At 40.0% G+C, this 144,179-nt stretch overlaps 5 protein-coding genes and 1 non-coding gene across 6 annotated transcripts; 4 read left to right on the top strand and 2 right to left on the bottom strand.

Moving 5' to 3' along the window:
* Positions 1-34,169: 34,169 nt before the first annotated feature.
* Positions 34,170-76,825, top strand: LOC145620518 (uncharacterized). The gene is made up of 8 exons (XM_081675204.1): positions 34,170-34,360; positions 35,641-35,709; positions 52,490-52,605; positions 53,756-53,810; positions 53,946-54,066; positions 59,648-59,695; positions 75,731-75,825; positions 76,724-76,825. The coding sequence occupies exons 1-8, from the start codon at positions 34,259-34,261 to the stop codon at positions 76,823-76,825; spliced, it is 708 nt and encodes a 235-aa protein (XP_081531330.1). The 5' UTR covers positions 34,170-34,258.
* Positions 76,826-79,829: 3,004 nt separating this feature from the next.
* Positions 79,830-81,783, bottom strand: LOC145619679 (uncharacterized). The gene is made up of 3 exons (XM_081674381.1): positions 81,165-81,783; positions 80,719-80,846; positions 79,830-80,408 (listed from the first exon to the last, which is right to left on the bottom strand). Exons 1-3 carry the CDS (start codon positions 81,781-81,783, stop codon positions 79,830-79,832), a joined length of 1,326 nt encoding a protein of 441 aa, XP_081530507.1.
* A 4,656-nt stretch (positions 81,784-86,439) lies between these two features.
* LOC145621818 (small nucleolar RNA R71) lies at positions 86,440-86,546 on the bottom strand. The gene has a single exon (XR_014108613.1). It is a non-coding gene; the product is annotated as a small nucleolar RNA R71 (small nucleolar RNA).
* A 4,298-nt stretch (positions 86,547-90,844) lies between these two features.
* Positions 90,845-91,511, top strand: LOC145619678 (uncharacterized). The gene is made up of 2 exons (XM_081674379.1): positions 90,845-91,209; positions 91,505-91,511. Exons 1-2 carry the CDS (start codon positions 90,845-90,847, stop codon positions 91,509-91,511), a joined length of 372 nt encoding a protein of 123 aa, XP_081530505.1.
* Positions 91,512-99,242: 7,731 nt separating this feature from the next.
* On the top strand, positions 99,243-100,004 carry LOC145619677 (uncharacterized). Its single transcript, XM_081674378.1, has one exon. It carries the CDS (start codon positions 99,243-99,245, stop codon positions 100,002-100,004), a length of 762 nt encoding a protein of 253 aa, XP_081530504.1.
* A 31,976-nt stretch (positions 100,005-131,980) lies between these two features.
* On the top strand, positions 131,981-132,616 carry LOC145619676 (uncharacterized). Its single transcript, XM_081674377.1, has one exon. The coding sequence runs from the start codon at positions 131,981-131,983 to the stop codon at positions 132,614-132,616; it is 636 nt and encodes a 211-aa protein (XP_081530503.1).
* The last annotated feature ends 11,563 nt before the right edge of the window (positions 132,617-144,179 follow it).

Genomic DNA, 144,179 nt, shown 5'->3' with positions numbered 1-144,179 from the left:
GCAAAATCTTCTTCAATTTTGAGTAACTTCTCATCGTTGCTTAATGAAACCTTCACAATATTCTTTTCAAATTCTTTTTTTTCCTTTCTCAACTTCTTTCTTTTCCTTGCTTTCTTCGAGTCACGGGCCTTTTTCTTCGGCTTGACTTCAACATCTTTAATCATGGAAGCTTTCTCTTCATCTTGAGAATTAACCTTGAACCAAATTGGAAACTCAATTTCTTTCTCATCCCTTGGCTTTTGAATTACAAATTCTTCTTCACTAACATCATTAAGACTTGCACAAACATCATCAACAATCTCAAAAACATCGTTAGTAGAAGAATCAATCATGCACATATCATCAATGGAACGAGAAAGACTAGCACATGCTATATCTTGCACACAAGATAAGGACTCATGCATTGGCTTCAACTTAAAACTCTCTTCCAATTTTCCACATCTCAAAGTGATTTGACCTCCCTTCACATCTATTAAAGCTCCCGAGGTGGCTAAGAAAGGCCTCCCTAAAATGATTGGAATATGTTCATTGTAACACTCCCGATTTACTAACTAATAATAACAAGAATTAAAGGAAAAATAAACAACCTTTGAATAAAATTGCGGAAGCATACACCTAAATCGGAGGTACTACCGCCACACTTGACAACCTGTCAAGTGTTAAGGCTTACAAAATCCCAATAATTACAACCCAACAAATCTAGGTGAGCTATATATACAACTTTACAAACTCGATTTAAAAACACTAATCGAAACACTTGAGCTCCTTTAACTACGATCACTTGATCAACCTGCTTAAACAATCCTGACTGCTCACCATTAAGGACAAATACCAAAATAGATCGTCGCAGGGCCACCATAAGAAAAAGACATGGCCGCAAACACAAGTAGCACAACAAACAAACACACACACGTCAGCAAAAAGCTGAGTAATCAGCACTTATCAAGATATTATGATAAATAATAAATTAATTAATATAGTAGCGCATTAAAATGTAGTTCAAATCTACATTAAACATTGTACCTTGAAAATAACATTTGTCAACTCAACCTCGAATAATAATACGAACCTATACTCAATTAACTCATATATCCCATAAGTGTGCCATGCTCTTTGTTCTATACCTAGCCTTGGACATGGGTAATTCGAATAACAAACCAACAAGTATAAAAAATTGAATACTCTCAATAACCAGAAAAACACCATAAACCAGACCACATACGAGCCAATTCCCACTTTAGGGGACCATAAAAAAAAATAATAAAGATTGTACCTCATTCTTAACTCATGATTATCATCGCCTAATTTAGTGATAAATGGCACACTTTAAGGGATAACTACTGTAATTGTAATTATTTCATTGAAAACAATTTTGAAGAAATTTTTTATTTTCCGTTGTTATTTTTTGTTATTAAATTAGAATCATTATTAGATCACAACATAAAAAATGTTCAAAATAATATTAAGAAAAAAAGAAGACAAAATTGACTTAAACTAATAAGGTAATCACCTATATCATAATATAACAGCACCAATTGAGATGGAGTGTAAAGAAATATCGTTTTATTGAATATATTAAGAACATAAACCATAAAAAACCATAATAGGTTTAACTGAAAATAAAAAGACTCATTACCAAATAAAAACATAAAAAACTAAACAATAATTAATGTGATTAATAATAGCTACTCCTCCAATGTAAGATCTACAAAATCAATATATTTTGTTATCTTGGGGATTTTTTCTGGACGTTTGACGAAGGAATCTACCGACCATGTATCTTCGTTTAACACAATATCATATAGCGTTTCTGCCACCTCAAGAACACGTTTCCCATTCTCATTCAATGGCAACTTGTTGAACATGTACTGCTCTTTGTAGTAAGAGTTTAGCTCGAGTCGGAATATATTTTTAAGAAATTTTGAAACAGCAATATCATCAATTAAAGACTTGGCTTGGGTAACACCACAAACGATGATTAGTCGTTTCATAAATATCCGGAATTCGATTAAATCTTTTGCATGACTAATATCATCACCAAATATTCCGGGAAGAGGCCCATCATCTGGGTTGTCATCGTAGGGCATTCCGTTATCCATACGATACACCGTAATTTAATCGGCAACAAGCATTTCAACGGTTGGTAATTTCCCACATGCAAGCAATATGTCACTTATCTTTTTTTCCCCAATACAATATAGTAAATGAGTGATAAATACCCTAAAATCAAATATGTCAAATTCATGATCAAAGATTGCTTCCGGACTCGGAGGCATTTCTGGAAAAAAAATTAAATGATAAAGAGAAATTTTTGAGGAATTCACTAAAACAGAAAATGATTGCGAGTGACTAATTGTAATGCTTTAAATTGGAGATTTCACAATGTATATAAAACATTAAAATGGCGCCAAAATGAAAAATTTAACACATTTTGTTGGCGCCACTATGTGTTAACCGATTTATTCCATATATTACGTGATTCAATATTATATTTCTTTGACTTAAAACTGAATGCATCGTATAGAAAAAAATAAAAATAAAAAGTAATAGTTAGTAACGTAAATTGTTAATACACAAAAAAAAAAAAAAAAAAAAAAAAAAAAAAAAAAAACGAATAACTGATCATATTTAAACTTTTAATTCAGTTTTTTTTTTGCCTTTAATATAAAATTGAAAGATTAAAACAAACATGAATTGCTATATATTAATAATTAATAAAATACACCAGATAACCCACAACACAATTTGGCAAAATTAATAGGTTATAACATAAGATGAAATTCGTCATTTCATAACGTATTTAATACAATATTGTTTTGACTTAACAAATGTATTTCAGGTTATTAATTATTTAGATATACAACATTATCATGCGTTATTAATTGTATTTCAAGTTAAATTATATCGGTGATTACCAAATACATTACAAATTAATACTAACTACAAATTAATACTCAAAAAATTAAAAAGTAGATTTTTGACATATATAAACAGATTGATTAGTAAAAAAAAGATACAGAATAAAATAAGGAAAAATAATGTTTAGAAAATTATAATGTGAATTTATTCTGTATTTGTAATATCAGTTATAAAAATCGGTTATTAGTAAATTAAGGAAATTCAATTCAATTTCATATCAATCTAATATTTGACTAATTCATGCTTAGAGGGAAGTTATTGTTAACACTATGGCGCCACATTTTGGTCGGAACATGCGTGCTTTTTGGCGCCATTTGAATGCTATATATTCATAGCTAAATAACCAAATTAAAGCATCATCATCTCGCAATCGAATTATCGTTAAAAATTTCTTCCCACGCTTTAAATTTGTCTTTTTAAACCCCTTAACTTTTCATCTTATTCACAAATGGCTCCTAATCCTGATGCAGTATTTGATCATTTGTTTGACATTATTCATTTTAGTTTATTCATTTCCCACTTACTGTATAGTATTGGGGAAAAAAAAGTTAGGGACACATTGCATGCTTGTGGTCAAATACCTACTGTTGAAATGGTTTTTGCCGATGAAGTTACGGTCTATCGTATGGACAACGGGTTGCCATACGATGACAATCCGGTTGGTGAGCCTCCTCCAGGAATACTAGGTGATGCTATCAGCCAAGCCAGAGATTTTATTCAATTTAGAATCTTTATGAAAAGACTAATTGTTACATGTGGTATAACACAAACCGAGCATTTGATTGTCGGTCAGCCAGAATTTCTTAAAAAAAAATTTCATCTTGAACGCAATTCCTACTATAGAGAAAATTTTATGTTCGAATACATGCCATTGAATGAGAACGGAAAGCGTGTTCTTGAAGTTGCTGAAACGCTTGAAGATTTGGTGTCAAATGAAGAAACATGGTCACCTTTAAAGTTCACTAAGCGTCCTGAAAAAGTCCCCAAGATAACAAAATTTATTGACTTTGTTGATCTTACGTTGGAGGATTAGATGTTCTTTTTATATCGTAATTACCTTTTTAAATTATTTGTAATTTTTTATTTCATTAGGGTTTCAATGTTTATGTAATTTTATTAGTTTCAATAATACTGGTGATGACCAAAATATTAATGTGTTATTACTTAAAGCTCTGTGTCACATATACCATCTAATTGTTATTATTATCTTTTATTTAATCAAGTTAGTAATTTCTTGTCATCCGAAAATTAATGAGTCATTACTTATCAAATTAAGGAGCTTTGACTTATCAAGTTTTTGGTTCTATAATGATATTTTCTATTTTAAGTTAACGAAAACTATGAAAGTTCCATAACATGCGATATATTAGGAGTTATATATGCTCAGAATAAATTAGGTAAATGTGTAATTTCATATATATTATTTCGTAATTCCATATCTTTAATAAAATACAAGGATTTATGCTCAGAATAAATTAGGTAAATGTGTAATTCCATATATATTATTTCGTAATTCCATATCTTTAATAAAATACAAGGAGTTATATATGCAAGGATTTATTCCTGTTTAACAAAATACAATTTAATATAGAACTAAATAATCTCTAAAGGGATATTGGAATGCACATTTTGGCGCCGACTTTTGGTAGGAAAATCAAACATTTTGGCGCCAATTTTGCGCTTTATATTCGTAGCTAAATCACCGATTGAAAGCAGCACAGTTATTCACTCCCTATCATTTACCCTATTAGTGAAGACTACAAATTTTTCATCTTAATTTCAATTTCATTTGAAATGCCTCCTAGTCCAGAAGCAGTCTTTGATCATGAGTTTGACATATTTGATTTTAGGTTATTTATAACTCATTTACTTTATTGTATTGGAGAAAAAAAGGTAAGCGACATATTGCATGCTTGTGGGCAATTACCTACATTAGAAATGGTTATTGCCGATGAAGTTACGGTGTATCGTATGTTTAAAGGATTGCCCTACGATGACAACCCGGATGATGGGCCTCTTCCCGGAATGTTTGGTGATGATGTAAGTCATGCAAAAGATTTAATCGAAATACGCATATTTATGAAAAAACTAATCATCGTTTTTGGTGTAACACAAGCCGAGTCTTTGATTGATGATGTAACCGTGTCAGAGTTTCTTAAAGACATCTTTCGGCTCGAGCTGAACTCCTACTACAAAGAGCAATACATGTTCAACAAGTTACCGTTGAATGAGAATGGAAAGCGTGTTCTTGAGATTGCGGAGACGCGTTATGATGTTGTTTTAAATGAAGAAACATGGACTCCAAATTGGTTCACCAAACGTACTGATAAAGTTCCCAAGATAACCGTATTTATTGATTTTATTGATCTTACGTTGGATGATTAGATGTTTTTAATTGTAATCAGTAACGTTTATATTATTATGTTTTTAATTTGATGATGAGTTTACTTAATTTCGAATAACACCATTAGGGTTTTTGCTTTGTTTTTTAATTTTTTTTTTAATATTTGTGTGTCATAATCATTATATTCAATAATACGGAAATTGTTTAATTGTTGTTGATATATATTATGCATAGGTGAATTTTTAGTTTATATTTTTATTTGGAAAGAAAGTTTATACTTACTTAAGTTATTATACTATTCCTGCCTAAAAAAAACAATATTTTAATTAAAATGTGCTGAGATTTAAATCAACTAAGGTATGCAAAAAAGTAATGGAATACTTAACATAAAATCACTAATGGTGATATTTTCGAAATAATTTACACCTTGTTTAATCTTAAAATTTATTCTATTAAAATAACTTTTTTTATTGAAGATGATAATACTCGAAAATCACTAAATTAGGCAAAGATATATCCTCACACAATTAAAAAAGGGAATGTATAACCACTAAGGTATGCAAAAGAGTAATAGAATAGTTTGCACCGTAATTATAGGCACTTAATAATTAGCATTGATTGTTTGAGTAAGTTTTTGATACGTATTGGAATGTGATTAGTTCTCATTTCTGCGATACGACTCATCAAACCGTTTTTAATAATTTTAAAATTTAAAAAATATGCAATCCTAAATTTAAGGTAAGTATGATCAATCCTAATAAAGGAGTTATGATCAATCCTAAAAACCTACGAAGGTTATCACTATAATATGCGATAGACTCAGAGTCATAATCCAAAGAAATAATGTATCTGTGTAATTCCATATCTTTTATTCTATTTTTAAATTCCATATATATGTATATTTGGTGATGACCTTCGTTATTATATGTGATTACCAAATAAACCATGTAACATAGTTTATCTATTTATTTATTTTGAAATACAACATAGTTGATAACAAAAGTGTATATGTGTTATTACCTTAGTTTTTGTGTCACATGTTTAATAATTTTTTGATTCATGACCAGACAATTACCACTTTGTCAATCATACGCATAACACTTACAATAAAACTAATATTTTTTCCTTCATATCAATCAACTTTAAAATCTAATAACAGTAAGTATTATCAAATACTAAATAACATGGAAACACAGTATTTATATATATATAATATATATATATATATATATTTCTTAGCATTGGAATGTGATTATTTCTTATTCTGCGATCAATCCGAATAAAGGAGTTATGACTTATCCAACCTTTTTTAATAAACTTTAAAATTTTAAATCTTTTGCGTGACTTAAATCTAAGATGGCTATCTTCATTTTAGAAAAAAAAAATAAAAAAAAAAGCCAAAAAAAAAAATTGACTACGAAGGTTATCACTATAATATGCGATATACTAGGAGTCATAATCCAAAGAAATAATGTATCTGTGTAATTCCACATCTTTTATTCTATTTTTAAATTCCATATATATGTATATTTGGTGATGACCTTCTTGTATATATGTAATTACCAAAAATAATGTGTAACATAGTTTATCTATTTATGTAATTTTAAATACAACATAGTTGATATTAAAAGTATACATGTGTTATTACCTAAAATTATGTGTCACATGTATCATAAATATCAAGCAAGGATTTCTTAGCGTTGACTGTTTGAGGAAGTTTTTGATACGTAGTGGATTGTGATTAATTTTTATTCTGCGATAATTAAGGAGTTACGACTCATCAAACCGTTTTTAAGATTTTAAAAATTTTTAAATTATGCAATCCTATTATTAAGGTAAGTGTGATCAATCATAATAAAGGAGTTATCATGACTTCTCAAGCAGTTTTTTATTTTTTTTAAAAAATAAAATATTTCCTAATTATAATTAGGTACCACAACCGGGAATTTTCCATAACATGCGATATTTTAGGAGTAATGCTGCGAATAATAAAGTAGGTCAATTCCAACAGACTAACATTGAATTTTATATTGTGAATTGCGTATGATGAAAATCGGATATTACCTAATTACAATTTATACCTTCTGTTGTGAACTTGCATTTTTTTTTTTTTTTGAAATTAGAAAGGATATACATTCGTATATTTTCTATATTATAATTATTAAATATAAATTAGGACATATTCAATAAGCGAACATTGAATTTTTTTCCTCTACCTTTAATACTATATTGATATTCTGTTGAATCTAAAATTGTTTTTAAATTATAAAGTCAAGGCTTATAATAGAAATTATCTTATGTATTGCCTGTCACTTTAACAGGACATAACCTATTAATAAGTTATTCCTAATGCTTTATACTTGTATTTTTTTAGATGATAATTTAATCGTATATTTTATTTAATGTAATGCCTAAAATTAAAGAATGAAATTTCCAATGCACGAACAGTTAAAAAAGTCATTATTCATTATATAAAATTCTAATGTACTGTCAAATATATAAACAGGACATTATCAGTGCTCTAATAAAAGTATTGAATAACTTGTCAAAGTAGAAGTTACAATATGAATACAAGTAGAGACTTGCAAAAATTAATCTAAGACTATACACTTCAGCTTTGACAAATCAAACTCTTGATGGTACTTTCAATATTGTGTTCGCTAAGAAGAAGCTTTGCCAAATACTTCAATCGTTCAACACGCATGTCTGTAGTCTAATAAAAAAAAAATTAAAAAAAAATTAAAAAAATAAAAAACATAGCAAAGGAGCTATAAAATTTGCGATAATAGTAAATGTTATGTTTAACAAGTAGTAAAATTTCATCCATACCGTGTAGGTAATGTCCTTCATGGCCCTGATATCACCACACTCGATATATTTCAAGATATACATTCCACAATCATGAATGAATAACAAAAAGTAGTTAAATTAGCTAAAGATTAGAATAATCAAAACATTTAGGTAAATGGAAAGATGGGAGATATACCCATTTGGTTGTTTCTGATTATCTAAAACTTCAAATACAATACTTTTGGAGTTTTTGAAAAATCGACCCAAGGGATTTCTCCGCATTGTAATGGCAGCAAAGTTAATCTAATCACAAATTCAGAAACACATTCAATTTCAGAAAACATGACAATGTATCTGGTATCTTCTGTCAGTGGTAGTTACCACATTCAAAGTCAGATAGTTACCATATCCATAGCAAGACGGTTTCGTTCCACAGTCATCTTTAGTGAATCAACAATGTATACCTTTGTGATAGAGACATGATATACCAATAGGAACCAATGATTCGCAAGAGATTCTCTAACGGGTATGAATATCTGATGACCAAAACATTTGGAACTGATGTGTGTCATAAATGGCACACATTTGATGAGCATTTAGGTCCTTTTTATCCTCTTTTCATAGCTTTCTTGCTCAATAAATGCTCGGTTTTATGCTTTCTCTCTCTTTTCTACCTTTATATGGTTTTCTAGTATTTTCTCCTTTATTTCTTTTATTTTCGTTATTTTAGTTGTTTTCTCTTTATTTTAGATTTTATAGATTTAGTTTTATTTTATTTTAGTTTATTTGATTTTATTTTCATTTCATTTTCCTTTACTTTATTTTATTTTCATTTTATTATATTTTCTTTCCTTTATTATTTTCATTTTCATTTTATTTCTTTTACTTTTATTTGTCGATTTTAGTTTTATTTTACTTTATTTTATTTCTCGGTTTTATGTGTGTTTTGTAGGTGTTTGTTCCAACACCAATTTGAGGTGCTCGCTAGAGTTAGCCACTGCATAGTTTGGTCTTCATCACCATCATGGTGATGATAGTGATGGGGATGAAAGTGGGCAGGAACTCCTCACTTCTCTTCCCCTGCTTTCCCCTACTTCAACTTCAACTTCCCCTGTTCCCCGACCTCATGCAACACCACCAAATAAGCCACTCCACCACCTCTTCCAGCAAACGCCAACAACACCACCTCCAATTACACACCACCACTCAACCACCAACAACCGCAACACAAACACCAGCCACACACGCAGCCACCTCCCTACTCCTTAATTCTGCCAGCCACCACACACGCAACACACAACAACAAATCCCGCAAACCACCTCACAACAACAATCGCAGCCACACAAATCAACCACCTGCTGCACTCCATTTCCGCCACCACAAACAGCCACGCAAGCAGCCCCTGCTGCCCCTCCAAATCTCCCACCACATCAGCCACCATATCTCCAGCCACAACCACCAGACGCTGTCCCAATTGAACCCCCAAAACACCGCAGCCACCCACGCAATTTCCACAGCAGCAGCCCCTTGTAATTCCACAACATCACCACACACAATCGCCACCAATCAAACCCCGCAACACCACGCAACTACAGCAATAATTAATCCCGCAACCTCTAGCCTCCAATTGCGCCACCAGCCTCACCTCCAGCACACCACCGCAGCAGCAAGCTTCCCAAACCTTAATAGGTGCGGCCGCACTCGCAGCCCCTGCGGCCGCACACAGCTGGGTCTAATTTGTGCGTGGCAAGGAAGCTTAATTGTTGGCCGTTGATTAATGATGATGACGGTTGTGATGAAGGTTGATTGATGATGATGAGTTGCATGAGACGGTGAGAAGCAGGGGATCATTTCCCCTTGAATGTGCAGCAACCGATTTCTTTTCTTTTTATTATTTCTTTGATTTTATATTCCTTTTTAATTCTTTTATTTTTCTTTTCCATTTTCTTTTCTTATTTTTATTTTCTTTTCTTTTCTTTCCTTTTCTTTTCCTTTTATTTTATTTTCTTTTCTCTTTTCTTTTTCTTTTATCCTTGTATTTATAAATACCCATTTTTGGGTAGAATGAAAAACAAGTAGAATTAGATTAGAATTAGACAATTAGATCATTTTCCTAGCTTAGTTGAGAGCTTCTCTCTCTAGTTTAGGGTTAATTTTAGGAGTAGATTTTAGAGAGAGAAAGTGAGGAATTTCAATGGTGATTGAGAGATTGAAGATCCAAATGTGACAATTGTATTGGAGATCTACTCTATTATCAAAGAGCATTTCTAAACTCTATCTCATTTATTGCTTTGTTTAATATTCATTGTTTTGATTGATTGATTTGATTGGAATTTTATGATTTGATGATTGATTTTGGATATTCATGTTTGTATTGGTAGAATTGATGATAATGTTTGAGTAGTTGTTTGGTTAGGGATTTGGTGAAGCTTATGATGTAATGAATTGATGTAAATTGGGGATAATTGATGGAGTTGATGATGTGATTAAACTTGGTTGATTGATCATGTGCATGTGTGTGATTAATTAGAGAGTAGCTAACTTTGATTATTGCACTAGATTGCATTGTAAGTTCACATTGATACGGACCATTGATTTGTGGCTTGCATTTACACGATTGAGGTGTCTTGTGATGTTTCCTAGCTAGAGTTTATCGTAGTTGACGCTAGTTAGACCTCTAGGAGAATAGCTTGACATGCTCTTTTGGTTGCATGATTGATTTTCCCTCACATTGCTTGACTTAGTCGACTTTCCATTCCAATTTGCTATGTTCATTGCTATTATTTGCGGATCCTAATCCCTAGCTCTTATATTTGTTTGGTTTCTTCGTTTTAGTAGTTGTTAGAGTCACCTTTTATCTCTTGTCTTCGACCTAGCTTAGGCATATAATTGGAAGCACTTAGGCATTACCGTTCCTTTGGGTTCGACCCTTGACTTACCTCTATACTTGTATTTAGGTTTGTTGAGTGTTTATAAATTTTGTTTGGCTTAAGGAGAATTAGCCCAACGACCTAGTTTTCCCCACGTCAAAATGGCGCCGTTGCCGGGGAACGGTGTCTATGTTTGAGTGTTTTTGATTGCTTGAGTCTAGGTCTTTGTGTATACTTTTCTTTTATTTGATTTTTGCTTGTTTTGTATAAAAATGGCATGTCTCTCATTTCCTCAATTTGACAATGAGCCTTTTTGTGAATATTTTAATAGACTAGAGGGATTTATTGATTGTAATTGTAGTAGCCTTTGGGAGGCTTGTGAGATTTGTTATTTTGGTTTGAATGAGCAAACTAGGGATGAAGTTGAATGCATGCACAATGGTGAATTTATAGCATTGTCAATTGATGGTGCTTGGGATTTTTATGTTTGGTTTGCTAGGGATGCCTATAATAGGGATAATCATGTTCCTAATATTGATGTGCAATGTCTTGATTCTTCTAATGTTAGCATGATTTCCCATGATTTGTCACATGATCCCATTAGTGAACCTAGAACACATAATTTCAACTCTATTTCCCCTTTTGTTCATGATAATGGAGTACATGCTCAAGTTGATGCTAATGGTGCGTTTCAATATTCTTCATTATTTACCATGCCTTCTTATGATGTGCTTCGTTCCCTTGATAATGAATCTCATGTTCTTGATTTTGCCCCCACCCTCCAATGTGATGTACATGCTCATGATTTCAATGTTGATTCTTCCAATCTTGGTTGTACTTTTTCTTCTTTTGTTGAACCTCAATCTCCTACACCTTTTGAATCTCTTATTGCTACCTTGGAAACTCGAATTAGGCATGTTGAGCTTAGTGATGATCTTGGGCCTAAAATGGAGTCTACTCTTAATTGTTTGAGAAGTCAATTGGAGATGATGAAAAAGAGTGAGGAGCGTTTTGAGGAAGGAAGAAGGAGAAATGAAGAGCTAGAAAGCCAATTGTCATCTTTGATGCTTGTGTGTGAAAATAACAAATCCAATGTGTGTGTTGAGGATGATGATGGTGATTTTGAGCAACCAAGAGTGTATGAGGATACCTTTGGTGAGCATATGAGTGATGGTGAAGGAGTTGAGAACGAAGAGAGTGTTGAATTTGAAATTCCCAACCCTCCCACCCATTGTAATGAATCTCAAATGTATGAATGTGACTCTTCTATCCATGAGTATTTGGACTCGTTTGAGGTTATGTCAAATGTGTTTATTGAGTGCATAAGGAATAGCCATAGCCTTTTAAGCAAGTTGATTGAGAAAGCTTCATGGGAGAGAGATGATTTTGAGTTATATTTGCCTCCATTCATGCATGGTTTTGAGACTTTAGGCTTTAAGGAAGTTGAGGGAGCTATTGTTCATGAAGGTAGTGGAGGAGATTATGTGGTTCCTCTTAGGAGTTGGATGTTTGAGGGAGATGGTGATCATGAGTGTTCTTCTTTTGAGGATTCTATGATTGATTTTCATGCCCTCATTGGCGATGAGAGACCTTGTGTTGAGGGAGTCGCGAACCCTTTACCTATTTCTCATACCCCTTTCTCTCAAAAGTTTGACCACATCCCCTATTGCCCTATTTTTCTCCCTTCCTTTGTTGGTAAGCCTATTGGGGACCCTTTTGTCTATGAGGATTTGCTTGTGGCTCATTTGTCTCAAATTGAGGAAGAGGGTGATGTTGCCACCCAAAAATATTTTACTGAGGAGGATTTGCCTTTTTCTCTTTCTTTCCATTCTTTTATTCCCCTTTCTTCTTCTTTTTCTTATTTTCTTGTTTTTCCTTTTAATCCTTCTTCTTCTTTCTTTTGGCACCTCCCTTCTCACTTGCGTGCAATGATCTTGTTGCACGTTTTTCTTCCGTCATTTGCCTACCTTCTATCATATGAAATGTGTAGTAGTGCATTTGACAAGCTCTTGCGTGCGTTGAATTATTATTTTACTAGAGCGGTCAAGCTTGGACCTTAAGCAAGCCTTTCTCGGGAAGTAACCCCTGTTTTAGATTAGATTTTCCTTTTCTTTTTAGAATAGATTTTTCTCTCATGGAAATTTTTGTGTGCCTTTTGCTAGGTACATGACTTGATATACTTTGGTGCTTCGATTTGGATCAAGAATCAAGGAAGGTTGACTCCTATCTTTGCGTGCATATGAAGACAAGGTTCAATTCTTGAGAAATTAGCTTTGAAAGGTTTAAATTGGGTCATTTGCAGGTATTTACACCCACCTCAAATCCGGTAATATCTTTCCTTGCTCTTTCTCTAGTGGATTATGACTTGTTGGACATATGTTGGTTTGTTGGATTGATCTCCTTGTTTTCCCCTCCCATGGATTATATGATTTATGTTTGAGTGTATTTTCTCATTCAAGCTTGGGGGAGGGTATTCTATCATGTTTGGTGGAATGTTGATTCTTATGTGTTATGCACCTTTGTATATGCTTTTCCATGTTTCTTATATTTTGAAAAAACTCCAAAAAGATTTTTGTTTCTATCAAGGCAAATTTGCAATGTGTTTTGTTTTGTTCTTGCTTTGGACATAATAACATTTGGACTTGTATAATTGAATGCTTTTCTTCCTAAATGGTAACGGTGTGCACGGTTTGAGAGTACGCTTGGTTGATTCTAGGATAAAGCATGCTAAGCTAGTTGGTTAGAACTAGTGGGAATATGAAGCCGGATTCTACTTGTTTGTGGCATGTTTGGTAGTTGCTTCCTATAGTCGATTTGACGCCAATAGTGAGTTTTTGCTACAATCATGTGAGTTCTATGTTTTTCAAGCCTTCTACCTTACCTGTATGAGCGGCATGGATCCTTGACTTCTTGCAAACCTAATCTTGAAACTTGACTCATAGATCTTGAATCCGAGACCGAACCATTTAGGGAGGACAAAGGCACCTTTTTCTGGGTGGTATTTTTCATTTTTAGTATAGTTTTATTCATTTTCTTTATTTTTGGGTTTACATTTGCCTTCTTGCAACCATTTGAGCCTTATACTTTCTTTTCAAGCCACATCTTTAGATCTTTGGCCTTTTGTTTCATTCTCTTTCTTTTCTTGGTTTTTGTGAAGCAATTGATCATTCTTGATGGAGTTTGTGGTAGAGAAGTTGAAATGTTTGGTTCTTATGAAAGCAAGATTGTGTTATATCTTCTTTGTGAATAATGGCAAATGAGTATGAGTAAAAGCCGTCCTACATTATAAAAGGCATGGACAAATAAATAAGTGCAAAATCGAAAAAGCCGTCCAAAGTTAAAAGAGGCGAGGACAAAGCACTATTAATATGAAAAAAAAAATAAAAATAAAGTGTAAAATGAAAAAAATTCAAAAATATTTTGTTGTGAGTTTTCTCCCTTTTTGAGCATTGAGGACAATGCTCCATTAAAGCTTGGGGAGGAAGCGTTCTCACGCTTTTTGTGTATATGTTTGTGGTTTATAGCTTTGAATAAGCTTGGGGGTGTGAGTATTTTTGTTTGGATTGGTGTCTACTTGATTGTGATTCTAAGAATTGGCCGTTCTTTGCTTCACTTTTAGGAAAACCACCAAATTTTAAATTTTTAGCCTACCTTCACCCTTATTGCCTTACGTTACAACCTTGGGGAAAGACCTTTTGACCTAAATGGTTGAGTCACTCATCGGTGGAGAGGAATGTGAGTTTTAGGAATAGGGAGAGGGAATGCAAAAGTCAAGATGTCGAGTAGCCTAAAAATTCTCTTTTTCCGGTTCCTTCGTGGAATCATTGGGATGCTCATTAGAGGTCGATTTGAAGCTATTAGGAAGAACGCGGTAAGATCGTTTGGGATGAAAAGTGGATTGTGAAAGCTAGTTCCTATGCTTAGCATATTTATGTTTCAATCAACCTTGGGTATCTTGGAACGTGCACTCCCTTACTTGTTTAGAAAGATTTGCATCCACTTGTGCTTGTACATTTGCAAAAGTCCTTTCATGAACATTTGTTTGCTTTTCTTGTATTTTGTTTTCTTTTTCATGCTTTGCCTTGTTTGTATTGCTATGAGAGTTATGGGTCAAACTCTTAGGATACCCTTACGAGACCTCACCCGTCCTCATAGGCGACTTTGGGGTTTAAAGGGCTTGTTGTAGCTAAAAACAACCGTGATTCCTACGACAGTGAGTTAGTGTATATTCGCGTCTCATCTCTTGTTTAGTTTGTTTTAACTCCCTTGGTTTTGTTTTGCTCGAGGACGAGCAAAAGGTAAGCTTGGAGGTATTTGATGTGTGTCATAAATGGCACACATTTGATGAGCATTTAGGTCCTTTTTATCCTCTTTTCATAGCTTTCTTGCTCAATAAATGCTCGGTTTTATGCTTTCTCTCTCTTTTCTACCTTTCTATGGTTTTCTAGTATTTTCTCCTTTATTTCTTTTATTTTCGTTATTTTAGTTGTTTTCTCTTTATTTTAGATTTTATAGATTTAGTTTTATTTTATTTTAGTTTATTTGATTTTATTTTCATTTCATTTTCCTTTACTTTATTTCATTTTCATTTTATTATATTTTCTTTCCTTTATTATTTTCATTTTCATTTTATTTCTTTTACTTTTATTTGTCGGTTTTAGTTTTATTTCACTTTATTTTATTTCTCGGTTTTATGTGTGTTTTGTAGGTGTTTGTTCCAACTCCAATTTGAGGTGCTCGCTAGAGTTAGCCACTGCATAGTTTGGTCTTCATCACCATCATGGTGATGATAGTGATGGGGATGAAAGTGGGCAGGAACTCCTCACTTCTCTTCCCCTGCTTTCCCCTGCTTCAACTTCAACTTCCCCTGTTCCTCGACCTTATGCAACACCACCAAATAAGCCACTCCACCACCTCTTCCAGCAAACGCCAACAACACCACCTCCAATTACACACCACCACTCAACCACCAACAACCGCAACACAAACACCAGCCACACACGCAGCCACCTCCCTGCTCCTTAATTCTGCCAGCCACCACACACGCAACACACAACAACAAATCCCGCAAACCACCTCACAACAACAATCGCAGCCACACAAATCAACCACCTGCTGCACTCCATTTCCGCCACCACAAACAGCCACGCAAGCAGCCCCTGCTGCCCCTCCAAATCTCCCACCAAATCAGCCACCATATCTCCAGCCACAACCACCAGACGCTGTCCCAATTGAACCCCCAAAACACCGCAGCCACCCACGCAATTTCCACAGCAGCAGCCCCTTGTAATCCCGCAACATCACCACACACAATCGCCACCAATCAAACCCCGCAACACCATGCAACTACAGCAATAATTAATCCCGCAACCTCTAGCCTCCAATTGCGCCACCAGCCTCACCTCCAGCACACCACCGCATCAGCAAGCTTCCCAAACCTCAATAGGTGCGGCCGCACTCGCAGCCCCTGCGGCCGCACACAGCTGGGTCTAATTTGTGCGTGGCAAGGAAGCTTAATTGTTGGCCGTTGATTGATGATGATGACGGTTGTGATGAAGGTTGATTGATGATGATGAGTTGCGTGAGACGGTGAGAAGTAGGGGATCATTTCCCCTTGAATGTGCAGCAACCGATTTCTTTTCTTTTTATTATTTCTTTGATTTTATTTTCCTTTTTAATTCTTTTATTTTTCTTTTACATTTTCTTTTCTTATTTTTATTTTCTTTTATTTTCTTTCCTTTTCTTTTCCTTTTATTTTATTTTCTTTTCTCTTTTATTTTTCTTTTATCCTTGTATTTATAAATACCCATTTTTGGGTAGAATGAAAAACAAGTAGAATTAGATTAGAATTAGACAATTAGATCATTTTCCTAGCTTAGTTGAGAGCTTCTCTCTCTAGTTTAGGGTTAATTTTAGGAGTAGATTTTAGAGAGAGAAAGTGAGGAATTTCAATGGTGATTGAGAGATTGAAGATCCAAATGTGACAATTGTATTGGAGATCTACTCTATTATCAAAGAGCATTTCTAAACTCTATCTCATTTATTGCTTTGTTTAATATTCATTGTTTTGATTGATTGATTTGATTGGAATTTTATGATTGGATGATTGATTTTGGATATTCATGTTTGTATTGGTAGAATTGATGATAATGTTTGAGTAGTTGTTTGGTTAGGGATTTGGTGAAGCTTATGATGTAATGAATTGATGTAAATTGGGGATAATTGATGGAGTTGATGATGTGATTAAACTTGGTTGATTGATCATGTGCATGTGTGTGATTAATTAGAGAGTAGCTAACTTTGATTATTGCACTAGATTGCATTGTAAGTTCACATTGATACGGACCATTGATTTGTGGCTTGCATTTACACGATTGAGGTGTCTTGTGATGTTTCCTAGCTAGAGTTTATCGTAGTTGACGCTAGTTAGACCTCTAGGAGAATAGCTTGACATGCTCTTTTGGTTGCATGATTGATTTTCCCTCACATTGCTTGACTTAGTCGACTTTCCATTCCAATTTGCTATGTTCATTGCTATTATTTGCGGATCCTAATCCCTAGCTCTTATATTTGTTTGGTTTCTTCGTTTTAGTAGTTGTTAGAGTCACCTTTTATCTCTTGTCTTCGACCTAGCTTAGGCATATAATTGGAAGCACTTAGGCATTACCGTTCCTTTGGGTTCGACCCTTGACTTACCTCTATACTTGTATTTAGGTTTGTTGAGTGTTTATAAATTTTGTTTGGCTTAAGGAGAATTAGCCCAACGACCTAGTTTTCCCCACGTCAAAATGGCGCCGTTGCCGGGGAACGGTGTCTATGTTTGAGTGTTTTTGATTGCTTGAGTCTAGGTCTTTGTGTATACTTTTCTTTTATTTGATTTTTGCTTGTTTTGTATAAAAATGGCATGTCTCTCATTTCCTCAATTTGACAATGAGCCTTTTTGTGAATATTTTAATAGACTAGAGGGATTTATTGATTGTAATTGTAGTAGCCTTTGGGAGGCTTGTGAGATTTGTTATTTTGGTTTGAATGAGCAAACTAGGGATGAAGTTGAATGCATGCACAATGGTGAATTTATAGCATTGTCAATTGATGGTGCTTGGGATTTTTATGTTTGGTTTGCTAGGGATGCCTATAATAGGGATAATCATGTTCCTAATATTGATGTGCAATGTCTTGATTCTTCTAATGTTAGCATGATTTCCCATGATTTGTCACATGATCCCATTAGTGAACCTAGAACACATAATTTCAACTCTATTTCCCCTTTTGTTCATGATAATGGAGTACATGCTCAAGTTGATGCTAATGGTGCGTTTCAATATTCTTCATTATTTACCATGCCTTCTTATGATGTGCTTCGTTCCCTTGATAATGAATCTCATGTTCTTGATTTTGCCCCCACCCTCCAATGTGATGTACATGCTCATGATTTCAATGTTGATTCTTCCAATCTTGGTTGTACTTTTTCTTCTTTTGTTGAACCTCAATCTCCTACACCTTTTGAATCTCTTATTGCTACCTTGGAAACTCGAATTAGGCATGTTGAGCTTAGTGATGATCTTGGGCCTAAAATGGAGTCTACTCTTAATTGTTTGAGAAGTCAATTGGAGATGATGAAAAAGAGTGAGGAGCGTTTTGAGGAAGGAAGAAGGAGAAATGAAGAGCTAGAAAGCCAATTGTCATCTTTGATGCTTGTGTGTGAAAATAACAAATCCAATGTGTGTGTTGAGGATGATGATGGTGATTTTGAGCAACCAAGAGTGTATGAGGATACCTTTGGTGAGCATATGAGTGATGGTGAAGGAGTTGAGAACGAAGAGAGTGTTGAATTTGAAATTCCCAACCCTCCCACCCATTGTAATGAATCTCAAATGTATGAATGTGACTCTTCTATCCATGAGTATTTGGACTCGTTTGAGGTTATGTCAAATGTGTTTATTGAGTGCATAAGGAATAGCCATAGCCTTTTAAGCAAGTTGATTGAGAAAGCTTCATGGGAGAGAGATGATTTTGAGTTATATTTGCCTCCATTCATGCATGGTTTTGAGACTTTAGGCTTTAAGGAAGTTGAGGGAGCTATTGTTCATGAAGATAGTGGAGGAGATTATGTGGTTCCTCTTAGGAGTTGGATGTTTGAGGGAGATGGTGATCATGAGTGTTCTTCTTTTGAGGATTCTATGATTGATTTTCATGCCCTCATTGGCGATGAGAGACCTTGTGTTGAGGGAGTCGCGAACCCTTTACCTATTTCTCATACCCCTTTCTCTCAAAAGTTTGACCACATCCCCTATTGCCCTATTTTTCTCCCTTCCTTTGTTGGTAAGCCTATTGGGGACCCTTTTGTCTATGAGGATTTGCTTGTGGCTCATTTGTCTCAAATTGAGGAAGAGGGTGATGTTGCCACCCAAAAATATTTTACTGAGGAGGATTTGCCTTTTTCTCTTTCTTTCCATTCTTTTATTCCCCTTTCTTCTTCTTTTTCTTATTTTCTTGTTTTTCCTTTTAATCCTTCTTCTTCTTTCTTTTGGCACCTCCCTTCTCACTTGCGTGCAATGATCTTGTTGCACGTTTTTCTTCCGTCATTTGCCTACCTTCTATCATATGAAATGTGTAGTAGTGCATTTGACAAGCTCTTGCGTGCGTTGAATTATTATTTTACTAGAGCGGTCAAGCTTGGACCTTAAGCAAGCCTTTCTCGGGAAGTAACCCCTGTTTTAGATTAGATTTTCCTTTTCTTTTTAGAATAGATTTTTCTCTCATGGAAATTTTTGTGTGCCTTTTGCTAGGTACATGACTTGATATACTTTGGTGCTTCGATTTGGATCAAGAATCAAGGAAGGTTGACTCCTATCTTTGCGTGCATATGAAGACAAGGTTCAATTCTTGAGAAATTAGCTTTGAAAGGTTTAAATTGGGTCATTTGCGGGTATTTACACCCACCTCAAATCCGGTAATATCTTTCCTTGCTCTTTCTCTAGTGGATTATGACTTGTTGGACATATGTTGGTTTGTTGGATTGATCTCCTTGTTTTCCCCTCCCATGGATTATATGATTTATGTTTGAGTGTATTTTCTCATTCAAGCTTGGGGGAGGGTATTCTATCATGTTTGGTGGAATGTTGATTCTTATGTGTTATGCACCTTTGTATATGCTTTTCCATGTTTCTTATATTTTGAAAAAACTCCAAAAAGATTTTTGTTTCTATCAAGGCAAATTTGCAATGTGTTTTGTTTTGTTCTTGCTTTGGACATAATAACATTTGGACTTGTATAATTGAATGCTTTTCTTCCTAAATGGTAACGGTGTGCACGGTTTGAGAGTACGCTTGGTTGATTCTAGGATAAAGCATGCTAAGCTAGTTGGTTAGAACTAGTGGGAATATGAAGCCGGATTCTACTTGTTTGTGGCATGTTTGGTAGTTGCTTCCTATAGTCGATTTGACGCCAATAGTGAGTTTTTGCTACAATCATGTGAGTTCTATGTTTTTCAAGCCTTCTACCTTACCTGTATGAGCGGCATGGATCCTTGACTTCTTGCAAACCTAATCTTGAAACTTGACTCATAGATCTTGAATCCGAGACCGAACCATTTAGGGAGGACAAAGGCACCTTTTTCTGGGTGGTATTTTTCATTTTTAGTATAGTTTTATTCATTTTCTTTATTTTTGGGTTTACATTTGCCTTCTTGCAACCATTTGAGCCTTATACTTTCTTTTCAAGCCACATCTTTAGATCTTTGGCCTTTTGTTTCATTCTCTTTCTTTTCTTGGTTTTTGTGAAGCAATTGATCATTCTTGATGGAGTTTGTGGTAGAGAAGTTGAAATGTTTGGTTCTTATGAAAGCAAGATTGTGTTATATCTTCTTTGTGAATAATGGCAAATGAGTATGAGTAAAAGCCGTCCTACATTATAAAAGGCATGGACAAATAAATAAGTGCAAAATCGAAAAAGCCGTCCAAAGTTAAAAGAGGCGAGGACAAAGCACTATTAATATGAAAAAAAAAATAAAAATAAAGTGTAAAATGAAAAAAATTCAAAAATATTTTGTTGTGAGTTTTCTCCCTTTTTGAGCATTGAGGACAATGCTCCATTAAAGCTTGGGGAGGAAGCGTTCTCACGCTTTTTGTGTATATGTTTGTGGTTTATAGCTTTGAATAAGCTTGGGGGTGTGAGTATTTTTGTTTGGATTGGTGTCTACTTGATTGTGATTCTAAGAATTGGCCGTTCTTTGCTTCACTTTTAGGAAAACCACCAAATTTTAAATTTTTAGCCTACCTTCACCCTTATTGCCTTACGTTACAACCTTGGGGAAAGACCTTTTGACCTAAATGGTTGAGTCACTCATCGGTGGAGAGGAATGTGAGTTTTAGGAATAGGGAGAGGGAATGCAAAAGTCAAGATGTCGAGTAGCCTAAAAATTCTCTTTTTCCGGTTCCTTCGTGGAATCATTGGGATGCTCATTAGAGGTCGATTTGAAGCTATTAGGAAGAACGCGGTAAGATCGTTTGGGATGAAAAGTGGATTGTGAAAGCTAGTTCCTATGCTTAGCATATTTATGTTTCAATCAACCTTGGGTATCTTGGAACGTGCACTCCCTTACTTGTTTAGAAAGATTTGCATCCACTTGTGCTTGTACATTTGCAAAAGTCCTTTCATGAACATTTGTTTGCTTTTCTTGTATTTTGTTTTCTTTTTCATGCTTTGCCTTGTTTGTATTGCTATGAGAGTTATGGGTCAAACTCTTAGGATACCCTTACGAGACCTCACTCGTCCTCATAGGCGACTTTGGGGTTTAAAGGGCTTGTTGTAGCTAAAAACAACCGTGATTCCTACGACAGTGAGTTAGTGTATATTCGCGTCTCATCTCTTGTTTAGTTTGTTTTAACTCCCTTGGTTTTGTTTTGCTCGAGGACGAGCAAAAGGTAAGCTTGGAGGTATTTGATGTGTGTCATAAATGGCACACATTTGATGAGCATTTAGGTCCTTTTTATCCTCTTTTCATAGCTTTCTTGCTCAATAAATGCTCGGTTTTATGCTTTCTCTCTCTTTTCTACCTTTCTATGGTTTTCTAGTATTTTCTCCTTTATTTCTTTTATTTTCGTTATTTTAGTTGTTTTCTCTTTATTTTAGATTTTATAGATTTAGTTTTATTTTATTTTAGTTTATTTGATTTTATTTTCATTTCATTTTCCTTTACTTTATTTCATTTTCATTTTATTATATTTTCTTTCCTTTATTATTTTCATTTTCATTTTATTTCTTTTACTTTTATTTGTCGGTTTTAGTTTTATTTCACTTTATTTTATTTCTCGGTTTTATGTGTGTTTTGTAGGTGTTTGTTTCAACTCCAATTTGAGGTGCTCGCTAGAGTTAGCCACTGCATAGTTTGGTCTTCATCACCATCATGGTGATGATAGTGATGGGGATGAAAGTGGGCAGGAACTCCTCACTTCTCTTCCCCTGCTTTCCCCTGCTTCAACTTCAACTTCCCCTGTTCCTCGACCTTATGCAACACCACCAAATAAGCCACTCCACCACCTCTTCCAGCAAACGCCAACAACACCACCTCCAATTACACACCACCACTCAACCACCAACAACCGCAACACAAACACCAGCCACACACGCAGCCACCTCCCTGCTCCTTAATTCTGCCAGCCACCACACACGCAACACACAACAACAAATCCCGCAAACCACCTCACAACAACAATCGCAGCCACACAAATCAACCACCTGCTGCACTCCATTTCCGCCACCACAAACAGCCACGCAAGCAGCCCCTGCTGCCCCTCCAAATCTCCCACCAAATCAGCCACCATATCTCCAGCCACAACCACCAGACGCTGTCCCAATTGAACCCCCAAAACACCGCAGCCACCCACGCAATTTCCACAGCAGCAGCCCCTTGTAATCCCGCAACATCACCACACACAATCGCCACCAATCAAACCCCGCAACACCATGCAACTACAGCAATAATTAATCCCGCAACCTCTAGCCTCCAATTGCGCCACCAGCCTCACCTCCAGCACACCACCGCATCAGCAAGCTTCCCAAACCTCAATAGGTGCGGCCGCACTCGCAGCCCCTGCGGCCGCACACAGTTGGGTCTAATTTGTGCGTGGCAAGGAAGCTTAATTGTTGGCCGTTGATTGATGATGATGACGGTTGTGATGAAGGTTGATTGATGATGATGAGTTGCGTGAGACGGTGAGAAGTAGGGGATCATTTCCCCTTGAATGTGCAGCAACCGATTTCTTGTCTTTTTATTATTTCTTTGATTTTATTTTCCTTTTTAATTCTTTTATTTTTCTTTTACATTTTCTTTTCTTATTTTTATTTTCTTTTCTTTTCTTTCCTTTTCTTTTCCTTTTATTTTATTTTCTTTTCTCTTTTATTTTTCTTTTATCCTTGTATTTATAAATACCCATTTTTGGGTAGAATGAAAAACAAGTAGAATTAGATTAGAATTAGACAATTAGATCATTTTCCTAGCTTAGTTGAGAGCTTCTCTCTCTAGTTTAGGGTTAATTTTAGGAGTAGATTTTAGAGAGAGAAAGTAAGGAATTTCAATGGTGATTGAGAGATTGAAGATCCAAATGTGACAATTGTATTGGAGATCTACTCTATTATCAAAGAGCATTTCTAAACTCTATCTCATTTATTGCTTTGTTTAATATTCATTGTTTTGATTGATTGATTTGATTGGAATTTTATGATTTGATGATTGATTTTGGATATTCATGTTTGTATTGGTAGAATTGATGATAATGTTTGAGTAGTTGTTTGGTTAGGGATTTGGTGAAGCTTATGATGTAATGAATTGATGTAAATTGGGGATAATTGATGGAGTTGATGATGTGATTAAACTTGGTTGATTGATCATGTGCATGTGTGTGATTAATTAGAGAGTAGCTAACTTTGATTATTGCACTAGATTGCATTGTAAGTTCACATTGATACGGACCATTGATTTGTGGCTTGCATTTACACGATTGAGGTGTCTTGTGATGTTTCCTAGCTAGAGTTTATCGTAGTTGACGCTAGTTAGACCTCTAGGAGAATAGCTTGACATGCTCTTTTGGTTGCATGATTGATTTTCCATCACATTGCTTGACTTAGTCGACTTTCCATTCCAATTTGCTATGTTCATTGCTATTATTTGCGGATCCTAATCCCTAGCTCTTATATTTGTTTGGTTTCTTCGTTTTAGTAGTTGTTAGAGTCACCTTTTATCTCTTGTCTTCGACCTAGCTTAGGCATATAATTGGAAGCACTTAGGCATTACCGTTCCTTTGGGTTCGACCCTTGACTTACCTCTATACTTGTATTTAGGTTTGTTGAGTGTTTATAAATTTTGTTGGCTTAGGGAGAATTAGCCCAACGACTTAGTTTTCCCCACGTCAGGAACAGTTAGATCATCAAAGACATTAAAAATTTAGGTTGGACAAAACTTAGATTGCATAACTCAAATATCTTCAACCTGTTCAACCTTGTTGAGATCCACAAGCTTTAAAAAAGCTTCATATATTTTGGAACAGTAATTGAGAATGGATGGAGTTATGTAATGTTCGCGTCGTGGATCTGACTTCAGTACTAAAGTCTACAAGGAGCATACATAATCCGAAATCATATCAACAATGCAAAATAAACACCATGTACTGGAAAAATCCTACATAAAGTTTAGCCATTACCTGAAATGATGCTGGCAAAATGAGCATAGTTTTGTCATTTAACCCCAATAGCATATCATACAGATAGACATTTATGAGCTGCAATTGAAAATAAATAAATGTCATGTTCCCCAAAACAAACTTAATTAGGAATTTGTAATAGTTGTATACCTGATTACTTAACCACATATCTGGATACAAACACCAAGATTCACCCACAGACAACCTGATCAATGTTTCATCTTTTGTACAATACAATGTATCAGATTCTTTCGCTTTCTCAACCTGTATACATATTTGTTTCTCCAAGGGTGATAGCTGTGATACATAATTTAGATATAATGGTTGTTGTAAACACTCTTCCTGTAACTGCAACACACCCCCATTATCATCACCACTATGTACTTCAATCGCAGTTCTTTGTCCCTGAGGATGCAAAGGACTTCAGAACACAGATAACACTATATACATTTCTTATAGGTAATCACCCATTAACTTTTATGTGTTTGCCAATAACAATATGAAACTAACAACATATCACCTCTTCAGTGATTGCTTCCGACGTGCGTTTCCTAAGCCTCCTTGATTTTGATGATTTGGCCTACAGATGTTATTGTTAAACGTTGTAACTCGCACCAAAACACTGATCAAATAAGTAAGGTTTTGGTAATTTTCTTACCATTTCAGAGATAGTTTGGTTTTCATTCTCGGCCGAGCGTGTTACTGCTTTTGAATGAACAGGTTGCTATAGTACATGGTTTAAAATGGGCTATGATATTAGTAGCAACTGATTGTGTAATAACTTATAAAATTATAAGTGAATACCTTTTACAAAGTATCAATACATAAGGTTTGTAGCCAATATACGAATTAATATAGGTTGAAATTACCTTTGCACCTTTTGCTTTTGCATTACTTTTCTTCTCCTTTTTTGGCTTTGATGATGATGAAGGTACCTGTGACAGTAAATGGGGAGCAAAAGTTTATACACAGTAATCTTTGAAGTTTATATATGTAATAACAAACATTAGATAGCAAGATAACCAATTATTTACCTCTTCCAAAATCACAGTGCTATCTATAATTTGACTCAATTGTCTCTGCCTTGGCCTCCTAAGTGGCCTCTTCTCCGAGTTTGATTCTGATTCGACGTTATCAGTCGTTGTTATTTCTTTTGACTTTGGAGTTTTCACTTTGATGTCAGGGCTTTTCACTTTCTCTGTTTTTTTTTTTTGTCCTTCATTATTTCTTCATCCTCAATAAGGTCCTTGAGTGTTTCCAGACCTGGGGGAAATTGTGGCTCAGTGAAGCGGATATTTCTAATGTCGAAGGAATCAACATCGTATCCTGCAAAGTGTTTTTCTTCGACCTCAACTTTTTCGCCAGTGCCATTCACATCTAGCTTCCGTTTAGTGGTGGAGACACGTGAGCTAACCATCATTTCACCATCAGGGCTTAAGAAAGGAGAATAAGAACGATTTTGATACGGAGTTTTACCGACGGCATCGCCTTCTTTGTCACTCTTACAATCAGTTGATTCTGGAACCTTTAATATACTCTGTGTTATAGTAGCAACTTTGGCTACGAGTTTATCCAATTTTAACTCAATTTTTGACAATTTGGAGTGAATATCTTTCTCCATTGCACTACTTTTCTACAATGAAAAAGAATAGATCATGAGTGATTTGAAGATGGGATTTTACCATTATATATGAATTAAATTGTTTACAACATAAACCCTATATCCAATTTTGATTCATTAATAGAGGATTGCATATTTATATCAAAACTGTATAGTTTGTTCAAAAAATAACAACATGAAACCTATATATATGAAATTAATACTCTAAATTACTACATTCAAAACATAAAAACTAACACATTCATAAATAAAAATTATTCAAAAAATTCAAATAAATTTAGAAAAAGAAAATACTTACTTCTGCTTTCTTAACCATGATTTGAGTTCCAAAGGTAATTTTAATTTTGCAAGTTGTTAAACAATGCGGCTGAATAGTGTGCCAGAATGATTCAGCGAAAAAAAACCTAATGATAATGTTTTAAAAGATTATTAAAATTTGAAAGATAATTTCAAAATTCAAAAGATAATATTTTAGGAAAAGATATTGATGAGATCCCCGCACATTGTCGATATTTCCTAATATTTGACTGAAATTTCTTTAGTTAAAAAATATTGAGATCGTAATCTGTTTTTCGAATATTTATGTAAGATTCATTTAGACAATTTGGCTAGGTTCAGCGTAAAATAAGTACCATTTAAATGACATTCAATTCTATTCATTAGTATTGTCCAATATTACGTATGGTCGTAACCCATTTAGTTTCATTTAGGTAATGTCCAATATGTATTTGTGTTAGTTACGTGTACATAAACAAAAGTTAGATTAACATAAGCGGTTTTTTTGGATCAAACAGCTTTCGAAAAAAAAATGTTCTCGGTTTCTTCTTAGAATTTCATGCCGAACCCCAGATTCTTGAAAAACGTAAAAACTATTGAATTCGATTGCATCAAATCGGATATTTCGCATCAATTGAAGGATTTTGTACAGTAAAAACTAATTATTCAAGTATTTTTAACCAATACCATTGCCGATAAAACTCGAAATTCTAATAACTTGTAATATCGAATATGATGTTTGGATCAGGCCCTATTTTTGATGATAATCGATGCGGAACTAACCCTGTGGATCAAAGATTATTAAGAAGAGGTTAAATTCATCCATATGAAATGAATAAGAATGAAGAACACGAAGAACAATGAAGAACATATTTTTCAATTTTTTATTTTTTAATTTAATTTAATTTTCGGATTTAATTAAAGCTATTTTTTGAAATATAATTTCAGAAATATAAAATAGAATTTCGAAAAAGAAAAAAGTATTTTTCAGAAAATAGAAAAGAAATAAAAATAGAAAAATAAGAAAAGGTAAGTTTGACCAACAATTTAATGAAAGAGGTATTAACCAATAAAATTAAACCATAGCTATGGTCATATTTGAAGATGACCACTGTAGAATTCCCCCCAACTAAGGCCTTGTTCTCTTCACCTTAAAAAAATAATATTAAGTAAAAATAATTTCAGTTCAGTAAAAATAAGTTCAGTTTAGTAAAATTAATTTCAGTGCAGTAAAAATAATTTCAGTTCTGTAAAAATAAGTTCAGTTCAGTAAAATTCAGTTTTCTTAAAGAAGAATCATAATAGAAAATCAGTAAAAATAATTTCAGTTCAGCAAAATTAAGGTAAAGTGAACGGGGCCTAAATACGAATGTTAAATGACACATGTCACATGTGATTTAAACAAAATTAATATAATGCATAAAAGAAAATTTATCAAATTAAGTTAACTAAAAAAGAAAAACTAAAAAACAAAACAAAACAAAACTCGTGTGTAAATATCCCACAAAATATAATATACAGAGCTTATAGAAGGTATATTATTGAATTTATACAAATAAAATTAAAATATATGATTTTAATTGTTACAGATATTGTTTATATTATTTGTCAAAGATTTTATACATGTTTATATGTGACAAAGATTATATAGTACTTCACTCGTAAAAATAAGTACTTTACTAAAATATTTTTATGTAAATATACAATGATGTATATGAACACGATTTTTGAAAAATATACACAATAATAATTTTTAAACAATTTAAAAATTTAAATCAAAAAAAAAAAAAAAAAAAAACAGTGACATGTGTTAGCTTTGGAGCTAGTGTACCCTATTTTAGTATAGTATATAGATAGTATGGTAAATATAATTCTAAGAGCACTCTCACTCATGGGAATTTTTTTTGCCCATGAGGAGATTTTAATGAAAACAATGAAATTTTGGCTTTCCACTCATGAGCATTAGAAAAAATGCCCATGGGGAAATTCTCAAATGCCCATAGCATAATTATTTATCCCTAGACTCTAGTGTATGTAGCTCTACCTACACTCCCTCTTAAACAATGTGTTTAGCCTCGTACTAATTCAGTATTTAACACGCTTTCATAAAACCATCGAGATTGCTCATCAACATTGAGATTATTAGCAAGTAATGATCTAACAATTGAACGCTCCCCAACTACCTTCATGGTTCTGCATTCCCAAACCTCCGACGCTAGAATACTTCATAGTCGCCATCGGCGATGATGGCGACGATGATCGTGTGTATGACTTAGAAGTTAGAAGTTTGTGATTTGTTTTTCAACTGGCTAGTCATTTCCATGGAAAATTCAATCAACAAATTAAAATTTCGTTGATTGAGTTTCCCAATCAACTATTGTCCCTTTTAAATTTTTAGTCTCTGTTGTAAAAAAAAAAAATAATAATAATAAAATAAAATATAGATTCTAATTCTACTTTTTCTTTCTAATTGACAGTTATCAAGCATAGCTGATTTCTTTTTCTTTCACGAATCAAAAGAAGATTTATTAAAGTAGTTTTTTTATTGTTTATTATTTATTTATTAATGTTCATTTTCTTTTTGGTAAATGTTCATTTTCATATAAATACATGATCATTTCATTTAATATATATTCATTGCAATATTGATATATATACAGGGTGTATATTCATTTTCATATTAATAAATGTTCATTTTCGTATTTATAAAATATTCATTTTTATTTTAATAACTTAGTTATTTCAATTTTGATAGACATTAATTCACGTTTTGTAGATAATGTGTATTGATTATTGTTACAAATACTTTTTTTATTTAATGTATAATTGTATAATATGGAGTAGTAAGTAATTAATTATATGTAGTACTTGTTTGAAAAAAAAAAAAAAAAAAAAACTGCTACGTATATGTAGTACTTACGACTTAGCTTGCTTGTATGTCACACCTAACACAAAAGTATATTTTATGCAAGTAGTCAAACACTAAAAAAGTGAGTAGAGCTTTAAATGTGTAACCACATATATACTTTTTAATACTCATTATTTTTTATGCCATGTTCTTTATCATTCAAATATATGCTCATTTATATATGAGTAGATGCTCATTTACATATTATGTTGTTCATGTCGGTTTCTATACTCATTCAGGTCCATTTTTATGTATATATTGTTTTTGTTTTTTGTTTTTTTTTTCATATCATATATGTATATATATAGAGCGTCAAATGTTCAAATTTACTATATTTAAACTACTTATTATGAATAAATTTGATGTTCTTATCAAAGTCTTGTGCTCATTCTCATATAGATACATAGCCAGGATAATAATAGATGTATACTTTGAATTTGTAGTAGATGTTTATATAGATATTATTGCAATTGTTCAATAATCCCATAATTTAAATGCACAATCAAGATATTTGTTAAATTTTTGTTTGAATTTCACACTGATATTTTAATAAATGTTCATTCTTGTATTGATATATGTTCATCTAGAAATGGATGCATGTTCATTTTCATATAAATTGATACGTGTACATTAAGTTATTGAGTTATAAATATATTGACAATACAGTTAAAGCAATAGCTATAGCAGAACAAATTAATTGCACAACCTATAGTGTATCTATTGAAATGCAAAAAAAAATTTTTGTTGAATGTTCATTTTTAATTTGATAAATGTTAATTTATATATTAGCGTATGACAATCCACATATTAATAGACAATCATTAGAGTTCTGGTAAATGATATTTTCATATTAAAATATGATCATTTCCATATTGCTAAATGTTCATTTTTCCTAATGGTTTGTATATATATTGGCTAATGTTCAATTCAGATTTATTCACTTGAATAAATATTTATCTAAATTTTTATTAAATGTTCAATTTCATATTAATCCAAATTCTAATACTAGTTGAACTTTAAATGTTAATTACTTTCAAACATCCACATTTATATATTTGGCACATTATAAATATATAATGAACCATTTATCCTAATATATAAGTACATGTACATGTACATTTTTAAAGGCAATTATGTATATATTAGAAGCTAATTATGTTCATTTTCATTGTCACAATTTGTACATTTTGGAGTAACTGTTTGTTTGTTGTCTCAATGTCGCTGACACAACAACAAAAATCAGCATTATTACAACCTTTGTTCAAAACTCCATCCCCCAGGCAATTTTGGCTCAAACACTCTTTACGATTCTTGTAGCTTAGTGTTATTTGCTTGTTATTTGTAAAGTCAGGCATAGTTTTCAACCTTCATTGCACAATATTTGCACAGCAACCTACAAGACAATCAACTAAGATATCTAAACATACGATGTCAATTAATACGAGTAAGATATAAATTTATGCATAAATAAATTAAACTCTATCAAATACTCTATCTTCCTATAGTTTATCCTATGTAGTAATATTTTTATTTCAATGAGTCTTGTAGTTTGCTTGTTAAACTGATTGAATACAAGTTAGGATAACCAATTTGTGATCTAATATGTCGGTACCATGAATTGATCTCTGCATTGTCTTTCCTTTTGAAAAAATGCAGAGATAACGAGATAAGAATTCAAATTCTATGATATATAATTAAACCATGCCCCGAATATTCAAGCAAAAATACAGGTTGAGCGAAATCGATTGAGGCGCATTCGAACTTGGTAGCTTCTCTGCAATCTTTGTGCGGTGAAGAATTGCATAATTGTGGCAGGGAAGTTGTTAGGAGCGTCATGTGGTGCTGCAAGAGTAATAGGGTGTAGAGGGCAACAGTGAAGCGGAGTTGAGAATATATTGAGATGCGGCGTCGTTTAAAGGGGATGCAGGGATTATTGCCTACATTAGAGTGTAGTGAAAAATTTGTACCCATAGCAATGGCAAAAATTAATTGCTACAGTAGTGTGGGCCATGGTACCAAATCAGCAAAAAAATAAAAGGAAAAAAAAATAAATAATGTGATGATAGTAATAGATTAGGAGAGAGAAAAAATAGGAGAGATAGTGGTATGGGTTTTTTCTTAGCCCATGAATGTGGGAAAAGTTGTAGAAAAAAAATGCCCATAAGAAAAAGTGGAAAAGAGGAGTGAGAAAGTGGGTATAGAGATAATGGCATTTTTTTTTTATTTGCCCATGAATGAGAGTGGTCTTGAAGATTTGATGAAAAAAATAGAAGATGACTTTGGAGGTTAAAACTTAAAAACAGCACCCAAAAGTGACACATGTCATTTTTGGTGTCTATTTTAGGATTATGTTATTGATAAATGATTAGAAATGCTCAACACTAGCTCATAGTATTCACAAAGAAAGGAAAAAAAATTACGAAGTGATTATGATTTGCCTTGTCCGCTCTTAAGATTTTAATCCATTTGCACATCAGATTTTATATTATATTTAATTATTTTTTTACTTTTTAATAATGTCCTTAAGACTCAATTAAACTTATCTCTTCAGTCCTCAAACTTATTTTACATAACTTTAAATTTTAATTAATTTTTTTTTCCTTTTAACATATATATTTCAACATATTATTTTGAAATACATATAAATTTTTAATATGAATATTCACATTGGTGTTACAAATTTCTAATACAATTTAGATCTCATGGCTAGTTTAAAAATAATACCATAATAGATCAAGTGGAAGAATCAATTATAGCGGAACTACATGAAATTAAATGATTAAAAAATGCATGAAAATTAAAAATTACACATATTGCATTAAAATAGTTGTAAATGTAAAATAAAATTGACTATTGTAAAATTGATCTGAACAAAACTAGTTGTAAATGTAAAACATTTAAAAAAAAAACATACATACAAGATTATATTTGAGGAAATGTCATAGATTTTAATGTATTTAAAAAATAAAAAAGTTTTTTTTTTCAAAACACTGTGTTTTTTTATGTATATATAAGAAAAACACTGTGTATAGAGTATAGAGTTGAGTCTTAAGTTGAGTCTTGAGTTTTCAAGACTCCACTCCAGATTTTGTTAAGACTTATCCTAAATGCATTTTTTTTATATATATATATGTGTGTGTGTGTGTGTGTGTGTGTGTGTGTGTGTATGTATATGTGTACAAAGTCTTATCTAAAGACTAAAAACATAGGGCTAATCTTGCTCAATATACTTGTTTAACAGATTTTCATATATATATATATATATATATATATATATATATATATATATATATATATATATATATATATATATATATATATATATATATATATATATATATATATATTAACAAAGTCTTGTCTTAAGACTAAAAACTTAGGGCTAATCTTGCTCAATATACTTGTTTAACAGATTTTCCTATCCTAATATTGCTGATAATTGTCTGCGTTGTCTTCCTCTCTTTCTTTTTTCCTCACCACCACTAATCCAAAATGCCAATTTTAAGTTCCTCTAAATTCACCTTCACAAGCTTCCACAACGCATTTCATCTTTTTCTTTCCCTTAACCATCTCAAATTTTTCACCACCTCCATTTTCAACAATTTATCCAATTACTACAAAATTCTACAATAAAAGGTAGTAAAGTTTTGCGTTTATACAAATGTAGCTTACATTTATTTATTTTATAAGTTGTAAAATTTGGCATCTCTCTTCACAAACTTTATGTTGAAATTGAAGAATGTTTCTAAAATTTCTTTTGAAAAATAGATAGACAATCTTCTCTTCAAAACTCTTCATTGTTTTGTCTGTCACCGTTATTTGGTGGGTAGATAAGACATTGAAAGAATGAGACAAAATTATGCAAATGATTATATTCTTTGAAAGCTTTATAACTAAGAATGTAGTCATATATCTTTGTCAAAAAAAAAAAATGTATTCATAAATACGTAGTACATATTTACCATGTTAATTTCAATTACCTTCTTACCTTTTCATTTGGGATATAAATACCAATAAATTCCCAAAATTTTGAAGGTTTTTCTTTAAATAATAATAATAATTATAACAATAATTTTTATAATAATAATAATAATAATAATAATAATGTTTTTCAAAAAAAAAAAAAAAAAAAAAAAAAAAAAAAAAAAAAAATAATAATAATAATAATAATAATAATACGAGATTAAGGCGTCATCAATGCATTCCTTCTTGTTTTTCAATTAAAAAATTAAGGTATATCATACCCATATTCATAAGATTAATTATACCCGTGTCAAAACATTATATGTAATTTTTGTTTTGATTTTTGTACAATTTTTGTGTAGAATTTTATTTTAAATTAATCATTGCTGTCCATGATTATTCTTTTATTAATTAATATATATTAACTAAATATTTAGGCTTTGTGTTGTGCACTCACATTTGTTGCCTACTTTTGGTGTAGGACTGAATTTTCATCTTTCTTGCTCATTTATTTAATTTAATCAACTTCAAAAAAGTGTATTGCCTTTAAAAGAAAATAATGGAAGACCGTGATATCATCTAGAAATTGACGAGAAAGAGGTAAGTTTTTTTTTTTTTTTTTTTGAGGAAAGAAAGAGGTAAGTTTACATAGTGTTTTAATGACAAATAATTTAATGGTGTTAATGTGTTTTTTTTTTTTTTTTGACAAGAAAAAAAAAATGTTAATGGTGTTAATGTGTTATTATTCAGTAGAGTTGTGTCCGAATTGTATTGATCGAATTTTATTTTTTGGCTTTAATTGTAACATTTTTTTTTGTGTACATAAACAGATTTGTTATTGATGTCTATATATAGTAGCTAGTGCTATGGTTGGATACCGAACATGGTTTGGTGGAATTCTCTATCGTTCAGGTCTTAGGCGTCATGGAAATGAAAAGTTTCTTGAATTTCAATTAACATCCCATCTGGTAAACCTTATTAATTTTCATGTATTGTTCTTTCTTTTATTTTCTTTGTGTATGCACCCCCTTTTTTTTTCCTTTTCTAATTTAATATCATATCAATTTGACTTATATTTTATTTTTATTTTTACTTTTATTTGTTTTTATTTTTTATTTGTTTATTTATTTATTTTATTTTATTTATTTATTTATTTTTTTTTTTTTTTTTTTTTTTGTGATCTTGTATCCTTTCAATGAATGCAATTATTTTTTGGGATATTACATTTGGCAAATCAGCCATGATGATTGATTAGCTAAGCAAAATCTATAATATATGTTGGTCCTTACAATGGTGCCTATTTTTTGGGGCTGGCTCAATCATTGCATTTTTTCACATAATAGGTTGTACGACCTAGTCTGATGTTTAACATACTATTAAAAAAAGGAAAATGCTATACATAGCCCTTAGGGCTATGTATAAGCATTAAAAATACTTTAGAAAATTGTTTAAATTTTGGAAATCATGACAAAAACACACTAATTACACTGAATTGCGCGTGTTTTTGTCATGAATTCTTAATTTTATACAATTTTCAAGGGTATATTTAATGCTTATATGTAGCCCTAAGGGCTATATATAGCATTACCCTTAAAAAATTATGTCTCATGTTTAACATGAATTTATGTGTCTTGTGTATGCCAACCCAAGTAATCACAAAACTACTCTTGCCTCATACATGTTTTAGGCCAAGTGGCCAACCCAAGTTTAGGAAAAAAAATTGGTCTTGGCATGAATTTTGACGCCTAGCACATGCACATAATTAAACTATTAGTAGGTCGACCAAAGTGCCCAAAGCCAATTAAAGTGTTAGAAGTTTAATTTTCAAACTTGGGCAAGTAATTTACTTTTTAAAGAATAGTACTTATTACAACATCAAGTGTAGGAGTAGAACTATACACAGTGCCTTCATACAATCATCACAACTTGATTTATGAATACATATGTATAGTGTCTCCTTATTACCTCTCATATCGTTCTTAACTCATTATAAAATATCTCGTGTACTTTTTTATCCTACATAAAATGTAATGGCCTTCATTATAACAATAGATAGCATTATGTCCTTTATCTAAACAATTTATAATCGACAACAATTTTTGTTGTTATGCTTTTATTTCTATTTGAACCTATTTTAGGGCTTATTCTTCTTTTGACTTATTGGGAATATCTAGTTTGGGAAGAATTTTTGTAAAATATATATGATTCGTAATCAATGCTTCTTTTTTGATCTTTGACATTTTTCCAGGAGCAAAGGCTACAAAATTTGCGAGACAGATGTCAAGTTCCTTTTGATGAAACTCGTCCTGACCATCAAGTAAGCTTCTTGCACTTTAATTTAAATTGTTCTTGTTGTTAAATCTCTATTATTAATTTCATATAAAACCTTTGTTTGTTATGTATTTCTCTATTCACTTTGAATCCATTCTATACAAGTGCCCCCAAATCGTGGAAAAATTGTTGGGAATAATCCCACCTTTTGAGCGTCCATGATAAATAATCCCACATTTGGGATTTTTTTGTAATAATCCCACCTTCCTACCTGTTGAGAATACTAGCCAAGCTCGTTCTCTTCAGTCCAATTACACAGGCCCAGCCCACACTCAAGATAGATCAAGTATTGTGAGCTCTCCAGCTGACTCAGCATAAGTTGTTATAACAACTTCTCCACCTCAGCAGTCACATTTTTCGTGCTTTCTCTTTCCTCTTTATTTTGGTTGTTGTCAGCATTTAATATCTCATTCATTTTTCATTACATTCTCTCTTTGTAATAATGAACACCAAAAACTCCTCCATTTTTGCTCCAAGTTGAAGCTTGAGCTCGTTTCAATGAATGATGAAGACAACAACTATTTCTGCTATTTTCTTTGTTTTAGATTCACAATTTTGACATGGTATCAGAGCTGTAATCTGATCGATCGTTCTTCCGCTGCATTTCTGGCTTGTTCTCCGTACTTTCTGGAGTTTGTTGTTCTTCGTATTTTTTCTGGATTTCTTTTGAGGTATTTTTTCTTCGATTTCTTCTTCGATTGTTGAAATTGAAGTTTCTGTCTATTTTTGCTGTTCATCTTCGTTTTTCTTCGGCGATTGCATGTTAATCTTGAGGATTCTATGTTTTCTATTTGGAGAATTTGTTTGTTGATTGCGAAGCGATTTCTTCTGGATTCTTCTATTTGTTGAGATATTGTTACGATCTCTGTATTGCTGAATTGTTCTGCTCTTTCAAGCTATTTTCTGGTATTTTTTTGCTTGTTTTTTTTAGGCATGGAAAATCAAATGAATTCTGCTAGTCGATTTATAGAACCTACTCAGGATCCTTGTTCTGTGTATTATATACATCCTGCTGATAATACCAGTTTGAAGATTGTTTCTGATCTGTTTAATGGAGAACATTATAGTTCTTGGAAGAGATCTTTGATTTTGCATCTTTCTACAAAGAATAAGATGTGTTTTGTGGATGGTAGCTTGCCTAAACCGTCTAGTCTGGATTCTAAGTATAAGGCCTGGATTAGGTGCAATGATTTGGTCATAGGTTGGATCCTAGGCACTCTAGGACCTCTTATTATTAAGAGTGTGTTCTTCTATAAGACTGCACATGAAATCTGGAAAGAATTAGAAGATAGATATGGCCAAACTTCGAATGCTCAAATGTATTCAATTCAGGAAGAGATATTTGATGCTCATCAAGAGAATGACAGCATTCCTGAGTATTTTGCCAGAATTAAAAATCTCTGGGATCAGTTTGATGATGTTTGTCCCTTGCCTATTTGCACCTGTTCTGGTTGCACCTGCAATCTCACTAAGAAATACTTGAAGATACAGCAAGATCAAAGGCTTCTTCAATTTCTGATGAGATTGAAGGCTAGTTATCAGCAAGTGAGGAGTAATGTTCTTATGATGATGCCTCTTCCTCCTATCAATCAGGCTTACAATCTTTTGTTGCAAGAAGAAAGACACAAAAAGTTGAGTGAGTCAGGATATTCTTATGAATCAATGGCATTTGCTGCAGACAGAAAGAAGTTCTATAAACCTCCACATCAGAATCCTCAATTTGGTAACTATGGGAGTAAATCTACTTCTGGTGATAATTCTTATCCTTCTTTCAGACAGAATATGGGATACATGAAAAGAGATTTATTCTGTGATCATTGCAAAATGACAAATCATACAGTTGATAAGTGTTTCAAGCTACATGGTTTTCCTTCTGACAGACCTCAGCCAAAGAAATTTGCTCATTATGCTCATGGTGATGATGATAATTCTGAGACAAATTCTCCTTTCACTAAGGAACAATTGAATGCTATCATGAGTTACATTTCCAAACAGAAGGATTCTAAATCTGAAAAATCAGTTTCTATGATTGGTGAGAGCTCCAACAGTGCTGCTTTATTTGCAGGTAAATTCTGTTTCTTATCTCAGTTTAATTTTGGTTGGATCATAGACAGTGGGGCTACAGATCATATTTGTTATGATCTAAAAATGTTTAATACATTCACTGAGTTTCATAGTCAAGATAATAGTATCACTATCCCTGATGGCAGAAAGATACTAGTGACACATATAGGCACAATCAAGATAAATAGTCAGATAACTCTGAGGGATGTCTCATATGTTCCAGATTTTCATTTCAATTTGATATATGTGCATAAATTGTGTCTGGATAACTCATATTCTGTGACTTTCACTGGAAATGAATGTCTCATACAGGGGTCTTCCCAGACCAAAGAGATTGTTCTTGGTAGATTATGCTCAGGACTATATGTTGCTGACCAGTTTTCTGAATCTGATATTGTTCCCTTGAAGATTCCTTCCTCTATAGAGAATAAGAGTCACATTGCTTCTGTTGTTGCTCAGGATATTGCTTTAGGATCTATTAATGATGCAAAGTTGTGGCATCTTAGATTTGGTCATATACCCTTTCCTAAGTTGCAGATTATTTTTCCTGCTCTTAAGGTAAAGGATTCTGATAATGTTGTTTGTCAAATTTGTCCTAAGGCAAGACAACATAGACTAAGTTTTTCTAGCAGTGAAATAAAGTCTGATGTACCTTTTCAGCTGATACATGTAGACCTTTGGGGTCCTTATGTACATCAGACATCTACTGGTTGTCATATGTTTGTAACCATTGTTGATGATTATACAAGGATGACTTGGATCAAGTTGATCAAGTTTAAGTCTGATTCTGTTTCTATCCTAAGGGACTTTACTATATTTGTTAAGAATCAATATGGTTTTGATATTAAGTGCATAAGGACTGATAATGCCAAAGAACTTTGTGAAGGTTCTATTCTTGATTTTTACCACTCTTTTGGCATTGAACATCAAAAGAGTTGTAGTGACACTCCACAACAAAATGGGGTTGTGGAAAGAAAACACAAACACTTATTGGAAACAGCTAGAGCCCTACTTTTCCAAGCTAAATTACCTATGAAATTTTGGGGAGAATGTGTACTTTGTGCTGCATATTTGATAAACAGAATGCCTTTATCTGTTTTAAACAATCTTTCACCTTATGAAAAGTTATTCAAGGCTCCACCTGATTTATCAAACCTGAGAGCTTTTGGCTGCCTCTGTTATGTGTCTACCCTCAAGGCACATAGATCTAAATTTGATCCTAGGTCTGATATTTGTGTTTTCATTGGGTATCCTGTTGGTCAAAAAGGATATAAGGTTTTACATCTTGCCTCTTCTAAGGTTACAATTTCTAGAGATGTGGTCTTCTTTGAGAAGCATTTTCCATATCATATGAGGGATGCACATAGTACTGATTCTTCACCTTTTCAATTTTTCATGCCCCCTTCTGCTACTCCTTCCTTTTATCATGATCTTTTCCCTACAAATTCTAATGATAACACAGATACATCACATCCTTCTTCTCCTTCTTCTTCTTCATCTCCTTCTTCTCCTCTCTCTTCTCCATCTCTCCTACATGACAGTTCTAATCACACTATTTCTTCCTCTCCTACTGATGTTGTTGACATTCATGATGCTATTCATGATACTTTTTCTCTGTCCCATTCTGAACCACAAATTAGAGCTTCCACAAGGCCTAGAAAGACACCCAAACATTTTGGTGATTATGTTATGTCTGCTGTTACTTCTCATTGGTGCAATTTGGTTGCTTTCTCATCAATTTTGCCTCAACATAGAGCTCTTGTTGCTCACTCAACTCCTATATCTGAACCTGTTTCCTACAAACAAGCTGCTCAATTCCCAGAATGGTTAGATGCTATGAAGCAAGAATTAGAAGCCTTACATAAGAACAATACTTGGGATGTTGTTTCCTTACCTCCTAGGAAGAAACCAATAAAGTGTAAATGGGTGTTCAGGGTTAAACTCAAGGCAGATGGAACCATTGAGAGATACAAAGCTAGACTAGTGGCTAAGGGCTACACTCCGAAACATGGGGTTGACTATGCTGAAACTTTCTCCCCTGTAGTCAGAATGTCTAATGTGAGAACTGTCATTGCTTTGGCTGTCTGTAAAGGCTGGGATATGTTCCAATTGGATGTGAACAATGCTTTTTTGCATGGAGATTTACATGAAGAAATATACATGGTTTTGCCTGAGGGTTATTCTGCTTCTAATACTGGTTCAAAGGTGTGCAAACTGAAGAAATCTTTATATGGACTTAAGCAAGCTTCTAGACAGTGGTTTGCTAAACTCACTACTGAATTGCTTCTTCAAGGCTTTACTCAGTGCAAAAGTGACTACTCTCTTATCATTAAATCTGTTGATGATAAAATGACTGTAGCAGCTATCTATGTTGATGACATTATCTTAACTGGAAATGATGTGTCTGGTATTCAATCCTTGAAACAGCATCTTCACAAGATCTTTAGCATTAAAGATTTGGGTAGATTGAGTTACTTTCTTGGTCTTGAGGTCAATCATGTTCCAGATGGTGTGGTTCTTACTCAACACAAATTCACAAAGGAACTTCTGGCTGCTAGTGGGATTGATTCTACTAAAACTGTTGTTACTCCCTTGCCTGTAAATTTAAAACTCACTCAAGATGATGGTGCACTTCTTTCTGATCCTACTCTCTATAGAAGTTTTGTTGGAAAACTTAACTTTCTCACTCACACAAGACCAGATTTGGCATTTACAGTTCAGAATCTTAGTCAATTCATGCAGTCTCCAAGAGAACCACATTGGCAGGCTTTGCAACATGTTTTCAAGTATCTCAATGGTACACTTGGTCAGGGTATATTGCTTAGGGCCTCTGATCAGATCACTCTTCAAGCTTTCTCTGACTCTGATTGGGCAGGGTGTCCAGATTCCAGAAGATCAGTCTCAGGGTATGTTCTCCAGCTTGGTCAATCTCCAATTAGTTGGAAGTCCAAGAAGCAGGCTACTGTCTCTAAGTCCTCTTCTGAAGCTGAGTACAGAGCCATGGCTAGTGCTGCTTCCGAGGTTGTTCATATGGTCAGATTGCTGAGTGAACTTGGTGTTTCCAATCTGCTGCCTGTTGTCTTGCACTGTGATAACCAATCTGCTCTTCACATTGCCAAGAATCCAGTCTTCCATAAGAGGACTAAGCACATTGAAATTGACTGCCACTTCACACGTGAGAAGGTTCTGGAGGGTTTGATTCAACTCACATACTTGCCTACATCCTCTCAGATTGCTGATGTTCTTACAAAGGTGCTTCCTTCTAAGAAGTTTAATGAGCTTCTTGCCAAACTTGGTTTGTTCAGTCCCCAACCTAGTTTGAGGGGGGGTGTTGAGAATACTAGCCAAGCTCGTTCTCTTCAGTCCAATTACACAGGCCCAGCCCACACTCAAGATAGATCAAGTATTGTGAGCTCTCCAGCTGACTCAGCATAAGTTGTTATAACAACTTCTCCACCTCAGCAGTGACATTTTTCGTGCTTTCCCTTTCCTCTTTATTTTGGTTGTTGTCAGCATTTAATATCTCATTCATTTTTCATTACATTCTCTCTCTGTAATAATGAACACCAAAAACTCCTCCATTTTTGCTCGAAGCTGAAGCTTGAGCTCGTTTCAATGAATGATGAAGACAACAACTATTTCTGCTATTTTCTTTGTTTTAGATTCACAATTTTGACACTACCCAATCCGCTAAAAATTAACCCAACCGGTCATGTAAACCTGTTATAACAAGTATTATGACACGTGGCAGCCTACGATTGGTAAAAAAAATAAAAGTAAATTAAAATTTTCTTTAAAAGAAAGTTAAGTTTTTTTTAAAGAAAAAACAAAAAAAAAAAAAACATCCACCACCCACCAGCTGCTGCGAGTGCCGCCTGAGCCTATCCCCTGCCCTATAGCTCCGGCAAACCCAGCCCCCAACCACAATGCTAGTAGCGCCGGACCCCTTCCCCTTCCCTTGAACCACCATCCCCCTACCTACCAATCCCCTCTTCTTCCCTTGAACCATCAGCCCAGGCGAAGCTACGGCGACCAACAAAACTATCCCACATGTTCTTTCTGTCCAGAACGGCTGAACCCAACCCCCTTCCCTTCCCCGATCCCTTTTCCGGCTACTTCCCCTTCCCCACGCCCCAATTCGTCCCCTATCCCCTTCAAACACCTCAATTTTGGTCATGGTTATGGTGGTTTAATGGCGACGGAAGGGGGTGGTGGAGGGTTGCGAACGGCGCGGTGGCCGGTGCGCCTGGGGTCTGGTTTCTGAGGGTATGGCGACGCGTCTGGGCCGGTGATAGGGACGGGGAGGTGGTCGGGGTTCCGGTGAAGCTAGGGTCAGGTTGAATTTTTAGTTTTTGTTTTTTTTTTTTTTTTTTTTGAGAAGAAAATAAAAATAGTTAATGTTAATTGCTAATTATTATCTTAAAACAAAATTATAATTAAATCTAATTTTTTATTACCAATCACGTGTTGACACGTGTATATCAAACATAATTAAAAAAAATTTACCTACTCAACCGGTTACAAGTCACTTGGGATCATTTTGAGCGGATTAAATATAAAGGTCGGATTATTTTAAAAAATCCCAAAGGTGGGATTATTTTTCATGGACGCCCCAAAGGTGGTGTTATTCCCAGCAATTTTTCCAATCGAAAAAGAAAATGTACATAAGAAAGAGAACAATCAAAGAAATAATATAATATCTTTTCTTTTGGGGCTTGCCCCTCTTCTTAACCAAAAAAAAAATTAAATAAAAATTAAAAAAACAACAACCAAAAAAAAAGAAAGAATATAATATAGGTGTTACAATCTGTACTATATATTAAAAGGCATTTCAAATCAAGTTCATATGCCACGTGACACTTTTCAAGGCATTTCAAATCAAGTGTACAAGCCACGTGACACTCTTCCAACTTTTTTTTATTGGCTATTATTTCAAATTATTACACATTAATTAAAAAATTTAGAATCATTATTTATATAAAGATTCGAACTCTTGATGATCTCAAGATTAATTAATAAGAACATAACCATTAAACTATGTCTTAAAATGTTTTATTTTATACTATATATATATATCAAAAAATAAATTATAAAACAGGTTTTAATATGTAACTATAATACCATTCACAATTGTTGTAATATATTTAATAACCATGGGCATCGCCTCGGGATTAAAATTTAGCTAGGTATTGAAACATGCAAAGGACCATAGCTAAACATTAGATTAATTAGGTAGTGGTCATGATATCATTCATGTTGTTCTTTACACCTTATTAGTGATCTCTACATGTTAGCTGAAAATTAACTAACTTGAAATTTCATTTATTCCTTAAAGGCTTGTTGTGCTTTAGCCACCTTCAAGTATTTTGTACAGAAAATTATTTTAAACTTATAGCTTCATCAAGAATTATTGTTAGCTTGGAAATTTTAAAATGTATTTATAATGATGCATTGGTATGAACTAGAGGTGGGCCGTGCCGTGCCCGTGGTATGAACTAGTAGCTTAGAAACTAACAAGGACCTTACCATCCGGGGCACCAAGAGTCATCTTCGAAAGATGGACAAAGCTGATTATGATCAGGCGTCTGCTAGCTCCACCTTCCCTGGGATTCTGATCACTAAGAAGGACAGGGGCAGCGTTCGCCGTCCGCAAGACGATCCGGTCGTCATTGGATGTAAGGTCGCCAATCAGCTGGTTGGGCGGATCCTTATTGACACCGGCAGCTCATCGGACATTATCAGCCTCAAGTGCTTTCAGAAGCTGAAATACAAGCCCAGCATCATGCACCAGGTAACCCATCCCCTGGTTGGCTTTGGAGGGGGGATGGTGTACCTAGTCGATCGGATTGATCTTCCCATCCGGCTAAGAGAAAAAGTAGAAGGACGACCTCTGGTCGTCAAATTCTTGGTAGTTGAGGAGCTGACCGCCTATAACATCATTATGGGCCGTCCAACTCTCAACGTGCCCAAGGCAATAATCATTCCTTCCCTCATGCTGTTCAAGTATGAGAAGGATGACGGTTTTGTTGGCTCCCTTAATGTTATCTCTCAGTCGTCAAGTCCACTATGGCCTTATACGGCTAAGGACAGGAGCCTATAGACCTTGACATTGTCAAGGACGTCAACCCAGCCCCACCAGCAGCCGGAAAGAAAAGAAAAGCTGATCAGTTGGTGGAGGGGAAGAAAGAGAAAAAATAGCAATCACTGACCGGTGAACAGGCAGATGAGCTCCGTCCCCAGCCGGCTGGTGAACATATTGATATACCTCTAGATGATAGCCATCCAGAGTGTACTCTTAAGGTGGGGATGGCTGCTTATGCTAAGTTGGGTGTAGACTTGCACCTTCTGCTGAAAGAATTCAAAGACATTTTTGTCCACAAACTCGATGTGGATCCAAAAAAGAAGCCCATCCGGCAAAAGAAAAGGAATCACGGTGAGGAAAGAAGTCAGGCGGCAGCTGCCGAAGTAAAAACGTTGTTGGACGCTGGGTTCATTTGGCCATGGAACTTTCCCGACTAGGTGGAAAATGTTGTGCTCGTAAAAAAGCCGAATGGTACCTGGCTTATGTATGTTGATTACACAGACCTCAAAACATGTCCAAAAGACAGTTATCCGCTTCCGAAGATCAACAGTCTAGTCGACTCTACAGCCGGTCATGCCTTGATGAGTTTTATGGATGCCTATTCCGGCTTCCATCAGATACCCCTATGGAAAAAAGATCAAGAGAAGACGGCCTTTGTCACTGATCAGGGGTTATTTTGCTATACTATGATGTCGTTTGGCTTGAAGAATGCGCTTGCTACTTTCCAACAGATGATTATTATATTCTTCATTAATCAAATTAGGAGGAATGTAGAGGCGTACATCGATGATATGATAATCAAATCCAAGCAGTAGACGAATCACCTTGCTGATCTCCCAGAAAACTTCACTACACTCAAGCGGCATAAGGTCATGTTCAATCCTAAGAAATGCGTCTTTGGTGTTGAGTCTGGGAAGTTTCTTGGATTCCTGATTGATTAAAGGGGGATAAGGGCTAGCCCCAAGAAGATACAGAAGGTAATTGACATAAAGTCACCTCGCACTGTTAAGGAAGTACAGAGACTAACTGGTTGCCTGGCGGCATTGGGAAGGTTCCTCAGCCTGTCAAGTAACAACTGCCTTTACTTCTTCCAAGCAATCAGGAAGAAAACTAGATTTGAATGGGGGGATGACGTTGAGGTGGCCTTTTAGAAATTGAGAGAACACTTGCACTCTTTGCCAAGGCCTATTAGCCCCTTGCCCAAAGAGACGTTGTACGTTACCTAACCGTCTCAGACCATGCCCTCGGTGCTCTTCTCCTCGTTGCGAAATACGGCATCCAGCTCTCGGTCCATTTCATTAGCTATGTACTCAGAAACGCTGAACTCCGGTACCCCAAGGTTGAAAAATTTGTCCTTGCTCTATATATGGTATTCAAGAAGCTAAAACAATACTTCTTGGCACATCCGGTGGTGATCTACACCGATCGACCCCTCAAGCGGCCAATGTCTACCTTGGAGTCATCCAGCAGAAGCTATTGAAATGCAAAGTCTTGAGATCACTTACGAACCAAGAAAGACAGTGAAAGATCAGGTGTTTGCCGACTTCATTATTTAAATGACACGGCCGGTTCCACCGGGCAATCTTGATCAGGTTTGGAAAGTGTATGTAGACAGGGGCTCAACAAAGAACGGCTGTAGTGAAAAAATTATTTATGAGTCTCCTGAGGGAGACAAGTTTGAATATGCACTACGGTTCAAGTTTCAGGCCTCAAATAATGAGTCAGAATACGAAGCCCTGCTAGCCGGAATCCGCATGTGTAAGGCAGCAGGGACAACAAAAATTCTTCTCTAATTTTTAGTTGGTCGTAAGCCAGTACCAGGGGCAGTATGAAGCTACCCATCCGGCAATGATCAAATACCTTTAGGCACTCGAAGAAGAGGCTGGGACACTTAAAGAATTTCGTCTGAGTCAAGTGCCCAGATCTGACAACAACCTGGCGGATGCCCTGTCTAAGTTGGCATCTTTTGCCTGCTGTGATACACCTCGTTCAGTCTTTATGGAAGTTCTTGAAAAAGAAGCATATATGAAGAGCCCATTGGAATCCTAGACCAAAGATTTAACTGGATGGATGGCATCCGGGCTTATTTGACAGACGGCACACTCCTTGATTCACCACAGGAGGCAGCCGTCATGAAGAAACGAGCTGCAAAATTCGAGATGAGAAGCGTAGAGCTCTTCAAAGTAGGTTTTTTAAAACCTCTTCTGAAGTGTGTTACCCCAAAAAAGGGGAAAGAAGTTCTCGAAGAATTTCATGCGGGATATTACGCCTCTCACATAGGCGGCAAGTCCTTAGCTGTTAGAGCCAGGCGGCAGGGTTACTTTTGGCCCACTCTAGAGTCAGACGCTAAAGAGATGGTGAAAAAATGTGACAAGTGTCAGAAATTTGGCAAGCTCATTCATTGTCCGGCTACTGACCTAACGGCAATCCACAACCTAATCCCGTTTGCTAAATAGGGTAGGGACATCTTAGGTCCCTACACGCCTGCACCAGGCAGAACACGTTATATTCTGGTGGCTGTGTATTACTTCACCATGTGGGTGGAGGCAGAGGCGATCAAGAACATCAAGAAAAAGGATGTGATCTCTTTCATTTGGAAAAACATCATCACCCGATTCGAGGTACTTATGTCTATGGTGTTTGACAACAGCCCTCAGTTTGAGACGCCTCAGCTCAAGACTTGGTTGGGAGATCAAGGGATCTCAAACTATTTTGTATCAGTCGGCCGACCCCAAGCAAACAACCAAGTTAAAGCCTTTAACAAACTCATCTCAGACGGTATAAAAAAGAGAATAGAAAGAGCCGGTGGTTCTCGGGCAGAAGAATTAGTTCATGTCCTATGGGTCATCCGGACAACTGCAAAAGGGGCAACCGGTGAAACTCCATTTGTCATGGTATACGGTGCTGAAACCGTCTTGCCCATCAAACATTACGAGCCGATTCTTCGAGTGATGTTTTACGATGAAGAGGAAAACTAGGAGGCCATGCTGCTAGCATTGGACTCACTCCGCCCTGGAACGCAAGGGAAATGCTGCCTAGCGTCATGAGATATACCGTATGAGAATGACAAGAGCCTACAACAAAAAAGTGCACAAGCGCCCTTTGAAAGTTGGCGACTTTGTGCTACGAAAATTGGAGGCAACCAGTAGGGCCAATAGGCTTGGAAAGCTAAATCCTAATTGGGAAGACCCCTATTATATCTATGATGAAGTTAGGGATGACACCTACCGCCTAAAAACTCCGGACGGCAGACGCCTGCCTAGAACTTGGAATGTAGATAATTTAAAAAAGTACTGCTTCTGAGAGTTGTAAATTTTTTGTAAACAAGAAGTCTATCAATGAAAAGTTGCTTTTGCTTTAATACTTTTACTGTTTTAGTTATTTGTTTTTATGCCGTCTGGGCAATGCACGGACGGACCATTCACATTTACTTAAATAAGCTATGCTTGAAACTTAGCAGTAAATAAACTAAGCACAAAAAGGCGTAGTGGCTACACAACTGGTCTTAAACTAAGACATGAGGCCATTGGCCGGATGGTTACTTATTTTATAAAATCACCTGTTCCGATATGAAACATGGCGTCTGGCGACACCCCTCCGGATGCAATTGTCGCAAAGAATAAGCCACTGATTGCTCTACGTACGCAGGCAGACGACAAAGATTGAACGGCCTAATTGGTCAACTCAAAGCCGTCTAACCAAAATAATCTAGAGAACGACCAAGTATGTGAGAAACTGGATGTCTTAGCACATCAACCGGCTATCGACCGAAGTTCCTACTTCGATTATGTATTCCAAAATTGCACTGGTTTCCGTAATGGGGCAAATGAGCTTTTTGTAATGGCTATGTAACCACCTAGACGGTTATTTACCGCCTGGGTAAGAGGCTGGAACGCCTGTTTCAATGGCCGGCTGTGGACTCGGTTTGGGGCAATGACCATTGTGATTGATTGGCTTACATACATCTCATACTCCTCATATTATCAAACGTTTCCAAGCTAATTAATCAATCTAGGATGAAACCAACCACACAGCCGCCCAGGGGCAAGAACAGCCGGATCACTATTTGCCGCATGCTTTTCATAAGTTATGCAAAATATCAATTATATATAGGCAAAATTCAAAATTCAAAATTCAAACTCAAATGTAATATGTGCAAAACCGACTAAGTCGAAATACATCATAAATTAAAAATCGGCACAAAGGCCGAATAATATTGTTGATCGGATACACATCCGGTGAAAAGAGAAGAGAAAAAATTGTTGACCCGACTCCATAGTCGGTAAAACTACAATATTACTCGGCATACAAGCCGGAAAAGAAGAAAGATGGCATACTACCGCAGAAGAAAAAGTAGATAACTCAAAGCTGTTAGGATGGCTGCTCCGGCTGGTCCAGACCGGCAGGGAGGGATCCTTCATTTGTCTCAGCAGTATGAGCTTGATCATCCAGGAGCTGGTTGGTTTGCTCCGCTAAATTTCCTGCCGGCTCCTCCTCATCATCTAGACTTCATAACCCTGCTCAGCTGCCTAGGCCTTGAATCGAGGCGAAGCTGCCTCTTGCAGCATTTAGGCATCATACACCGTAGTGGCGTAATCATACCTAAGTTTGTAGACTTCGAAGTCTACGTCTGGGTAAAGGAGACCCCAGGCTATCTTTAGGCGGGCTCATTGTCCCGCTCATTTTCCTCAACCAGCCGGCGTTGCTCCTTAGAGATTTCATCTCGGTGCTGGTTCCCCAGATTGACCACCTCTACCCCCAACCGGGTGACGTCTGCCCGGAGCTTTGTGTTCTCCTGATCAGATCCCTCCAATGCCTTGGGATCAAATTGAGCATTTTTCAGTTGCAGCTTAAGGTCATTGGCCCGGTTGTTGGCGTCATCATTAGCAGCCGTCAGGTTCCGGATCAGCTCCTCCTATTTCAACACTACTGCTTTAATCTTTATTTCAAACATATAGTTAGCATATTCAGTAGAGTTGAGATTTTGAGTGGTCCTCTTTTTGGCATCATTTATCTCTTCTTGCTTCCTCCTAAAGGGGCCCCACAACCCATCCATTATCAGCAATACCTAAAAGGGGGTCAGCCGGAAAGTTTAGTACATAACAAAATGAAAGAAAAAAACATGAAAGTCCTTACCTCCGCTAGCTGGCCCATTATCCGGTCGAAGTCCACCACCTGCAGATCAGGCATGGAGTTCTTCTCTGACCGGGTAAGGGTCCTCACCATCCGTTTGGCAAACGCCAGCAAAGCAAGTGCCTCGGAGGTAAAATCTGCACCATAAGAAGTACTTAGTGATAAGGTTGCAGCATAGTTGACATTCATTCATTGACGGCTGCTAACTGAACCTCCAGTGGGGTCGACCATAGTCTTGACTCGCATGAATTCAAACGGCTAAGGAAGTTCAATACGAGGCTTACCTTGAGTCTGGGGCTGTAGAGTCTCCCCCTCCCCAGCTGTTGCATCACCGCTTGCAACATTGAGTGGCTCGCCACTCTTCGTTGCCTTAGAGGATCCGGCGCTTTCTTCGCAGAGCGCTACGAGCTTTCACACAGATCCCTCAATACCGAAGGAGATTTGCCCCCGGTCATAGGAGGATCCGGGTTGGCAGATAAAGTTGTTTGGGAAGTATTCTTCCTTGCAGACTTAGCAGCAGGAGTTTTATACAACTCCTCACCCGGCCTCTTGATAAGTTTTGAGATGGGACGGGGAATGGTTTTGCCAGCACCCTGCAAAGGAAAAATCAAAAAGGTTACAACCGGAAAAACACTTGGGAAAAATAGAAAATAAAGAAAACAAGTCAAGTGGTCTTACCCCGCTCTTCTTGGCCTCCTTAGCCTCGACGGCTGCCTTCTTAGCCAGCAGCTGCTCTTTGCGTAGTTGCGCGACAAACTTAGCCAGTTTTTTCTCAAGGTCCCCCATATTCAGCGCTTCGAGCAAACAAAAGTGGGTCTACCCTTGGGGAACATCGTGCTAAACCCATAGGTGGACAGGAATCTTTCATCCTAGAAAAAATCCGGATGGAGGATCTAGTTTTTTGGCACAATTATCTGAGTCCCATCTCCCAAGGGCTCAGTTGTGGTCTCGAAGAGTCTCCATTATTTGCTCGTGAGCTCTAGAAGATATACGAGGGAGGGTACATTTCCTGCCCAGGATAGCCGGCTATTATTGTACTGGCGCAGGGTCTGGTTGTGTCTTAGAAAGGGGGAGGAGATCAAGTAAAACCTCTCCTTCCACCCGGTCCATTTGGACACTTTGTCTAGGGTCATCAACTATTGGGGGAGGGTGGTTAAAGTATACCACGCCCCATGACCGCCTAGGGCCTTGCTCATGTAATGCATATGAGCAGAAGCGGCAAAGCTGGGCTATATATTCACAAACTCACAGGCGGCAAAGTTGGGCTCTATATTCACAAACTCGCAGGTGGCGATATAGCTCAGAATATTCACCCATGAGTTTGGGGTGAGCTGCCAGAAGCCCAAGTCATACCCCTTAAATATTTTTCTAATCCCCCTAAGAAGAGGGAAGTAGAGGGCGGCTTCAATTACCGCCTCGTAGCAGACGAAGGGATGTCCCTCTTTGAAAGCTTTAAAGTCGCTTTTTAGTAAGGCTATATCACCCAGAAGCATCCCTTTCTTCGTTGGGTAAGGGAAAGTCGATGTTTTAGCCGGCTGCTGGTAGTCAGCCGCGAAATTGTCTTGATCAGAGCCAGACGCCTCTGCCCCTAATCTCTCGGCGGCCTCTTCACCGCCTAACTCATCTTCCAACCTATTAGAGAAGGCGGCATCCTCGCCGCCTGCCTCCCTTACACTTGTTTTACCCGGGAAGTGGGGGCACCATCCGAGGAATCGTCTTGCTTATCGGGAACCTCATAGTCCTAATCACGAATAACCTCATCTGCAGGCACTTTGCTAGCGCGCCGCCTTCTGGGATTAAAAGCCGTCTGTTTCACCCTTGTCATGGTGTCCTGCACAGACACAGAGAGGGAGGAATTCGGAGATGAGAAAAGCAGTTTCGACTGTCTAGAATAGGCACTCCTGGTTCTAGATTCAGCCGTACCAGGAGACCGGTTGAATATCCTAGGCAGTACCATGTGTGTGGATGGAGAGTACATTTTTATTTTAAAAAAATATGTATACATACGGTAAAAAAATGTATACAGACGGAAACGAAAGGAAAAGCTGAAAAAGGGTACACGCGGTTACCTTACTTTAGTTCTGAAATTTAACTTCTTACAGAAGGTCATTGGGTGTTGTCAATAATACACACAAAAATCTTGAAGATCTGATGCAGGCGGGATGCAGGCGGGATCAGAGTATCTCTCTCTAATAATCTCTCTTTCTCTCTCTAAAAAATCCCAAGTTATGAAAATAGTGAGAGAAGGGAGGGGGGTAAAACTCTATTTTTAAAGGGGTGAAACGGGAGCATCCCCGTCACACCTTAGAATTTTACTATCCGTTTTTACTGTTCACCTCTCACGGGGAAACACGTGTCACAGGCGCCACGCGGCCCGCCTCGTCAACCCTTTGAGGGGCAAATGTTTAGGGTAAAAATACCATAAATATGTGGACCAATGAGAGAGGCCCACGTGTTAAGCTTTGGCAGGTCACCATAGGCCACTCACTAGCTGACATGTGGCAACCTTAGATATCAACCAAAATTGTGGCCTTTAAAGGCCCAATTCTCAAGAAATCCACAATTTGCGGCGCAACCCACCAAACCTAGGTCAGAATGACCTAAGGAGGGACACTTTTTCCAATGACTCTATAAATAGGGAGATATTCCCACATTTTGGGGACACATTCAATCATTTACTACACCCATATTCTCTCTCATCAAAGAACACCTGATCTCAGAATTCGAGAAGATCCCACCTAAATTTCCGCACCTTTTTCTCTTATTCAAGTTCTAACTTGATATTCGGAGGTGGAGCTCGAACCACCCGGAGTCTCCGTTGTTTTTTCAGGTACAACTCGAGCCGGACCAGTTTTCGAGTTGTAACTCTCCCGAGGGAAAAAAACACCAAAACAACTTGGGATGTATTTTATACCATTAAGTTTTAATGATATTATTTGACAGCCTGATAAGACATTTGAAACTTTTTTTTAAATACCAATGAAATTATATTTTGTACCACTGAGAGTGTATTTTGTATCCCTGAATCTACAATGGCAAAATTTAATTAAATTTTGCATAAATTGACCAACTTGCCCCTATAAGACACTTATAAATCTCTGTCAATCCTCCGTTTGGAACACCTCGTTTGCTTCAAATTACGTATGTTTAGGTGTATGTATTTTAAAGTAAATCACTAAAGTGCCTTATATTTGCCTCTGGTGCACCACTTAGATAAATATCTTTAAATGCGCTTTACTTACTAGGAAAAAAAAAAAAAAAAAAAGGTGCTCTACCCTAATTTCATAGCACTTGAATGTCGTTTTTATACAGTGGATATGAATCTTCAATAATTGTAGAAGTTGTCTAAATTTTTGATAAATTATTTAGATGTGCCATTGTCAGCCTATTTTTGTTCTATATAATACAAATTGTAATCTTCCAACCATTATGGTACTTTTTGCAATTCCACACTAGGAAATCGACAATAAATTGTATCTATGAACAGGAATCGCTAAAAGCATTGTGGTATGCTGCCTTTCCAAATGATCGTCTTACCGGTTTGGTTTCAGAACAATGGAAAGATATGGGTTGGCAAGGCTCAAATCCATCAACAGATTTTAGGTACATTTAAGTTGTAATAAGTGGTTTTCTAGTCCATAAAGCACCATTCATTAAACAAGAGGTTAAGTTCTTAAGGGTTCGTTTGGTATCTTTTTTTTCTTTTTTTTTTTTTTAATTTTTTTTATAGTATATTATATATGTCACATAATGAATCAAAAATTATTTAGACTTATTAAAATCATGATATTTATGAAACTTGACAACAAAAAAGTGTAACACCTTTTGTTTGGTTTATAGTTTTCAAAAAAACAGAAAACTGAAAACAAAAAATGATGTCAAATTCTAAAGTTTACTTAACATAGATGATGTTTCCATTGTGTGTTATATTTTTTAAATTGCGTGTTATATGGAATTATGAGGGTTCAGTAGGAATCAAACCATGTTTCAACACTAGCAATCTAATTAGTAGATGATACATATTCAGATTTCTCTTTTATTTAGTGTCACTTCACTATAAAGAGAGTATTCTCGAGTTCCATCGAAAAAAAAGTATTCTCATTTATTTGTCATTATTATTTTTGGAGATGTTCATAAACCTAATCCCTATCGTTGATTTTATGTGGCTTTGATGTTAAATGTTTAGATAAATGAAAAAATTTACTTATCTATTGTAAACAAGTATAGATCTTTTATGAGAATAATAATGTACTAAGTAGAACTTACGATATCATCATGTCTGCTTCATCTATGTCATATACGTAGGAATAATTTTTTGACACTAAGCTAATGTTAGCTATTTTTTCCAATAGGAATATTAAAACTATCAAAAGAAGTTTATGAACTGTATTGTTTTTCGGTACTAAAGTTTTCTCAAACGTTTATGTTTTAATTTCAACATTGTAACCTCTTTTAAAACTTTTTTGAATTTAATTTTTGATTCTCTTTTAAAACTCCCCTAATTTTTCTTAAATACTCTGTCGTTTACCCACTTCACTCACCTTTTTTCAAATTCTTAAAAATGATGACTTTGTTATGTCCTTTTCTTACATCGTACAATTCCTTATGACGATTCATGTTAGCTAACCCCAAATCATTTTGAGACTAAGGCTTGTTGTTGCATCGAAAGAAATTTACGAAATTCATTGATCTTGTTCATTTGCCTATTATGCATCAAACATTAAACTCTAAGTGCTAATAATTATCAATACAGGGGTTGTGGCTTCATATCACTGGAGAATTTGCTCTTTTTTGCTCGAACATATCCAGTAAATTCTCTCTCTACTCCACTAGTCTTATACGAAGCACGAAGTATATAGTTATTATAATATGGTTATTCGTTAGTTTCCTTTCTTAGCAACTTGATTATGATTTTCGCAAACTTCATTCACTTACAAATGCAGGTCTCTTTTCACAAGCTATTGCACAAGCAAGATGGCGAAAGAGCAATGTGGGAATATCCCTTTGCTGTGGCTGGGATTAACGTGACATATATGCTTATTCAGATGTTGGATCTATTCTCAGGTTTGCGTGTGAGCTTTGATACCTTTTCTTTTATGCTAGCTTTCTACATCCTTCGTTTACTCTTAGTTGCATCACTTTCTTAAAACGCAAGATTCAAATTAGTTGCATCAATTTCCTTCTTATATTAAGTAAATAAACTCTCTATTCTCTCTCCTATCACATTATGTGTCAATGTTTTTATTTTCTAATCTCTATCTCTCTCATCTCCAAAATTTGTATAGGAGTAAAAAAAAAAAAAAAAAAAAAAAAAAAAAGCAACGAAGTAATTAAGATGTTTTACCCTTGGAAATACATTACTTCCTCTTTAGCTAAAATACAATCATTGTTGTTTTTATCAAAGACTTTTTGTGAAAAACTACCTTATATAAGTCAGACTTTTGTGAAAAAACCATCTTATTAAATAAATATTGTACGAAACTACTTTTTAAAAAACAGTTGTTGTAAGAAACTACCTTCTAAAACAATTATTAATGTTGTAAAAAGCTACCGTTTGCCGACTTATTGCAGTAAATAAGTGACGTTTAATAACTCATTTTCAACCATTTTTTTTTCTCCTTTTTCCACCCAAATTCTCTATTGCCCCCTTATAACCCAAAATTTCTCCTCTTTCATTGTTATATTAAGCACATGGTAGCAATTTGCAACATTTAGTTTTTTTTAAGGTAGTTTTTTACAACAATCTTTTTATAAGGTCGTTTTTCAGAAAATTTTAATGTATATAAGGTAATTATTTACAAAAAGTCCTTTTATCAATTACTTTTTTAGTAATTTAATGCATGCTCTTAGTCCAATGAACAAGTTATATATATATTGCTTTATATAAATAAATAATACTCCCTCTGTACCCTTTTGATAGTCCCTTATGGACATTTTTCACGGGAATTAATAAACACATAAATGAATAGTTAAAGTACATTGAAAAAGTAAATTGACACTGGGTATGCATAAAATTAGTAGAGAGAGAAAGTAATAAAAGTACATGGGAAAACAAAATTTACATGGGAAAGTTAAATTTGCACATATATTGTTGCAAATTGGAGGGAATTTTGGTAAAAAATTAATATTAATAGCTGTTGGAAAAATTAAATGTGGTGAACATTTTGGGACTAAAACTTGTCCATAAGGGACTATCAAAAGGGGACAGAGGTAGTATTCAGAATTAAACGAACCTATCATCTCAAGCAACCAAAACCTCCCTTTAAGAATTATATCTCTACAAGTTTGGAGCAGGGGGCAACGTCAGATGGTTGTTTTCCATGTCTGCCTTTCAATAAGCGCAAGTGGTCTTGTGTGCGTTCTCCTGTTAAGGTTTTTACTTCTGATAATTTTGCTGAGGGTTTGGTGACCCCCCGGATTGGGTCACCCGGTGCAAGATGAAGGTTATGGCATGGAACTCTAGGGGTTTGGGTCAAGCGGACTACCCTAAAGTTCCTTACATTGCTTCTTTAGTTCGCTCTAATTATGTGGATATTGTGTTCTTAGCTGAAATGTAGCAAATAAATTGGCTTCCTTGTCTTGTTCCGAACTGTAGGTGTGGATTCGGTAGGCCTTAGTGGAGGCCTATTTCTGTTTTGGTTTTCTCCTATTCTGGTTGAGCCTCTTTTAGTTTCTCCACATGTAATATTGTGTACAATAGTGGAGAATCAGGTAATAAAACATGTTTTGTTTGTGTATGGTGCGCCGCAAGTTGCGGATCGGTTCACAGTTTGGGGTGACATTTATGATATTATTGCTTTGTATCCGAATGTCTTATTAATTGGAGATTTTAATCAGGCGGACTCTGTATCCGATAAGGTGGGGGGTAACCCGGATATATAAGGTCGTTATGATTTCATCCAATGGAGATTGGACATGGGTTTGATTGATATACCGTTTTTCAGGGCCCGCTTTCACTTGGACTAATGGGAGAACAATGGCCGACCCTACTTTCGAGAGACTGGATAAGGCATATGCTACATCACTTTGGTTACATGACAGACCTGCAACTTCGGTTTAGCACCAACCAATTTTGTTTTCTGACCATGCTGCAATTGTTCTTTGCGACTCTTTGCCTGCTGGTAGATGTAAAAGGCCTTACAGGATCGAGAATTGGTGTCTTCATGCTTAAGAGGTTGCAGACATGGTCCACTCTATTTTTATGACATACATTCTGGGATCTCATATGTTCTCTTTGTCTAAGAAACTTTGTTTTTTGCGATACCGCTTACTAGCTTGGTGTGTTTCTCAAAAGAAGTTGTGGGGTATTGATTGGAAAGCGTTAGTGGCTGAGGTTTCTTAAGCTGCGGCTGTTTTGGATTCTCGTTACAGTCGGTGTCTTTTTAATTCCTTGAGGATGGAGAAAATTGCCGAGGCTACTTTTCTCTTCTGGAAACAAAAAGCTAAAGTGAAGTGGGATGCATTTGGGGATGAACACACCCGGCTACTTTTTTCTGCTGTTCAAGCTAGAAAGCGGCGTAACACCATAATTGACCTTCAGGATAATGCTGTTGATTGGGTAACGGATGATGGGAGTATTCGTACCTTAGCTTTGGAGTTTTTCAAATCTCTGTATAAGGGGACTTTAGAGTTTCCTTCCGAGATACGATCCTCGGTTTCTCAGTTTCCTTGGGAATCTCTTCACTTGCCTTCGTTATCTGAAATTCAGCGTCAGACGTTGCTGGCTCCTTTTTCTGACGAGGACATAAAACATGCTTCAGTATTGGAGATGAGAAATCTCCAGGTTGGACGGGTTTCCTTCGCCTTTTTTTTAAAACTCATTGGGATAGGGTGAGTGATCAGGTCAGAAAGGTTGTTCAGTTTTTCTTTGCTCATGGGTATTTTCTTAAAGATTGGAAATGTTCCTTTTTGGTTTTACTCCCGAAAATTGAGCATCTTGAACTCATTTCTCAATTTCGCCCTATTGTCTTTGTAATGTTGTTTACAAATGCATTGCGAAGTGTTTGTCTCATTGGTTGCGAGGAGTGCTTCCGAGCTTAATTTCTGAGTTCCAAAATGCTTTTATTCCTGGTCGACTTATTTCTGACAATTGTTTGATGGTTCATGAGTTGATATCATTCATGAATGCTTCCAAAGCCAGAAAACGCTTTTATGCTACTTTGAAACTGGATATGAACAAGGCTTATGACAGGGTGGCCTGGGATTTTTTAGCTCGTGCTCTTCAAGTGTTTGGTTTCCGTCCTTATTGGATTCAATTGATTATGCAGTGTCTCTCGACAGTCTCGTACCAAGTCTTAGTTAACGGTGCTCCGACTGAGAGTTTCAGGCGTCGTTGTGGATTACGTGAAGGGGATCCTCTTTCACCTTATCTGTTTGTCCTTTGCATAAAAGTTCTTTCTGCTATGTTGCGCAAGGCAGAATCTAAGGGTCTCTTTCAGGGAGTTAAAGTTGCACGAGGAGCTCCGACCATCTTTCAGTTATTTTTTGCCGATGATTCCTTGCTGTTTTTTCAGGTGTCGCCCTCTGCTTGTGATCAGGTGATGCATGTGCTTTATGATTTCTGTAATATTTCCGGTCAAATGCTTATTATGCAGAAATCTTTTGTTAAATTTAGTCCTAATACGCCGGAGGATTATCACGACCATCTTTCGAACTGTTTGAGATTGCGATCTGAATCCCGACTTGGTTCTTATTTGGGAATCCCGGTGGATCTTGGGCGAAGTAAGTGCTCGAAATTTAATTTTCTTTTAGATAAGGTGGTTAAACGACTTGAGGGTTTTGTGTCTTTGCATCTCTCTTCCACGGCAAAATTGATTGTAATTAATTCTGTGTTAGTAGCTTCGTTTAATCGCATTCTATCGATTTTTAAAATTCTTGAGACTATTTGCTCCAAGATGGATAACATGTTAGCTAGGTTTTGGTGGAAATCTTCTCAGTCAAGCCGAGGAATGGCTATCAAGTCTTCCGCTTTGCTGCATCCCCCAAAGGGCTTGGGAGGTTTGGGAATTCGTAATGTTGCTCCTTTCAACTCTGCTTTGCTAGCTAAGCAAAGTTGGCGCCTTATTCAGTCCCCTCAGTTGCTAGTTTAATTTCTCGTCTATTGTTTGCCAAATATCCTTCTTTGAGGTATAGGGTGGCTGCTCTGGTGTCTCGTCCCTCTTGGGGTTGTAGGGGTCTGCTTTCAGGTTTTTCGGTGCAATCTAGAGGATTCTGGAGGATTCTTGGGTTCCAAGTGCTCCGGTCCATTTTAAGGATCAGCCACGGAGGCGGCCACGCCGTCTCTTGTTTCTTCTCTATTTGATTCGCGTGAGATGCTTCGGTTGTTCATAGCCTTTTTGATCCTCATTCTGCATTGAGAATTCTGTCGTTGGATCGTCTAGAGTGGCTACTGGATGATTTTGTTTATTGGAAGTTTACTAGGGACGGTGTTTTTTCTACAAAATCGGCTTATGCCCTTCAATGCTAGTCTGGCATTTCTATGGGCTCAGGGTGTCAACTGTCTCCTTCCTGGTGGTGGAAATTTTGGAGGTTAACTATTTTGCCCCGTTGGAAATTATTTGGTTGGAAATTGCTGCAGGACGCTCTTCCGTTGTCCGCCATCCTTTCTTCTCTAGGTTGTCCTATTGATCCACTTTGTAGTTTTTGCCATGCTGAGTTGGAGGTGGCGGCACACACTTTCAAAGACTGTCCGTCTGTTCGTCCGTTGTGGGAGTCAGGGGTGTTGGGAGTTCCTTGGGTGTTTTCACAATCTTCAACTTTTGGGGTTTGGTTGGCTGATTCTATTTCTCGTTACTCTTCGTCTGGTTCTGAAAATAAGGTTATGGCTCTATTTGCTATTCTCTGGGCTATTTGGCTTTCTAGGAACCAGCTGAGGTTCAAGAAAGCAGTCTGGTCGCTTGGTACAATTGAGAGCATGGCTAAGGATTGGTATTATCGGTGTGTTCAGGCTCAGGAGTTGAAGAATTCTTCGGTTCATTCTTGTTCGGCTGATGTCACGGGTTTGTCGGCAGTACCGTGGTTTTGCTTGCAGGGCTTACCTAATATTTCCCCAATAGTTTGCCTGATTGTGGATGGGGCTTGGGATAGTTCTTCTTATCGAGTAGGGGCGGCAGGGTTATCCGGGACCTTTGCTCGTCTGAGGTCCTGGGTGGTGGGAGTTGGGCTTCTATGGCGAGTTCTGCTTTACAATCTGAGTTACAAGCCTGTTTATGGGGGGTTCAGTTTGCATTGCGTAAGGGTTTCTTGAAGATCCGGATTCATACGGATTGTGCTGCTGTCCTTTCATTTCTCTCGTCTCGAGGGTCTTTAGATATTTTGGTTTGGTGGCTCATTCAAGACTTGCGAGACCCCGTTCGTTCCCTGTTGGTGTGTCAAATTCGGAAAGTTCCTCGAACTTGGGTTTTTGCCGGCTCACTGGTTAGTTGGGTGTGCTCGTCGTAGGCAGTTGTTGTTTTTTCAGTATTAGTTTTTATTTCCTAGATCTTTTGTCCAAAAAAAAAAATTAATAATAATAATACTAATATTCAAACTCTTATTTCATCATTTCATTAAATAAGATTTTATATATTTAACATGTGCATATGTAATTATGTTGGTCCTAAATCATGTGTCATTGTGATATGTTTGATGCATGTACTCATTGCAGATAAACCAAGATGCATTTCAGGACTGAATTTTGTTAAGATGCTTGGAGGTGAGTTTTTTTTCCGACTGCCAAACTAGTTAATTAGATAGGTATATTAATTAATGCCAAATTTGGGTGAAATTCATATAACTTATTTGAACGGGTCATACTTGTATTTTTTTTAACGCGTATAGAACCCGTGCGATGCACGGCTTACAAATTTTATTATTTATATTCATTTCACAAAATTTTAAGTTAAACGATTTAATGAGTAATAATGAATTTACTTACATGATGTCTAATCATGCATTTTTAACCTCTTAAAATAGTGATATACTATTTCAAAGACAACTTTTTTATTTTTAAATAGAATGTAAAGTTTTTAAATATGATTCAACTCAATCAATGAACTGATAATCAATCCCTACATTAAGTCATTTTTTTTTTCTCATTTCTACTTGAGTCACTGGCGACCTCATTTTAAAAATGATTAAACTTTGTCCACTAACTCAATAAATACAACGCTTTTTTTGTGACTATTGGCACGACTGACACACGTCAAAACACGGGTAACCCCAGACTGACTGAGATTCTACCCGATGGAATAACCCTTGACCAAGTAACCCCTAATCGACCAAGTAATCTCGGCCGCACGGTGTAGCCAGTCACATATGAAACTTTGAACTCAATATATGCTTGGAAAAATAATTTCTATTATAAAACAACATGACCATTGTATTAATATTGTATTTCGTATATTACAATGTCATATCTTTTTTCTCTATGGCCTCTAAAACACTTGAAATTTAACATGTAACTTCTAAACATAAGAATTTTTTTTATATCCACACATAGCATGAATATAGTCACATCTTTTTATAGACATTTGATATGTTTATCGCAATTTCTTGTATGCGGCATGCTGTATCGTGCGACAGGGGTTACTCGAGTTACTAAGTCAAGGGTTACTCGAGTTGTCGGGGTTACTCAAGTTACTCGATCAAGGGTTACTTGAGTTACTCCTGACGAGTAACGAGTAAATGCTTAAGTAACCCCTGTCCGAGTAACGCCTCAAGTAATGCATGACTGAACCTCTCGAGTGATCCCTCAAGTAACCAATGAGTAACCCCTCAAGTAACCCTTCGAGTAACCCCCGACTCCATAAATAGCCCTTGACCGAATTACTCGAGTATAGAGTATGTGACCCTTGACCGAACTCCTTAAATAATCCTGACCTAGTAACTCGAGTAACCCCTGGCCTGACGGAGTAACTCGAGTAACTCATGACCGAGTAACCCTTGACCGAGTAACCCCTCAAGTAACCCTAGAACCGAGTGAACCCCTCGAGTAACCCCTATCTGAACCCTTCAAGTAGTAATCCCTAACCGAGTAACTTAAGTAACCCTTGATTGAATAACTCGGGTAATTAACCTCTAACAAAATAACTCGGGTAACCCCTGCTACACGGTGTATCTTGCTGCACCAAAAAGTTGTATTTTTACTATGTATGTAAATATTACTTCTCATTTTTTCTTTCACTCGTGGAGGATAAAAAATATGACATTATCTTGTCTCATAATCTACTAAATTTATCACATGATGAATGAACATCATCACCATACACATATTGCATCTACCACATCAAAAAATTTACACTTCTAAAAATCTGAAAAGCCACTGCTTAGTATAAATTTTTTGTTTCAAATTTGTAACCTTTAATTTACCCTTAATTTTTTTGATTAATTGTCTTTTTTTTAAATTATTATTATTATTATTATTAAGTACACGACACCAAGTCAAACTAGAATTTCACTAAAAATACAGGAATTTCAAATTGAAATTATCAAGATAGACAAAAGTATAAAAGGGTAATAGAAAAAAGTACCCTAAGAATAGAAGAAAAGCTCTCAGCTTGTTCAATTGCAGGAAATGAGAAATTTCACAGGAAAAGACTACAAGGAACATTCAAACTCTTGACATAGAGCATCCATGTATAATTTAGCCAAGCGACACACAATGATATATTTTAAACAATAAATGCTTCAAATGGGCTGCAATGAACTGATTTCAAACAAATAACAAACATCTGAATATCTGATAGTTGAGCATTAAAATACATACAAGTAGTATTTTTTTTTTGAGGGAATTAAACTACATTAAAATACATAGTATAAACTGCGTTATTGCGCATAAAATTTAGAATTAAAATACATTTATAAACTACAGTCGACCTAACAACTCAAATCACAATCAATCAAAGTCAACCGAACCAAATCTTTCACATCCAAAACTAATTTACCATCAACAACACTAAATCAAGCAGAATATCATGGAATCAACTCCAACTCTCAACAGATTAGAATTTCAAAACCATATATAATATCAATGAAAAACAATCAGAACAATAAACTAAAAAAATTGAATGTAGGAAAAAAAATTCCTAAAGATCTGTCGAATTGAAGGAATTCTAAACAACCTAATTCCAGAAAAAAGCCAAAAAATACGGGGGCACCCCAGTTTCTCTTCTTGAGAAACAAGAAGTGTTTCTCTAATTGCAGTTTTGAAATTTTTGTGCTTTGGTAATTGTAAACTAATACTATTTCTTGCTGATTGTAAAAACCACTCAACTTGCTTATGTGGACCCTAGTATACGGTGTTAACTTCTTTAAAAAATTGCCGTCAGATCTCATTCCTCAATATCCATCCAAGCACTGTAATTTGAAGGGACGATCCAGTAACGAAGTCGGAGGATTCCGTCGGAAAACTTGAACGAAAGTGAAGTTTAGTTCGTATCACTATATGTAGTTGTCTCCAGATCTCGTATCCCTCAACTTGCTGATATGGAGCCCTTCTTCAACCTCCTTAGCCTTTTACCCACCTCGCAGTGTCCCGCCTTCCCCCGAATGATCGGTGCGGCGGTTAGGCATCCTTAGACGAAAGAGTGGTCTTTCAGGATTGGTCGTTGTTAGATTATGTAAATAATCTTTTTTAATTATATTGCATATATTTAGTGTATATCTTTTCTAGTTTAGCATTAGCTTAACCTAGAAGCCTAATCTTGTATATATACTAATCTATGATGAATGAGAAGCCTACGGCAAATATTCACACATTCTATCATGGTATCACGAGCTTAGGTTACAAACCCTAACTCTCTTCTTCCGCTAATTTTTTTCTTTGATCTTCTTCCTCTTTCTTTCTTTCCTGTTCATTTCGGCTATCTCATCCTCCATCACTACTAGAAATAAGCCCATTTCCGACGGAAATATTCCGTCGAAAACACCTTGAAATCCGTCGGAAAAGGTGTTTCCGACGGAATTCCGTCGGAAACGGTTGTCGGAAAACCGTTCGTAGGAAAACTGACCTTTTCCGACGAAATTTCCGTCGGAAACACTATTCCGACGGAAATTACGACGGAATTTCCCGTCGTGAGACAGGTTCTGGCACAGGAAAAGTCCGTTGGAAATTTCCGACGGAATTTTGAATTCGGTCGGAAATTTCCCACGGAAATTCCGTCGTAAAACATTTTCAAGAAATTAAAAAAAAATACACCGTGCCACCACCGGCACGGCGTATCACCACCTCCAACCACCCAAAACACCCTTGCCAACCCCAACCACACCCACTTCCTAACCCTAACCTATCCACAGCACCACCCCCACCCATACCCAGAACCACATCACCACCACCACAACCACCCTAACCTATCCACAGCACCACCACCACCTTACCCTCACCCTAACCGAACACCCACACCAGCCCCCACACCACCGACACCAACACCAGCCCCTTCCCACCTTCAAACACCACCACCGACACCCACACCAGCCCCCACACCACCAACACCAACACCAGGCCCTATCCCTCCTTCAAACACCACCACCGACACCACCACACTCACACCAGCCCCTACCCACCTTCAAACCACCACCACCACACCAAAAATGAACCCCAAAACACGAAAATTGAGACAATAAAATCGAAAATCAACCCAAAAATACGAAAATTGAGACAATAAAATCGAAAAATACCACATAAACAAGAAAACCTACCTTTATTACCACCGAAGCTTTGAATTTCACTCGAATTTTGTTTATTACGGTCAAATTCGACCATGAAACCTTTAGATCTAAGGATTTCAAGCTCGAATTTGACCATGACAACCATCAATTACACCGTGACAACCATAAATTACCCAGATCTAATTAGCAATGGTTAGTGTTTTGCGGCGAAAAGAAGAGGAGAGAGTAGTAGTACGGTAAGGAGAACGAAGAGGAGAGAGAAGGAGAAAGACAGAGAAGAAGAAGGAGAACGACAGAGAAGCTGTTTTGCCCCGTTCATGACTTTCTCATGTCGGTGTTGCGTACCACAAGAGGGTACATTCTACCGGACTCGGCCTCTTGACTTGTGGCAACATCTGTATACAGTGAGGAAGAAGGAGATGAAAGAGCAGAAGAAAGAAGAGGAGATGAAAGAGGAGAGGATGACAGAGAACGAAGAGAGAAGGAGAGGAAAGAGGAGAGAGAAGGGGAAAGGGGGAAAAACAGAGGGAGAAGGGGAAAGAGGCGAAAGTGAAGTATGAGTTTTTAGGGTTTTCAAGGTTTTAATTTTTTTTTTAAATAATATTCCGTCGGAAATCCGTCGGAAATTTCCGACAGACTTATTATCCGTCGGAAAAGGTCAATTCCGACGGAAAAATCCGTCGGAAAGTATAAAATTTCCGACGACATTGTTGAATTCGTCGGAAAAATCCGACGGAATAAAAATCCGTCGGAAAATTTGACTTTTCCAACGGAATAATGTGTCCGTCGGAACAAGTCCGTCGCTATTTGGCTGTTTTCTTGTAGTGCATGGCTGATTAGAAAATTCATCCAGCCACTCTTGTCAACAACATCAAGACTTGGATTCCCGTTGTTCTTGATTACAAGGGCTTTCAATACAACACTTGGTCTACTTTATTCCAACTTCATTGCCGCACGAATTTAGTAATCGACCACATCATACCGAAGGTTGTAAACGAGAAGGAAAAGGCTCCTGAAACTTCTGATTTAAAACTCTGGCAACAACTTGATAACATTGTTCGTCAATGGATTTATAATACTATCTCCAATGACCTTCTCAATACCATAATCGATCCCGATGACAAGGCTATCGATGCTTGGAACCGTTTGAAGAATTTTTTCCTCAACAACAAGTCTGCTAGAGCGCTCCATCTTGATGCGCAATTCACCAACACCAAACTCGATCAATTCGAGGGTGTTAAATCCTATTGTTCTCATCTCAAATCGTTGGCTGACAGTTTGAGGAATGTAGGCGACCCTGTCTCAGACAATCGGATGGCGCTTCAGTTATTGAAAGGGCTCTCGGAGGATTATAAGCCCTTTCGGACTTCTGTCCGGCACCTAGACCCTTTGCCTTCCTTTGACACTTTGAGGTCCATGCTTAAACTTGAAGAACAAGGCAACGCTGCTGATGTTGCTTTCGAATCTCAAGAGGAGGCGCATATTTCTCAATCACCATCCACGAATTCCAAACATGGGGAAACACAAGCACAAAATTCTGGTAATTTTTGAGGTGATAACAAGCGTAATGGTGGTCGCAAGAATAATAAAGGTAAAGGGGGTGGCGGAAAAGGCAAGTCTGCCGCCGGACACGGTGGCCGGAACAACCAGCAGCAGCACCAGGGCGGTGCGTCACAGCAGCAGCAGGGCCAGGGCTGGATGTTTCCACCTCACCCTCAATATTGGGGCTACTGGAATCAGCCTCCCTGGCAAACTCCTCCATGCCCGTATCCAAGTCAGGGCCCAGGCCTAATGGCTTGGTCTCCAAGGCCGAATCAGCAGCAGCCCACGTCTCAGGGTGTTCTTGGACCACGACCAGGTCAAGCTTACTTTGTGACGGGTCCCCCTTCTTCTTCGGTTTACACTCCGACCAATATTGATCAAGCTATGCACACGATGTCGTTGATGGATCCTAACTACTATATGGATACTGGTGCTACCTCTCACATGACCAATTCTCAAGGTAATCTATCGTCATATTTTCCTTTGCAAAATTGTAGTCAAAATGCAATTATTGTTGGTGATGGTAGCACAGTTCCAATTACAGGTTATGGTCACAAAAGCTTCAACCAAAACACACTTAAACTCAAAAATGTCCTTCATGTCCCAAAACTTGTCAAAAATCTCATTTCCGTTAGAAAATTCACTTCTGATAATAATGTGTCTATTGAGTTTGATCCTTTTGGGTTTTCTGTGAAGGACTTGCAGACGGGGAGCAAAATAGTGAGGTGTAATAGTCAAGGCGATCTCTATCCTTTCTTCACTGATCGTCGAGTCATCCATTCTTCCATTCCGTCGGCTTTTGCAGTTATCTCTCCTAGTGTGTGGCATTCCCGCTTAGGTCATCCGGGAAATGCAATTCTTAGTGCTTTGCGTAGTAATAAACTCATAGATTGTAATAAGGCTCAAAAACATGTTTGTCATTCTTGTCCTTTGGGAAAATTAATAAAAACGCCTTTTTATGATTCTTTATCTCATACTACCATGCCTTTTGATATACTGCACAGTGATTTATGGACTTCTCCAATTCTTAGCTCACTTGGTCACAAATACTATGTTCTTTTTCTTGATAATTACACGAATTTCTTATGGACTTTTCCCATCTCGTCCATGTCTCAAGTCTACAATCTCTTTATTCGTGTTAGAACATATATTCAGACTCAATTTGAAAAAGAAATTAAAGCATTTCAATGTGACAATGGACGAGAATTTGACAATGATCCATTTAAAAAATTTTGTCACGATCATGGAATGACTTTTAGATTTTCTTGTCCATATTCCTCTCCTCAAAATGGTAAAGCAGAGAGAAAAATAAAAACAATTAATAACATTGTTCGCACTCTTCTTTGTCATGCCTCTATGCCACCATCTTTTTGGCATCATGCTTTAAAAATGGCCACATATCTCCATAACATCTTACCTACGAAGCTTCTTGATTACAAGTCTCCTACTTAAATTCTATATCAAAAACACCCCGATTATTCCCATCTTAGAGTATTCGGTTGCTTATGTTATCCTCTAATTTCCTCTACTAAAATTCACAACTACAACCTCGTTCTAGTCCTTGTGTCTTGCTTGGTTATCCAAGCAATCATAGAGGTTATAAGTGTTTTGATATTTCGAGTAGGAAAATAATCATAGCCAAACATGTATGGTTCGATTAAACCGAGTTTCCATTTTCTAAAATTCATTCCCCTCAACGTCATACCTATGATTTTCTTGGGGAACATTTGGGTGTTCCTGACAACCCCATCCTTCCATATTATCTTGCCTCGGGTTTGGACAGCACTTCCATCCAACCCACTCCTTCTATTCCCCACTCGCCTCCTGCCGCACCCACACAGCACACTCCGCAACCCACCTGCGGCTCTTCTTCCTCTCCCGTAGGTAGGTTGCGGACCTCCCTGCCTACCCCTATGCAGCGTGCTGCTACTTCACCCACATGGGATCCAGCGGGTGCTGGAGTGGGGAGGGTACAGCATGCTGCCGAGACTGCTCAGCCCGCAGGTTTCCCAGCAGGCGCTGGGTCGGGTACTGCCGAGCAGCTCACTCAGCACACTCCCCCTCCTCACGAGCCGGGCGAGGTTGTGCAGGGGAGGCACTCTCCATTCTCTTCTTCTTCTCATACGGCTGCCTCTCCTCACGAGTTGCAGCTACATCATTCCCCTCCCACTAATGTTCCCGCACCATCACACATACCCACGCACTCCATGGCAACTCGTAGCAAACATGGCATTGTCAAACCCAATCCCAAATACCAAGATCAAACACATCATACTACTACCTCCATATCACCCATTCCAAAGAACCCGGTTACCGCTCTTCGTGACCATAATTGGAAAATTTCTATGCAGGAAGAATATGATGCTCTTGTTGAAAATGGTACTTGGAAATTGGTTCCGCGACCACCGAATGTGAATATAATTCGGTCATTGTGGATTTTTCGGCATAAGACTAAGTCTGATGGGTCTTTTGAGAGACATAAGGCTTGCCTTGTTGGTGATGGTAAAACTCAAAGGGAAGGCATTGATTGTGATGAGACTTTTAGTCCGGTTGTTAAACCGGCTACTATTCGGGTGGTTCTTAGCATCGCTTTGGCTAAGTCTTGGCATATTCATCAATTAGATGTGAAGAATGCATTCTTACATGGTAAATTGAATGAAACGGTTTATATGTATCAGCCTATGGGATTCAGAGATCCTAATAAACCTGATCATGTTTGTTTATTGGATAAGTCACTATATGGTCTGAAACAGGCACCCCGTGCGTGGTACAAACGTTTTGCAGATTTTGCGGCTACTATTGGTTTTGCGAATAGCAAATCTGATACATCATTGTTCATTTATCGCCATGGTAATGATACTGCTTATCTCCTTCTTTATGTTAATGATATTGTGCTTACTGCCTCATCGGACTCTCTCTGACGACATATTATTTCTAGGCTCAGCTCTGAATTTGCAATGAAGGATTTGGGTCCTCTGAGTTATTTTTTGGGTATTGCTGTTACTAGAGGTAAAAATGGTTTATTTTTATCTCAAAAGAAGTATGCACAGGAAATTTTGGAAAAAGCAGGAATGGCAAATTGCAAGCCTTCGCCTACTTCTGTTGACACCAAAGGCAAACTAAGCACTCAGGAGGGTGCTCTTTATGACGATCCTACTTCTTATCGGCGCCTTTGTGGTGCTTTGCAGTACTTGACATTCACTCGACCAGATATTTCTACGATATCTTAGAGGTACGACAGATTTTGGTTTACAACTGCATAAATCTCCTTTGTCTTTTCTTGTGTCATACACGGATGCAGATTGGGGCGGGTGTCCGGACACTCGTCGTTCTACATCAGGGTATTGTGTGTACCTTGGTGATAATCTGATTTCTTGGTCTTCCAAACGCCAACCCACTTTGTCTAAGTCTAGTTGTGAAGCAGAATACAGAGGGGTTGCGAATGTGGTTTCTGAATCCTGCTGGATTCGCAATTTGTTGCTCGAGCTCTTTCTTCCTATTTCGAAAGCAACAATGGTTTATTGCGACAATGTTAGTGCGATTTATCTCTCTAGTAATCCGATTCAACATCAGCGCACTAAACACATTGAGATGGACATCCACTTTGTTCGTGAGAAGGTTCAACGCGGCGAAGTTTGTGTCCTACATGTTCCATCCCGATACCAGATTGCAGACATTTTCACAAAAGGTCTGCCCAAGGTTTTATTTGATGATTTTCGGGACAGTCTCAGCGTTCGTAGTCCTACCGTTTCGACTGCGGGGGTGTGTTAGATTATGTAAATAATCTTTTGTAATTATATTGCATATATTTAGTGTATATCTTTCCTAGTTTAGCATTAGCTTAACCTGGAAGCCTAATCTTGTATATATACTAATCTATGATGAATGAGAAGCCTACGGCAAATATTCACACATTCTATCAGTCGTTGTGTGTCACCACCTCCCACCTATCCTACACATTCGATCAAGGTTGTCACTGTGAAGCTATAGTAAAGGTGCACGAGGTCTTACCGTCTAGCCAAACGAAAAACCCATAGAAATAATGGAGAAATAAGGGCTTGGTTAACCCTTAAGGGTAGGGTCTGACTTCCACCTCCATTGAAGAAGTGCGTGTATTTTAATTTCTCCATTGAAGGGTTTTATTCTATTGATGGAGATATGAGAATGGATGGAGAAACGCGTCTCATACAAATACACCGTTACTCGTACATCGCCGGACATGTTATGAATTGCCTTCAAAACCTCGCTATGTTTACCGAACGCCGAATTGGCTTTTGAGGAATTCGCCGGAGAAAACTCATGTGGTGGGTAAACTGGGCACCGACAGAGGTAAGTTGTAAGGAGGAAACTTGGTTAACAGTAGCATTAACTCCGTCAAAAGGTAGACTTTAAGCTTAGCAACTTCCAAATTGGCATATTCTAGAAAAAGTCACTATTACCCTTAGATGTACATAGGATAATTCCAAATTTAACCTCATGAGATACAAACTTTGTTTCTCAAGAAGAGAAACTGGGAATTACCCAAAAAATACCCTTAATTGTCGAATTGAAGCTTCAATTTGACGACTTGGACGCTGCACCTACTTCAATGGAGAACAGAACGCTCATAAGATGCTTCAATGGAGAATTTAGAGTACGACTTCAATTGGGTGTAGCACAAAATTAGGGTTTTATCTTACTTAAGTGTGGTGCATAATAAATTAGGGTTTCGTTCTTCTTTAATTCTTGAGCGAAAATGGAGGAGATGGCTGAGTGATGTTCAGGGAACAATGGAGGTGATGGCTGAATAAGTGAAGTAGGTTACTCCCTCCGTGTTTTTTTAAGTGATACATATTGACCGACACATAGTTTTAGGCAATTTAATTGACTTAAATAAAATAAGAGCTAGGTAAGTGAGGTAGTGGAGTATTAAAAAATTGTTAAACAAAGATAGTGGGGTTAACAGTTTATTGAAAAGTAATATATGTGAGAGGAAAGATATAATAAAAAAGTAGTAGTGGGTTTGGGTGGGGACCATGAGAGGAGAGAGATATCATACTTTAATGTATTGTTTTGCCAAACAAGGAAATGTATCACTTAAAAAAACACGGCGGGAAATGGAAAATGTATCACTTAAAAAAAAACACGGAGGGATTAGTAGGGTTTTCATTTTTTTAGATGAGAGAGAAGGCGGGGTTATACGAGAGAGAAGGTGGTGGGTCGAATTTAGAACATCATATTCCTACTTTTAGCAGCTGGCCTTTCTAGGTTAGTTTCAAATAATTTGGTCAAGTTTTAGTTGATCTAGTATTTGTAGCGGGCATTTCAAAGGTAAGTTGCAAATAAATATTTTATATTTAAAATATTCTTTATTAGCAGCGGGCATTAAATAAGCCAGTTGCTAATGTGGGGAGGAAAAAAAATTAGGTTAAAGGAATAACCTTCTCTAATATTGTTGTACGTGTGCTAATAAGGAAACCTAAAATATAATGTACAAAGTACAAAATAACAAAATATACTCTACTTGAATTAAGCAATCTAAAGTCAAATGATATGGACTAAATATTTGCTGAAAATCCATGAATAATATTAATTGAGAAACAATATTAAGAAACTCAAGATATTATCTTATAATATCTTTAATAATAGGATCTTTGACATTTATACATTTTACAAAAAAAAAAAAAAAAATTAAAAAACCTATAATGGGGGCACGTGGCAGCCATGGAGCTAGTGTACCCTTTTTTAGTATAGTATATAGATAGAATCATCAATACTATATACTAAAGTAATCACCAAGAATATTCTAGAATTACACGTGTCACGTTTACATTAAAAAAATTCCCGCCAAAAACTTTTAATTTTTTTAAAATTATTTTTCTTAGAAAAATAACAAGATAATTGATGAAAAAAAAACAACCTTTTTCAAAAAAAAAAAAAAAAAAGAGAATATATAGCCTAAATAATAGAATAATAACAACAAATTTAAATAAATAAAATATTAAAAATATACACAATCTATAAACAAATACAAACTTATAATAATATATCAATATAATTTTTTTACTGTGAATATCCAAGCGTTACTCAAGCAAAGAACTAGTATAGATTACACCTCAATCCCATAATATAGTGCACGTACGTATCAGTTTTTTAGTCAATAGTCCTAAAATGTCTTTTTTTATGAATAAAATAAAATAAATAAATAAAATTTTCGAATATATTTAACCAATTACCCTCATAACACTAAATCCAAACAAGGCCTACATTATTAATTATTCACTAAACAATCTATGCATTCTATATTATGAAGGGATCCTAAAAATGTCAATGTGTCATATGTACCCATTCTCGCACTATAATCACACCACATCATCATTCACAATCTGTGCTTCACGTTATAATTAACCAAAAATACATGCAAAGAGGTTTGAACAATAAACCACCTTAACTAAAGACAACATACACTTATTACTATCTTAGCTACAAATAAATCATGTTCATTCATTGTCATAAACATATAAATACATATTAGAATAAAAAAAAATTAAAAAAAACCGAGTAACACCCGAAGCAACGCCCAGATCCACACACTAGTTTATTTCATTAATCTCGACATTTTAGCATATTTTATAGTTTTTTTATTTTTTATTTTTTTTTTATTTTTTATTTTTTTTTTGGCAATAGCAGAACCCTAAATTAATTATAAACTAAATTACACATTAGAACATTAAGGGTAGAGCCATATAACAACTTTCTATTCGGAAGCCATACAATTTCGGCGGGATCAGACGCTTTTCTTTTTGAGCCACTCATCCTGCAAAACAAAGATTTAGTAAAAACAAAGGAAGATGAATTTTTAGGGAATGACTTTTTCTTCTAGCTCTGGAACGACGAGAGGAAAACAATAACATCAAATTCTGGGAAGGGAAATTGTTGGGGATCGCAGCAGACTTTAACGTGGAGCAGATTGGAGCAACTGGAAGGGACACCGACGTACTTTCACATAATGACACTTGATCAACCATACCTATGGTCGCATCTTCTTGAGCCAAATTTGGAGTTGTTTCACACCTATCATGCCCTTTCACAGGGGGGTGACTAATCTCCATTGGTGTAAAAACTTTTTGAGTTTCAACACAATCCATCTTCTTTGAAGGATCGAGTACTCGGATGCTAATAAAATCCTTCTTGGAAGAGAAATAGTAGTATAGTGTCCGTCCTTTAGAAATCGCTCCATACATTGTTGGAGTGAGATGCAAATAGGAATCAATACGTTTTCGGTTACAAAACCGATAACTTGACCCTATAAGATTTGAGTTTTTTGTTTCTGAAGTTGACTTCAGATCAGAATTGTTATGAATAATGTTGGGCCATTGATATTGATCGATATGGTTAACTTTACCCTCCTTCGAATTCAAAGAATTGCCAACAACATCCTTTTTCTTTTTGGTGACATGTTTTACATTAATACACCTACGAACACAACCATCTCCACCACCATCTTTTTCCTTTCTTCTCCCATTTTCCCCTAACTTCCTCTTTTCTTCTTCTTTCCTAATTTTAATATAATCTCTAAACATTTTATCTTCTCTTGTAACTGCAAGTGCCTCATTAACAAAATTTGGAGACCAATTTAATAAAGAGGTCACCTCCTTGAGTTTTTCTTGAAACTCTCTATTGGTGGGATCTATCCTAATTGCTTGTGCGAGATCCATGAAAGCTAAGTCGGGTTTGTTGAGCTCTAAAGTTGCCACCACCCTTCTAAAGTAAGCTTTTACATTAGATGTATCATAACACAAAACTGCATAACACAACTGACCCACCTTGTCAATGTTTTTCTCTTTGACGTAACAAGCAGCCAAGTTCAGATTAAGAGCCACAACTAGGCTCGAAAAAATAGATTTATCTTCATCATTACAGACTGTAACAAAAGATAAAATCTTGAGTGCAAGAGAGTATTCTGCAAGCACTAATCCCATATTACACTTTTTGTAGATATTGTTACATTCATCTTTCAAACCCTTAACAAAATCCAGAATACCAAAAGGATTCTCCAACTTTTCAACTTAAAACTCTAGTTTATGAGAAGAGATATCATATCTTCAACATGAGAAATACACAAAATCCCCCTAAGTTCTTCAAAATTATCCATAAAAACTTTGAACAAAGACAAGCCAGAAACACCAAACAACTAGAAACTAAGGTTCAAATTGGTAACCAAATAGAAAACAAGCTTCTCCATAACTGAATCAAGGCATACCAGAAAATCCATTACGAAGAACACTCTGGCAAAGGAATGAAGGAAGACCCCGGCCGACAAATGCGCTGCTGCCCTTACACCACTGAGAAAGATACTTGATATACAACCAATCGCGGATCCTTCGAACAGGGAATGGTCTCCGAGTATAAGACCAAAAAATCCCCCAAATTCGAAAATCAAACCCTAACCCAAACTTTTCTTCAGTAAAATTGGGATGTTCGGGGTTAAAATAGACAGGAGAACACGTCTAATTGGACTCGAGGTCGTCAAGAAATGCTCGCCGACGACCATAGATGAGCAACGGTGCTCTGGCCGCCGGCGGCAACAGGGGAGGCTTGAGGGAGTTGAAGTTTCTCTTTTAGAGAGAAGGGAGAGCGTTTTTTATTTTGTTTTTATTCAATGACTAAAATGTTACACATAATTTCGCACGATTAATAGTTAAGTTTCATATATTCTTCATGAATGGGTTGTCAAAAGCTGACACAAACCAAAAAATTAACTCCGACACGACCATAATCCGACTTGCTTGAAACCAAGAAAATACTGACCTAAACCCAAATTGAACTAATCTAAAATTAGCCTAAGATTTAAGGCTTGTTTTGATTTACTAAACTGAACTAAGGGGCCGTTTGGTTCGCACGAGGGAATCGGAATGGAATGAACAAAGGGAAAGGAGAAGAATGGAATGAAAATACCCTTTTTTTGCTTTGTTGTTTGTTTTTAAAACAAAGGGAATCAATCCCACCACTACACCACCACACCACCACCACCACAACCACCACACCACCACACATTTCATCTTTTTCAGCCACCAAACTCCCTCGTCGGCCTTCCCCTGCCCCTCGCCGCCCTTCCCCTCCCCTCGCTACCACTAGCCGCGTGAGCCACGACCTCCCCTCCCCCGAAAAAACCTCCCCTAGCCCCGCAAAACCCTAGCCCCGAACTCCCTTGACCCCGAAAACCGCCGCCCAGCCTCCCACCACCCTTGAAACCCTAGCGGTGGTGGGTTTCGAGGGTGGTGGGAGGCTGGGCGGCGGTTTTCGGGGTCAAGGGAGGTCGGGGCTAGGGTTTTACGGGGCTAGAGGAGGTTTTTTCGAGGGAGGGGAGGTCGGGGAGGGGAGGCGGTGGTCTGGGTAGGGGCGGCGGTGATATGGGATGGTTTTCCGGTGGTGATGTGGTGGTGTGAAGGTGGGTAGGGAAAGGGAATGGGAAAATCTTGGGGGGGTGGGGAATGAAGTTGGAAGGATTTGGGGTAATGGGGAGGGTAAAGGGAATGATTAAAAGTACTAAACAAACATCAACAAAGGGAATCGAGCCAGTTGATTCCGATTCCCTTTCTTGATTACCCTCAACCAAACGACCCCTAAATTGAATGGTTTATGAGAGAAGTAATTTATGAACTGAACTGAACTGAACTGAGCTGAGCTGAACTAACCTGAACTGATTGGAGCTAAACTAAATGAACTGAACTGAACTGAGATTAAGATGAAGAGAACAAACCCTTAAATTAACCTGGGAATACAAGACCCAAACTCGAATATGATTTGACCTGTGATGATTTGAACCAAATATTACCCAATAATTATTGACCTCCTCTAAACTAATCTCAAACTTGATAATGAGAAACCTCGAATAAACTCCTTGAACATTAACCCAACCTCTAATAAATAACCTTGACTTAATTACTTAACGTGATACGTATTCGTCTTTAATTCAACTTGACCAGGCCAGTCCCTAACTAGACTAGTATACAACTCAACTCCAATTAACATAGACATCCTTGACCTTATACAATTACATTACTTATGTACATTCTAGTTATGAAATCAACTATTATCGATTGATACTTAACTAACTTAATATTTGTCTTAAGCCAAACTCGACTCCAACACGATAATGCATGACTAGAACCTTTTTGAAATCGACCCTATGATTTCTTGATTTATGCAAACCTTGAACATAGTATTGGCCTGACATGGTCTTGACTCGATCCATATCTAAACGTCTGTACCTACAATAAGTAGATATAGAACCTACTCTAAACTTAGATTAATCCGACGACCCACCTAACATTGACCAACAATGAGCCTTTTACATGTTATAGCCATTAAAAATGAATATGATAATATGGATTATTAAATAATAATAAAAAGGTGGGATTACTATTTGCGAACCGCTTAAAGTTGAGAGTGTTGGAATTAATTTTTTGTATTTTTTTTAAAAAAATCCATTTTATCATAATTTTGTTTTGCATCTTTTTTAATTTTTCCTTTATATATCTGTATCTCTTGGTTGCAGAAGATGAAGAAGCCTTTGATGTTCTATTTTGTATTGCTTTTGAAATGATGGACGGCCAATGGCTTGCCATGAATGCCTCGTACATGCAATTCAATGTATTGGTTTCTTTATTCCCTCTTGTTGTTGACTTCTTGTTCTTAGCTCCATTTGTTAAAGGACTAATTCAACCAAAAGCTTAAACTAATGGTTGAAGTCGAAAATCGGATTATATAATCTATCACGCCCCTCATATGAGAGTCCATTGGGCTCGAAGTATGGATGTTGTATGGGCCCCACCAGCATTTAATATTCCACTTTGAAAGGAAGGGGGAATGAAATCCGAACCCGTGACTTTTGTTTCACGCTTGCTCTGATACCATATTAAAGAACCAACTCAATCAAAAGTTTAGCCTGATGGTTGAAGGCCAGTCAATAGTTGAAGCCCAGGATTGTTATATAATCTAGGAAAATTTGTCAGAAACAACCTTTCAAAGTTTCTACTTTATTTAAAACAACCTTTTAAATTTTTTTTTTTGCAATTTCAGACCACATTATAAAATTTTTTTATCAAAGACAACCAAATGTTACTTTCCGGTTTCGACTCCATTTTTCCTTACGTTGACCACGAGTGTGCGAGTCACGTGACCTCCTATATTGCTTAATACACCCCTTTTCCCTCCAATTAACTCCTATCAAAACCCCTGCTTCTCTTTCATCCCTCTTTTAGTACAAGTGAATTGGAGGGAAAATTGGTGTATTAAGCAATACATGAGGTCATGTGCGTTGCACAGTAGTGGTCAACATCGGGGAAAATAGAATCAAGGCCGGAAAGTAGCACTTGGTTGTTTTTGATAAAAAAATTTTATAATGTGGTCTGAAGTTGCAAAAAAAAATTTAAAAGGTAGTTTTAAGTAAAGTGGGTACTTTAAAAGGTTGTTTATGACAAATTTTCCTATAATCTATCACCATTTTTTAGCTTCCTTCAAATTATGCATTTGTTGCCCATTTTTGCAGGATGTTTTACAAGCAACACGAACACAATTGGAGAGAGAGTTGTCTTTGGATGATATGCAAAGAGTACAAGATCTTCCAGCTTACAACCTCCTATACAAATAATCACTTGTCAATTTTAAAAATTGGATCTGTTTCTGACTAGGGTGGTGTCAAAAATTTGTAACGTAAATGAATTCGATCTGTTCTAGTCGGAAAGAAATGTGTGATTATGCTGTATGGCATGCTGATAAAGCTAAGGTCATAGTAGGGGAAGTTTTTTCAAGATACATTCGCTACTTGACTACTTCAAACCTTTCGTACGTTGAGAAACCACGTCACAGATTACCTTTGATCGGTCAGAATGCTGGGTAGAACAAGTTGTATATATTGTTCTATACAAATGATTACTCTTAGATTTATTTACATATGTGGCAACTGTTAATCCAAATTAAAAAAAAAAATTCTTTAGAATAGAAGACAAGTATTTTCACAATACATTTAGGATATGATGAAGTGATTCGCAAATCATTCTAGTTCTTTGGAACAAAGTGAATAAAACGTGTTCATATTATAAAGTCATATGTATTCCCTCCGTGTTTTAATAATAAGTATTACGCTAGTTTCAGACAATTTAATTGACTTAAATAAAATAAGAGGGAAGTAAAGTAGTTAGAGTATTAAAAAAATCTAATTGATTAAAAATTTATTCAAAAGTACTCTCTCCGTTTTTTTATTTACATCGCTTGGTGATGCACGGACTTTTAGGAGTGTAATATTACCTTATGAGTGGGTACGGGTGAATAGTTTTAGTGAAAGTAAGATGGGGACCATGTAAGAGAATGTATGTGAGGAAGAGTGTATATTATTATATAAGTGGGGACTTTGGTGGAGAGAGAAATGATAAAGTAATTTAAGTGGGGTTTAAAGTAAGACATAGAAATAATTAAATATAGTATAAAGTTACCAAATAAGGAAGTGATGCATTTATAAAAACACCATAAAAGTTAAGTGATGCATTTAAAAAATACAGAGGGAGAACCAATGAATGTGAGACAAAAAAAGTAATTAAAAAAGTAGTAGTGGGTTTGGGTGAGGGCTAAAAAAAGTGAAAGATATAATATTAAAATGTAGTATTTTGCCAAAAAAGTGCAACACTTATTCAAACACGAAGAGAGAATTCAAGTATTTGGAAAAAGTAACTAAAGTAGTAAATGTTTAATAAATGTTTACTACTAGCCTCTATAACGATATATATTAGAATTGGTGGGGGGAATAGAGGGGGGTGGGGCCGGGGTGGGTTGGTTGGCCATTTTTAGGGTTAGGAGGGGGCGTGGCTGGATTATTGTAGGGCTGAGTGATGTAAGTCTAAATACACCCACCCGAATATAGGTTGATGGATTCAAACTTTTAAAAACGGGTTACTCACGAATTACACTAGAAAACTCACGAAACGGGATAGATAACCAAAACTCTAGTACACACTCAAAGTTTTGGGATCTTAGGCAAGAACTCAAGACACACTCAAAGTTCACCCTAATCTTATAACTCAAGAACAAACTCAAAGCTATAAGGAAACACTTTAACTCGAGACAAATTCAAAGGAAAATGCTAAAACACTCGGTTTTTATCAATGATCAAAAGCTGTCATTCTCTTCTTATTAGCTCCCTATTTATAGGAAATATGGGCAGCAAGTTACCACTTAACTTCTCTTAAAACAGTGACATTAATTCAACGGTTACAAAACAAAATGAAACTCTAACTCTTAATTCACTTCTTTGTAACAACTATTTGAATGGGTAGTCACAAAACAACAATTAAGAATTACAATTACTCCTAATCACACATAAACTTACGACTTAGTAAAAGAGGAAGTAAGTATAACTCCTCTAAGCCTTATTGCAACTTAAATAAAAGTTAAATCAAATGTAATTATATAGCCCAAAGTAGTAAATGGGTCATGCACACATAGATAACACTCCTTTGTGGGCTTCAAGTGATCTCCAGAGTGAGCAAAAAATTTGGGCTTGAGAGCAAATGGACTAAATCCAAGAATTTCTAACACAAGGGCAACCGGTTCTTGATCCATCGAGCTTCTAAGTGGGCTTCTTGATCTTGGATCATTCTCCTCTTCTAGAGAAAAGTTTGACCTCAAACTTGCATCATCCAAGTAAGGAGATAAGTCCTTAACATTGAAAGTAGCACTCACACCCATAAGCTCATCGGGAAGCTCAATTTTGTAAGCACTATCATTGATCCTCTCAAGAACTTTGTAAGGGCCATCTGAACGAGGCATGAGCTTGTTTTTACGTAACTTAGGAAATCGTTCTTTCCTTAAATGTAACCACACCAAGTCCTCTTGTTGAAAAATAGGTTGTTTGCGGTTTTTATTGGCACGCTCTTGGTATTTATTATTCGTCTCCCCAATTCTTTTCTTCACTTGCTCACAAGTTTTTTGGAAAGTTTCCACTCTTTTCTTAGCATCTTTTTCCATTATTTCCCCCTTAGGTAAAGGAATGAGATCAATAGGAGCAAAAGGATTCATGCCATAAACTACTTCGAAAAGAGAACGTGAAGTAGTTAATGAATGACCCCTATTGTAAGCAAATTTCGCATGGGCTAGTTTAATGTCCCAATCTTTCTGCGTTTTGCTTACTAGACCACGCAACAAAGTACCTAAAGTTCTATTAGTAATTTAACCTCCGTTCGCCCATCAGTTTGGGGATGATGAGAGGTACTAAATAGCAACTTGGTACCCATAAGCTTCCATACCGTCCTCCAAAAGTGACTAAGGAATTTGGAGTCCCTATCAGATACTATACTTCGAGGAATGCCATGGAGTTTGACAATTTCCTTGAAGTACAGCTCAGCCACTTTCACTACATCATCAGTTTGATTACAAGCTACAAAATGTTCCATCTTAGAGGATCTATCTACTACTACCATGATGCTATCCATTCCCCTTTGCGTTCGTGGCAACTCCACAATGAAATCCAAACTAACACTTTCCCATGGAGCATTTGGGACCGGCAATGGAGTGTAGAGACCTTTAGTGAAGTGTCCCTTAGCCTTTTGACAAGTAGCACATCTCTCAACCACATGAGTCACATCTTTGATCGTTCTAGGTCACTACAAGTGTTCACCTAGAATATCAAGAGTCTTTTGAATTCCAAAATGTCTGGCCAAACTCCCGCTGTGGACTTCCCGCACCAACAATTCCCGTACTCCATTCTTCGGAACACACAACTTGTTACCTTTAAAGAGGTAACCATTTTGCCACACAAAATCCTTGGTAAGACTCTCTATCTCGCTAGCAAAGTCCGGATCATCCTTGTAACAGTCCTTAGCATCCACCATGGAAAGCAAGTAGCTTCGACGAGACAATGCATCAGCCACCACATTACTCTTGCCATCTTTGTATTTAGAACTAAAAGTAAATGATTGGAGAAACTCCACCCATTTAGCATGCCGTTTGTTGGGCTTTTGTTGCCCATGTATGAACTTTAGAGCCTCGTGATCGGAATGAAGAACGAATGGCTTTGGTCTATGGTAGTGAGACCAATGATCAAGTGCTCTAACTATGGTATAGAGCTCATGGTCATAAGTTGAATAGTTCAACTTTGCCCCATTCAACTTCTCACTAAAGTAACTCACAAGCTTCTTCTCTTGAATCAAAATAGCACCTATCCCAATCCCACTTGTATCACACTACACCTCAAACACTTTGTTGAAATCAGGTAGCACAAGTATAGGAGCATTGCAAAGAAGATATTTGACCTTCTCAAAGGCCTTTTGTGCCGCTTCATTCCATTCAAAATCACCTTTCTTTGAAAACTCTGTCATATGAGCCATGATGGTTGAGAAGTTTTTTATAAACCGCCTATAGAATGAGGCTAGCTAGGCCATGAAAACTCCTAATTTCGTGAACATTGGTTGGAGTCAACCAAGATTGATCCGTGTGCACTTTTTCCGGATCTACATGTAACCCCTCTCCAGTTACAATGTATCCTAAGAATACGAGACTATGAGTCATGAATACACATTTCTCAAGCTTACCATACAACTTCACCTCCCTCAATTTTTCAAACAACCTCTTCAAATGAACTACATAATCTTCATTGTTTTTGCTATATACAAGAATATCATCTAAGTAAACAACAATAAAATGATTAAGAAAAGGACAGAGGACTTCATTAATCAATCTCATGAAGGAGCTTGGGGCGTTGCAAAGCCCAAATGGCATTACTAACCACTTATACAATCGTTGCTTTGTTTTGAAAGCCGTTTTCCACTCATCCCCCTCTCGAATTCTCATTTGATGGTAGCCACTCCTTAAGTCAATTTTGGAAAAGATTAAGGCACCGTTCAACTAATCTAGCATATCTTGCAAACGAGGCATAGGGAAACGGTATTTGACCGTTATGTTGTTAATGGAACGACTATCAACACACATTCTCCAAGTACCATCTTTCTTTGGTACTAAGAGTGCCGGAACGGCGCAAGGACTAAGGCTCTCCCTCATATAGCCTCTCTCAATTAATTCATTCACTTGCCTCTCAAGTTCCTTACTCTCCTCCGGATTACACCTATAGGCAGCCTTGTTAGGTAAAGCTGCTCCAGGAATCAAGTCAATGGCGTGCTCAATGCCCCTTATAGGTGGGAGGCCATTAGGCAAGTAATCGGGAAACACATATGTGTACTCTTCTAACAACTCATTTAGTGCGGATGAGTTATTACAAGTAGTACCAAGATCATCTTTGGTCCTCACAACCAAAGCATACCCTCCCCCATTCTTTACCACTATTTTCTCAAATTCATTAAAAGTTACAAGATAGTTGCTTTTCTCCTTTTCTTTCTTAGCAGTTTTAGGAGGTAAAGGCAATAATCTAACTTTTCTACCATATGTAGTAGTTACAATATACACATTAGATTTACCTTTATGCTTTGAAATATGATCAAATTGCCACGGTCTTCCAAGCAATAAATGACACGCATCCATTGGCAATATGTCACACCACCTCTCGTCTTTAAAGCCGCCGATGGAATAGGTCACCAAAGCTTGTTTCTTCACTCTAATTCCCATCCATCATTCAACCAATTCAACTTGTAAGGCTCATCATGATCTCTAGTAGTAAGCTTCAACTTACTTACGGCATCAGAAGAGATTACATCGGTTTGTGCACCTCCATCAACAATTACATTACAAGTCTTCTCACCTATCTTGCATTTAGTATGGAACAAGTTGTTTCGTTGCCTTTCATTGATTCAGTCTCACTAAACATAATCTTTCGAACCACCATCATATTCATTTCATTCTCCGGAGGTATATCCTCATCATACTTTTAATCAAACTCTTCATTTTCCTCTTGTGCAACAAAATTATAGAATTTTTCTTCTTCGTCAAGTATTGCACATTGTGAGGCAGTCAACACATTCTTGCTTGGACACTCAGAAGCTATATGTCCTCTATCATGACATTTGAAACACTTTCTCCTAGTAGCAAGTTCACCAGGTGTGATTACGACCTTTTCTTTCCCCTTATCAAACTTAGAACTAGAAGAGGAAGACTTATTTTGAAAGGAACCACCTGTTTTATTTTGAAACGTACTCCCCTTTGAGTAAGTAGGAGAAAATTTCATAGGGCTTTCAAAAGAAGAGGTTTTGGGTCTCTCTTCTTTTAATTGAGTTTTGTGACGAAAAGCCAATTTGCAAACATCACTAAAGGTGGTGTAGTGAGTCACTTCCATCTTTTGACAAATACTTTTTGAAAGACCTTTTACAAAACGAGCGATTTTGAAGGTCTCTTTCTCTTGCAAGTCACAAATTAAACACAACTTCTCAAACTCCTTAATGTAATCTCCTACACTCATGTCTTCTTGGGAAAGGTGGGTCAATTTTAGGTATTGTTCTTGTTCATACTCCCTATTTACCCATTTATCCCTTATTTTCTTTTTCAACTTCTCCTATGAGTTAAGTTTTTTCTTTTCCCTCTCTCATTCTATTTGCCTTGATGTTTTCATACCATAGGGCAGCAAATTTAGTGAGTTTAAGGACAACCAATTTGAATCTTTTGTTGTCATCGAACCCCTTATACTCAAATGCGGTTTCAATTTGCCTAACCCAATCAAAAAAGGCCTCGCTATCATGCCCCCCATAAAATTCAGGTAAGTCAATCTTAAGTCCCCTATCTTCATCAAACTGCCTAAGATTGTTACCACCCACATCCTCATTTTCCAACTCATTCAATTTTCTATGGGCTTGTAAAAGCATGTCAAACATAGTATCCATCCTTGTGTTTTGTCTAGCCTTTTCTTCCTCACTTTCTTTTGTTTTTTTTCTCTAAATTCTCCAATTTTTCAGTGATTGCTTGTAACATTCTAGCAAGCTCCTCTCCACCAGTCATTTTTTTTCACTATTTTGGCTAGACAATTAAAATTACAAATGATAAAATATTTCTGAAAACAAAAAGCAAAAACAAATACGAAAGTCCCTTAAGACTCTCAAAGGTTTGAAGATTCAAAAAATTCAGATTAAAACAATCAATTTCAAAACAAAGAAACTCCTCAAAAGCTTTCCGGATGAAGGAGTAATCCTTGATTGAAATCTAATATGCTGAAACGGCTTCCTTTTTGCGTTGTCTTCGGAAATCTGCCAAGTTTAATAGCAAATTTAAAAAAAGAATTACTCAATTTGGCTTCCAGACAACCAAGATATCGTCCCACAATTGACAGGAAAAACTGATCGAATTCCAGCGTTTTTCTAAACCACCAAATACTCGTTTTTATTCAATAAACCGATGCCAAAGCTCTGATACCAGATGATGTAAGTCTAAATACACCCATCCGAATATAGGTTGATGGATTCAAACTTTTAAAACGGGTTACTCTCGAATTACAATAGAAAACTCACGAAATGAGATAGATAACTCACGAACACACTCAAAGTTTTGGGATCATAGGAAAGAACTCAAGATACATTCAAAGTTCACCCTAATCTTATAACTCAAGAACAAACTCAAAGCTATAAGGAAACACTTTAACTCGATACAAACTAAAAGCAATATGCTAAAATACTCGGTTTTTATCAATGACCAAAAGCTGTCATTCTCGTCTTATTAGCTCCCTATTTATAGGAAATATGGGCAGCAAGGTAACTAAAAAGTTACCACTTAAATTCTCTTAAAACCGTGACATTAATTCAACGGTTACAAAAACTAAATGAAACTTTAATTCTTAATTCACTTATTTGTAACGCCTATTTGAATGGGTAGTCACAAAATAACGATTAAGAATTACAATTACTCCACATAAACTTATGACTTAGTAAAAGAGGAAGTTAGTATAACTCCTCTAAGCCTTATTGCAACTTAAATAAAAGTTAAATCAAACTTAATTATATAGCCCAAAGTAGTAAATGGGTGATAACTTGTTATTTAATATGATTTTAGGGTGATTTTGAGCCTTGTTTACTCGATATATTGGCATTTTGGTTCACTTCCATCCTATTTTCGTTCAATTTTTGTGTATCCCTTGCTACACAAGTTATTAGTGTTTTTGTTTAGATTTTAGGTCCAAATACGATCATTTGAGACATATGGATGATAAACCGAGGTTACAAGCCGTGACAATGGAGCTAAACCGAAGAAAATGTGAAGAGAAGGGCCTTAGAAGACCCTATACGGCTGTGCTATGTCCTGCACGACCGTGCAGGAGTGTCCCAGTCAAACCAAGCTACTGCCTGATTTGGCACGGACGTGCAAGGCTTCAGCACGTCCGTGCAAGTCAGCCAGCACGTCCGTGCCCTGCACGACCGTGCAGCTCACTTGGCCCAAGCAGATGCAACTGCCTAAATCTGCACGGCCGTGCTTAGGGTGGCACGTCCGTGCCACTAAGGCTGCCGTCCGTGCCACCCCTGGCACGTCCGTGCACACCAGTAGCCGTACCCGACTCTTTTTTTCTCCGTCCTTTTTATTTAAGGGTCATATAAATACCCCCCCTTGGCTCAATTGTACGGCATCCAAGTTTTCAGTGCTTCCTCTTAGTTTGTAATTGTAGAAACACAAATACTCTCAAATCATTAGTTAGATTTTAATTATTAGCTTGGAATTTTCAATCTCAATCATTGTAGAAGACAAGTTCCACCATTGTTATTCAAGTTCAAGCTTCCAGTAATATTTTTCTCACTCTTTTCCCCTATTTCTTCTTGCTTTGTTGTTAATTATTTGCTTGATTCTTGTATGTTTAGATTGTTAATTATCTTCATTCTTAGTTAAATTATGCTCATGAGTTGTTTGAAATCCTTAATTGCTTTAATCTCTATGGATTGTGAGTAGTCTAATTTTCTAGGGTTTGGGTAAAACCCTAAATGTAGTCACTAATTACTTGTTGCATGTGCTAATTTGGTACTTGTTGGGTGTTAGTTAGTTGAGCTTAAGTGGTTTAATTGCTTAGTTCTTGTATATGGCCATTGCTAGAACTATTATCCCAGCTTTCTCAATGAAGGATCGAGAGATGAACTTGAGTTAGCTCCCTTATGCTTGATTGACTTGAAATGCCATGAGAATAGGAATTTCTAGTCAAGGGAATGTTTATGTCATTGTGATTATGCTTTAACCCTTGTTTTATGCTTTGTAACCACGAGAGTAGGTTATATTCGTGATTCAAGTAATCCCTCTAGCTTGAGAGAGTAGTTGGGTGCTTTAGATGATTTCCCCCTATTATATCCCTTATTTTACCTTGTTTGTGCATGCTAATCGTGATTTGTGATGAAGTTTAGTGGTATAACCCGAGCCCTAGAATCCTCTAAATATTATTAATTTCCCTCCTAGCTTTGGTTGACTTGAACTAGTACTTGTTACACAAAACCAAACCAACTTCGACCTCATTTAGCTTATTTATGCGGTAGTATTTCGGTGGTTGATTCAACGCCTCTCTTGGGTCGACCCTTTCTTACCCTTGCTATTAGCTAGTGGGACCAAGATAGAACTTAATCTTTGGTAGGCTCGATGACGGCCTATCAAATTTTTGGCGCCGTTGCCGGGGAGGCAAAGTCACATTGAATGTATTATTGTTGAATGAGTCTAAGTGTGTGGATTTTTGTATCATAATTTTTCTTATTTATTTTTATATACTTGTGTTTTCATCTTTTGAAGGTCATTGCTAACGTTTTTTTTAGCTTTGTTTGACTTTGCATGACACGGAAGAGTAAGCAAGCACCGCTTATTCCCGTTGATCCGGAGCTAAATAGGACTTTGAGAAACGTCAGGAGACTTTTACAAGGCACACCCGAGTTCTCCATTGTTTATTCGGATTCGGATTCGGAAGAAATCTTTTCAACCAACAAAGAAGAGAACATGGGTGATGATAATCCTCCTCCACCATTGCTACGAGATCATGACCACCCCAATGCCTTCACACTTCGGAGTGGCATACGTCTCCCCACCACTAATGCAAACAATTTTGAGCTATCGCCTCAACTCATCCGTATGATACAAGGTGATCAATTCGGTGGGAGTTCTCATTAGTGTCCTTTTGCTCATTTAGACAACTTTCTTGAATTGTGCACAACCATCAAGAAAAACAACATTACGGAAGAGTTCATCCGTATGCACATGTTTCGATTCTCCCTCCGCGACAAGGCAAAGCATTGGTTGAGAACGATAGAAGAGGGATCATTGACAACATGGGATGAAGTCACTAGAGCTTTCCTTGGAAAGTATTGTCCACTCGAAAAGACCGCCGAACTAAGGAGGAAAATCACCAATTTCAACCAAGAGATTGATGAGGCTTTGAATGAAGCTAGGGAGCGTTTCAAGGACTACATTAGAAAATGCCCACACCATTGTTTCACATCATGGATCGTTGTTCAAAGCTTTTATGATGGTCTTACTCCTACTTCAAGAGCCAATCTTGATAACGGGGTAGGTGGTAGCCTTAAAAAGCTATCGGTGGATGAAGCATACAAAATGATTGAAGAAGTGGCTAAGCACTACGTATATGGAGGTGATAGAAGGCAACCTCAAGTAAAGAAGGCCGGAATCCACAATCTTAGTGCAATAGACCTTATTGCATCAAAGTTTGACATGCTAGCTCATAAGCTAGATCAAGCCACTCTTACATCTCCAAGCTCTTCCTCACAACAAGTCATGTCTTGTGAAACTGGTGGAGGAAATGATCATATGTCCTCTTATTGCAACTCAACTAACCAAGAGCAAGCGGCGGCAATTGGGCAAAGAAATGAGCCATTCCCCCAATCCTACAATCAAGGTTGGAAACCCCAACAAAGTACGGGATGGAAGCAACAAAACCAAGGGCCCCCACAAAATAGCTACAATCAAAGCCAAAACCAACCCCAAAACCACTACCACCAACCTCACTCTCAAAACCGACAAGCTCCATATCGCCATCCCAACCAAGACTAACAAAGGCAACAATATAACCAGCCAGTTCCACCACATCCTCAAAAGTCTAGCCTTGAAGCCGCACTAGAGACCTTTATTGCACAACAAGGAAGAAGCAATGCGGATATGCAAGCGAACATCCAACTACTTCAAGCACACAACAAAGATAATTGAGAATCAATTGGCACAAAAAGCACAACAAGTTGGGAGTTCATCCTCAAGTCCTAGCGGTCACTTCCCAAGCTCAACGGTGGTGAACCCAAAGGAGCAAGCTAAGGCCATTACTTTGAGATCGGGAAGAGGTTAGTGAAGAGGAGCCTCAAAAGGGTGATGAGATAGTTGTGGTGAGAAATGAGGATGACTTTGAAAATGAAATAGTTGATGTTGAGAAAAAGAAGCAACAATAGAACGACGAGGGAGTCACAAAAGAAAGTGAGAGAGATGAGGAAAGAGTAGAGAAGCCCCCAATGAAAGTATACAAGCCTCCAATTCCATTCCCTCATAGGATTGTAGAAAAGAAATTGAATGAGAAGTTTTCAAATTTTCTTGAAGTCATGAGAGGACTTCACGTGACATCCCCTTTCATCATGCCATGTCCCAAATGCCTATGTATGCAAAGTTTTTGAAGGATCTTCTATCCAACAAGAGTAGGCTTGAAGAGAGTGCAACCATCTCCCTTCCTAAGGAGGTGAGTGCAATCATCCAAAACAAGCTTCCTCAAAAGCTTGGTGACCCGGGTAGCTTTGAAATACCGGTGAAGATTGGAGATATGGAAGCTATGGATGCTTTATGTGATCTTGGGGCAAGTGTGAGCTTGATTTTCCTAATTAATTGCTAAGAGTTTGAAAGTTGGAGACTTGAAGCCAACAAGAATGTCCTTACAATTGGCCGACCGCACGGTTAGGCTACCTTTGGGAATTCTTGAAGATGTGCTGGTTCAATTTGGAAGAGTGTTTGTGCCATGTGATTTTGTGGTAATGGAAATGGAAGAAGATACTACGGTGCCCCTAATCTTGGGAATACTGTTTTTGAACACCGCGGGAGTGGTGATTGATATGAAGCAAGGAAGATTGACCTTGAATGTGGGAGATGAGAAAATATCATTTTCATTCCCACAAGCATTGAAAAAGCCACTGTATGATGAAGTTCATAGAGTTGATACTTTGGAAAGGGACTTAGAGAAGTTCCAAGAGAATTTGTTTGAAGGAGATCCTCTACAAGCTATCCTAACGAGAGGCCTAGTTGAGGAAGGTGAAGAAGCAAGGGGGTATGATCTTTTACTCAACCAACCTTTAGTCCACAACGAAATGAGAGTGGAAGTGCTTAATGTGGAGGTAAAAGAGGAGAGGACTACGCTTCCTCATAAGGTTGAACTTAAACCCCTTCCTCCTTTACTTAAATATGCTTTTCTTGATGATAGTGAGAGTTATCCCGTTATTGTCAATGCCAAGCTTGATGACACCTCTCTTGGGAAACTTCTAGATGTTTTAAGGGACTATAGAGGTGTCATTGGGTATAAAATTGATGACATTAAGAAGATAAGTCCTACTATATGCATGCATAAGATTTTACTTGATGATGATCATGCTTCCTCTATTGAGCACCAAAGAAGGCTCAATCCAAATATGAAGGAAGTTTTGAAAAAGAAGTCTAAAAACTTCTTGAAGCGGGCATAATCTATCCTATCTCCGATAATAAGTGGGTTAGCCCGGTTCAAGTTGTGCCTAAAAAGGGAGGCATGACCTTCATCAAGAATGATAAGGGTGAGACCATTTCTACGAGGTCGGTCACCAGGTGGAGGATGTGTATTGGTTACCGGAAATTGAATAAGTCCACCAGGAAAGACCACTTCCCACTCCCCTTCATTGATCAAAATTTGGAAAGACTAGCATCACATAGTCACTATTGTTTCTTGGATGGATACTCGGGATTCTTCCAAATCCCAATCCAACCCGAGGAACAAGAGGAGACTACATTCACATGCCCTTTTGGCACCTTTGCTTATCGAAGGATGCTATTTGGGCTTTGAAATGCACCTTCCACATTTTAAAGGTGTATGATGTCTATTTTTTCCGACATGCTTGAATCATCAATTGAAGTATCTATGGATGACTTTTCTGTTTTTGGTTCATCTTTTGACATATGCCTTTCGATTTTGATTAAAGTGTTGAAAAGATGTCAAGAGGTGAACTTAATTTTGAATTGGGAGAAATGTCATTTCATGGTAGAGGAGGGCATTGTTCTTGGTCATGTGATTTCTAGTAGGAGCATTGAAGTTGATCGTGCCAAAATTGAGGTCATTGAGCGCCTCCTACCCCCTACAAATGTGAAGGGGATAAGGAGCTTTCTTGGACACGCGGGTTTTTACCGCCGGTTCATAAAGGATTTTTCAAAAATCGCAAATCCGCTCACTCAATTGTTGGTAAAGGATGCCACTTTTGTGTTTACGAATGAATGTTTGCTAGCATTTGATAGATTGAAGGAGGAATTGATTTCGGCTCCTATTATTCAACCCCCTAATTGGGAGCTTCCTTTTGAGCTTATGTGTGATGCTTTAGATTATGACAATGGGTCCGTTCTTGGATAAAGGAAGGATAAGAAGCTCCATGCTATCCACTACACTAGCAAAACACTAGATGATGCACAAAGGAATTACACTACCACAGCTTTGTTCATGCAGTCGAGAAGTTTAGGTCTTACTTGTTGGGGTCTAAAGTCATAGTCTTCACCGACCAATTGGCCTTGAAGTACCTCTTGTCAAAGAAAGAACCGAAGCCAAGGTTGATACGGTGGGTCTTACTCTTACAAGACTATGATATTGAGATTACAGATAACAAGGGTGCCGAAAATGTTGTGGCCGATCATCTTTCACGGTTGCCTATCTTTGTAGGTGATCTTGATAACTACCAATCGACGATTCTTTCCCGGATGATCAACTATTTGCTATTCTCCAAGCACCGGCACCATGGTTTGAAGACATTGCAAACTATTTGTCTTGCTCTATTCTTCCTCCTGACCTCTCTTATCAACAAAAAAGGAAGTTTCTCCATGATGTTCGCCAATACTTTTGGGATAACCCCTTGCTTTTCAAACAAGGTGTTGGTGGCCTTTTTAGAAGGTGTGTCCCAGATAATGAAATTGAAGATGTTATCACAATGTGTCACTCCTCACCTTGTGGAGGACATATGAGTGCTAACAAGACCTTGGCAAAAATATTAAAATGCGGTTTCTTTTGGCCAACAATGTTCAAAGATGTGTCGGGTGTGGTGAAAGCTTGTGACCGGTGTCAAAGAATCGGTAATATTTCGAAAAGGAATGAAATGCCTTTGAACAACATCCTTGAACGTGAAATTTTTGATGTATGGGGCATCGATTTCATAGGGCCTTTCCCGGGCTCTTTTGGGAACAAGTTCATTCTAGTGGCTGTCGATTACATGTCAAAGTGGGTGGAAGCGGTTGCATCTCCTACTAATGATGCTAAGGTCGTGGTCAAGCTCTTCAAAAGAGTAATTTTCCCAAGGTTTGGAGTGCCCCGGGCTGTGATTAGTGATGGAGGTTCACAATTTGCAAAGTGAACCTTTCAAGCTCTCCTTGAGAAATATGGTGTGAGGCACAAGGTGTCATTGGCTTACTACCCCCAAACGAGTGGTGAAGCTGAAATTTCAAACCGGGAAGTAAAAATGATTCATGAGAAAACGGTGGATAGGTCTAGGAAAGATTGGTCTACAAAGCTTGATGATGCTATATGGGCCTATTGCACCGCGTTCAAAACTCCTATCGGCTCACACCATACAAGCTTGTTTATGGGAAGTCATGCCACTTGCCGGTAGAACTTGAGCATCGGGCTAATTGGGCTATCAAAACATTGAATTTTGACCTTCAAAGCGCCGGTGAGAAGAGGTTGCTTGACCTCCACGCCTTGGAAGAATTAAGGTTGGATGCATATGAGAATGCAAGGATCTACAAAGATAAGACCAAGGCTTGGCATGACAAGCATATTAGGAAAAGGGAGTTTAAGGAAGGTGACAAGGTCCTACTATTCAATTCCCAATTGAAGTTGTGTCCGGGTAAGCTCAAGTCAAGATGGAGGGACCTTTCAACGTTAAGAAGGTATATCCATATGGAGCGATAGAAATCTCAAATGACAATGGTGAACCGTTCAAAGTGAATGGCCAAAGGCTTAAGGCATACTTTGACGATTTTGTGCATGAGGAAGCCAAGGTTGTTCACCTTGATGAGTTTGATGTTCCCTACTCTCATTGATCCCACAATGTCGTCAAGCTAGTGATGTTAAAAGAGCGCTTCCGGGAGGCAACCCGGATTTCTCAATTCTCTCTCTTATAAACTATTACTTAATTTCCATCACTCTTACTATTACTAACTTTTCTCTCAATGTCTTTTGTAGGTGTTGATGAAAAGAGAAGTAAGAAAAGGTTTTGTGTATGTGAAGTAATAGGGATTTTTAAAATAATAATAATAATAATAATAATGGTGATAATAATAATTTTATTATTATTATGCCGTACTATTATTATTTCTTAAAAAAAATAAGAATAAAGTGCAGCATCAAGTCAGCACGGACGTGCAGAACATCGCACGTCCGTGCAGAATCAGGCAGGAAATACGTAAAATGTTTCGAAGATAAGCACAGATGTGCCAAAATCAGCATGTCCGTGCGTGAAGTTCAGCACGGACGTGCCCAACACCGGCACGTCCGTGCCAAATCAGGCAGGAACTTCCCTTAACTCTGATCGAAGCTGCACGTCCGTGCCGAATTTGGCACGTCCGTGCAGCCTCGATTTCAGCTGTACAAAACACGGTTTTTAAACAAAAAATTTTTTTTCTCATTTCTCCTCCGTCCTCACTCACGATTCTCACTCCTCCTTTCTCTAAAAACTCCTTTTCCTCTCCTCCATACTCTCTCAATCCTTCATTCTCACCCAAATTCTCAGCCAAATTCAACTCTTTATACCAAAATCTTCACTCCTTTTCAACAAATTCACAAATTAAACTACTACTCCTTTTATCACATTTAACCCCAAAAATCACCTAAAAACTCAAACCCTTACTTGAAAAAAATTGATTTGGGGGTTTTCTTTGGAGTTCAATTACACTGCAATTGGTTGAAGGAGTAAGTTCAAGGAAGCAAAAGGAAGGTTAGAAAGGTTCATTTGCGGGTTTTACACCCACGATAAGCTCGATATAATCGTTCCTCCCTTTTACTAATTTTATGCTTGAATTCTTGAATTTTTGCGTGAAATTGCTTGAGAAAGTTTGTTGAAATTGGTTGTGAGTGATTAATAATTGATAATTGTCAAGTATTATTGAGTTTTAAAGAATTTTGGTGTGTTTTGAAAATTGAATTTTTGTATGTGAGGTTGAGGAATTGATTTTCATACATGACAAAGCATGCTTGTTTGAGTAAATTGTTGTATTGGATTGTTTGATTCTAGTGCATAATTTTGATATTGAATTGTTTTGGTTGCATTAGTTTTTTTTTGCTTGGTGATTCATTTGTCTTAGGTGGGAGACTTAGAGCTTGGATTGATTGTGTTGTAATTGTTGGCCTTGTTTGAGCTTTGGTTGTGTCTTAGTTGACTTAGTGCCTATCGTGTGTTTATTGTGTTGATACTTTGGTTGTGGTTTGTTTGATTGCATTGCATAAAGACCGACCATGTCTAGAAGAAATCGACCTAGAAACACGGACGCTAGGTACCGCAACTCTTCTCCTCCTCCTCCCGTTGATCCACCACAAGTGGATACAATTGGAATAATTTTCAATAACCAAACCTTTTCGAACAATTTTCTATGAAATAGTAGAAGGAGAATTAGGCCAACCAAGTTCTACAATGAGGATGTAGCCGAGTCCCTAGGGGTAGGGGAGGACATTAGAATGTTATTCGAGGGATGTGGCCTAGGTGGTTGGCTAGACTTACATGCCCCGACCTACAAGAGATTAACTCTTGAATTCCTTTCCACCCTTCAAGTCCAACGGGACACAAACAGGAACCCCGCCGCATTACCATCCAACTCATGAACACCCAACAAAATATGACCATCAATAGGGTGAACCAAGCTTTTGGGTGGCATACGAACGGAACCATTGGGGCAAAGGATAAGCCACCCCGTAGCTATAACGCGGGTGAGTTTTGGAGAAAGATCATCGGCCTCTTTAACTACAACCCAAGGACCGATAAGGCCACGGTCATCATCCACCCCGCATTTAGGATGTCACAGCGCACCATAGCGAACACGACGTTCGCTAGAGGTGATAGTTTGGGGGTAGTGTCCACTAAGGAGCTTCACTTTCTATGACACTTGAGTGAGGGTAGCACGGCCTTAGATGTAGGGTCTTGGTTTGTAGACCACCTAGAGGATGTTGCCACCGGATCCGGTAACATCACCATAGGTGTTATGATCACTATTATTGCTGCTGCTCTTAACTTTGATTTTGCAGATCAGGAGGTTTGCCCATGTGCGACGCAGATTGATATGCAGTCGCTGAGGACAATGAGATGGATAGAGGACGTAGAAGGGTCGCACCCCTACCTGTGGCACGTGAGTGGGAGGTCCTACGGCTACCTCCCCGACCCGGAGTGGACCTTCATCTACGACGAGACCAACTGAGTCTTTGAGAGGGACCACGATTGGGCTCCCGGCGATGAGGACGAAGAAGAGGAGCAAGAGCAAGGAGAGCAACAGCAACAACCTCCACAACAACAATTTCAACATCAATACGAGCACCAACAAGGGTACCAAGGTCAAGGCATGGGTGAGGGCAACCCACCCCTCACCTTCTAGCAACAAATGCAGATGATGAACCAAGGGTTCAACCAGATGACCACCGAGTTCGAGACTATGAGAAAGTCTCACGAAGACATAAGGTCCTGCTACGACAACATGAGGACAAGCTTCGATGGTCTGCGGTCGGAATTGGGTAAGTTCCGTAATGTCTACCAACAGTGGTACCCCGGGGGCTCAAGCTCCCAAGGAGGCCCGAGCCAATGACTTAGTCTCTTTCTCCCCTTTCTTGTGATTTAATTGTTTTAACATTGGGGACAATATTTATGATAGCTTGGGGGGGGGGGGATTCTTTCTCTTTGGTTCTTATGTTAGTTCTTGTATGTGCTTGTTGGTGAATACTTTGCATGTTGTTTGTTCCTTCCCCTAACATCCAAACCCCTTAACATCCAAATTTGCTCCTTTTGAAATCCAAATCTCTTAATGTGTGAATACTTCTCTTCTTTCCTCTCTTTATTTAGCTGTATAGTTGTGTTTTATTTTTATGCTTAGCTTAGTTCTCCTAACTTTCTATCTTTTCTTGCTTTCTAGTAACCTAAAAAAAATGAAAAAACGAGAAACTAGCCCTTGGATGAGAATCAAATGATGATGCTTATATGATTTGCTTACTTGACTCTTGAGTGATGAGTAAAAGTTCTTTTAGAAAAGTGTGTGCAAGAGTTGGGGTCCTTTAGAGGCTTATTAATCTTGATTGCACAAGTGTATATGAAATGAAAACCGATGAATGCTCAATTGCACGTCTAGCATAGGATATTGTCAAATTTACCCAAAGTAGGATATGTTTGAATCAAATTGCAGTCCCTTGTGCCCTAGGTGTGTCTCCCTTCCTCCCCAAAACGAAACTCTACTAGGGAATTAGTTCTATGTATATCTTGTATAATAAGTGGCATAATAAGCCACATGTTTCGAATAAAAGAAAGAGCCGCTCACAGTTAAAAGAGGCGAGGGCAATGAATGAAAAAAAAGAAAAAAGAAAAAAAAAGAAGAAAAAAAAAAGAAAAAAAATAGAAAAAGAATGAAGAAGTAAAAAACTCCTCCAAAATTCTCAAAGTTTTCACTTTTTCTATTCTAGAGGTCAATTTGTGGATGCCTCCCACACACTATCTATTTTGATGTTTCTTGTGTAAATTCCCGAATTAGAGCGTAGTTGAAAGGGCTTGGGAATGCATTTTTGGAGGTGGACTTGCATTTTGAGATTTTATAACCGAAAGAGGGCTTTGCAACTTTGAAATATCTAGGCGTGCTCTAATGAACTAGTAAAAGGTATAACGAAGTATCCTAGTGCAACGTTGCTTAGTTCGCCTCTCTACCCCCAACTCATGTGCACATTTGTATGAATGGTAATTCTTGAAAGTTGCTCACTTGTCTTGTTTGTGACTTGTATCCCGATGAGTTGACTTGGGCAATAAAACCATTGGTTTGGTGTGTTTTGACCACCTTGATGATAACAATGTGCTATGATAGTTGGTGTGGTTTATGTGAGTTGTGGGTCAAGCTCAAGGGAAACCCTCACGAGATAAAAAACTTGTCCTCTTAGGCGACTTAGGGGTTTAAATTTCTATCACTTGTGCTAATAGTGTTTATGGTTATTGCCATGCGGATTTTTGTTTGTGTTTTCTCTCCTTGGTTTGATCATTAGCAAGTAATCTTCCTTCTTGGTTTGACATGTTTGTTTTGCTCGAGGACTAGCAAAAACTTAGCCCGGGGGGATTTGATAACTTGTTATTTTATATGATTTTAGGGTGATTTTGAGCCTTGTTTACTCGATATATTGGCATTTTGGTTCACTTCCATCCTATTTTAGTTCAATTTTTGTGTATCCCTTTCTTCACGGGTTGTTAGTGTTTTTGTTGAGATTTTAGATCCAAAGACGATCATTTGAGACATATGGATGATAAACCGAGGTTAGAAGCCGTGACAATGGAGAAAAACCGAAGAAAATGTGAAGAGAAGGGCCTTAGAAGACCCTGCCCGGTCGTACCATGTCCTGCACGATCGTACAGAAGTGTCCCAGCCAAACCAAGCTACTGCCTGATTTGGCACGGACGTGAAAGGCTTCAGCACGTCCGTGCCAGAAGCTGCACGACCGTGCAGCTCACTTGGCCCAAGTAGATGCTACTACCCAAATCTGCACGGTCGTGCTTCGGGTGGCACGTCCGTGCCGCTAAGGCTGCACGTCCGTGCCACCCCTAGCACGTCCGTGCGCACCTGTAGCCGTACCCGACTCTTGTTTTCTCCGTCCTTTTTATTTGAGGGTCATATAAATACCCCCCCTTCGCTCAATTGTACGAAATCCAAGTTTTTAGTGCTTCCTCTTAGTTTGGAATTGTAGAAACACAAATACTCTTAAATCATTAGTTAGATTTTAATTATTAGCTTGGAATTTTCAATCTCAATCATTGTAGAAGACAAGTTCCACCATTGTTATTCAAGTTCAAGCTTCTAGTAATATTTTTCTCACTCTTTTCCCCTATTTCTTCTTGCTTTGTTTTTAATTATTTGCTTGACTCTCATATGTTTAGATTGTTAGTTAACTTAATTCTTTGTTTAATTATGCTCATGAGGTGTTTGAAATCCTTAATTGCTTTAATCTCCATGGATTGTGAGTAGTCTAATTTTCAAGGGTTTGAGTAAAACCCTAAATGTAGTCACTAATTACTTGTTGCATGTGCTAATTTGGTACTTTTTGGGTGTTAATTAGTTGAGCTTAAGTGGTTTAATTGCTTTGTTCTTGTATATGGCCATTGCTAGAACTTTTATCCAAGCTTTTTTAACGAAGGATCGAGAGATGAACTTGAGTTAGCTCCCTTATGCTTGATTGACTTGAAATTCCATGAGAATAGGAATTTCTAGTCAAGGGAATGTTTATGTCATCGTGATTATGCTTTAACACTTGTTTTATGCTTTGTAACCACGAGAGTAGGTAGTATTCATGATTCAAGTAATCCCTCTAGCTTGAGAGAGTAGTTGGGTGCTTTAGATGATTTCCCCTATTATATCCCTTATTTTACCTTGTTTGTGCATGCTAATCGTGATTTGTAATGAAGTTGAGTGGTATAACCCGAGCCCTAGAATCCTCTAAATATTGTTAATTTCCCCTAGCTTTGGTTGACTTGAACTAGTACTTGTTACACAAAACCAAACCAACTTCGACTTCATTTAGCTTTTTTATGCGGTAGTATTTCGGTGGTTGATTCAACGCCTCTCTTGGGTTCAACCCTTTCTTACCCTTGCTATTAGCTAGTGAGACCAAGATAGGACTTAATCTTTGGTAGGCTCGACGACGGCCTATCAATGGGGCATGAACACATAGATAACACTCCTTTGTGGGCTTCAAGTGATCTCCCAAGTGAGCAAAGTGACAAATTCGGGCTTGAGAGCAAATGGACTAAATCCAAGAGTTTCTAACACAAGGGCAATCGGTTCTTGATCCATGGAGCTTCTAAGTGGGCTGCTTGATCTTGGATCAATGAGGGTTGGGGCTAGGGTGTACAATAGGGGAAAGGGGTGGGGCTTATTGCCTTTTTTGTATTATTATTATTTTAGACCAACAACGTGTTGACGTATGTTCAGATGATCTATTATAACATGTCGTTGACTCGTCATTGATCGGTTGGGTCAGCTGGAGAAAATCTGAGGTCAAAGCTCGAATTACTACAGAATAAATGAAAGTAGGGATTATTGAAAGTAAATCAGGCAAAATTTAGATTATTGAAATGATTCCTTATTATTGTTATGCCATTTGTCTGTTTCTTCAATATTTTATATTGAGCAATTTCAAAATGGTATTCCTATTAGAAATCTTCTTACTAATAACCTAATAACATATAACTATACATTGTTTATTTTGGTGTTTAGAGAGCCACAAAGGCGGGGATGAGATTCGATCTCAGAATCTCCCAAAACACGGAGGGAAGCTCTAACCACTTGAGCTATTATTCACTCTCAATCTCTCATATAACTACACAGTATAAACACCGAATCTATATGTGTAATCATGTAAGACAATTTATACTCCTTTGTCTAATTTAATCGCGTCGCTCTTTTGTTATATATCTTTTTTATTCCACCGTATATAAGCAATATAAGAAGAAAATTAAATATGGTATATTTGTATATTGTCCAAGTTATTTTTATACAAAAGTATATATGTTTTTTTATGTTAGTGTATAGGGTAGCTCCCGCTGAACTATCGCCCAGCCCCCAGGGTGCGCACTCAATGCCGAGTAAGCAGCTAAGGAAGGGCTCATCAGCCCGGCAGAGTCAGCCCGTAGGGCTGACCAGGCTAAACTCTCCACGAAGGAGTTTGTACGCCTAAATAGAGGGTAAAGTACAACGGAAAAGAGGTTAGACACTAAAGTTATTGAACTCTGTACATCTTTCATAGTAAACTTTCTCTCTCTAAACACTCTCTGACTTAATCTTCGGAGGGGGGTTCCTCGAGCCACCCCCGTGGGCAGTTTACGTGTGCTGCCTTTTGTAGGTAGTTGACGGGACCCAGCTCACCCAGCAGAACCCTTGGATCCACACCTGGAACAATTAGCGCTAGAAGGAGGGGATAGGATCACCTAACCTGAGGTTGACCAACTGAGCTAGGGACTAGTTAACTTACCACCATAGCCGGAGAAGAAACTGTACAAACACCCACGTCCAAAGCTAATGAGACCAACCAGACACTACAAAAAGCGCCCCTAGTAACTAACGATCCAAAGGATCTACCAGAAACCCCAAATCAACCATCTCACATAAATCAAACCCCGTCGGATCAACGTCAGCTACTGCTAAAGCAGTGGCAAAACCAGTAGATCTGGTAAAATCCAGTTCTATTTTCAAGTACGAAATGCCGTTAACTGATGCGAATAATGAACTTATTATTTCAGCACCTGTAACCAAGAAACTGCAGGTTGTGAATATTCCAGCCATTCTGCTGAACCACTCTAAGTTCAGTAAGGAGCAACTGGCTGCAATGACGGCGGTCCTTACCAACATGGGTAAGGGAGCCAATCCATCATCGGCAACGGCAGCTGTGCAGCCCGCAGCGAAAAAGCCAGAAGCCTCGACTTTCACCCCTAAGCAGAAGGAGCTCATTCAACTGAGGAAAAAGGTATTGGAGCTGGAGGCTCGCAACCTCAACCGAGAATGGAGCGTGGAGGAAATAACCCCCACTTAGATCAGCCCGGAGAAGCGGGTCCCTCGCAGTAGGTCACCGGCCGCAGAGCGGGGACCCAGCCCGGAGAGAGACAAGCGAGCTCGAATCCAGGTTGTTCCAGATGATTTCCCATTTTGCCGGGAGATTCTAGAGGAACCCATGGAGAAGGTGAAGATGCCGAACTTTAAGTACAATGGGACTACAACGCTCAAAAGCCACATATCAGCTTTCAAGAATCATATACACCATGACGGACTCAGTCTGGTGTAAGGCTTTCCCACCAACTCTGGAGGGACTGGTAGCGGAATGGTACGGCGCCATCCCTAAATGTTCTGTATACTCGTACAACCAGCTGAAGAGGATGTTCATGGAGCACTTCATAACCCTGGTGGACAGAACTAAGATGACAACCGAGCTGATGTCCTTGGTTCAGGGAAAAGATGAGCCCCCGAGAGATTTTATCACCAGATTCAACAAGGAGGCAACAACCATTCCGAACATGAGCCAGGAGGTAGCACTGTTGGCAATGCAGAGTGGTCTACTGCCAGGGTCACCCTTCAGAGCGTATGTAGGGCGTAAGAGCCTCAAAACGCTCACGGAAGTGCTGTGTAAAGCGCACGAGTTCATCAAGGCAGACGAGATTGACAGGGCAATGCTGGGTAGAAAAGCAGCAGGAGACCCAGTCAGACGGGCAGAGGTCACCCGGGCAAAGAACATGCCCAGGGTGGACCAGCCAAGCAGAGCTGAGCAAACCCGCAGAGAAGTGGACAGGGTCGTAGGGCTGAGAAGATTTGATCCGCGGAGAGGGCCAAGTCTTGGGAAGTTTGATCAATATACCCCACTGACCCATTCAAGATCTCACATATTCAGCGTGAACAAAGCTGATGATAAGTGGCAGAGGCCCCCAAGGATGATAAACAGAAGTTGTGATACCAGTAGGTGGTGTGACTTCTAAAGGGACCATGGCCACACCACTGAAGAGTGCACACACTTGAAGTGTTTCGGGGTTTTTTGAGTCCCTTGGGAGAGTTACAACACTAAGACTGAATGCTCACTTGAACGTCTGTACCTGCAAAACAATGGAGCACCGAGTGGTCGGTGGTCCGCCTCCGAAGCCTAAGTTAGTAAAGGTCCAAAGAATAAGGTGCGGAATGAAAACGTTATCTGCTCGGAATCCGAGCTCGGGTGTATTGTTCTCTTGAGAGTGACAGTTCTGACAATGATTAGTAATCACTGAATATTCCTCGTAAGGCGTGTAAAGGTATTGAATGTATTTCACGTGTTCAATGTTTCAACGTAGCCAGAAATGAGGAAGTTATTTCCTATTTATAGGCTTCTTGAAAAGTGTGCATTCTCTAGGGTTTCGTGCCCTAGGGAATGTCACGCAGATTTTTGCAGACCTCGGGATTTGGGCCTGAAAGCCGCCAATCCCAGGTCCTTTTATCTGTCTGCCACGTGTCGTTCTCTAGGAGGTCCAAGGTGGCGCCCCTTCCAGTGACACGTGGCGGACTCTGATTGGGCCAACTGGCCTAGGGTATTTTTGCACAAATCATGAAGGCCCTCACAGGTGACACGCGCTTGCCACGTATTGCCTGTGACAGGTGTCATCATCCGAGTGGTCGGGTTCAAAAAAGTTACTGTGGAGGGAAAAAGTTAGGGTTTTAACCCTTCTATAAATAGAAAGTTTTTACCCCCCCTGAAATTTACACCTTTGCAAATCTTTGGAGAATCTTGGACTTTTTGACTTTAAGAATCTCAAAATTCCCTAAGTGTTTCAATCTTTCAAGTATCCGACACTCGGCCAGCTGTCCGACCGTTCTTGAGCCAACCAAGTGTCTCTCACCCTTCTTCTAAAGGTAACGCCTGTTTTCTTCTTCTAAAGCATATGATAGTGATCAGCCGGTCACGGGGGACGGCTGAATCTAGAACTAGCAGTGCCGACTACTTGGCCAAAGACTGTGCTTTGCAAACTTCTCCGAATCCGACCATTTCCGTGTCTGTGTAGGACACTATGGCCAGAACAAAAAGAACAACAAGAAAATCTAACTCCGATGGATTTTTCTACCATTCGGATGGGTTGACTATTTACTTAGACGGCTCAATAAGGGTGCTTCGAAGTGAGGTGTTGGAGCATCCTGAGAGCCCTTCTTATCTTCCTCCTACCCCCACCTAGTACCATTCGCCCACTACAAGTGGAACTCCCAATGATAGAATACTGGAGGAGGCGGATGAAACTTATGCACCCAAGCCTTCTAGACAAGCACCAGAAGAGAGTCTAGGGGAGAAACCTGCTGGCACCAGTTTGCGGTCCCCTAGCCTTGATGAGAGCTCTGATGACGAGTCGGCCTCGTCATCTTCTTCAGAGAATGCCTCCATTACTTCAGAGGAGGCAAGGACCAAAATTGATTCTGGTAGGGAGTCCCTGGCAGTTGAGAGGGGGGAATCCTGGGCCGAGCCGAGTGCTTCCAGGCGCTTGGAGAAAGCCCCGTACTATCATCATGTTTCGCCAAGCAGGCGGAGCTCCATGGTAAACGGCCTTGCAAGTTTTAGGCGCAAGGTCGTCCTAGGCCATGGCTATACTTTGCGCGTCCCTAATAAGGACGACACTATTACTTGGCCGAGCCTGGCCAGTTATGAACACTGAGCATTCAGTTGCTATAAGGCGGCCTTCCAGGCTGGCCTCCGTTTCCCTCTCCATCTGCCCGTGGAGAGGATCTTAGATGGATACCGTACTGGGTATCTGGCAACTTGTACCCAATTCCTGGATCAACATTCTGGGGTACATTACCGCCTGCGAGATGCTGCAGGTGGAGGTGAGCTTTGAAGCATTCGCCCACATGCATTATCTTAGCAGGGTTGTTGGCAAGGGGTACATGATGGCTGTTGGCAAAGAAAACAAGTTGAAAGACTTGAGAACTAAGTTCTACATAGTCAAATCTGCTGACAGCCGCCTGAATCAAAAGTTTAACAGGTGGAACAAGAATCCACCTCTCCTAGCAGGCAAGAGTGCACTGCCGCCTCTTCCTAGGCGGGCAAGGGAGGAGATCATGGAGGCGGGTTTGTTCACCGTGTCCGTGAAGACGAATGATGAGGGGGACAAGGAAGTCACCCCTCAATGCTATCTCCCCTTGTATAAGTGGTTTGAGGAGGGGACGTTCTTGGCTGCTTGTGGGCTAAGCACTAAGATGCCGAGAGGTAGTCGGCCGTCTGTTTAATATGTAATTTCATTTTGCTTTTCTATACTTGTTAGATGATTCTAACACTTGATCTTTTTTGCAGACAAAGCAATGCAGAAGCTTTCGGCCTCCAGGAAGCCGGCTGTGTCTGCTGCCAGATACAGATCAAACGTCTGACCCTTGTGTTGGATGAGCAGCGACCAGGCGGTACCCCTAGGGTGAGGATTTTATACTTAGCATTTTCTAATTAATGCTGAATTTGTCTGAATGCTTTCTGACTTGTTTTTGTCTTGTGTTGATGTAGGGTACCTCCACCAAGTCCCCATGAAAACCATCCGACCCTAAGCTCTAAAAGACTAGGGCGGGTGGTGTGAGCGCATCCGGCAAGGGCGGCCGGAAGCACGTGGCTTATAAGCCCAATTGAGGCCCAGACGCCTCTGCTCACGAAACTGATAGGGAGATCAGCAAGCCGGATGTCCAGAGGACATCGAAGGGTGGCTTCAAGCAACCTACTACTTCTGTCGGCTCAGTTTGCGAGAAGAGGTTTCTGGGGAAGGAACCTTCCACTGCTGTTGGTGAGAAGAGGTTTCTGGGAGAGGAGAAGGAGGAGGAAGAAGAAGAGTACGACGGTAAAAACCATTCCTCTTTCTTAGTCTTCAAATTAGATATACTTGAGTATTTTTATAACTTTCTTCTCGTTTTAGTCCCCGTGTAGAGGCCGACTATTGTCCAAATGGCCAAGTCCATGGTGAGGGCGGTTGATCTAGACGACAAGGCGTCTGTTAGGGGAGTCGGCACCCTAGACTTAGATAGCATCCTGGGGAACCTCTACAAGGTATGAGTTTAGACTTAAACAGTTTAGACTTAAACAAGCTTTCGGCCTCCAGGAAGCCGACTGTGTCTGCTGCCAGATACAGATCAAACGTCTGACCCTTGTGTTGGATGAGCAGCGACCAGTCGGTACCCCTAGGGTGAGGATTTTATACTTAGCATTTTCTAATTAATGCTGAATTTGTCTGAATGCTTTCTGACTTGTTTTTGTCTTGTGTTGATGTAGGGTACCTCCACCAAGTCCCCATGAAAACCATCCGACCCTAAGCTCCAAAAGACTAGGGCGGGTGGTGTGAGCGCATCCGGCAAGGGCGGCCGGAAGCATGTGGCATATAAGCCCAAGTGAGGCCCAGACGCCTCTGCTCACGAAACTGATAGGGAGATCAGCAAGCCGGATGTCCAGAGGACATCGAAGGGTGGCTTCAAGCAACCTACTACTTCTGTCGGCTCAGTTTGCGAGAAGAGGTTTCTGGGGAAGGAACCTTCCACTGCTGTTGGTGAGAAGAGGTTTCTGGGGGAGGAGAAGGAGGAGGAAGAAGAAGAGTACGACGGTAAAAACCATTCCTCTTTCTTAGTCTTCAAATTAGATATACTTGAGTATTTTTATAACTGTCTTCTCTTTTTAGTCCCCGTGCAGAGGCCGACTATTGTCCAAATGGCCAAGTCCATGGTGAGGGCGGTTGATCCAGACGACAAGGCGTCTGTTAGGGGAGTCGGCACCCTAGACTTAGATAGAATCCTGGGGAACCTCTACAAGGTATGAGTTTAGAATTAAACAGTTTAGACTTAAACAAGCTTTCGGCCTCCAGGAAGCCGACTGTGTCTGCTGCCAGATACAGATCAAACGTCTGACCCTTGTGTTGGATGAGCAGCGACCAGTCGGTACCCCTAGGGTGAGGATTTTATACTTAGCATTTTCTAATTAATGCTGAATTTGTCTGAATGCTTTCTGACTTGTTTTTGTCTTGTGTTGATGTAGGGTACCTCCACCAAGTCCCCATGAAAACCATCCGACCCTAAGCTCCAAAAGACTAGGGCGGGTGGTATGAGCGCATCCGGCAAGGGCGGCCGGAAGCATGTGGCATATAAGCCCAAGTGAGGCCCAGACGCCTCTGCTCACGAAACTGATAGGGAGATCAGCAAGCCGGATGTCCAGAGGACATCGAAGGGTGGCTTCAAGCAACCTACTACTTCTGTCGGCTCAGTTTGCGAGAAGAGGTTTCTGGGGAAGGAACCTTCCACTGCTGTTGGTGAGAAGAGGTTTCTGGGGGAGGAGAAGGAGGAGGAAGAAGAAGAGTACGACGGTAAAAACCATTCCTCTTTCTTAGTCTTCAAATTAGATATACTTGAGTATTTTTATAACTGTCTTCTCTTTTTAGTCCCCGTGCAGAGGCCGACTATTGTCCAAATGGCCAAGTCCATGGTGAGGGCGGTTGATCCAGACGACAAGGCGTCTGTTAGGGGAGTCGGCACCCTAGACTTAGATAGCATCCTGGGGAACCTCTACAAGGTATGAGTTTAGAATTAAACAGTTTAGACTTAAACAAGCTTTCGGCCTCCAGGAAGCCGACTTTGTCTGCTGCCAGATACAGATCAAACGTCTGACCCTTGTGTTGGATGAGCAGCGACCAGTCGGTACCCCTAGGGTGAGGATTTTATACTTAGCATTTTCTAATTAATGCTGAATTTGTCTGAATGCTTTCTGACTTGTTTTTGTCTTGTGTTGATGTAGGGTACCTCCACCAAGTCCCCATGAAAACCATCCGACCCTAAGCTCCAAAAGACTAGGGCGGGTGGTGTGAGCGCATCCGGCAAGGGCGGCCGGAAGCATGTGGCATATAAGCCCAAGTGAGGCCCAGACGCCTCTGCTCACGAAACTGATAGGGAGATCAGCAAGCCGGATGTCCAGAGGACATCGAAGGGTGGCTTCAAGCAACCTACTACTTCTGTCGGCTCAGTTTGCAAGAAGAGGTTTCTGGGGAAGGAACCTTCCACTGCTGTTGGTGAGAAGAGGTTTCTGGGGGAGGAGAAGGAGGAGGAAGAAGAAGAGTACGACGGTAAAAACCATTCCTCTTTCTTAGTCTTCAAATTAGATATACTTGAGTATTTTTATAACTGTCTTCTCTTTTTAGTCCCCGTGCAGAGGCCGACTATTGTCCAAATGGCCAAGTCCATGGTGAGGGCGGTTGATCCAGACGACAAGGCGTCTGTTAGGGGAGTCGGCACCCTAGACTTAGATAGCATCCTGGGGAACCTCTACAAGGTATGAGTTTAGAATTAAACAGTTTAGACTTAAACAAGCTTTCGGCCTCCAGGAAGCCGACTTTGTCTGCTGCCAGATACAGATCAAACGTCTGACCCTTATGTTGGATGAGCAGCGACCAGTCGGTACCCCTAGGGTGAGGATTTTATACTTAGCATTTTCTAATTAATGCTGAATTTGTCTGAATGCTTTCTGACTTGTTTTTGTCTTGTGTTGATGTAGGGTACCTCCACCAAGTCCCCATGAAAACCATCCGACCCTAAGCTCCAAAAGACTAGGGCGGGTGGTGTGAGCGCATCCGGCAAGGGCGGCCGGAAGCATGTGGCATATAAGCCCAAGTGAGGCCCAGACGCCTCTGCTCACGAAACTGATAAGGAGATCAGCAAGCCGGATGTCCAGAGGACATCGAAGGGTGGCTTCAAGCAACCTACTACTTCTGTCGGCTCAGTTTGCGAGAAGAGGTTTCTGGGGAAGGAACCTTCCACTGCTGTTGGTGAGAAGAGGTTTCTGGGGGAGGAGAAGGAGGAGGAAGAAGAAGAGTACGACGGTAAAAACCATTCCTCTTTCTTAGTCTTCAAATTAGATATACTTGAGTATTTTTATAACTGTCTTCTCTTTTTAGTCCCCGTGCAGAGGCCGACTATTGTCCAAATGGCCAAGTCCATGGTGAGGGCGGTTGATCCAGACGACAAGGCGTCTGTTAGGGGAGTCGGCACCCTAGACTTAGATAGCATCCTGGGGAACCTCTACAAGGTATGAGTTTAGAATTAAACAGTTTAGACTTAAACAAGCTTTCGGCCTCCAGGAAGCCGACTTTGTCTGCTGCCAGATACAGATCAAACGTCTGACCCTTGTGTTGGATGAGCAGCGACCAGTCAGTACCCCTAGGGTGAGGATTTTATACTTAGCATTTTCTAATTAATGCTGAATTTGTCTGAATGCTTTCTGACTTGTTTTTGTCTTGTTTTGATGTAGGGTACCTCCACCAAGTCCCCATGAAAACCATCCGACCCTAAGCTCCAAAAGACTAGGGCGGGTGATGTGAGCGCATCCGGCAAGGGCGGCCGGAAGCACGTGGCTTATAAGCCCAATTGAGGCCCAGACGCATCTGCTCACGAAACTGATAGGGAGATCAGCAAGCCGGATGTCCAGAGGACATCGAAGGGTGGCTTCAAGCAACCTACTACTTCTGTCGGCTCAGTTTGCGAGAAGAGGTTTCTGGGGAAGGAACCTTCCACTGCTGTTGGTGAGAAGAGGTTTCTGGGGGAGGAGAAGGAGGAGGAAGAAGAAGAGTACGACGGTAAAAACCATTCCTCTTTCTTAGTCTTCAAATTAGATATACTTGAGTATTTTTATAACTGTCTTCTCTTTTTAGTCCCCGTGCAGAGGCCGACTATTGTCCAAATGGCCAAGTCCATGGTGAGGGCGGTTGATCCAGACGACAAGGCGTCTGTTAGGGGAGTCGGCACCCTAGACTTAGATAGCATCCTGGGGAACCTCTACAACGTATGAGTTTAGACTTAAACAGTTTAGACTTAAACAAGCTTTCGGCCTCCAGGAAGCCGACTGTGTCTGCTTCCAGATACAGATCAAACGTCTGACCCTTGTGTTGGATGAGCAGCGACCAGTCGGTACCCCTTGGGTGAGGATTTTATACTTAGCATTTTCAAATTAATGCTGAATTTGTCTGAATGCTTTCTGACTTGTTTTTGTCTTGTGTTGATGTAGGGTACCTCCACCAAGTCCCCATGAAAACCATCCGACCCTAAGCTCCAAAAGACTAGGGCGGGTTATGTGAGCGCATCCGGCAAGGGCGGCCGGTAGCATGTGGCTTATAAGCCCAAGTGAGGCCCAGACGCCTCTGCTCACGAAACTGATAGGGAGATCAGCAAGCCGGATGTCCAGAGGACATCTAAGGGTGGTTTCAAGCAACCTACTACTTTTGTCTGCTCAGTTTGCGAGAAGAGGTTTCTGGGGAAGGAACCTTCCACTGCTGTTGGTGAGAAGAGGTTTCTGGGGGAGGAGAAGGAGGAGGAAGAAGAAGAGTACGACGGTAAAAACCATTCCTCTTTCTTAGTCTTCAAATTAGATATACTTGAGTATTTTTATAACTTTCTTCTCTTTTTAGTCCCCGTGCAGAGGCCGACTATTGTCCAAATGGCCAAGTCCATGGTGAGGGCGGTTGATCCAGACGACAAGGCGTCTGTTAGGGGAGTCGGCACCCTAGACTTAGATAGCATCCTGGGGAACCTCTACAAGGTATGAGTTTAGACTTAAACAGTTTAGACTTAAACAAGCTTTCGGCCTCCAGGAAGCCGACTGTGTCTGCTTCCAGATACAGATCAAACGTCTGACCCTTGTGTTGGATGAGCAGCGACCAGTCAGTACCCCTAGGGTGAGGATTTTATACTTAGCATTTTCTAATTAATGCTGAATTTGTCTGAATGCTTTCTGACTTGTTTTTGTCTTGTGTTGATGTAGGGTACCACCACCAAGTCCCCATGAAAACCATCCGACCCTAAGCTCCAAAAGACTAGGGCGGGTGATGTGAGCGCATCCGGCAAGGGCGGCCGGAAGCACGTGGCTTATAAGCCCAATTGAGGCCCAGACGCCTCTGCTCACGAAACTGATAGGGAGATCAGCAAGCCGGATGTCCAGAGGACATCGAAGGGTGGCTTCAAGCAACCTACTACTTCTGTCGGCTTAGTTTGCGAGAAGAGGTTTCTGGGGAAGGAACCTTCCACTGCTGTTGGTGAGAAGAGGTTTCTGGGGGAGGAGAAGGAGGAGGAAGAAGAAGAGTACGACGGTAAAAACCATTCCTCTTTCTTAGTCTTCAAATTAGATATACTTGAGTATTTTTATAACTTTCTTCTCTTTTTAGTCCCCGTGCAGAGGCCGACTATTGTCCAAATGGCCAAGTCCATGGTGAGGGCGGTTGATCCAGACGACAAGGCGTCTATTAGGGGAGTCGGCACCCTAGACTTAGATAGCATCCTGGGGAACCTCTACAAGGTATGAGTTTAGACTTAAACAGTTTAGACTTAAACAAGCTTTCGGCCTCCAGGAAGCCGACTGTGTCTGCTGCCAGATACAGATCAAACGTCTGACCCTTGTGTTGGATGAGCAGCGACCAGTCGGTACCCCTTGGGTGAGGATTTTATACTTAGCATTTTCTAATTAATGCTGAATTTGTCTGAATGCTTTCTGACTTGTTTTTGTCTTGTGTTGATGTAGGGTACCTCCACCAAGTCCCCATGAAAACCATCCGACCCTAAGCTCCAAAAGACTAGGGCGGGTGGTATGAGCGCATTCGGCAAGGGCGGCCGGAAGCATGTGGCATATAAGCCCAAGTGAGGCCCAGACGCCTCTGCTCACGAAACTGATAGGGAGATCAGCAAGCCGGATGTCCAGAGGACATCGAAGGGTGGCTTCAAGCAACCTACTACTTCTGTCGGCTCAGTTTGCGAGAAGAGGTTTCTGGGGAAGGAACCTTCCACTGCTGTTGGTGAGAAGAGGTTTCTGGGGGAGGAGAAGGAGGAGGAAGAAGAAGAGTACGACGGTAAAAACCATTCCTCTTTCTTAGTCTTCAAATTAGATATACTTGAGTATTTTTATAACTGTCTTCTCTTTTTAGTCCCCGTGCAGAGGCCGACTATTGTCCAAATGGCCAAGTCCATGGTGAGGGCGGTTGATCCAGACGACAAGGCGTCTGTTAGGGGAGTCGGCACCCTAGACTTAGATAGCATCCTGGGGAACCTCTACAAGGTATGAGTTTAGAATTAAACAGTTTAGACTTAAACAAGCTTTCGGCCTCCAGGAAGCCGACTTTGTCTGCTGCCAGATACAGATCAAACGTCTGACCCTTGTGTTGGATGAGCAGCGACCAGTCGGTACCCCTAGGGTGAGGATTTTATACTTAGCATTTTCTAATTAATGCTGAATTTGTCTGAATGCTTTCTGACTTGTTTTTGTCTTGTGTTGATGTAGGGTACCTCCACCAAGTCCCCATGAAAACCATCCGACCCTAAGCTCCAAAAGACTAGGGCGGGTGGTGTGAGCGCATCCGGCAAGGGCGGCCGGAAGCATGTGGCATATAAGCCCAAGTGAGGCCCAGACGCCTCTGCTCACGAAACTGATAGGGAGATCAGCAAGCCGGATGTCCAGAGGACATCGAAGGGTGGCTTCAAGCAACCTACTACTTCTGTCGGCTCAGTTTGCAAGAAGAGGTTTCTGGGGAAGGAACCTTCCACTGCTGTTGGTGAGAAGAGGTTTCTGGGGGAGGAGAAGGAGGAGGAAGAAGAAGAGTACGACGGTAAAAACCATTCCTCTTTCTTAGTCTTCAAATTAGATATACTTGAGTATTTTTATAACTGTCTTCTCTTTTTAGTCCCCGTGCAGAGGCCGACTATTGTCCAAATGGCCAAGTCCATGGTGAGGGCGGTTGATCCAGACGACAAGGCGTCTGTTAGGGGAGTCGGCACCCTAGACTTAGATAGCATCCTGGGGAACCTCTACAAGGTATGAGTTTAGAATTAAACAGTTTAGACTTAAACAAGCTTTCGGCCTCCAGGAAGCCGACTTTGTCTGCTGCCAGATACAGATCAAACGTCTGACCCTTATGTTGGATGAGCAGCGACCAGTCGGTACCCCTAGGGTGAGGATTTTATACTTAGCATTTTCTAATTAATGCTGAATTTGTCTGAATGCTTTCTGACTTGTTTTTGTCTTGTGTTGATGTAGGGTACCTCCACCAAGTCCCCATGAAAACCATCCGACCCTAAGCTCCAAAAGACTAGGGCGGGTGGTGTGAGCGCATCCGGCAAGGGCGGCCGGAAGCATGTGGCATATAAGCCCAAGTGAGGCCCAGACGCCTCTGCTCACGAAACTGATAAGGAGATCAGCAAGCCGGATGTCCAGAGGACATCGAAGGGTGGCTTCAAGCAACCTACTACTTCTGTCGGCTCAGTTTGCGAGAAGAGGTTTCTGGGGAAGGAACCTTCCACTGCTGTTGGTGAGAAGAGGTTTCTGGGGGAGGAGAAGGAGGAGGAAGAAGAAGAGTACGACGGTAAAAACCATTCCTCTTTCTTAGTCTTCAAATTAGATATACTTGAGTATTTTTATAACTGTCTTCTCTTTTTAGTCCCCGTGCAGAGGCCGACTATTGTCCAAATGGCCAAGTCCATGGTGAGGGCGGTTGATCCAGACGACAAGGCGTCTGTTAGGGGAGTCGGCACCCTAGACTTAGATAGCATCCTGGGGAACCTCTACAAGGTATGAGTTTAGAATTAAACAGTTTAGACTTAAACAAGCTTTCGGCCTCCAGGAAGCCGACTTTGTCTGCTGCCAGATACAGATCAAACGTCTGACCCTTGTGTTGGATGAGCAGCGACCAGTCAGTACCCCTAGGGTGAGGATTTTATACTTAGCATTTTCTAATTAATGCTGAATTTGTCTGAATGCTTTCTGACTTGTTTTTGTCTTGTTTTGATGTAGGGTACCTCCACCAAGTCCCCATGAAAACCATCCGACCCTAAGCTCCAAAAGACTAGGGCGGGTGATGTGAGCGCATCCGGCAAGGGCGGCCGGAAGCACGTGGCTTATAAGCCCAATTGAGGCCCAGACGCATCTGCTCACGAAACTGATAGGGAGATCAGCAAGCCGGATGTCCAGAGGACATCGAAGGGTGGCTTCAAGCAACCTACTACTTCTGTCGGCTCAGTTTGCGAGAAGAGGTTTCTGGGGAAGGAACCTTCCACTGCTGTTGGTGAGAAGAGGTTTCTGGGGGAGGAGAAGGAGGAGGAAGAAGAAGAGTACGACGGTAAAAACCATTCCTCTTTCTTAGTCTTCAAATTAGATATACTTGAGTATTTTTATAACTGTCTTCTCTTTTTAGTCCCCGTGCAGAGGCCGACTATTGTCCAAATGGCCAAGTCCATGGTGAGGGCGGTTGATCCAGACGACAAGGCGTCTGTTAGGGGAGTCGGCACCCTAGACTTAGATAGCATCCTGGGGAACCTCTACAACGTATGAGTTTAGACTTAAACAGTTTAGACTTAAACAAGCTTTCGGCCTCCAGGAAGCCGACTGTGTCTGCTTCCAGATACAGATCAAACGTCTGACCCTTGTGTTGGATGAGCAGCGACCAGTCGGTACCCCTTGGGTGAGGATTTTATACTTAGCATTTTCAAATTAATGCTGAATTTGTCTGAATGCTTTCTGACTTGTTTTTGTCTTGTGTTGATGTAGGGTACCTCCACCAAGTCCCCATGAAAACCATCCGACCCTAAGCTCCAAAAGACTAGGGCGGGTTATGTGAGCGCATCCGGCAAGGGCGGCCGGTAGCATGTGGCTTATAAGCCCAAGTGAGGCCCAGACGCCTCTGCTCACGAAACTGATAGGGAGATCAGCAAGCCGGATGTCCAGAGGACATCTAAGGGTGGTTTCAAGCAACCTACTACTTTTGTCTGCTCAGTTTGCGAGAAGAGGTTTCTGGGGAAGGAACCTTCCACTGCTGTTGGTGAGAAGAGGTTTCTGGGGGAGGAGAAGGAGGAGGAAGAAGAAGAGTACGACGGTAAAAACCATTCCTCTTTCTTAGTCTTCAAATTAGATATACTTGAGTATTTTTATAACTTTCTTCTCTTTTTAGTCCCCGTGCAGAGGCCGACTATTGTCCAAATGGCCAAGTCCATGGTGAGGGCGGTTGATCCAGACGACAAGGCGTCTGTTAGGGGAGTCGGCACCCTAGACTTAGATAGCATCCTGGGGAACCTCTACAAGGTATGAGTTTAGACTTAAACAGTTTAGACTTAAACAAGCTTTCGGCCTCCAGGAAGCCGACTGTGTCTGCTTCCAGATACAGATCAAACGTCTGACCCTTGTGTTGGATGAGCAGCGACCAGTCAGTACCCCTAGGGTGAGGATTTTATACTTAGCATTTTCTAATTAATGCTGAATTTGTCTGAATGCTTTCTGACTTGTTTTTGTCTTGTGTTGATGTAGGGTACCACCACCAAGTCCCCATGAAAACCATCCGACCCTAAGCTCCAAAAGACTAGGGCGGGTGATGTGAGCGCATCCGGCAAGGGCGGCCGGAAGCACGTGGCTTATAAGCCCAATTGAGGCCCAGACGCCTCTGCTCACGAAACTGATAGGGAGATCAGCAAGCCGGATGTCCAGAGGACATCGATGGGTGGCTTCAAGCAACCTACTACTTCTGTCGGCTTAGTTTGCGAGAAGAGGTTTCTGGGGAAGGAACCTTCCACTGCTGTTGGTGAGAAGAGGTTTCTGGGGGAGGAGAAGGAGGAGGAAGAAGAAGAGTACGACGGTAAAAACCATTCCTCTTTCTTAGTCTTCAAATTAGATATACTTGAGTATTTTTATAACTTTCTTCTCTTTTTAGTCCCCGTGCAGAGGCCGACTATTGTCCAAATGGCCAAGTCCATGGTGAGGGCGGTTGATCCAGACGACAAGGCGTCTATTAGGGGAGTCGGCACCCTAGACTTAGATAGCATCCTGGGGAACCTCTACAAGGTATGAGTTTAGACTTAAACAGTTTAGACTTAAACAAGCTTTCGGCCTCCTGGAAGCCGACTGTGTCTGCTGCCAGATACAGATCAAACGTCTGACCCTTGTGTTGGATGAGCAGCGACCAGTCGGTACCCCTTGGGTGAGGATTTTATACTTAGCATTTTCTAATTAATGCTGAATTTGTCTGAATGCTTTCTGACTTGTTTTTGTCTTGTGTTGATGTAGGGTACCTCCACCAAGTCCCCATGAAAACCATCCGACCCTAAGCTCCAAAAGACTAGGGCGGGTGATGTGAGCGCATCCGGCAAGGGCGGCCGGAAGCACGTGGCTTATAAGCCCAAGTGAGGCCCAGACACCTCTGCTCACGAAACTGATAGGGAGATCAGCAAGCCGGATGTCCAGAGGACATCGAAGGGTGGCTTCAAGCAACCTACTACTTCTGTCGGCTCAGTTTGCGAGAAGAGGTTTCTGGGGAAGGAACCTTCCACTGCTGTTGGTGAGAAGAGGTTTCTGGGGGAGGAGAAGGAGGAGGAAGAAGAAGAGTACGACGGTAAAAACCATTCCTCTTTCTTAGTCTTCAAATTAGATATACTTGAGTATTTTTATAACTTTCTTCTCTTTTTAGTCCCCGTGCAGAGGCCGACTATTGTCCAAATGGCCAAGTCCATGGTGAGGGCGGTTGATCCAGACGACAAGGCGTCTGTTAGGGGAGTCGGCACCCTAGACTTAGATAGCATCCTGGGGAACCTCTACAAGGTATGAGTTTAGACTTAAACAGTTTAGACTTAAACAAGCTTTCGGCCTCCAGGAAGCCGACTGTGTCTGCTGCCAGATACAGATCAAACGTCTGACCCTTGTGTTGGATGAGCAGCGACCAGTAGGTACCCCTTGGGTGAGGATTTTATACTTAGCATTTTCTAATTAATGCTGAATTTGTCTGAATGCTTTCTGACTTGTTTTTGTCTTGTGTTGATGTAGGGTACCTCCACCAAGTCCCCATGAAAACCATCCGACCCTAAGCTCCAAAAGACTAGGGCGGGTTATGTGAGCGCATCCGGCAAGGGCGGCCGGTAGCACGTGGCTTATAAGCCCAAGTGAGGCCCAGACGCCTCTGCTCACGAAACTGATAGGGAGATCAGCAAGCCGGATGTCCAGAGGACATCGAAGGGTGGCTTCAAGCAACCTACTACTTCTGTCGGCTCAGTTTGCGAGAAGAGGTTTCTGGGGAAGGAACCTTCCACTGCTGTTGGTGAGAAGAGGTTTCTGGGGGAGGAGAAGGAGGAGGAAGAAGAAGAGTACGACGGTAAAAACCATTCCTCTTTCTTAGTCTTCAAATTAGATATACTTGAGTATTTTTATAACTTTCTTCTCTTTTTAGTCCCCGTGCAGAGGCCGACTATTGTCCAAATGGCCAAGTCCATGGTGAGGGCGGTTGATCCAGACGACAAGGCGTCTGTTAGGGGAGTCGGCACCCTAGACTTAGATAGCATCCTGGGGAACCTCTACAAGGTATGAGTTTAGACTTAAACAGTTTAGACTTAAACAAGCTTTCGGCCTCCAGGAAGCCGACTGTGTCTGCTTCCAGATACATATCAAACGTCTAACCCTTGTGTTGGATGAGCAGCGACCAGTCGGTACCCCTTGGGTGAGGATTTTATACTTAGCATTTTCTAATTAATGCTGAATTTGTCTGAATGCTTTCTGACTTGTTTTTGTCTTGTGTTGATGTAGGGTACCTCCACCAAGTCCCCATGAAAACCATCAGACCCTAAGCTCCAAAAGACTAGGGCGGGTTATGTGAGCGCATCCGGCAAGGGCGGCCGGTAGCACGTGGCTTATAAGCCCAAGTGAGGCCCAGACGCCTCTGCTCACGAAACTGATAGGGAGATCAGCAAGCCGGATGTCCAGAGGACATCGAAGGGTGGTTTCAAGCAACCTACTACTTTTGTCTGCTCAGTTTGCGAGAAGAGGTTTCTGGGGAAGGAACCTTCCACTGCTGTTGGTGAGAAGAGGTTTCTGGGGGAGGAGAAGGAGGAGGAAGAAGAAGAGTACGACGGTAAAAACCATTCCTCTTTCTTAGTCTTCAAATTAGATATACTTGAGTATTTTTATAACTTTCTTCTCTTTTTAGTCCCCGTGCAGAGGCCGACTATTGTCCAAATGGCCAAGTCCATGGTGAGGGCGGTTGATCCAGACGACAAGGCGTCTGTTAGGGGAGTCGGCACCCTAGACTTAGATAGCATCCTGGGGAACCTCTACAAGGTATGAGTTTAGACTTAAACAGTTTAGACTTAAACAAGCTTTCGGCCTCCAGGAAGCCGACTGTGTCTGCTGCCAGATACAGATCAAACGTCTGACCCTTGTGTTGGATGAGCAGCGACCAGTCGGTACCCCTAGGGTGAGGATTTTATACTTAGCATTTTCTAATTAATGCTGAATTTGTCTGAATGCTTTCTGACTTGTTTTTGTCTTGTGTTGATGTAGGGTACCTCCACCAAGTCCCCATGAAAACCATCCGACCCTAAGCTCCAAAAGACTAGGGCGGGTGATGTGAGCGCATCCGGCAAGGGCGGCCGGAAGCACGTGGCTTATAAGCCCAATTGAGGCCAAGACGCCTCTGCTCACGAAACTGATAGGGAGATCAGCAAGCCGGATGTCCAGAGGACATCGAAGGGTGGCTTCAAGCAACCTACTACTTCTGTCGGCTCAGTTTGCGAGAAGAGGTTTCTGGGGAAGGAACCTTCCACTGCTGTTGGTGAGAAGAGGTTTCTGGGGGAGGAGAAGGAGGAGGAAGAAGAAGAGTACGACGGTAAAAACCATTCCTCTTTCTTAGTCTTCAAATTAGATATACTTGAGTATTTTTATAACTTTCTTCTCTTTTTAGTCCCCGTGCAGAGGCCGACTATTGTCCAAATGGCCAAGTCCATGGTGAGGGCGGTTGATCCAGACGACAAGGCGTCTGTTAGGGGAGTCGGCACCCTAGACTTAGATAGCATCCTGGGGAACCTCTACAAGGTATGAGTTTAGACTTAAACAGTTTAGACTTAAACAAGCTTTCGGCCTCCAGGAAGCCGACTGTGTCTGCTGCCAGATACAGATCAAACGTCTGACCCTTGTGTTGGATGAGCAGCGACCAGTCGGTACCCCTAGGGTGAGGATTTTATACTTAGCATTTTCTAATTAATGCTGAATTTGTCTGAATGCTTTCTGACTTGTTTTTGTCTTGTGTTGATGTAGGGTACCTCCACCAAGTCCCCATGAAAACCATCCGACCCTAAGCTCCAAAAGACTAGGGCGGGTGATGTGAGCGCATCCGGCAAGGGCGGCCGGAAGCACGTGGCTTATAAGCCCAATTGAGGCCAAGACGCCTCTGCTCACGAAACTGATAGGGAGATCAGCAAGCCGGATGTCCAGAGGACATCGAAGGGTGGCTTCAAGCAACCTACTACTTCTGTCGGCTCAGTTTGCGAGAAGAGGTTTCTGGGGAAGGAACCTTCCACTGCTGTTGGTGAGAAGAGGTTTCTGGGGGAGGAGAAGGAGGAGGAAGAAGAAGAGTACGACGGTAAAAACCATTCCTCTTTCTTAGTCTTCAAATTAGATATACTTGAGTATTTTTATAACTTTCTTCTCTTTTTAGTCCCCGTGCAGAGGCCGACTATTGTCCAAATGGCCAAGTCCATGGTGAGGGCGGTTGATCCAGACGACAAGGCGTCTGTTAGGGGAGTCGGCACCCTAGACTTAGATAGCGTCCTGGGGAACCTCTACAAGGTATGAGTTTAGACTTAAACAGTTTAGACTTAAACAAGCTTTCGGCCTCCAGGAAGCCGACTGTGTCTGCTTCCAGATACAGATCAAACGTCTGACCCTTGTGTTGGATGAGCAGCGACCAGTCGGTACCCCTTGGGTGAGGATTTTATACTTAGCATTTTCTAATTAATGCTGAATTTGTCTGAATGCTTTCTGACTTGTTTTTGTCTTGTGTTGATGTAGGGTACCTCCACCAAGTCCCCATGAAAACCATCCGACCCTAAGCTCCAAAAGACTAGGGCGGGTTATGTGAGCGCATCCGGCAAGGGCGGCCGGTAGCACGTGGCTTATAAGCCCAAGTGAGGCCCAGACGCCTCTGCTCACGAAACTGATAGGGAGATCAGCAAGCCGGATGTCCAGAGGACATCGAAGGGTGGTTTCAAGCAACCTACTACTTTTGTCTGCTCAGTTTGCGAGAAGAGGTTTCTGGGGAAGGAACCTTCCACTGCTGTTGGTGAGAAGAGGTTTCTGGGGGAGGAGAAGGAGGAGGAAGAAGAAGAGTACGACGGTAAAAACCATTCCTCTTTCTTAGTCTTCAAATTAGATATACTTGAGTATTTTTATAACTTTCTTCTCTTTTTAGTCCCCGTGCAGAGTCCGACTATTGTCCAAATGGCCAAGTCCATGGTGAGGGCGGTTGATCCAGACGACAAGGCGTCTGTTAGGGGAGTCGGCACCCTAGACTTAGATAGCATCCTGGGGAACCTCTACAAGGTATGAGTTTAGACTTAAACAGTTTAGACTTAAACAAGCTTTCGGCCTCCAGGAAGCCAACTGTGTCTGCTGCCAGATACAGATCAAACGTCTGACCCTTGTGTTGGATGAGCAGCGACCAGTCGGTACCCCTAGGGTGAGGATTTTATACTTAGCATTTTCTAATTAATGCTGAATTTGTCTGAATGCTTTTTGACTTGTTTTTGTCTTGTGTTGATGTAGGGTACCTCCACCAAGTCCCCATGAAAACCATCCGACCCTAAGCTCCAAAAGACTAGGGCGGGTGATGTGAGCGCATCCGGCAAGGGCGGCCGGAAGCACGTGGCTTATAAGCCCAAGTGAGGCCCAGACGCCTCTGCTCACGAAACTGATAGGGAGATCAGCAAGCCGGATGTCCAGAGGACATCGAAGGGTGGCTTCAAGCAACCTACTACTTCTGTCGGCTCAGTTTGCGAGAAGAGGTTTCTGGGGAAGGAACCTTCCACTGCTGTTGGTGAGAAGAGGTTTCTGGGGGAGGAGAAGGAGGAGGAAGAAGAAGAGTACGACGGTTAAAACCATTCCTCTTTCTTAGTCTTCAAATTAGATATACTTGAGTATTTTTATAACTTTCTTCTCTTTTTAGTCCCCGTGCAGAGGCCGACTATTGTCCAAATGGCCAAGTCCATGGTGAGGGCGGTTGATCCAGACGACAAGGCGTCTGTTAGGGGAGTCGGCACCCTAGACTTAGATAGCATCCTGGGGAACCTCTACAAGGTATGAGTTTAGACTTAAACAATTTTTCATTCTTTTTATTTTTTTTTGCTCAAGTCTTTATCCGCTTGGTTTTAACCATTCCACTTCTTTTTGCAGGCCATGCTGCGCGTCAAAGGGCTCAGGCAACCCCTCAAGGACAAGTCCAAAGAGGTAACAGCCGCCAAGGCTCGGGCAGACTCCGCCTTGGATTGAGCTCAGTTTGATATTGCTCAGAATGAATTTCTGACGCTTGATATGATGTATTCGCAGGCGGAAGCCAACCTGCAGGTGAAGAAGCACCTGGACTCGGCCCGCTTGCATATCACTTCCCTTACGAAAGAGATCAAAACTCTTAAGGGGCAGCTTGAGCCTCTTCAAGATGCCAAGGAAGAGGCCGAGAGAGCCAAGCAGAGGGTGGGCCGCCTGGAGCAGTGCCTCAGCAACCAGAGAGACTCTTGTCAAGCAGATGATGAGTGATTACGACTCCATCATGCGGGACACTTGGGCGGTTGTGCAGCCAGACTCGGACTATCAGACTTGGAAATCCAAGTTTGATGAAGCCAGCAAAGCGTTCGACAATCGTTTTCTCGAAGAGATGGAGAATGCTACTAAGGCTGAGGCTGAGGCCGAGGAAGGCTCTGGGTCCGACTTTTCTGGGGAGTAGTCCTCTGGTGAGGTGGAAGATCAGGCGGAGGAGCAAGAGGAAAAAGATGAAGAGCAGCCGAAGGACAATAGGCCGGCTGCCAATGAAGAAACTCTCCCCTGATCATTTAAGCTTTTTATTTTTTCTATTTCTGCGGCCGAATGGCCAAGTACTTTGTTTTTCCGGCCTGTGTGCCGAGTAGTTGTATCTTTACCGACCGAGGGGTCGGGTGATTTGACAATTTCTCTGGCTTTGCCGGGTAACAATTTTAACCAATCGTCTGATGGCGATTGGTCTTTTTAATTTGAATCCTTTAGCCATTTGGCTGAAGTTATCCATATTATTGTCCTTTGAAGTTTTTGAATTTTTGCATGTTTTTGGCTAAGTATTATAACCTATATACCATGCGAATGTTCTTGCCCCTGGACGGATGTCGAGTGGTTTCGGATTATTCGATTGATTGACTTAGAAATTATTGATACTTAGAAGAGTATCCATGGTTTCTAAGTCAATCAATCACTATGGTGATTGCCCCAAATCACGCGGCATACGTCCATCCAGAATTGGCAAATAAAAGTGCTCGAACTAAACTCAAATTTCTAACTCAGCTAATTTGCTAAGGGAAGACCTCCGCCTGTTTTTCCCCATGAGCAAAAACAGGCGCATCCGCCCGTAGGCCTCTTTGAGATAAAATGCTAAGTTTATAACTTAGCCAATTTTCTTAAAAAATAATTGTCCGCTTGTTTTGCCCCATAGGCAAAAATCAGGCGCCATCCGGCCAAAAGCCTCTTTCAGTGCTAAGCAGTTAACTTAACTCGTATATTAACAAGAATGTTCCGCCTATTTTTCCCCTGAGCAAAAACAGGCGCATACGGCTTAATGCCTCGTTTAGCCTCTACTTATGAAACCGTGGCCATTTCCGAACTGTGCTAGAACAGATAGAAAATTCAAGCCTTTTAAATTTCACTTTCGATTAAAACAAACGACTGCGAATGCTGCCTTTGCATTCGGTAGGGCCACTTGATATATTCGTAAAGCAATGTGCCATCCAAATAGGAGATGCTTCTCCTCGACGAATTCGCCTGAATGGACGTCGCCGGTTATCTGTCTCATGTTGGAGCACACGGTCATACTCATGTTGGAGTAGACTGTGACCATTCGGTCTCTTTTTGGTTATTAATATCCGGCCATGGGCCTCATGATTTTATCTGGCCTTAGGCCTCTTAAATGATTAAGTAAATATTCGTCAAATGTTGGTATCAACTTAATGAATTTCGTAGGACTGACTGTTCTAAAACAATCGGCTCCTTCAGAGGGATTGGGGCGTCTGTTGTTGGGATAGACGCTTTCTAAGCGTATTGGCTGTCTGGATTTTGCACAGGCGACACTATAAAACTATGAATAAAAAGAAAAGTTGGAAATTGAAGGCATATTCTCAATAACAAAATTGAGGTATTAACATTCGTACTTAGAAGTAGTACTTTTTCAAGTTGTCTACATTCCAAGTTCTAGGCAGCTGCCTACCGTCTGGTTCTTCCAGGAGGTAGGTGCCGTTTCTTACTTCCTCATAGATTCGGTAGGGGCCTTCCCAATTTGGGGTTAGCTTTCCCTGCCCATTCGCCCTACCGACTGCCTCCATTTTTCGTAGCACAAAGTCCCCCACTTTAAGAGGACGCTTGTGTACACTTTTGTTGTAAGCCCGAGTCATTCTCAGATGGTATATCTCATGGCGCAAGGCAGCATTGCCCCTGCGCTCTAGTAGTGAGTCCAATGCTAGGCGCATGGCCTCCCAGTTTGCCTCTTCATCATACAACATGATTCGAAGAGTCGGCTCGTAGTGCTCTATGGGCAAGACAGCTTCTGCTCCATACACCATAAGGAATCGGGTTTTTCTAGTCGCCCCTTTAGCAATCGTTCTGATGGACCAGAGGACGTATGGTAATTCAACCGCCCAAAGCCCACCAGCCCGTTCAATTTTCTTCTTAATCCCGTCTGAGATTAACTTGTTAAAGGCTTCGACCTGGCCGTTTGCTTGAGGCCGGCCGACTGATGTAAAGAAGCTTGAGACCCCTTGATCTCCCAGCCAAGTCTGGAGTTGAGGTGCTTCAAATTGAGGACCGTTGTAAAAAACCATAGATATGGGTACCTCGAAACGAGTGATTATGTTCCTCCAGATGAAGGAAATGACATCTTTTGTCTTAATGTTTTTGACCGCCTCCGCCTCTACCCAGTTGGTAAAGTAATCCACAGCCACCAGTATGTAGCGTTTGCCGCCTGGTGCAGCTATATAAGTCCCCAGAATGTCCATGACCCATTTGGCAAAGGGTATTGGGCTGTGGATGGCCGTCAGGTCTGTAGCCGGACGATGGATGAGTTTGCCAAATTTTGACACATGTCACATTTTTTCACCATTTCCATTACATCCGACTCTAGAGTTGGCCAGAAGTAAAGCCGCCTGGCCTTGGCAGCGAGGGATCTTCCGCCTATATGAGAGGCGCAGAATCCCGAATGCAACTCTTCGAGGACTTCCTTACCCTTTTCGGGGGTAACAAACTTCAACAGGGGTTTCAAAAAACCAGCCATGAAGAGTTCTCCTTGTCGCAACTCGAAGTTAGCCGCTCTCTTTTTCAGAACAACCGCCTCCTGTGGTGAGTCTGGGAGCGTGCCGTCTGTAAGATAGGCCCGGATGTTGTCCATCCAGGTTGAGCTTTGGTCAAGAACTCCAATGGGGTCTTCCTCAGATATACTTCTTTTTTCCATGACCTCCCAAAAGACTGACCGAGGCATTTCACAGGAGACGAATGATGCTAGTTTGGACAAAGCATCCGCCTGATTGTTTGAAGACCTGGGCATTTGGCTGAGATTGAATTCTTCAAGTGTCCCAACTTCATCTTTGACCGCCTGCAAGTGTTTTATCATGGCCGGATGAGTGGCCTCGTACGTCCCATTGACTTGGAGTACGACCAGTTGTGAGTCCGAGCAGGCGTCAATTTTCTTTACCCCTGCTGCCTTACAGTACCGAATGCCAGCAAGCAGGGCTTCATACTCGGGCTCATTGTTAGAGACCTGGAACTTAAACCATATTGCATATTCATATTTTTCTCCTTCAGGAGACAGACAGATTATTCCTGCACCACAGCCGTTCATAGTGGAGCTCCCGTCCACATACACTTTCCAAACCTGACTAGTATCATCCGGAGCAACTGGCCTTGTCATTTCCACAATAAAGTCGGCGAATGCTTGCCCCTTTATTGCTTTCCTTGGTTCGTAAGTGATTTCCAATCCTTACATTTCAATCGCCCATTTGAGTATTCGTCCAGAAGACTCCAAGGTTGTCAGAGGCCGCTTAATCGGTTGGTCTGTGTAGACCACTATCGCATGTGCCAAGAAATAGGGTTTGAATTTCTTGATGGCCTTGTAGAGAGCGAGACCAAATTTTTCAACCATGGGGTACCGAAGCTCAGCGTTCTTGAGAACATGGCTGATGAAATAGACCGAGAGCTAGGTGCCGTCTCTTTCAGCTAAGAGAACAGCGCTGAGGGCATGATCGGAGACGGCCAAGTACATGAAGAGCTTCTCTTTGGGCAGAGGACTAACAAGCCTTGGCAAAGAGTGCAGATGAGTTTTTAACTTTTGAAAGGCCGCCTCTGCGTCATCTCCCCATTCAAAATTAGTCTTCTTCCTGATTGCCTGGAAGAAGTAGAGACACTTCTCGCCTGAACGACTCAGGAATCTCCCCAGGGCCGCCTGACAACCTGTTACCTTTTGCACTTCTTTCACAGTGCGGGGCAACTGCATATCGATAACCGCCTGTATTTTCTCATGGTTGGCCTTTATTCCCATTTGGTCAATCAAGAATTCGAGAAACTTCCCAGACTCAACACCAAAGACACACTTTTTTGGATTTAGCATGACCTTGTGCCACCTGAGTGTGGCAAATGTTTCTCGGAGATCAGCAAGGTAACCCGCTTGTTGTTTGGATTTGACTATCATGTCATCAATGTATGCTTCTACATTCCTCCCTAATTGATTAATGAAGACCGTATTAATCATTTGTTGAAAAGTAGCAGGCGCATTCTTCACACCAAACGACATCACAGTATAATAGAACAACCCCTGATCAGTGACGAATGCCGTCTTTTCTTGATCTTTTTTCCACAGGCGAATCTGATGAAAGCCTGAATAGGTGTCCATAAAGCTCATCAGGGCATGTCCGGCTATTGAATCGACCAGACTGTCGATCTTGAGCAATGGATAACTATCCTTCGGACATGCTCTGTTTAGGTCGGTGTAGTTAACACACATCCGCCAAGTTCCATTCGGCTTCTTTACTAACACAACGTTAGCTACCCAGTCAGGGAAATTGCATGGCCGGATGAACTTGGCGTCCAGCAGCTTTTTAACCTAGGTTGCTGCCGCCTAACTTCTTTCTTCGCCGTGGTTTCTTTTCTTTTGCCGAATGGGCTACTTTTTGGGATCCACGGCGAGTTTTTAGACAGCGAGATCTGGGCTGATGCCAGGCATCTCTTCCACCTCAAAGGCAAAGATGTCCTTGAATTCTTTCAGAAGCTGGTGCAGGCTGTCACCTAGCTTGGCAAATGCAACCGTCCCCACCTTAACAGTCCGCTCTGGCCGAGTGTCGTCCAGAGAGATATCAATGTGTTCACCAGTCGGTTGGGGACGGGGGTCGTCTGACCGTTCCCCGATCAGTGGTTGCTATTGCTTCTCTTTTTTGACCGCCACCAGTTGATCAATTTTTCTCTTTTTCTCGGCTGGTGGGGCCACCTGTCCTTCCCTGATATCATCAAGGTCGACTGTTTGTTTGCCCTGGACGGTTGTTGCGACCGCAGGCTTGACGTCCGAGAGGTAACACTCTCGAGCCGTCGTTTGGTCCCCATTAAGCGAACCGTCTGTGCCATCATCCCTCTCATACTTGACAAGCATGAGGGTAGGAATGATGACGGCCTTACACTCGTTGAGAGTGGGTCGACCAAAGATGAGGTTGTAGGCAGTAAGCTCTTCAACCACGAGAAAACGGATGGTCATATGACGACCGTTTCCCTTTTGTCCCAGGAGGATGGGCAAGTCTATCCGTCCGACTGGGTGCACAAGTCCTCTCCCAAACCCTACAAGGGTGTGGGAGACCTCCGTCATGTTGTCTGGCTTGTACTTGAGATTGGACAAGCATTTGAGGCTGATGAGGTCAGAGGAGATGCCTGTGTCTATCAAGATTCGACCAACCAGTTGGTTGGCCACTTTGCACTCAATGACCACAGGGTCATCATGCGGCTGACGGACTTTGCCTCTGTCCTTTTCGGTGATGATGACTTCAGGGAAGGCGGATGTGCTTGCCGCCTCTCCCTCTTCAACAGAATGGATCATCTTTTTCAAATGATCCTTGGTGCCCCGAACGGTCGGGCCACCACCGGCGAATCCGCTTGCTATTGTGTATACCGGATCTTCATCAGTTTCGCTACTAACAGTCGGCTGGGAAGTCTTCCTTTTGGACTGCCCCTGATTCGCTTTTGAAGTCACTTTGGACTTCACATAAGACTTTAGCTGTCCTTTGTCGGCCAGACGGTCAAGCTCTCGTTTGAGGCTGTAACAGTCGTTGGTGTCATTGCCGACATCCTCGTGGAAATGGCAGTGTTTATTTTTGTTCCAATTTTCAACGGAACCTCTCATTGGAGTCGGCTTCTCAAGAGTCAGCAAATCCTTTATTTCCATCAAGATGGAGCAGCAGTCTTTCTTGAACTTGTACCTTGGTACGTACGGTTTCCACTATTTCTTCTTTTTCTGGGTCAGCTGATCAGAGTTAGCAACGGCCCAGACTTGCTTTTTCTTTTTGCTCTCTTCTAGCTTAGGAGCCGGCTGAGCAGGCTGACTCTCATCTTGTCGGTCGGACCTCTTTAAGTCCGACTGCCTGTTGGAGGAGCAGAGCTCGGTCGCCTGTATAAAGGCTTCCGCCTCTCACAGCGCCCCCTGCAGGGAGAAGATTTGTTTACAGACGAGTTCGTACTTGAAAGTAGAACCGTCCTTCAGACCCTTGAAAAAGTCTTTGAAGGCGACCTCGTCAGACAGCCCATGAATCTGGATTCTCACCAGATTGAACCGCCTGATGTAGGAACGCAAGCCTTCTCTATCTCCCTGCTGCACATTGCTAAGATCAAGGCTTGTCTTTTTGGTAGGGATGTTCATAGAGAATTTAGAAGCAAACAAGAACGCAAGCGTCTTGAAGCTATTGATACAACCAGCCGGCAGATTGCCAAACCACTGCTGGGCTATGCCCTTCAGGGTGGCTGGAAAGCAGTGACACCATGCGGCATCATCCAACCCTTGTAAATACATGAGGTGGGTGTATGCTAGCAGGTGGTCTTCAGGGTTGGTGGTCCCATCATTGGTTCCAACCAACACATTTTTAACCTTGGCCGGCTGTTCGGCGTCGGTTATTTCCTTAGAGAAAGCAGAGGGTTGATCTCCAAGGTGTTGCAGCCTAAGCTGCCAGTCCATGGGCTGATAGCCGCATGCCGCCTGCCCTCCGAAGAAGGCAGGTTGAATGTAAGTTTGAGCAGCCGCCTGGTACAATGGCTGAGCCGTGTATTGAGCCGACTGAATTACATGAGGTCCAACTTGAACCCGAGGGCTACTTGCTGGAGTCTCATGCACAGATTGTGAATACCTTAAGGAGGTAGTCTGGAAGCTGTCATGATAAGTCGACGTTGAGGCCGACTCCGAAACCTCATTCTTCTTCTGCTCGATGTAATGTCCAGCGTCAGAGAATGTTTTCTTGCTACCATCCGGCTGAACATGCCGAATGGCTTTTCTTGCACCCGTTTCTGGGAAACGGAGTCTGGTAAGGTCAAACTGAGGCCGAGCCTTCTCCTTAGGGGCAAGATGAGGAGTCGGTTGACGGTCCTTGACCGATTTGTGCTTGCCCACCTGGGCTGACTTCTTGGCCGACTCCTCCTTTCCAGGGGTAGCCGGTTTCTTGTTGGTGAGTTGTCTAATCTCACCTCGGAGACTGCTCACAAGCTTCATGAGCTCGTCTCTAGTTACTGGGGCTGATCCTTCCGCTTGGGTAGGATCACCCGTCTTCTTTGAATGTTCGGCTGGTTTGCTCGGAACATTCTGGGAGTGAGGGCGTTCCCGCTTTTCCTTGCTGAGGATGTGCCTTGAGATGAGAGACCCATCTCTGGCAGTATAGGTTTCAATGTCACCGTCGTCACCTGAGTCATGGTCCGATTGGACTAATACTTCATCCAGGGACCGATTGGTCTCTGGTGGCTGTCTAGTCTCCGGAGGGCGAATGCTTTCCGGAGGCCGATTGGTTTCAGGAATTGGTACAGTTTCCGAAGAGGCCATCTCAGAGGTACTCTCCCCACAGACGGCGCCAAATGTTTTGGGGTTTTTTTTAGTCCCTTGGGAGAGTTACAACACTAAGACTTGATGCTCACTTGGTCCGCCTCCGAAGCCTAAGTTAGTAAAGGTCCGAAGAGTAAGGTGCGGAATGAATAGGTTATCTGCTCGGATTCCGAGCTCGGGTGTACTGTTCTCTTGAGAGTGACAGTTCTGACAATGACTAGTAATCACTGAATATTCCTCGTAAGGTGTGTAAAGGTATTGAATGTATTTCACGTGTTCAATGTATTCAACGTAGCCATAAATAAGGAGGTCATTTCCTATTTATAGGCTTCTCGAAAAGTATGAACTCTCTAGGGTTTTGTGCCCTAGGGAGTGTAACGCAGATTTTTGCAGACCTCGGGATATGGGCTTGAAAGCTGCCAATCCCAGGTCCTTTTATCTGTCTGCCACGTGTCGTTCTCTAGGAGGTCCAAGGTGGCGCCCCTTCTAGTGACACGTGGCGGACTCTGATAGAGGACTTAATCAGGAGAGGATATCTGACCCAATTTAAGCAGCATGATGATCCTCCCAGAAGGAGGGAGGAGGATCAGTGGAGGACCAGTACATGGGGGGATAGTCAACAGAGCACAGGCTGACCTAAGGGCAATGATACATCATATTAATTACAATGACAAGCGTAGATGGCCACCCCTTCCCCCGCAGCCGCGAGCCACGTTTGATGAGTATGACCAGAAGAGCATGATTTACCCTCATGACAACCCGCTGGTGGTAACAATGAGAATTGCAAATTGGGAGGTGGATAGAATACTAATAGACGGAGGCAGGTTAGCCAACATCATCTACATCAGTGCGTTCAACGAGTTGAAGTTGGACAGAAAGGATCTAAAGAGAGTAAACTACGAGGTCACCGGGTTTAATGGCTCGGGGCTTACCCCGGAGGGGATAATCGAGCTCTCAGTCCGAGAAGGAGAGAGGTCAAGAAGGCGTGATGTCCGAGCATAATTTCTCGTGATAAACTCTCCCTCACACTATAATGTAATCATGGGAAGACCGCTCATCCACAAGATAGGCGGGGTGGAATCCACTTAACACCTGGCAATGGCTTACACAACTAACACTACTAGAAAACAGGCTAATACCGACGGAAAATTTCCGTCGGAAACAGCCTAAATTCTGTCGCAAATCGCGTTTCCGACGGAATTCCGTCGGAAATGGTTGTCGGAATATGGCTCGTCGGAAAAACGACTTTTTAGGCTCCACAATAATCCGTCGGAAAATTTCGACGAATTCAAATCCGTCGGAATTTTCCGACGACAATTCCATCGGAACTGCGTACATGAAATAAAAAAAAACCCCGCGCCACCACCGGCACGGCGTATCACCACCTCCAACCACCAAAATATCCCTAACCTCAACATTAAACTATCGTCCGTTTGCCACTACCACCAGCCCCTAACTAAACCCCCACCACCAGAACCACACACCACCAGCCCCACACCAGCCTACCTAACCCGTACCACCACCCACACCACCCAATTACCGAAACCTCCACCAGATCTACAACCCCTATAAACACCACCACCATACTCACACTCACCTTCAAACACCACCACCACCACAATCACACCAGCCCCTTCCCACCTTCAAACACCACCACCGACACCAATAAATCCCCCCAAAACAGAAAACTTAGTAAAAAAAAACAAAAATTAACCCCAATAATCGAAAATTAACACAAAATACGAAAATTAAGAAAATAAAATTGAAAAAAACCACTAGATCTACATATTTTACAAGAATTTCATAAGGAAAATTGAAAAAAACAATGATTACACAACAAAAATTAAACGAATTATATAATTACACAATTATCTAATAAAATTAAGAAAATAAAACAATTACATAAACAATTAACTAGATCTACAATCTAACCTAAATTTAAACTAGATCTACAATTTATGGTTGTGGGCGTTGCCCGTGTTGTTGTGGTCGTCGTTGTTGTTGCATGGTGGTTGTGGTCGTCGTTGTTGTGGTCACCGTTGTTGCGGTGGTGGTGGTGTTGTTGGTGGTGGGGATGGCAGAGATGTTATTGGTGGTGATAGAAGAAAGAGGGGGTGAAAATGAAGAGAAGAGAAGAAATAGAAGAAGAAAAGAGAAGAAGAAAAGAGGAGGAGGAGGAGGAGAGAGAGGAGAGAGATTCGCTGAACAGAAGAAAGAAAGAAGGAGGAGGAGGAGGAGAGAGAATCGCTGAGCAGAAGAAAAAAGAAGGAGGAGGAGGAGAGAGAGAGGAGAGAGAGAGAGGGAAAAAAAAGGGGCGGAAGAGAGAGGGAATTAGGGTTAGGAAGTTTATAAAAAAAAATTTCTTTTTTTTTATAGTTAAATGTTCCGACGGAATTTTCCGACGGAATAATTTTCCATCGGAAAAGAGCTTTTTCAACGGATTATTCCGTCGGAACGTCCAATTATTTCGACGGAATGCTATATTTCGTCGGAAATATCCGACGGAAAATAAATTTGTCGGAAATTTCGATTTTTCCGACGGATTTTCGGGTCCGTCGGAACCGTTCCGTCGGTATTTGACCTGATTCTTGTAGTGTAATGAGGGGCGATCAGCAAAGCTCAGGGGGAGTTAGAAGATAGCCCAACAATGTCACATTGCTGCCTTGAAACAGCCTGCCAAAACTAGACAGCAGTCTGAGCAGCCTGAGAGGAAGTAAAGGAAGAGAAAGCGTGAAGAGTATCACAAAGAGAAGGATAAATAAAAGTTGGCAATGGAAAACTTCGAGCCTGCTAAAGAAGAAGTGGCCAGACCACTTCCCAGCAGGGAGCATGTCATGGTCGAGCTCACAGAAGGTGAACCCTCGAGAACAGTGAAAATCGGGAAAGACATTGACCCAGGAGTGGGGGTCCACCTCATAGAGCTGCTAAGAAAGAATAGAGACATTTTCGCATTTTCCGCATATGAGATGCCCAGAATTGATCCAGCGGTCATGGTGCATAGGCTGAATGTAAAGGAGGATATTAGACCAGTCAGGCAGAAAAAGCGAAGCTTCTCCACAGAGAAAAATCAGGCAATCTAGGAAGAGGTAGAAAAGCTCTTGGAAGCAGGATTTATCGAACCCTGTGACTACCCAGAATGGTTAGCCAACGTAGTCATGGTGAAGAAGGCAAATGGTCAATGGAGAATGTGTGTCGATTTCACAGATATTAACAAGGCCTGCCCGAAGGACTACTACCCAGTGCCACAAATAGATTATTTTGTAGACTCAACGAGCGGGCACGCCCTGCTAAGCTTTATGGACGCCTTCTCAAGGTACCACCAGATCAGCTTGCATGAGCCAGACAGGCAGAAAACTTCATTCATCACTAAAAGGGGAATGTACAATTACATAGCTATGCCCTTCGGGCTGAAGAATGCAGGGGAAACTTTTCAGAAGGCTATGGATAGAGTCCTTCATTAGAAAGGACAAATGTAGAAGTATACGTTGACGACTCAATTGTCAAGAGCGTCACGCAGGTTGGACATATAATGGATTTAGAGGAAACATTCGCTACCTTGAACAAGTATAAGATCAAGCTCAACCCGAAGAAATGTGTCTTTGGAGTAAGCTCGGGAAAGTTCTTGGGTTTCCTGATCAGTGAGAGAGGAATAGATGCCAACCCGGAGAAGGTCGAAGCAGTTCTCAATCTGCCTAAGCCTAAGAGCATTAAGAATGTCACGCGGTTCATAAGCAAAATGGCCGCACTAACCAGGTTCATCAGTAAGTCAGCAGATAAAGCCTTACCATTCTATCAGCTATTGAGAGGAAATAGGGAATTCAAGTGGGGGGCCAAAGAGAAAGAAACCTTTGAAGGCATCAAGGATCATCTAACTAAGCTCCCGACAATGATCAGCCCGGAGCTGAGGGAAAGGCTGCAGTTATACATCTCAGCATCAATACAAACAATCGCAGCCGTTCTGCTGGTAGAAAGACAGAAACAACCACTAGGCGAAAATATGAATTGGCCACCGGTTCAAAACCCCCCAAGGCCACTGGTTTTGAACCGGTGGTCATTTGGGGGGTGGCAATTACCCAAAGTAAAGGCCACCGGTTCAAAACCGGTGGCAAAAAGACTTATTGCCACCGGTTAACCGGTGGCAAAATGACTTATTGCCACCGCTTAACAGGTGGCCATAACACTTCCCGCTTTTTTTTTTTTTGGGTATTAATAAGTATTGCCACCGGTTTTTCGGTGGAGTCGGTGGCAATAATGGCAAAAAAAACAAAAAAAAAAATTTTTATTTTATTTTTTTCACTTAAAAATCAAGACAAACTCACATATAATCATAATATATATATATTTTTTTTGTTTTCTCACATCAATGCTGCTCGTTTCTCTGCTTCATCCCAAAACACACATTCATACATTCATTCAAACATAAAATATTCATCAATGAATATATAGTAATATTGCAAAAAAAATCAAAAATAAAAAAAAAATCACAAAAAATTACATAAATTACATATATTATGTAACAAAAAAATCAAAAATTACATATAATCATAAATTACATGTTTTCTCTTTGAATTAACCTTGAATCTGCAAAAAAATCACAAAAAATAAAAAAAAAATTCAAAATCAAAATCAAAAAAAAAAATCACAAAAAACTAAAACACAATTAAAAAATCAAAATAAAAAAAAAAATCTGCAAAAAAATTAAACATCAGAATTGATAAACAAAAAATTTAGATATGAAAAAATAAAAAATAAATAAAAAATAAAAAACCACCAAAACCCACGACCCGTATATCCACCACCCACAACCAACGACCCACCACCCAACAACCCACGACCCACGACCTAGCAACCCACCACCCACCACCCAGAACCCTCGACCCACCACCCAAATTCAACGACCCACCACCCACAACCCACGACCCACCCCACCACCCATCTTAAACGACCTAACGTCCCCACCAGCGACCCCTAAAATGACCGACTTACCCCACGACCCACCTAAAACCACCACACCACCCACCTAAAACCACCGCATACGCAAAATAACATCCCAAATTAACTAAAACAGAAAAATCGAAAAATAAAATAAAAAAACACACATACCATCACGGATCCACACAAAACATTGAAATAGGGTTTACGAGGCCAAATTCGACCATGAAAACTCTAGATCTAGAATTTTCATGGTCGAATTTGACCAGAAAACCCGTATTTTTATCACGAGGAGAGAGAAAGTGTGACAATAAGCTTGGTGGTGTCGTTGGAGGCGGAGATGGTGGATGCGGAGGTGGTTGTTGTTGCGGCGGTGGACGAGCCGAAGGAAGGAGAGAGGAAGAAACCGCGAGAGAGGGAGAAGTGGGCTGAAAACGGCCTTAGAGGCTAATGTACCAGAGAGCATAAAAAAGAACCAGTGGGCTGGAAAAAGCAAAGAACGAGGAAGACGCCATGTTCAAGGGCAGTGAATTCTTAAGGCTGGAAAAAGAGAAGAGAGATCAGGAGATAGAACAGAGAGGGAGAGGAGAGAGAGGGGGAGTAAGAACGAAGGAGAGAGGGAGGAGAGCAGGAGAGGCGTGAGAGGAGAGAGAAAACTAGGGTTAGGGTATATAAAGGAAGGGGAAAGAGAAGGGTGGGCTTTTCTTTTTTTATTATTTGATTATTGCCACCGGTTCAAAACCGGTGGCCTTTATCATTTATGCCACCGGTTCGGTTTGAACCGGTGGCAACGTACATATGCCTAATCCCGCCCATTTTTTAAGCCACCGGTTTTCAAAAACCGGTGGCCATTGAGCGGTGTTTTTTTCAATTTTTCTACTAGTGAACAAAGGCCAATATATTTCGTGAGTCACGTGCTGACCGACGTAGAGCAAAGATACCCCATGGTAGAAAGGCTAGCCTTTGCAGTGGTCACGACAGCAAGAAAGATAAAACCATACTTCGACGCGCATATAATAGAGGTCCTCAAAAACCACCCGCTGGAAAAAGCATTACAACAGATGGATGCATCAGGCAGACTCTTGAAATGGGCAATTGAACTTTCTGAGTATGAATCCGAGGTCAAGCCTAGAGCAGTTATCAAGACACAAGCTCTAGCAGAATTCATAGTGGAAGCCTCTTATGAGGAGAAGGAAGACGACATTAGAGTCTGGAAGGTAGAAGTGGATGGGTCCTCAGCCCAAACGGGGAGTGGAGCAGGAGTCATAATGACGTCTCCAGAAGGAAACGTATTTGAGTATGCCATCAAGTTCAACTTCAAAGCGTCTAACAATGAAGCAGAGTACGAGGCGACGCTAGCAGGCGTGCGCATGAGCCTCGCAGCCGGAGCCCGCAAAGTGCACCTACAGACTGATTCTCAGCTCGTTGCAAGCCAGCTGCAGGGTGCATACGAGGTAAGGGAAGCCACTATGATGAAATATGTGACCAAAGTGATAGAACTGGCAGCCCAGCTAGTCCATTTCCAGATAGACTTAGTCCCACGGGCAGGAAACTCTCAGGCTGATGCCTTATCTAAGTAGGCCAGCTCCACCTTGCAAAGCCTCACAAGAACAGTGATGGTCGAAATGTTGGAAGAAAGTATCATTGCCGAAAAGGAGCAGGTAAACTGCATTGGGAGTCGGAGATCCTGGTTCTCTGACATCTTGGCATACAAGCTTCATGGCTCGCTTCCCGATGACAAAGTACAGGCTAAAAAGGTGAAGAAAGATGCAAATTGGTATGTGGTGATGAATGGAGAGCTCAACAAGAAAGGCTTATCAAAGCCATTACTGCGGTGCATCCCAGAATGGGAGCAAGAGGGTATCATGGAAGAGGCCCACTCCGGGATATCTACCAATCACTTTGGCGGGAAAGCACTGGGAGTGGAGGTCCTTAGAAGAGGGGCGTATTGGCCAACTTTCACACAGGACACACTGGCGTATGTTAAAAAATGCGACAAGTGTTAGAAATATTCACCGGTCTTAAATCAGCCAGCAAACGATCTGACTCCGATCCTGAGCCCTGTCCCGTTCGCTTTGTGGGGAATGGACATATTAGGACTCTTCACCACTGGGTCGGGGACCTGAGTAGGGCAAATTCACCATCTTTCAGTAGATGCCGCGCCGCGCCTCAGGAGAGGGCGCGGCTGCAAGCTAGAGGGCTCTAGAAGGCTTAATATTTCCGTCCTTTATGCTTCATATATATAGCCTCCTATTCAAGTTTGTATTATCATCTAACATTACTTAGAAACAATTTAACCCTAATCTAGTGAGAGAAACTTCATTAGTAGAGAGAGAAAGTGTGGATTTCCATTTATGAACTTGGATATTGAAGAAGGAGCTTGATTGAATCTTTGTAAATCTTCATCTTCAATTAATGAGCAATCTCTTACTCTCTCTCTTTACTTTTGTATTTAGTTTTATTTGCTTATTTTGATTTTTCCTTCATTGCTTATTGATCATGTTGATGCTTATTGATTTGATGATTGATATTGTTTTCAATATGATTTGTGAGTAGTCACCTAGCCAAGGGTGTGGGGATGGTGTAGTTGTTGATTGATTCATGCTTATGATGTTGGGGTTTTGTTAATGGTGATTAAAGTCTTTGTATGTTTGATATTCTTTAATCTTCTTGCAAGTGCACATTGTTAGTTGATTAAAGGTGAATCTTTGCTAACAAGAAACGGAAGTTGACTTAGTTAAGGTTCATTGTTATCGATAGTTCTTTGATTGCACCTTCTAATATATGGTTCTAGTGTGGAAACATGGAGGCTATGCTAGGAGAATTTGATTAACCCCGGAAGGCGGTTAGATTGAGCTTTAATTCGATATTCTTGCATGCTTAGTTTACCATTGCTTTGCTTCCGTGTTATTGCATGATCATTTGGCAACTACATCTACCTACTTCCCTTGGTGCTTAGTTATATTGATTTTTAATCATTCTTAATCTCTAGTTTAATTTCTTAGCTTTTCACACTTCTCGTTCCGAGGTAGCTTAAGTATTAAGTAGTGAATGTGGTGTTTATGCATGTCTCCTTGTGGTTCGACCCCTATACTTGCCTTATACTTGTATTAGGTTTGTTTAGGTGTATAAATTATATTTGATCTTGGGATAGACTTTTGACGACACGTTTAATTCTTTGTCAAATTGGCGCCGTTGCCGGGGAGACGGCTTCCATTGCTTTTTCATTACTTTATTTGAGACTATCTCATTCCTTGTTTGTTAGTATTTGTTACTTCTTGTTACTTGTCAGTGCTTACGTTCTCCTTAGCTTTGTTGTATGAACAGAGGACGAACTCGCTCAAGGTCTTTGATTCCCATTGATCCGGAGCTAGAAAGATCTTTGTCCTTACTTAGAAGAGAAGCGAGAGCGAGGAGTAGAAATTCTCACACCCCAACGAAAGAAGGAGTAAGAGAATTGGAAGATACTCCACCATCTTCACCCTCAAGTGAAGACTTAGATAGCCCTAATTCGCCATCAAGTCCGGAAATCAACCCCTTTTCAATCTTTAAGTCCGAAAGTAAAGAAGGTTCTAAAATGGGAGAGAATACACCTTTGAGTCGTCTTGGGGCTCCCGAAGCCTTTAGAGCCCAAAGTGGGATCCTCACCCCTACCACTCAAGCCAACAATTTCGAAATCAAGCCCAATTTAATTGCTTTAATAGAGAGGAAACAATTCTCGGGTGGAAAATTTGAGAGCCCTCATGAGCATTTGAAAGAATTTGAGAAGTATTGTGACACGATCAAAGCCAACGGAGTGACTCAAGAGTATATCCGCCTCAAGATGTTTCCATTTTCTTTAATTGGGAGAGGTCTAGAATGGCTAGAGAAGGAGGTGCCCCCTAATTCTCTCACAACTTGGGACCAAGTGACTACGGCTTTCTTGAGGAGATTTTATAACCTTAGGAAGACCGCCGAGGCTCGATCTTTAATTCAAGGCCCTATTGTCCAAGGCCCGGATTGGTCTCTTCCATTTGAGCTCATGTGCGATGCAAGCGACGAGGCTATTGGTTCGGTTCTTGGGCAACGAAAGGATGGGAAGCTTCATGTCATACATTATTTGTCCAAAACTCTCAACGACGCCCAACGAAACTACACAACCACCGAGAAGGATTTCTTAGCGGTTATTCACTCATTTGAGAAGTTTAGAACCTACCTCATTGGTTCTAGGACAATTGTGTACACCGACCATTCGGCTCTCAAATATTTGATAGGGAAGAAGGAAGCTAAACCAAGGTTGTTGAGATGGGTTTTAGTTCTCCAAGACTTTGATTATGAAATGAGAGATAATAAGGGAGCCGAGAATGTGGTGGCGGATCACCTTTCAAGCTTGGCCGGTGCAAGGTTCAAGGATGATGGTTTGCCAATAGAGGATGCTCTAAGGGATGATGTGCTATATGTTCTTGAGGTGAATTCGGCTCCATGGTATGCAGATATTGTGAATTACTTGGCTTGTGGTGCCATACCTCCGGATTTCACTTCACAACAACGTCGAAAGCTCAAGCACGAGGCAAAGAGATATATTTGGGATGAACCGATTTTGTTGAAGAGAGGGGTTGATGGGTTGTTGAGGAGATGCGTTCCCGACGATGAGTTTCAAAGTGTTCTCCACATGTGCCACTCCTCTCCTTGTGGTGGGCATATGAGTGCTCAGAAAACCGCCTCAAAAGTTCTCCAATCAATGCTCTTTTGGCCTTCCTTATTCAAGGACTCTTGGATATTTGTCAAGACCTGCGATAGATGTCAAAGGGTGGGGAATATCTCGAGAAGGGATGAAATGCCACAAAACCCCATCCTTGAGCTTGAAGTTTTCGATGTGTGGGCGATAGATTTCATGGGCCCTTTTATCTCCCTAAATGGGAACAAATATATTTTGGTTGTCGTTGACTACGTGTCCAAATGGGCGGAGGCCGTAGCTTCTCCAACAAATGACTCAAAAGTGGTGGTTAACCTTTTCAAGAAAGTGATCTTCCCAAGATTCGGTGTTTCGAGGGCGATTATTAGTGATGGAGGGTCACATTTCAAACACCACACCTTCGTGCGCCTACTTGAGAAATATGGAATATCTCACAAGCGGGGGCTTGCTTATCACCCCCAAACAAGTGGTCAAGCGGAGGTCACAAATAGAGAGCTCAAAGTGATCTTGGAGAAGACAGTTGCCAGAACAAGGAAGGATTGGTCCTCTAAGCTCATTGATTCTCTATGGGCTTGTAGGACCGCTTTCGAGACGCCAATTGGGACCACCCCTTACAAGCTTGTTCATGGGAAGAATTGTCATTTGCCCGTGGAGATGGAGCATCGTGCTCATTGGGCGATCAAGCAAATCAACTTGGATCTCCATAGTGCGGGGGAGCAAAGGCTTTTAGAGTTGCATGAGTTAGAGGAGTTGAGGTTTAGTGCCTATGAGAATGCAAGTATGTATAAGGCAAGATCAAAAGCGTAGCATGACGCTCAAATTATCAAGAAAGATTTTGTCAAAGGGCAAAAGGTGCTCCTCTTTAATTCGAGGTTGAAGCTCTTCCCGGGCAAGCTCCGATCAAGATGGAGTGGGCCATACATTGTTACGGAGGCGTTCCCGTATGGTGCTTATGAAATTTTCCAAGATGGCCACTCCCCTTTCAAAGTCAACGACCACCGCCTCAAGCCTTATTTTGATGGATTCCCAAGTGATGAACCAATTTCGGTTACTCTAATTGATGTGCATCATCAATTCCGCCCTCCTTAATCATCTCGAAGAACGTCGAGCTAACGACGCTAACCAAAAGCGCTTCCGGGAGGCAACCCGGGTTTCTAACCCTCTTCTACTTTCTTCTCTTCATGTTGCTTTCATTTTTCTATTTACAAGTTTGGATTAGTGATTTGTGAGTTTTTGTTGTATTTGTGCTTTGATAACCGATGCATTTAGCATGGTAGCATGGACTTTAATTTTCAATTTGTTTTGGTTTTCTTTTGCTATTTGTAGGTAATTGCCTCATGGTACGTGTATGGTTGGGTTTTGGGGACCCTATGGTGATGATTTTTGAGCTAAATTAGGGTTAAGAGAAAAAGGAAGAAATGTTGAACTACTAAAGAAGCCGCGGGCGCGGGGCTAGAAGGTCAGAGGTTCAAATTCCTTCGGTAAAAGGCCAGCCGCGCCCCAGGAGAGGGCTCTCCTCCCTGACCCGCGGGCGCGGCACCAGAAGCCGCGGGCGCGGCAGCCAGAAGACCCGCGGGCGCGACCCAGCTGCCGCGGGCGCGGCTCCGCGGGTTCTACAGCGATTTGTTCGTGTTTTAACATCAGCCCCGATTTCTTTACCCCTATTTTCGACATCTTCACCCTCATTTCTCACTCTCTCTCTAAAAACCCCCAAAACCCCAACCCTAACTACTTCAAATCCATCAATTTCACTCCTAAAACTCACAAATTCCTTCCTTAAATCATGAAATTCATGTTCCATTTCCACTTTCCATCACCAAAAATCCAAAAAAAAATTTGATTTTTCTACCATTGTTACTCCTTGAAGAATTTTGGGTGGTCTTGTTCTTGAAGAGCTAGTTGGAGGAGATTCTTGGCTTCATTGTTGGTATAATTCTCTCCTTTTCTAGTTTTTATTGAACTATTATACAATTTTGGATGAATTTCTTGATAAATTTTTGAGTTTTTGATTTGGAAATTCTTATGCATGGTTTGGTGATTTTTGTTGTTGGTATTGTTCTAACTTTTAATTGATTGGTTTTGTGAGTTGTTTGTTGGAATTATTTGTTGTGTTCTTGGTTAATTTGCATTGTCTTGTGAAGTATTTTGTTTGTGGTGGTTGTGTGGTGTTTCTTGTGGTTGTTGGTTCATTTGGAAGTGAGACTTTGGTGTAGTACAAGGAAAAGAAAAAAAACAAGGGAGAAAATGGAGGTTGGTAGTAGTTCAAAGAAGAGGAAAAGTGGAAAGGAGCCTAGAGGATCATCCTTTCATGCACAACAAAATGTGGAACCCCCACCACCTTTGCCTCCTCTAAAATTCTCCAACCGACAACACCGAGCTAACTATGATGTCCTCCAATCCCGAAAACTCCTTTCCACCAAACACTACGACCAAACAATAACCACCAAGCTTAGTGTTGACGCACAATGTTGGTTCCTCTTCAACAACCTAGGGCTAACCGACTTTGTCACCAAGACATACAACACCTACCGAGAACCTACCCTTGAGTTTCTTGCCTCGTTTGAGAAACACACCTCGGGGAACAACAACATCTCCGTCTCCTTCCAACTCTTCAACAAAAAGGAGACAATGTCCCTCCACAAGTTTAATGAATACCTTGACCTCAACCCCAATGCCGACATCCTCCTACCCGAATATGCCCAACTCCCGGACTACAACCCCCGCCGATGGTGGAAACATATCTCCCGGCACAACAACTTTGATGCCAAGTATTCCTTGGCAAGTGAAATCATGCATCCGGCCTTGAGATTGCTACACCGCATACTTGGGTATATGGTTTTCAACAAGCGAGACTTGGGGAAGATTACTTTGGAGGAGATTAGAATACTTTGGCTAGCAACTATGCCGGATTTGGGGTATAGAGTCAACTTGGGGTTCATCTTCACTCAATGTATTGAAGCCATTGTCTCGGGTGCCAAGAGTGGAGAGATTCATTGTGAAGCTATGGTGACTAGGTTGGCCATAAAGTGTGGCCATGAGGAAAAGTTGAGGTCATGCACCATAGTGGGAAAAGGGGATGGAAGTGATATTTTGCTTGATGAGAAGCAATTGAAGACAATGCAATTCATCCGGGGCATCAAGGGAGTTGAGGGAGTGTGGAGCCTCCTTGTCTCTCGCCAACATCATTGCTTCCTACCGAGACCGGAGTACACCTCTCATACAAGACAGGGAGCACAACACCCTTGGTGGGTGAGGAAGGATTCGGGGGTGCTCCCTAACAATGTGAATGTTGATTTAGAAGAGGTGTTTGAGGAGGATGATGTGATTGGGATGGAAGGAGAAGAAGAGGATGAAGTAGCGGAACAACAACAACAGCATTTCCAACAATAACAACAACAACAAGGAAGAAGAAGAAGGCAACAACAACAACAACAACCCGATTTTGAACAAGATATGGCGGCTATGTGGGCGCAAATGGAAAGCATGCAACTTTGCATGCAAGGTATGTATGCCTCTTACCAAAACAATTCTTTTCAAACTAACGCCTTATATGACTTGAGTGTGCGTAGGGGGGAGGTCGACCCTCCTGTTAACTATCCATACACACCGCCCCAACAAGGGCCCGTGGCGTCATGGAACGGTGACAACCTCCCTACGTACCCTTTCTGGCAGGGTGTTGAGAACCCTAATGTGCCTAGGCGTAACTTCCCTGACGAGTCCGGTCACTATGATTACCGTGTCTCGGGTGGGAGTGATTATAGAGGTGACCCCGCTTACCACTATGTTCACCCCGAGCACCCCGCACCATTGGTGCAACCCGAGCCCTTCGATCAGTTGACCCAGCCCCAGCTTGACCTTTTCCGTGGTCACTATGGGTTTCCCCCCGGTTATACCGGTGGTTGGGACCCTCATGGACCCCCACCCTCCCCACCTAGGGATGATGGTGCCGGCCCTAGTGGCCACTAGTCCCCCCTTGTTTGCATGTTTCCCCACCCCTTTTGGTCCCCCCCCCTTATTCTTTTCATTTGCATGTGAAGCATCGAGGTCGATGCTCTTATTTAGTGTGGGGGGGAGTATTTGAATCAAAAGGGAGTATTTTCGAGTCAGTGTGGGGGAAAGCATTAAGGACTCGTGGGAAGGTTTGAAAAGCTTTTGTTGGGAAGTCTTGTTTTTAAGCATCGGGTTGTAGTTGGTGTTGTGTGGTATTTCCTTTGCTGATGATGAGTTAATGATGATGATGCTTTAGATTATGATTTCGATAGTTAGTTCGTCCATAGGCCAAGTTTTTAGTGTTCTTTTGTTTTTCTTCCCCGTTCTACTAACTCTTTTTCTTTGTTTAGTGTTTGCTTTTGTTTTCTTTGCTCTCTCTTATGTAGCCTTGAAGACCGATGAAAGCAACTCTTGGAGCTTTGGAGCTGTGGTAAACGGTTTGGTTGCTCTATTTTTCTTTAAGAGACGTTTGGGTGAGATCTTTCCTTTCCCCTTTCTCCTTTTTCTTTGTGTGCTTAGTTTAGGTTTAGTCTAGGAAGAGTTGAATGGTTCGAGGTTGTTTAATTTGGTTCTAAGGAACCTGGGATCGTTGATGTTGTATTCGACGATCATTGTATGTCGATTGGGATTTATGTGATTTACATGCCTCTTTTACGAACCCTTTTGATCTCTTCCTTTGTCTTTGTGTGTTGTGTTTTCCTTCCTTTTGTGTGACATTCATGATCATGACAAGTGAATTTTTTTTTTTCCGGTGAGAATTTGCTCGTTCATTTGGAAATGTGGACCTATATGTTTTTATTATGGCATATTTTTGAATGCTTACCTTCCTAGTTGAAGAGGGTCTTCACGGTTTGAGAGTGCTTAGGATTGAACTAGACACATTTTAAGCTAAGGTAGCCTGGTTTAGAACTTTTGAGGACGTTTGAACCCCTAGTTCACGAGAAAGTGGTAAGATGGTGTTGCTCTCCGTAGTGAATAGGATTCCCTTGGTTGGTAATTGCTTACTTTCATATCCCATGTGAGCGTTTATTGTTCAAGCCTCCATCACTTTTGTTGAGCGGCATTTTGGATCCTTAACTATGCGTGTCTTAATCCTTGTGTTGGTATCTAGCTCCCAAGACCGTGATCATATAACTCTAGAGGAGGAAGAGGGCATCTCTTCTCATTTTTCTTTGTTTTCCTTGTGTTTTGTTACAAATTTGGTTTTTATTTTACACGTACCTTCTTGCTAGCCATTTTGAGCCTTATTTGCCCTTTCTTGGTTAAACCACGTTACAAACCTAGCGGCCTATGTTCTACCAACCCTTGTAGTTAGTGAAGCATTGGCTTGTGAGGTTCGAGTTTGAGAGTCTTGATTTTAAGCAAGGAAGTTGTGCAATTTGGTTCGAATGAGGTCTTGAAAGTCTATTCATGAAAAAGTGTGAAAAAGGTTTGGCAAGGAAGTTGCAATCTATGAAAACCAAACATCATTCAAAAAAAAAAAAGAAGAAAAAAAAATAATAATAATGAGGAAAGAAAGAAAAGAAATTGAGAAGCAAAAATTGAGTTGAATGAAAATCTTGCAAAAAAAAAAAAAAAAAAAAAAAAAAAAAAAAAAAAAGAGAGAGAGAGTAGTATTGTCATGTAGCTTGCATTGAAAGTTGTGATTTGAAGCTTAGGTTAGATTCCTATGTTGTTATTGAGAGATGGCCACTCTTATGCTTCACTTAGGAGTTTCCACCAAAGTTTTCAAATTAATTCCCTACCTTAACCCTTAGCCATGACATTACAACCCTAACTAAGACCCTTGGACTTTAGAGGGGCGTGGTCAAGGAAACGGTGGAGGGAGATGGATTTCAACCCTATGGAGAGAGTACGCATGGTTTAGATGTCGGGATAACCTCATTGTTCCACATAGAATTATTTTTCCGATTCCCTCGAGGAATCATGAAGAGCCAACTAGGGGATGAATTGAAGCTAGCGGAGAGAACGTGGACCGTCTAGGATGGGGCTAGGGCGGAGGATGAAATCATTAGTTCTCTATGCTTAGCTTAGGTTTGTCTTTTTCAACCTTAAGCATCTTATAGCGTGCTTTCCCTCTTGAATTTAGGAAGGTAAGTATTCTTTGATTGGTGTCCCTATACTTGAGTCCAAACCGAGCGTTTCTCACCATGGTACTTGACTGATTTTCTCGAACCTTGTCATGTCATGATTGATTTGTTGTGTTTTCTTGTGCTTAGGCTTCCTTTGCTTGAGGACAAGCAAGAGGCAAGTGTGGGGGAATTTGATGAGTGGCATTTATGCCACGGTTTAGTGCCCCTTTTCCGGGGTTTTTCCTCCCACTTGTAGCTTGTTTGCCCCTTTTTCCTCCCCTCGTTGTTTTCCTTTTCTTTGTTTGCTTTTCTCGTGTTTTCTTTCTTTCGTTCCCTTTTCTTGTCTCTTCCAGCTTTTTCTTTTGTTTTGTAGGACTTCGGCCCTTCCGGATGAACCATTGAAGGTTTGGCTAGACTTGGATGGAGGATGATGTTGATAAAAGATGGAAGATAGGTAGAGCAGGGGAGCCGCGCGCGCGGAGCCTGGTGCCGCGGGCGCGGGGACCTGAGCAGGGCAAATTCACCATCTTTCAGTAAATGCCGCGCCGCGCCTCAGGAGAGGGCTCTCCTCCCTAAGCCGCGGGCGCGGCACCAGAAGCCGCGGGCGCGGCTATTCTAGCTGACTTGACACCTGTTGCTGTGCCGCAACCTCTCCTTGGAAGGAGATGCCATCTCCTTTGAGCCGCGGGCGCGGGTTCCCATGCCGCGGGCGCGGCTGTCTGGGTTTAACACCCCCCTAACCCACGATGTAGAGGGCGCGGCTGCAAGCTAGAGGGCTCTCCAAGGCTTAATATTTACGTCTTTTATGCTTCATATATATAGCCTCCTATTCAAGTTTGTATTATCATCTATCATTACTTAGAAACAATTTAACCCTAATCTAGTGAGAGAAACTTCATTAGTAGAGAGAGAAAGTGTGGATTTCCATTGATGAACTCGGATATTGAAGAAGGAGCTTGATTGAATCTTTGTAAATCTTCATCTTCAATTAATGAGAAATCTCTTACTCTCTCTCTTTACTTTTGTATTTAGTTTTATTTGCTTATTTTGATTTTTCCTTCATTGCTTATTGATCATGTTGATGCTTATTGATTTGATGATTGATATTGTTTTCAATATGATTTGTGAGTAGTCACCTAGCCAAGGGTGTGGGGATGGTGTAGTTGTTGATTGATTCATGCTTATGATGTTGGGGTTTTGTTAATGGTGATTAAAGTCTTTGTATGTTTGATATTCTTTAATCTTCTTGCAAGTGCACATTGTTAGTTGATTAAAGGTGAATCTTTGCTAACAAGAAACGGAAGTTGACTTAGTTAAGGTTCATTGTTATCGATAGTTCTTTGATTGCACCTTCTAATATATGGTTCTAGTGTGGAAACATGGAGGCTATGTTAGGAGAATTTGATTAACCCCGGAAGGCGGTTAGATTGAGCTTTAATTCGATATTCTTGCATGCTTAGTTTACCATTGCTTTGCTTCCGTGTTATTGCATGATCAATTGGCAACTACATCTACCTACTTCCCTTGGTGCTTAGTTATATTGATTTTTAATCATTCTTAATCTCTAGTTTAATTTCTTAGCTTTTCACACTTCTCGTTCCGAGGTAGCTTAAGTATTAAGTAGTGAATGTGGTGTTTATGCATGTCTCCTTGTTGTTCGACCCCTATACTTGCCTTATACTTGTATTAGGTTTGTTTAGGTGTCTAAATTATATTTGATCTAGGGATAGACTTTTGACGACACGTTTAATCCTTTGTCAAAAGATAAGTTGGTTGTCAAACATTGACAATCTTGAGATTGCAACTCAATTCCTCATGATTTATCAAAACTACCTAGTATTTTGAATACATAATGTCCAACCGTCCTTTCGGACATAGTTATAAAAGTCATTTATGAGAATTGTATTTTAGAAATGCTTTTCCTTTCTTTGAGAACTATTCACAAGGATTTCCTTTACCAATCATGGAAACAATATCATTTGATTTAGAGTACTATAGATATAAGTGCAAAGTATAACCATCTATCAAGAACGTAATAAGTTTGAAATGACATTCATGCAAACTTCAATCTTATTAAACGTCTTATTTACGCATAAAAATTGTCCCTATTTGGCGAAAATAAGGCGATTCCAAGATCTGAAAAAACAAAGAGTGGTTAAGCATGCTTTGGCTTGTCTTAAACACTAAATCTTCTAGGGTAAGCATTGTCTTGCTAATGGCTCTAAGCCACTCTTGGTTAGACAATCGTCGCATCTAATGCATCTTTGACGATGTATCTCTTTTGCCACGGTGTGTGAGGACTCCTCACTCATACCGATGAGTTAAACCAAAACCAACGTGCACACCCGGTGTGCCTTACGCACCTTGGAGAAGTAATGGCACCTCGCTTTGGAAAGGCAATTTTGA

Source organism: Chenopodium album, chromosome 27 (assembly GCF_948465745.1).
Source record: "Chenopodium album chromosome 27, dcCheAlbu1.1, whole genome shotgun sequence".
Lineage (NCBI taxonomy): Eukaryota > Viridiplantae > Streptophyta > Magnoliopsida > Caryophyllales > Amaranthaceae > Chenopodium > Chenopodium album.
Note: the sequence above shows the minus strand (reverse complement) of the source record. Positions and strands in the feature narration are given on the sequence as shown.

Excerpts from the sequence above, each read along its gene's own strand:
- LOC145619679 (XM_081674381.1), bottom strand. The coding sequence starts at position 81,783 with ATGGGAATTAGAGTGAAGAAACAAGCTTTGGTGACCTATTCCATCGGC. Across the intron at positions 80,847-81,164 it reads CTTAGTACCAAAGAAAGATG|ATGATATTCTTGTATATAGC; the intron begins GTACTTGGAGAA and ends TTGTTTACTTAG. Across the intron at positions 80,409-80,718 it reads TATTCATGACTCATAGTCTC|TGTGATACAAGTGGGATTGG; the intron begins GTATTCTTAGGA and ends TTTGAGGTGTAG.
- LOC145619676 (XM_081674377.1), top strand. The coding sequence starts at position 131,981 with ATGGTAGAAAGGCTAGCCTTTGCAGTGGTCACGACAGCAAGAAAGATA.
- LOC145619678 (XM_081674379.1), top strand. The coding sequence starts at position 90,845 with ATGGGCCTATTGCACCGCGTTCAAAACTCCTATCGGCTCACACCATAC.
- LOC145620518 (XM_081675204.1), top strand. The coding sequence starts at position 34,259 with ATGGTTGGATACCGAACATGGTTTGGTGGAATTCTCTATCGTTCAGGT. Across the intron at positions 35,710-52,489 it reads AAACTCGTCCTGACCATCAA|GAATCGCTAAAAGCATTGTG; the intron begins GTAAGCTTCTTG and ends ATCTATGAACAG. Across the intron at positions 54,067-59,647 it reads GATGTTGGATCTATTCTCAG|ATAAACCAAGATGCATTTCA; the intron begins GTTTGCGTGTGA and ends TACTCATTGCAG.
- LOC145619677 (XM_081674378.1), top strand. The coding sequence starts at position 99,243 with ATGGGACTACAACGCTCAAAAGCCACATATCAGCTTTCAAGAATCATA.